The 121,896-nt window shown below is 44.9% G+C and overlaps 2 protein-coding genes across 8 annotated transcripts in view; both read left to right on the plus strand.

The window, feature by feature from the left end:
* tent2 (terminal nucleotidyltransferase 2) overlaps positions 1–21,531 on the plus strand; it is a 64,131-nt gene extending 42,600 nt beyond the window's left edge. For all 4 annotated transcript variants that reach the window (XM_055631652.1, XM_055631659.1, XM_055631666.1 and 1 more), the window contains 4 exons: positions 3,636–3,772; positions 10,235–10,326; positions 14,667–14,746; positions 20,464–21,531. In XM_055631652.1, coding sequence (XP_055487627.1) covers positions 3,636–3,772; positions 10,235–10,326; positions 14,667–14,746; positions 20,464–20,544 — 390 coding nt within the window. In that variant the 3' untranslated portion in view covers positions 20,545–21,531. The remainder of the gene's footprint in view (positions 1–3,635; positions 3,773–10,234; positions 10,327–14,666; positions 14,747–20,463) is intronic.
* Positions 21,532–41,933: 20,402 nt separating this feature from the next.
* On the plus strand, positions 41,934–119,858 carry LOC129694923 (cardiomyopathy-associated protein 5-like). 4 transcript variants are annotated; one of them, XM_055631682.1, is made up of 13 exons: positions 41,934–42,133; positions 56,231–60,632; positions 71,374–71,469; positions 74,838–75,068; positions 81,546–81,568; positions 85,143–85,264; positions 90,316–90,465; positions 95,069–95,218; positions 99,235–99,385; positions 105,108–105,241; positions 106,845–106,959; positions 116,485–116,658; positions 118,549–119,858. In XM_055631682.1, exons 1-13 carry the CDS (start codon positions 42,015–42,017, stop codon positions 118,799–118,801), a joined length of 6,120 nt encoding a protein of 2,039 aa, XP_055487657.1. In that variant the 5' UTR covers positions 41,934–42,014; the 3' UTR covers positions 118,802–119,858. The 4 variants fall into 4 exon arrangements, 3 of the variants coding, with proteins under 3 accessions (XP_055487657.1, XP_055487655.1, XP_055487661.1); XM_055631680.1 differs by lacking the exon at positions 41,934–42,133 and having other exon boundaries at positions 55,585–60,632; XR_008723086.1 differs by lacking the exons at positions 41,934–42,133; positions 81,546–81,568; positions 85,143–85,264; ... (3 more) ...; positions 116,485–116,658; positions 118,549–119,858 and having other exon boundaries at positions 55,585–60,632; positions 95,069–95,203.
* The last annotated feature ends 2,038 nt before the right edge of the window (positions 119,859–121,896 follow it).

Here is a 121,896-nt window from a genome sequence, read left to right on the forward strand (position 1 = left end):
TGATCCCTTTAGCCACAAGGACCACATCTAACTCCCTCTTAAATATAGCCAATGAACTGGCCTCAACCACCTTCTGTGGCAGAGAATTCCACAGATTCACCACTCTCTGTGTAAAAAATGATTTTCTCATCTCGGTCCTAAAAGACTTCCCTCTTATCCTTAAACTGTGACCCCTAGTTCTGGACTTCCCCAACATCGGGAATAATCTTCCTGCATCTAGCCTGTCCAACCCCTTAAGAATTTTGTAATTTTCTATAAGATCCCCCCTCAATCTTTTAAATTCTAGCGTGTACAAGCCGAGTCTATCCAGTCTTTCTTCATATGAAAGTCCTGCCATCCCAGGAATCAGTCTGGTGAACCTTCTCTGTATTCCCTCTATGGCAAGAATGTCCTTCCTCAGATTAGGAGACCAAAACTGTATGCAATACTCCAGGTGTGGTCTCACCAAGACCCTGTACAACTGCAGTAGAACCTCCCTGCTCTTATACTCAAATCCTTTTGCTATGAATGCTAACATACCATTTGCTTTCTTCACTGCCTGCTGCACCTGCATTCCTACTTTCAATGACTGGTGTACCATGACACCCAGGTCTCGTTGCATCTCCCCTTTTCCTAATCGGCCACCATTCAGATAATAGTCTACTTTCCTGTTTTTGCCACCAAAGTGGATAACCTCACATTTATCCACATTATACTGCATCTGCCATGCATTTGCCCACTCACCCAACCTATCCAAGTCACCTTGCAGCCTCCTAGCATCCTCCTCACAGCTAACACTGCCACCCAGCTTTGTGTCATCTGCAAACTTGGAGATGTTGCATTCAATTCCCTCATCCAGCTCATTAATATATATTGTAAATAGCTGGGGTCCCAGCACTGAGCCTTGCGGTACCCCACTAGTCACTGCCTGCCATTCTGAAAAGGACCCGTTTACTCCTACTCTTTGCTTCCTGTCTGCCAGCCAGTTCTCTATCCACATCAATACTGAACCCCCAATACGATGTGCATTAAGTTTGTATACTAATCTCTTATGTGGGACCTTGTCGAAAGCCTTCTGAAAGTCCAGATATAACACATCCACTGGTTCTCCCTTATCCACTCTACTAGTTACATCCTCGAAAAATTCTATAAGATTCGTCAGACATGATTTACCTTTCATAAATCCATGCTGACTTTGTCCAATGATTTCACCACTTTCCAAATGTGCTGCTATCCCATCTTTAATAACTGACTCCAAAATTTTCCCCACCACCGATGTTAGACTAACTGGTCTGTAATTCCCCGTTTTCTCTCTCCCTCCCTTTTTAAAAAGTGGGGTTACATTAGCTACCCTCCAGTCCTCAGGAACTACTCCAGAATCTAAAGAGTTTTGAAAAATTATCACTATTGCATCCACTATTTCTGCGGCTACTTCCTTAAGTACTCTGGGATGCAAACTAATCTGGCCCTGGGGATTTATCGGCCTTTATTCCATTCAATTTACCTAACACCACTTCCCGGCTAACCTGGATTTCACTCGGTTCCTCCATCTCATGTAACCCCCGGTCCCTTGCATCCCCCGGACCATATTTGAGCCAATACTACACAAGGGTCAGGAGCTAGGTGATGGGGATTGAATCCAAATTCAGCGCAAGTCCCCACTAGTGCACAATAAAAATTCTATTAAAAGAAAAATTATGACGAGAGGATTTGAGAATAGGAGTAAAGTTGTCCATCTGCAGTTGTACAGGGCCCGGGTGAGACCACATCTGGAGTATTGTGTGCAGTTTTGGTCTCCTAATTTGAGGAAGGACATCCTTGCTATTAAGGCAGTGCAGCGTAGGTTCACAAGGTTAATTCCCGGGATGGCGGGACTGTCGGATGAGGAAAGATTGAAAAGACTGGGCTTGTATTCACTGGAATTTAGAAGGATGAGAGGTGTTTTATAGAAACATATACAATTATAAAAGAACTGAACAAGCTAGATGCAGGAAAAATATTCCCAATGTTGGGGGAGTCCAGAACCAGGGGCCACAGTCTAAGAATAGAGAGGAGGCCAGTTCAAACTGAGATGAGAAAACACTTTTTTCACCCAGAAAGTTGTGAATTTGTGGAATTCTCTGACAGAAGGCCAATTCACTGGATTAATTTAAAAGAGAGTTTGGATAAAGCTCTAGGGGCTAGCAGAATCAAGGGATATGAGGAGAAGGCAGGCACCGGTTACTGATTGTGGATGATCAGCCATGATCACAATGAATGGCGGTGTGGGATCGAAGGGCCAAATGACCACTTCCTGCACCTATTTTCTATGTTTTCTATGACTATCCCATCAATTTTTACGACTTGAATTTTAATGGACATTTAATTTTATTTTTAAAAGCTATACAAAAGTCAAAAGAAGGCATATCGTTTTCCTGGTCCCTAGATGTTGTAATAGCAATTGAACTCTGTGGGAGTAGGTCGATCAGGCAATAGCTGAACTCCAGAAAAGATTATGGCAGTAACTACTTAGGAACCCTGCCTAGGATTGTTTATGTAGATACCTTCTCGTAGGGAATATCCAAGCACTAGCAACAAAAGCACCCGGTTACTTTGGCAGTTTAAACATCACCATCACACTCCCGATCCAGACTGTCTGAAAATAAAACTGCCAAGGGAGATAATTACTTAATTCAAGATTTCAGAAATGAACCTACAGCCTCAAGGCATAACTAAGTTAATTTTCTATGCTCACTGTATTATGAAATACCCAGAGGAGAAAATGGGTAGAATATCACGTTAACTTCTGTTTCTTTATTTCAATGGGAGTAAAGGGTATTTGCTCTTTTTTTCTGCTTTGGTGTTCAGAAAAATAAATAGTTGCAGCTGACATAGAAAAATTAAAATGTATGCGTAAAGAAAACATTGAGCGGCAAGTGGTCATGGCAACGCTAACTTATAAGTTGTATGTAACTGTTATAATGCTACTGTGTAACACTGTGTCACAGTGAAACCTTTACATTATGAATTCTTGCATCTGCATCTTTCTTGGTGTATAAATTATGTTTTGAGTATCGAAGTTGGGAGGTCATGTTGCAGTTATATAAGACGCTGGTGAGGTTGCACTCAGAGCATTGTGTTCGATTCTGCACACCATGTTAAAGGGAAGATGTTGTCAAGTTGGTGAGGATTTATGAGGATGTTGCCAGGATTTGAGAGTCTGAGCTTTTGGGAGAGTTGAGCAGACTGGGTCTCTATTCCTGCAAGCGCAGGAGGATGAGGGGTGATCTTATAGAGGTGTATAAAATCATGAGAGCAATAGATCGGGTAGATGCACAGAGTCTCTTGGCCAGAGTAACGGAACTGAGAACCAGAGGATATGCATTTAAGGTAGAGGGGAAAGGATTTAATAGTAATCTGGGGTTACTTTTCCTCACAAAGGGTGGAGTGGGTATGGAACGAGCTGCCAGAGGATGTAGTTGAGGCAGGGACTAGTGCAACGTTGAAGACACATTTAGACAGGTACCTGGATAGGACAAGTTTGGAGGGATATGGACCAAATGTGGGCAGGTGGGACTAGTGCAGGTGGGCAAGTTGGGCCACAGGGCCTGTTTCCACTCTGTATCACTATGACCTTTTTAAAATGCATTCTTTTTTTTTTAATTCAATGTTTTTAGGAGTGCTTTGAGCCCACTATGCAGCTGCAATTTGTGCACAGAAGAGGAAGCAACATAAGCCCATACAGCTCACTAAATAACTCGAATCTGGGAGACCTGCTCGTGGGGTTTCTGAGATATTATGCTACAGAATTTGAGTAAGTAATGTTTTTTAAGGAAGCGTAATATCGGTCCCTATTATTTTCCAAGGAAACCAATGTTACTGAAATCAGTCATAATTTTTTATTTCTCCCAACATTCTCCTGCCATTTCCTCAGTAACATTCTTTCTTTGCTTTGCTGCAACTATGTCAAGCTTTATGCTATTTTTTCTCCTCCAGGCTAGACAAATCTCAAATTCCCTGGTCAGCCTCCTCACTCCACACCTTGTGAGCTTCTATCCTTTCTGATTGATATCATGTTCATAAGTTCTAGGAGCAGAATTAGGCCATTTGGCCCATCTACTCCACCATTCATTTGTGACTGGTCTATCATTCCCTCTCAACATCATTCGCTCCATAATCCCTGACAGCCTTTGTAATCAGAATCTGTCCGTTTCCACCATTAAAAAATCCCATGATGGCCTCCACAGCTGTCTGTGGCAAGGAATTCCACAGATACCCCATTCTCTGACTGAAGAAATTCCTCCTCATCTCCTTTCTAAAGGTGTGTCCTTTTAATTTAAATCTTTTTATTTGAATTTTGAATTTAACAGCAATTTGCATACATACAATGATAACAGACAGTGATAGTCAGGACATAATTGTACAACAGTATGTAAACGACCCTCAAAACCCTTACCCTTACCCACCCTCGCCACCCGGGGACAAACAACACTCACATACGTACACATCCACACAAATACGATAAGATAAACAACAACAACACAAAAAAACTGTGGGGAGGGACGGGGGGATGGTGTTGAGGGGATAGCAGCTGCAATAAGACAGAGCAGTGATAGAGGGCACTCAGTCCTCTTCCGAGTCCGGAAACAAGTTAAGAGAGTTAACAAGTTCCAGGAAAGGGTTCCATGTATCTAGGAATGTCTTGGTAGAGCCTTTGAGAGAGAACCTAAGTTTTTCAAGCTTTAAGTTGTAGAGCACCTCCTTGATCCAGCGGGCGTGTGTCGGGGTAAGCCTCCAGTTAAGCAAAATCAGTCTCCGGGCTAACAATGTTGTAAAAGCCAGGACCCGCTTCAACGCAACAGAGAGGTTGGTGTTAGGAGGAATACCAAAAATAGCTGACAGTGGGTTTGGAGGAATAGTCTGGCCATAGGCTCTGCTTAGCACGTCGAAAGCACTCCTCCAAAAGGCTGCTAGCTTAGGGCAAGACCAAAACATATGACTATGGTTGGCAGGGGATTGATTGCATCTGTTGCAGGTGTCTTTAACAGCGGGGTATATTCTAGATAATCTTGCGTTTGTGTAGTGGACTTTGTGAATGACTTTGCATTGGATTAGGCCTTGACGGGCACATATGGAGGAAGAATGGATCAAATCCAAGGCAGAGTCCCATTGCTGATCTGTTAGTTTCGTATTCAGCTCGCCCTCCCATACAGCTTTTAATGAGGTATGAGGTTTCAATATAACCGACCCTAACAAGTTGTACAAAAAAGAGATGCATTTCTTCCGGTTGGGATCTAGAGCTAGGGATCTAGAGCTAGAGTTGACTGAAGAAATTCCTCCTCATCTCCTTTCTAAAGGTGTGTCCTTTTATTCTGAGGCAATGGCCTCTAATCCTAGACTCTCCCACCAGTAGAAACATCCTCTCCACATTCACTCTGTCCAGGCCTTTCACGATTTGGTAAGTTTCAATTAGGTCCCTCCTCAACCTTCTAAACTCCAGCGAGTACAGGCCCAGTGCCGTCAAATGCCTGTGTAGTGCGGAGAGTCTGTGAAGAAAGGTCCCGACCTGATCCCGATCACCTATCCATATTTCCCAGAGATGCTGCCTGACCCGCTGAGTTATTCCAGCACTTTGTATCTTTATTTGTAAATCAACATCTGCCGTCCCTTGTATCTAAAGGGAAGATAAGTTTTGTTTCCCTCACAGCCTGCTATTTTGTTCAAGGTGTAATAGAAGGCCGACTCGGCCACATTTACAGCTTCCAGTACATGTTCCCATGGCCATTGTGTAGCAGTTTTGTGCTGCAATGAGTCAAAAGATCATGAGACATTCACTTACCCCTTTAAATTACTGAAATCATTTGTGATAGCAGAGGCCTATCCTATTAAGATGTCGCTCCTATTCCGGTTTGCGGGCAGGGTGAGGGGACTGAAGGGAATCCACAATAGTCAGTAAATGGTGTTAGGTAAACTGTTGGGACTGAAGGCAGATAAATCCTCAGGGCCTGATGGTCTTCATCCAGTGTACTCAAGGAGGTGGCCTTAGAATTCTTGGGTGCATTGGGTGATAATTTTCCAATATTCTCGCGAATGTTGGATCAGTTCCTGTGGACTGGAGGGTAGCCAATGTAACCCCACTTTTTAAGAAAGGAGGGAGAAAGAAAACTGGGAATTATAGACCAGGCATCGGTAGTGGGGAATATGCTGGAGTCGATTATTAAAGATGTAATAGCAGTGCATTTGGAAAGCAATGACTGGATCGGTCAAACTCAGCAAGGATTTATGAAGGGGAAATCATGCTTCACTAATCTTTTGGGATTTTTTGAGGATGTAACAAGTAGAATGGATAAGGGAGAGCCGGTGGATGTGGTCTATCTGGACTTTCAAAAAGCCTTTGACAAGCTCCCACACAAGAGAATAGTGTGCAAAATTAGAGCACATGACATGGGTGTAGGGTATTGACATGGATAGAGAAAGTGGTTGGCAGACAGGAAGCAAAGAGTAGGAATTAACGGGTCCTTTTCAGAATGGCAGGCAGCGACTATTGGGGTGCTGCAAGGCTCGGTGCTGGGACCAGTTATTTACAATACATATTAACGATTTAGATGACGGAATAAAATGTGACATCTCCAAGTTTACGGATGACACAAAGCTGGGTGGCAGTGTGAGCTGTGATGAGGATGCTATGAGACTGCAGGGTGACCTGGATAGGTTGGGTGAGTGGGCAGATGCTTGGCAGATGCAGTATAATGTAGATAAATGTAAGGTTATCCACTTTGGTGTCAACAACAGGAAGGCAGATTATTATCTGAATGGTGTCAGATTAGGAAAAGGGGAGGTTCACTGAGACCTGGGTGTGCTTGTACATCAGTCACTGAAAGTAAGCATGCAGGTACAGCAGGCAGTTAAGAAAGCTAATGACATTTTGACCTTCAATGCAAGAGAATTTGATGCAAGGAGATCCTACTGCAGTTGTACAGGGCCCTGGTGAGTCCACACCTGGACTATTGTGTGCCGTCTTGGTCTGGTAATTTGATATTCTTGATATTGAGGGAGTGCAGTGTATGTTCACCAGGTTAATTCCCAGGATGGCAGGACTGACATATGAGGAAAGGATTGGTCGACTGGGCTTGTATTTAGAAGGATGAGAGGGAATCATCGAAACATATAAAATTCTTAAGACATTGGACAGGCTAGATGCAGGAAACATGTGCCCCATGTTGGGGGAGACCAGAACCAGGGGTCACCGTTTCAGAATAAGGGGTAGGTCATTTAGGACTGAGATAAGGAAAATCTTTTTCACCCAGAAAGCTGTGAATCTGTGGAATTTTCTGCCACAGAAGGCAGCGGAGGCCAATTCACTGGATGTTTTCAAGAGAGAATTAGGTATAGCACTTAGGGCTAACTTAGGAGGGGGGGGGGGGGGGCAAGCTGGGGGTCTCCCAAGAGGGTTGGACAAAGCTAGTATACACTATGTCGCAGTGTACAACTACTGCAATAAAACCACACACACACACGCACACACACACACACACACAATCTATCTGGTCACAAGCTTGCCCGCCTCCAGACCCATCCCTCCACCGACACGACTGGACCGCGGCGTCGCCTGCCCGATCACCACGAGGCCGAGATGGCCACCACGAGGAGCAGCAACAACATCCACTGCCTCTCCGACCCTCACTGCCTTCCCGGCAAAACCCAGGCCCGGACCACCGAAACTGCCGCTGCTGCCGACTCTCACCGCCTCCCTGGGGCCACCGCGCTGTTGTCGCCGACTCTCGCCACTGCCGCTGTCGCCGACCTTCTCTGTCTCCCCGCGGCCATCGATTCTGCTGCTGCCGATCCGTATCTCTACTCCAGCCCCCCACGGGCCTCCACCAGCGACTCCGCCGACCCTCGCCTCTCCACCTGCCACCAGCGGGCCAGAGATGTCACCTCACCAGAGTTCCAGGCCCACAACTTCCACGACACAGACCGCACATGATCTGATTCTGCTGGATCCTAATTTCCCCCCCCCCCCCCCCACTGGGAACCTCAGTAGTGATGGGTCTTCCACTTCCCACTCTTTCAACCAGGTTACCCCGAACACACACCCGCTCGTTAAAATTCCATCTTTTTTTTGAGGGGGTCTTTTTTTGTTAGAGGTGCTCCGGTGAGCTCCGGCAGCACTGCACCCTAGGATATGGGGAAAAAGCAGGAACGGGGTACTGATTTTGGATGATCAGCCATGATCATATTGAATGGCGGTGCTGGCTCTAAGTAGCCAGATGGCCTACTCCTGCACCTATTTTCTATATTTCCTGCCCATACTCTCTCACAACAATGTTGTCAATGCCATGAATATCCCTGTACTGAGATAGCTGTGTGGCATTCAAGTAAATAGCTTTTGTGACTATCCATAGGCATCTATATGGGCTATGAGCAGCAAAATAATGGACACCCATACATAAACGAGCTCAATAATACACAGTTGAGTTGAGCAGAATTGGATGCGCTGAGCAAACGCGCTCATCTAAGTCAGTTAGGTTGGCTGATGGCTTCACAGATCTTGCCATAATCCTTTCCTAAACACTGTTTCTGTTCATGTCCAACTTTCGTAAAAATCTGGTGACAAATCGTTCTCGGGAACGGAGACCTTTCATAACCCATGGAGTGCCTGTATCCAAAGCAATTCCACCATTTACTAAGCCAATCAAGAGCATAATGAAATATTGTCTATTTACCTGGATAAATAAAGGTGCAACAATCTTTGTTGTTTGGCCCACGTGATTAATACCCCATTCAACCACTGTATCCACCTTTGGCTGCAGACTGTACGATCCACTACATCCCATGCTGTCTTCATAGCACTCTCTGCAGCCCCATGACCTTTATCAGCAAGGACGGCGATCACAGCAAACCATCACCAGCAGGTTCTTTCCAAATTAATCACCATTCTCACTTGGAAATATTCCTCTTACTTATTTAAACGCTTATTTCAACTCGACATTATTCTAGAAATGCCTTCACTAAATGAATTTGTTGTGGTTTAAGAAAGTGGCTCGACATCATAGTTTTTGGGCCACGTACAGTAATAAGTGTTGACCTGACAGCAACATCCATGTGCCGTAAATGAATAAAGAAAGTCTGTAATTGAAGGTACACAAAAATGCTGGAGAAACTCAGCATTGTCTGTAATTGAGTGCAATTGAGTTGTGTTGCCAACTGGATTATGAAATTAAGAGCATCGTTTTTAGCCGAAAATAAAAGCTGAATATCTTGGTGAGTGTTTTGCTGCTTCAATTTTCTGGGTTCATGTTTCAGGGAGAGTGAGTGAAGGCAGCAGGTGGGAGTTTGAACGCGCATCAATGTCGGAGCCAGCAATGCAAACTTTAATGTTCAGCTGTTATAACATGGACAGTGTGTAAACGCTTGCCAGAGGGGAGAAGTCTATCACTGGAGAAAGTTACAGCTTACATTACTTGCATACTGTTTGCCAGTGGGGATTAGTGATTTGCATGGACCGAGTGCACAGCACGCATTTTGTCAGTATTTGTCACTAATACTTTCCTTGCATGACGGCACTGCTGCAGGACATGATCTGTTTGTAAAAAATATAGAGGCAGGGTTTTGGAGTTTAAGAAAACGTTTCAAGAAAGAATTAAATGCACTGAAGGCAGATTGAAACAAATGTACAGTATTCTAATTCTGGACCTTGCAAATTATTTGGGGAAAAATGTAGTTTAGAGATACAGCGTGGAAACAGGCTCTTCGGTTCACGGAGTCCGTGCCAACCAGCGATATCCACACACGAACCTACACACAAACACACACGAGGGACAATTTTATGTATACCAAGCCAATTAGCCTACAAACCTGTACGTCTTTGGAGTGTGGAAGGAAACCGGAGCACCTGGTGAAAACCCACGCAGGTCAGGTGGAGTATGTAGAAACTCTGTATAGACAAACGGCCATAGTCGGGATCAAACACGGCGCTGTGCCACTGTGCGGTCCTAGAGCACAAGATTTCTTTTTTTTTGTTAGCATGCTCTGTCTGTGTTCCACTGTTATATTAATAATCACTTCTTAAACACCTAATGTTATGACTAAAGAATGTATGGAGTAACGATTTAACAATTAAAAAGGTAGACGCACACTTAAAAATATTGCAAATGCAATGAATTTTTTTTGTGTGTAAATTGAGAGGTTTGCTGTATATATTTGCGGTTAAATAACATAGCTACTTTTAGTAGTTCAGTAGGATATTAATGCAGACGTGTATTTCTGCTTTCAGTTGGAGTAATTCAATAATTTCAATTCGTGAAGCCAAAGTGATTCCTAAAACCAATGAAATGGAGTGGAAGAACAAATATATTTGTGTTGAAGGTATGTATAGAAGCTCCCTGCAAGATATAACCTTGAACGGTTTCCACTCAAAGCGAATGTTTAAAACTGGTTGCAGAACTCTGTACCCTATAGCTGCTAAGAGCATCTCAACCTTAGTGGGTTGAAATTGTAAGAATAAAATACTGTGCCTGTTTAAATATAATGCAAAATTCACTAGCTTTCAACATGAGACATGTACCCAACTGAGATATATGAGGAACTGCAAATGCTGGTTTATCGATCTGTTCAGAGTATATTTGTGCCAATGTCTGTACGATTAGTTGGTATCGGGGAGGTAGACAATTTGGAGGCTCTGCTCAAATTTGCATTAACCTTTGAGTTGTTGCGGCTATTATAGTTGATCTTCTTGTACTACTTGTCACAGCTGTAGCTAGAGAAGTCTATGTATTCAGGAGACCATTGCAAGTAGGCACAGAAAATACACAGCCACAAACTCCGGTGTGTAGTAGTTAGTACAAGCTCTACTTTTCACTAGGACTAATACCAGTGGCCTTGAAGATTTATTTATGGAGTGTCCTCAAATTAGTAACCCTGGACTGTTAAAGTCAGTAGCTTTAGTTTTGTTTTAGTTTAGTTTAGTTTTGAGGTACAGTGCAGAAACTATTCCTTCGGCCCACCAAGTCTGCGCCGATCAGCGATCCCTGCACATTAACGCTATCTACACACTAGGGACAATTTACAATTTTACCAAGTCAATTAACCTATGGCAAATATATCTTTGGTATTTATTACACTAATACCGAGCCAATTTACCTACAAACCTGTACATCTTTGGAGTGTGGGGGGAATCGAAGAACTCGGAGAAAACTCACACGGGTCACTGGGAGAACGTACTAACTCCGTACAGACAGCACCCGTAGTCACGATCGAACCCGGGTCTCTAGGGCTGTAAGGCAGCAACTCTATCCCTGCGCACCATGTCGATTCGGCCGATACAATATTCAGAATGTTTAGTAACATCAAAGTTTTACTCTACAGTTGAGCTTCACTACTGTAAATTAGCAAAATCTATTCTTTTTTTTCCTCCCAAAGTTACAACTAATGATTTAATAAATCGGAGCAGGAGCAGACCAGACAAACTGCAAGGTCTGCTCTGCAATCAATTAGATCATGATTTTTTTCACACAGAGGGTGGTGGGTATATAGAATGAGTTGTTAGAGGTGGTCATTGAGGCAGGTACTGTAACAAAATTAAAAAAACAGTTGGACAGGTATGTGGCTAGGAAAGGTTTCGAGGGATATGCGGCAAATGCAGGTAGGTGGGGCTCGCGTACATGAACCATCTTGGTAGGCATGGGCAAGTTGGGCTGTGTGACTCCCCTGACTAATTTCCTACCACGTCCCCATATTCTGTAATTCATTTAATATCAGAAATACAGTACACTCCTGTTATAGGAGGGTTGCTTTCCTAGAAACCTCCCCATCACGATTTTCTGTAATGTAAACCCTTAGCAAAAATTGACACCTTTTGTTGTTTCTTTTGCATTTTGGGTTTGTTTGGTAATTTATTTATCATATAAATTCCATTAGGGTGAATTTCATCTCAATTTTTTTGATAGTGCCAGGGCAAATTTCTCTTATCCAAATTGCCACAACGTGGGTACATTGTATATCAATCTCTAAGTTGAAAGAAATGATCAGATCTCCGCACTCCAGAAGACTGGAGAATAGCCACGACTAGAGAGTAGCCAATGTTGTTCCTTTGTTTCAGAAGAGAAGTAGAGAGAATCCAGGTTATTATAGGCCGGTGAGTCTCATGTCAGAGATGGGTAAGCTATTGGAGAGGATTCTTTGGGATTGGATTTACTCCCATTTGGAATAGAATGGGCTAATTAGGGACAGTCAGCATGTCTTCGCACACAGCAACTCATGTCTTACTAACTTGATCGAGTTTTTTGAGGAGGTGGCAATGTGTTTGATGAGGGTAGGATGGTGGATGTTGTCTACATGGAATGTACAAAGCCATTTGATATAGGTCCCCCAATGTAGGCCGATCCAGAAGATTAAGATGCATGGGATTTGCAGTGACTGGCCTACCAATAGAAAATAGTGGGTTATGGTGGAAAGGCATTATTCAGGCTGGATGCCTGTGACCAATGGAGATCTGCAGAGATCAGTGCTGGGACCTCTGTTTGTGATTTGACTTGGCCATACATGTAGATGTATTGATTAGTAAGTTTGCAGTCAACACCAAGCTTGTTGGAATTGTGGTCCATGAAGAAGGCTGACAAAGTATACAGCGGGATATAGATCAACTACAGAGATGGCAAATTCTTATTGGAGTTAATTGTTGTAACCATGCTTTGCTCCTGTCTAAAATGCTGTAAAAGGGGCAGTTTGTGCTGTCTTGAATGAAGTTTAACATGTTACAAATCACACGTTATTTTTCAAGTGTTGATCATTGTACCTTTCTGCTCATTATCTTGCCAAAGTTTTAATTTGCATACCACCAAATTTTAAGATTATTTCACCATTCTTTTTCTGTTGCTCGGGATTTATTACCTGTTGGTTCCAAATTATCCTTGTATCCCTACTCCTTGCCCCACCATCTTACAGCGCTTAACTCTGTAGACAGACAAAAATGCTGGAGAAACTCAGCTGGTGAAGCAGCATGTATAGAGGGAAAGAAATAGGCGACGTTTCGGGTCAAGACCCGAAACGTTGCCTATTTCATTCGCTCCATAGATGCCACCTCACCTGTTAAGTTTCTCCAGCATTTTTGTCTACCTTCGATTTTCCAGCATCTGCAGTTCCTTCTTAAACATAACTCTGTAGACAGGTCGGGCTGTTATGCCCCTGTCCCACTTAGGAAACCTGAACGGAAACCTCTGGAGACTTTGTGCCCCACCCAAGCTTTCCGTGCGATTCCCGGAGGTTTTTGTCTCCCTACCTGCTTCCACTACCTGCAACCTCCGGACAGGTCGGGCTGTTACAATGGAGGATGGAAGGTCAGAACAGTGTTTTACATCAACCAACTGCATTTGAAGAAGGCATATTAACTTCTTGTGCATTAGTTCTGATCCAAGTTTATACAGTCTGTACACTTGCAGATGTCTATTCAACAAAATGTAGCCAGTATTTGCTGCAATTTGTTATAGTTGAAGCAAAAGCACCGTGCTAACCTGGGAGGATATTAAGCACATTCAGTCTTCTGTCTTTGAGACTTGGAGGATGCAAAAAATATATAAAACACTGAAAAGTGCTGTTTATCCTTGGTTAATCAAAACCAAAATGTAAGCCAGGTCTAATAAGGATGCTGTTTAAAGGAAGTTTAGATTTATTATTATTGTCACCTGCACTGAGGTCCAGTGAGAAGTTTGGTTTGCATGCTTTCCAAACAGATCAGATATACCATGCATGAAAACAATTCAGCCAAGCTCAAGTATAATAGACAGAGCAAAGGGGGAAGATGCAGAGTGCAGAATAGACAGTTCCATAGACAAAGTCTAATTTAATTTGAAGTGAAGGTTTAATTAAAAATATTGGTATCAGCAATTTGTATTATACCTTTAGAGGAAGTGGTCCCAAGCGTATAATCATCTGGACAAAACTAAGCTAGATGGAGGATTCATAATGCACATTTGTGTTAGTTTTACAGGACAGAGAAGGCTGTACTGAACCTGATCTTGTGCAATGATATAGGTCAAATTAAATAAAAAAAATAGGGCAGCTTACACCCCAGCGGTATGAACATTGATTTCTCTAACTTCAAGTATCCCTTACTTTCCCCCTCTCTTCATCCCCTCCCCCTCCCAGTTCTCTGACTGCATTTTATCTGTTTGTTTGTTGTTACCTTCTCCCAACTAACAATGATCTACTCTACATTTTCCTTGAACTTTATTCCCCTTGTCCTGTTTTCACACCTTCCACTTCCTTATCTATACACTTCCTTATCTGTGTACCACCCACTCCCCTAACATCAGTCTGAAGAAGGGTCTCGACCCGAAACGTCACCCATTCCTTCTTTCCAGTGATGCTGCCTATCCCGCTGAGTTACTCCAGTATTTTGTGTCTAGGCGAAATTAAGGATCTAATTGGGAAGGCACTCCTATGCATTGGTGGCGATCATTATATAACTGAATTTTACATGCATTTTGAGGATGAGAATAACTGTGATGGCATGAAACTAAAGCTAGGTAAAGTGAACTGGCAAATTAGATAACCGAGCAGAGCAGTCAGTTAAGATGGTGGCAGACCTTTATGGAGATGCTTTGTTTGGCATGGCATGTTCTAACAAGAAGGGAAATGTCTGTGTTTAACCAGTACCCAGTGTTGGTAACATTTATAAATATCATGAACAATTTTATTTGGCATTGCAGAACCCTACGACAGAACAAACACTGCTCGAGCTGTACATGAAAAATGCAAGTTTGACATGATCAAAAAGGAGTTTGTGCAGGTAAAATCAATAATATAATGAGTAATATCAGGATTCCCATTGAAAAATTTTCAACAATATTTTAATTTGATTCTGAGCAGGTTATGCATTTCAGATATAATCATTCTTGTCCACATTGGAAAACGAGGAGCTCAGGAACAATTTAATATTCAAGATCCCTATTTCATTGTGAATTTGTAGAGCTATTCTTTCAGTTTTATAACAATTAGGAAAAGTGAGAACAAATTTGAAGGTAGAGAAATTGTAGACGAGAGGCAAAAACAGAGGGGAGCGGTTGGTGAGAGGATGAAGTCCAGAGAAATAAAATGGAAGAGATGATGCAGTGCGGAAAGAGGATAAGAAAGCAAAGGCAAGTCGAGAGGGATGTCGGTGTGAACAGCAGATTCGTTATCTGTAATTGATGCGTTTGCTGTTGAGTCCAGAAGGCTATAATGTGTCCAGTTGAAAGAAAGGCACTGTTCCTTGAATATTTAGTGACCTTAATTGGAACAATCTGGATTCTGAGGATAAAGTGATTGAAAGTATTAAAATCCCCAACCTCATGTTGTCATTAACGCATGTTGAAATGGTATATGGATAAAACTTCAAAGTCAGGTCGACAGATGATACAGCATTTTTAACCATTTTACCAATAGAATGCTTTTTACTGTTGGTAACACCACCTCTGTTATCCCGTGGGTCACAGACCATCTTTATTTCTAGATATATATTACTTTCTGTTTGTGATAGAATCATACAACACTGAAATAACACTCCCAACTTTCCCATGCCAACCAACATGTCGACCTACACTAGTCCCACCTGCCTGCGTTTGGCCCATATCCCTCTAAACATGTCCTATCCATGCACTTGTCCAAATGTCTTTTAAATATTGTTATAGTACCTGCCTCCTTGGGCAGCTCGTTCCATATACCCACGACACTCTGTGTGGGGAAAAGTTGCCCTTCAAGTTACTATTAAATCTTTCCCCTCTCAAACCTATGTCCTCTGGTTTTTGATTCCCTTACTCTGGGTAAAAGATTCTGCATTTACCCAATCGGTTACCCTCATGATTTTATACATCTCTATAAGATCCCCCACAGCCTCCTGTGCTCCAAGGAATAAATGCCTAGCCTGCCCAACCTCTCCCTGTTGATCATGCCCTCAAGGCGGCTTCACTGCTGGAATAAGAGGTTGGAGCAGACTTAGGCTATTCGGCCCATCGAGTCTACTCCACCATTCAATCATGGCTGATCTATCTCTCCCTCCTAACCCTATTCTCCTGTCTCCTTCCCATGACCTCTGACACCCGTGCTAATTCACAATCTATCATTCCTTATAAATATCCACTGATAGCCTCCACAGCCAAAAATATTCCTTGTATGAAGTTTCAGGCAATCCTATAATTGTGAAGTTACTCTTCTGGTACCATAACATACAGTGCCCTCCATAATCTTTGGGACAAAGACCCATCATTTATTTATTTGCCTCTGTACTTCACAATTTGAGATTTGTAATATAAAAAATCACATGTGGTTAAATTGTCAGATTTTATTAAAGGCCATTTTTATACGTTTTGTTTTAACCATGTAGAAATTACAGCAGTGTTTATACATAGTCCCCCCATTTCAGGGCACTATGATATTTGGGACACATAGCTTCACAGGCGTTTATAATTGCTCAGGTATGTTTACTTACCTCCTTAATGCAGGTATAAGAGAGCTCTCGGTCCCCAGTCTTTCCTCCAGTCTTTCCATCGCCTTTGGAAACTTTTATTGCTGTCTATCAACATGAGGACCAAAGCTGTGCCAATGAAAATGAAAGAAGCCATTGTGAGACTGAGAAACAAGAATACAACTGTTAGAGACATCAGCCAAACCTTAAGCCCCTGTCCCACTTAGGAAACCTGAACGGAAACCTCTGGAGACTTTGCGCCCCACCCGAGGTTTCCGTGAGGTTCCCGGAGGTTTTTGTCAGTCTCCCTACCAGCTTCCACTACCTGCAACCTCCGGCAACCATCTGCAACCTCCGGCAATCGCACAGAAACCTTGGGTGGGACGCAAAGTCTCCAGAGGTTTCCGTTCAGGTTTCCTAAGTGGGACAGGGGCAGCGGCTTACCAAAATCAACTGTTTGGAACATCATTAAGAAGAAAGAAAGCACTGGTGAGCTTACTAATTGCAAAGGGACTGGCAGGCCAAGGAAGACCTCCACAGCTGATGACAGAAGAATTCCCTCTATAATAAAGAAAAATCCCCAAAAACCTGTCCGACAGATCAGAAACACCCTTCAGGTGTGGATTTCTAGCGAATCACGATTTGTCAATGACCACTGTCTGCAGAAGACTTCATGAACAGAAATACAGAGAAATACAGAATACAAATACACTGCAAGATGTAAGCCACTGGTTAGCCACAAAAATAGGATGGCCAGGTTACAGTTTGCCAAGAAGTAAAAAGAGCAACCACAGTTCTGGATAAAGGTCTTGTGGACAGATGAGATGGAGATTAACTTATATCAGAGTGATGGCACGAGTAAAGTATAGAGGAGAGAAGGAACTGCCCAAGATCCAAAGCATCTGTGAAACACAGTGGTGCGGGTGTTATGGCCTGGGCATGTATGGCTGCTGCAGGTACTGGCTCACTTATCTTAATTGATGATCCAACCACTGATGGTAGTAGCATAATAAATTCTGAAGTGTATAGACACATCCTATCTGCTCAAGCTCAAACAAATGCCTCAAAACTCATTGACCGGCGGTTCATTCTACAGCAAGACAATGATCCCAAACATACTGCTAAAGCAACAAAGGAGTTTTTCAAAGCTAAAAAATGGTTGATTCTTGAGTGGCCAAGTCAATCACCCGATCTGAACTCAATTGAGCATGCCTTGTGTATGCTGAAGAGAAAGCTGAAGGGGACTAGCCCCCAAAACAAACATAAGCTAAAGATGGCTGCAATACAGGCCTGGCAGAGCATCACCAGAGAAGACACCCAGCAACTGGTGATGTCCATGAATCGCAGACTTCAAGCATTCATTGCATGCAAAGGATATGCAACAAAAATACTAAACATGACTACTTTCATTCACATGACATTGCTGTGTCCCAAACATTATGGTGGCCTGAAATGGGGGGGACTATGTACAAACACTGTTGTAATTTCTACATGGTGAAACCAAAATGTGTAAAAATGGCCTTTATTACAATGTGCACTTTAACCACATGTGATTGTTTTTCTTTTACAATTCTCAAATTGTCCCCCAATAAAATTGAATAATATATTATATAAGAAGAATCCACTTATACATAATACAATACGAATCTGGAAACAAATAAAATTAACTTTAAAATTAAGAAACCTATCCGTGCTAACACCAATAGTGAATAACCCAGTATTTAAACCAGCCGGTATGGATAAAACATATAGACATTGGGAAAGAGTGGGAATTAAAAAGGTAGGTGACTTGTATGAAATGGGAAATCTATTATCATTTCAACAACTAAAATCAAAATTTAAATTGAATAACAATCAATATTTCAAATATCTACAGGTATGTGATTTTATGAAGAAATATATACCAAGATTTCAGAGTATAATTTTAGATCCACTGGAAGAAGCAATGAATATCAAGGCGGAGTCACAAAAATTAGTATCATACCTATATAACAGCGTTTTAAACATAGAATTACCATCAACAGAGGCAATTAGAGAAGACTGGGAAAAATAATTAATGATAAAAATCTCAAAAGAAACATGGGAAAAGTATTTGATATATATACATAAATGTTCGATTAACGCTAGACACAATTTAATTCAATTTAAAATATTACATAGATTATATTATTCAAAAACTAGGTTGAATAAATGTTATCCAAATATCTCTCCCATCTGTGATAAATGTCCTTCTCAAAATGCCAATATTACACATTTGTTTTGTTTCTTGTACAAAACTTCATAAATTTTGGTGTGATATATTTGATATATTCACACAGTTATTTAAGATAAAAATGGAACCTAATACAGAAATGATCATATTTTTAGTAAGTGGAGACGGGAACAAATTAAATAAATACCAAAACTCATTTTTAAATTATGGGTTAATAATAGAAAAAAAACTCAAACTTAAATTTTGGAAAAATGCTAATATACCAACATTTAAAATGTGGATTAGTAATATGCTGGACACAGCACATTTGGAAGAAATGAGATTCCTCCTAATAGACAAACAAGACCAATTCTTAATGAGTTGGTCTCCATTTATTGATTTCTTGGAGTCATGTGGTGCTACAGTATAGATCGCGAAAATTAAAAGTTTCAGGTATGGGTGAAAGACGATCTAGAACATAAAAAATCATCTCCTTGTGACGATTGAACAAATTCCTTCCTGCTATCCCTCCTCACTTATTTCATTTCTTCACCATTTTCTTTTTCTGTCTTTTACTCACACAGACGAGTCTATCCTTCACTCTTTACTACCTCTTAGGGAAGTCCAGGACAAGGGGTCACACAACTTAAGGATAAGGGGGAAATCCTTTAAAAAACCGAGATGAGAAGAACTTTTTTCACACAGAGAGTGGGTGAATCTCTGGAACTCTCTGCCACAGAGGGTAGTTGAGGCCAGTTCATTGGCTATATTTAAGAGGGAGTTAGATGTGGCCCTTGTGGCTAAGGGGATCAGGGGGTATGGAGAGAAGGCAGGTACGGGATACTGAGTTGGATGATCAGCCATGATCATATTGAATGGCGGTGCAGGCTCGAAGGGCTGAATGGCCCACTCCTGCACCTAATTTCTATGTTTCTTTTTCCTTTTTCTCTTCTTAATTTTTTCTTTATTATATAAAAAAAAAAGGAAGTTGTACAGAGAATGTAATATGTAAATATAATGTTGGGAACCTGTAAAAATGTAACACTGTATTGTGCTTCTAATAAATAAAATTATTTAATTTTTTTTTTTAATCTCAAAAAAAGAAGCAAATAAATAAATGATGGGTCTTTGGCTCAAACATTATGGAGGGCACTGTAATTCACTAGAAGTTTGAATTTTAATTTCATGGTTTATTTTGGGATTCAAAAACCCAAGCTCTCCATGTTGGAAACCCAATTTCAAGCTTGTTACATTGCAGCACCCAAGTTGGTCAGAAGGCTGTTTTTAAGATTCATAGAGAATGGAAACTGGCCCTTCAGCCCAACTTGCCCGCACTGATCAACGTCCCATTTACACTATTCCCATTTGCCTGGGTTCGGCCCATATGCCTCTAAACCTGTCCTATCCATGTACCTGTGTCCTTTAACCTATGTCCTCTGGTTCTTTATTCCCCTACTCTGGGCAAGAGACTATGTGCTTCTGCCTTCTATTCCTTTGATTTTGTGCACCTTGATAAGATCACCTCTCATCTTCCTGGGCTCCAATGAATAGAGTCCTAGCATGCTCAATCTCTCCCTATAGCTGGCGTCCTGGCAACATCCTTGCAAATCTTCTCTGCACCCTTTCCAGCTTGACACCATATTTCCTATAATATGGTGCCCAGAACTGAACACACTGCTCTAAATAGCGGCCTCGCCATCATCTTGCATAACTGCAACGTGACCTCCCAACTTCTATACTCACTACTCTGACTGATGAGGCCAATGTGCCAATAGGAGAAACGAGGGACTGTAGATGGCGGTTTATAATTTAAATGATAGTGCATGTTAGCAAAATCTATCGCTAATTCAATTCTGATTTGATTTTTCTCTAGTCATGGCACAAACTTAAAGAGAAGAGGGACTTGTTCAGCATTCTGCCGGAAGCTGCTGCAACAGAGTGCAGAGGGAGATGACGGACTGGTCCAACCTGTAGATACAATTGGTAAAGGAAAATTGGAATAGAAACTCTGTTGCAAACGCACATCAATGAGAGGAATTTGTCTGGCAATGATGTCAGTTAAATTATCTGACTTATTACGATTTTTTTTGTCTTCTACATGGCAACAAAAACTATGGAACTTTGTTTTGTCTTTTTTTTCCTGCGTTTGTCACAAGCTGGCACTGGAGCCTTCGTAATAAGAACACTGAAGAATAGAATCCTAGAATTAAGGACAGATGATTAATAAAATAATCTTTTGAAAGATCCTTCTGAATCCTCTAAGGTAAAACAAATTTATTTCAATAATTTTAATGGATTTGCTGCAAACTCTGGTCTGTGCAATGTGGTAAGGGGTAGGGAACTCAACGGACATGTAGGAGTACTTGGCATATATGCGCCTTCACAGTTCCACAATGTTGAATGATGAGCTATTGTTTGCATTGTACTAACTGTAGTGAGCTTTCGATTATTTTGTTGGAAGTAGGTGTGGAGATTCATTATTACTCTGATTCCTGCCTCCATTTTCAGATTGAGAATGAAATGTATCCAGTCTCCCTACTTTTGTAACATATGCTGAACGAATACATTCTCTAGTGTTTCATTCTTTTACCACCAGAATCTCAAATACTTTTATTCCAGCATGATACTACCATCTGTTATCCTTCATAAGAATAAAAATTAGAAAATACATCTTGTAGGATGCTGGGCAAAATATTAGTGAAAGGTGAGGTATATGTTTTCAATTTATTTATTAAACCATTCTAGAGGCCAAATTCGAAAAAGTGCAGTCTTTTTAAGTGATTAACTGATTACTTTTATGTTTACTGATATATGTTTATTGTATAAAGTATCAAAATGATTTTTTTGCCATGTTCTATATTATTTTGGAAATTCCCTTTTGTACTTTGTATATTGTCTAAATTTAAATAAAGTTTGCATATGGAAAAAAAACTGAATTGAGCATTTACGGTGAAATGTTGTATTTCTTTCACAACTGTTTACTCCACATCCAAGGTAGACAAAAATGCTGGAGAAACTCAGTGGGCGCCGCAGCATCTATGGAGCGAAGGAGAATTGATGCTGCTGCACCCGCTGAGTTTCTCCAGCATTTTTGTCTACCTTCGATTTTCCAGCATCTGAAGTTCCTTCTTAAATACTCCACATCCGCTCTGCTGTTGAACTATTACGTCACATTGGTTTAAGCAACAGCTTACTGTCAATTCATTTTGAAGCTGTCGATGCATTTCTAAGCTTGCTACTTGGTACCAAACAAAGTTTGGTGTAACTTTGCATCATATAATGAATAGAACAAAAAAAAGTGTAACCTGCCGCAGGGAGGGACTTGAATTAGGTAGGTGTTTGCACAGCCACAAGACGAAGACTTCATATGCTAACTAGCTCACTAGTTGATCAGGTAACAGTCATGAGAGGCAAAACTGGAGAAGCTCCTAATGTGAAATAAAAAGAGAGAATGCAGGAAACACTTAGTAAGTTGTGCAGCATCTGTGGAAAGAATAGTAGTTAGGCTTTCGGTTCCCAGTTGTATCCTTTATCTATGCATTGTGGACGGCTTGATTGTATTCATGTATAGTCTGGATAGCACGCTCACAAAGTCTTTTCACTGGACCTCGGTAGAATCGACAATAAACTAAACTATACTGTCAGAGCTGAAGAAGGGTCTCGGACCTGAAACAATAACTGTTTCTCTTTCCACAGATGCAATCTGACCGACTGAATTTTTCAAGTACTGTTGCTTTTGTGTCTTTTAGACGATCTTGCCTAAAACAACTGATTACTAAATCAATCCAATGCTGAATGAATAACTGTATTTTAAATGGACCCTGTGTTTGTCGTCATTGCAGGATCATTTTGCCATTTTTGGATTACTAAAATAAAGAAATATTTTGAATAAATTGTTTTTGTTTTTTGCAGAGGAAAGCAGGTAAACGGAGAGGCCAAATCATCTGCACATTGATTCAACCCAAGACCATAATGTATAAGATAATTTGTTTTTACAAAGTTGTGCTTCCTTCACTCACCCCCTTTCAAGAAAGCCATCTACTAACAACAAATGCAGTGCCTAATATACTATTTAAAAAGTGGCTTATAGTTTTGAAGATAATGAAAATAGCATGTTAAGATAACCTATGTTTTTTAAGGAAAAGTTTAACCCTTCATTTGAAGTTCATTAATATAATGGAATAAGATTTATTAAATAAAATAGAATCCTAAATCACTGACCTAGGTACTTTTAACACAACATTCCATGTACTACACAAATGTATTTTGTCAAATCCTACCTTTATAGATGTCTTGTATCTTTGTTTATAAGGAAATATATTATACCTAGTTAACAAAGCATATTTTACGCAATTATTTTGCCCACATTCACGTGACTATCATTTAAGGTTGAAAAATTAGTAGTTCACTATGTCTCTCATTTACTTAAATGGATCAAGTGATGTCTATACAATGGTACAAATTATATTGTAAATAAATAAATATTTGTTCCACTGTTTGTGTTATTAATTGGGCGTTTCACTTTTTGTTTTTAGGGCTTATTTCCCAGATGCTTTTACAATGCTCAAAGCAAAATACGCCTTCTGAAGGCAACTTCTGAAGCATGGTTTCACTTCAGGTGCCCGATAATTAGCACAGAGCATGCCTCGGCGAGGGCCTTGGGCTGGCAGTGAAAGTCGCTGTTGGTAAATACGTAAGGCTTATTTCCACACATCAGACCAATGCAATTAGAGAATTATAGAACTGTTATAGAGTGGCACAGCATGAAAACGGGCCCTTCTGCCCAACTTGCCCCCACTGGCCAATATGTCCCAGCTACACTAGTCCCACCTGCCTGCGTTTGGTCCATATCCCTCTAAACCTGGCCTATTCATTTACATGTCTAACTGTTTCTTAAACATTGGGATAGTCCCTGCCTCAACTACCTCCTCTGGCAGCTCGTTCCATACACTCATCACCCTCTGATTCTTATTTATTCTTTTCCCCTTCACCTTAATCCTATATCCTCTGGTCCTCGAGTCACCTATCCTGGGCAAGAGACTGTGCATCTACCCAATCTATTCCTCTCATGATTTTATACACCACTATTGTGGCCCAAAAGTAATTCTGTTTCTTGAGTTGATGTAAACTCCTAGACCAAACCTGTTATTTCCATTCCCCCACACTTTTCCCCCATATCTCTGAAAGCTATACTTTCTCAACTGCCTGTCCATTTTAAGACACAAAATATTGGAGTAACTCAGCAGGCCAGGCAGCATCTCTGGAGAATATGGATATGTGACTATGTCTTTTGAGTTGGGACTCTTCTCATTTACAGTCCATTTTCCCTTGTCCATCTTCTTTTGGTTGTTTCAATTGTGCATGCAGACAGTGAGTTCAAAGGTTTGTCCCCATAACTTGAATGTCTTTATCCAAAATTCTAAATCTATCCCTTTCTTATCGAGTCCATACTATTGCAGCCGATTAAAGAAATTGTAAAACACACACATAGCTTCGGTGCTCACTACAATATTCAACCTCTCCCTGGACAAGTCCCTGCCTGCTTCAAAATATCCATCATTGTACTGGTACCAAAAAATGCCTCCTCAGCCTGTCTGAATGACTACCGTCCGGTGGCCCTTACCTCGGTAGTTATGAAATGCTTTGAGAGGCTGGTGAAGAAACACATCTGCGCCTTCCTCCCTCGCAACATGAACCCGTTGCAGTTCGCATACCGTCCGAACAGATCCACGGACGATGCGCTCTCCCAGATTTTGCACACCGCTCTCTCTCATCTTGACAGCCAGAAGGGGGGCTACGTGAGGATGCTGTTCATAGACTACAGTTCAGCCTTCAACACGATAGTCCCCACCAGACTGGCCGGGAAGCTACTGGAATTGGGGCTCAACACCTCCCTGTGTGCCTGGGTCCTGGACTTTCTCACCGCCAGGCCCCAGGTAGTCAAGATGGGAGGGAATACATCGGAGTCCCTCACCCTGAGCACAGGATCACCCCAGGGTTGCGTCCTCAGCCCCCTATTGTACTCCCTGTACACACATGACTGTGTGGCTAGGTTCAGCTCCAACTCAATAATTAAGTTTGCTGATGACACTGTGGTGGTGGGCCTGATCTCAGACAAAGATGAGAAGGCCTACCGGGAGGAGGTGGCTGATCTAGCACTCTGGTGCCAGGAGAACAGCCTCCTCTTGAACATCAAAAAAACGAAGGAGCTGATCGTGGACTTTAGGAGGGCACATCATCCGAGGACGTACACTCCATTGAGTATAAATGGGGATCCTGTGGATAGGGCGAACTGTTTTAAATATCTGGGAGTCCACATCTCTGAGAATATGACATGGTCATCACACGCCGCAGCACTCGTGAGTAAGGCAAGGCAGCGCCTTTACCACCTCAGGCAATTGAGGAAATTCAGAGTGTCTCCGAGGATCCTCCAGTGCTTCTACGCAGCGGCAGTGGAAAGCATCTTGTCCGGAAACATTACCATCTGGTTTGGGAATTGCTCTGCCCACGACAAGAAGGCTCTGCAGAGAGTCGTGCGTTCGGCCGAACGCACTATGGGAACTTCACTCGCCCCCCTGCAGGAACTATACATCAGGAGGTGCAACTCCAGAGCCAATAAAATCATGGGAGACCCCTTCCACCCATGCAACGGACTGTTCCAGCTGCTACGGTCAGGCAAACGCCTCCATTGCCATGCGGTGAGAACGGAGAGGTTGAGAAGGAGTTTCTTCCCAGAGGCCATTCGGACTGTAAACTCCCATCTCACCAGGGACTAACTTTACTGAACATTTTTCCTTCCAATATTTAATATGTAAACAAATATGTGTGTGTTTATGATTGTGTTTATAGTGTTTTTTGTTTGTTTGTCTTTTTGCACAAAGTCCGCGAGCATTGCCACTTTTCATTTCACTGCACATCTCGTATGTGTATGTGACGAATAAACTTGACTTGATTTGACTAATCCATCAGATGAATAAATATTGCAACATTCACATTTTCATTATATTGTTGCACTCTTATTTTAGAAATGAAGGTTTAAAATGACCAAATAAATTCCATCACCAGCACGTTATGGAAAATTTATATATGGGGAGAGGGTTGGGGGGGGGGGGGGGGCATCATGTCTGAGGGTTTCTTTTTCTCTTTCTTCTAAATTCTTTCAACCAACCCTCACCATACTTCAGCTTGCATCATTCCATTCTTTACCCTAAAACTTTGTGGGTAAAGAATGGAACAGCTGTGCATTCCCTTGGAATCATTTTCATTCCTGGGTCTTATTAGTATGCTGTTGAGAGTATGTGAAATCGGCCAATTTGCCTGTTGATTAGGTTGGCAAGTTGAACCTCGGCAAGCAATTTTTGGGATGTCGCGTAAATGACATGCAAATGATGCCCAAGTGGGACAGGCCCTTAAGGCAGCAACTCTACCACTATGCTGCCCCAAACTAGTGTTTTATGTTTTCCCACATAGAAGGTGATCAATGGGCAGTATGGAGTCTATGGGCCGAAGGGTCTGTTCCGATCCTGTATCTCTCCATACTAACCACTTAATGTCAAGAGTCAGTTGCTTCCATTCTAGTTTTATGGGTTTTGAGAGACTGTGGAGACTAATATGGAAACTTCACCTATTCCACAGATGGAATAAGTTGTGGTTGATCGGGTGATCAGGTGGATTGTTTGGAGTGATGAGATCTTTCAGCTGCCTACACAGGGTATCTGTGTGCTCCTGATGCACAGACCTATTGACGTATCAGTGCTACATCCCGAATGCCCTTGCACTTTGAGTGATCATGGGCCAGAAATTCCCAGGAATGTGTCGCATTTCTTCAAGGCATTGGGAACCTATCATCACCATCTTCTCTACAAAGTCCTCCAAATTCACCAGATGGTTATGTGATCCAATGTCGGTGTCCTCTCCCAAGCTAATATTCCCGGTATTGAGATCCTTAACACATGGAATGGTAAGTGCCAGTCACGGTGTTCACACACCTAATGTTAAACCCTGGAAACGGACACTATTTTGAATCTGCAAAGGAAAGAAACAAAATTACAGTGCAATGTTAAAAGACGCAACACAGGTGGATAGGGGCGGTTTTTCTGCCTTCCACCATGGTGAGGTATGTGGAGGGGTCACTGTGGTGAATGTTTATGTTAAAATGTCTTTTGCGTGTTCCATTGCTTTTTATTTGTATTGCTGACTTGGCAAATGAAATTCCCCGTATGTTGCAAAACCCGTATTATTGTGATTGTAAAGGGGGCAAACGGTACGCTTTCATTCATCAATTGTGGAATAGAGAGCGAGTTAGGACCGTCACTCTGCAGCTTTATAGGACACTTGGAGTTCAGTGTGCATTCTGATCATCTCATTACAGGAAGGATGTGAAGGCTTTGGAGAGGGTGCAGAGGAGGTTTACCAGAATGCTGCCTGGGTTAGAGGGTGTTATCTGTAAGGAGAGATTGGACAAACTTAAAATTGTTTCCTCTGGAGCGTCAGAGGCCGAGAGGAGACCTAATAAACGTATATAAAATTAAGAGAGGCATCGACATGTTAGGACCATCAGAACCTTTTTCCCGGGGTGGAAATGTCAAAGACTAGAGGGCACAATGTCAAGATGAAAGCGGATTATGCAGAGCAGGTTTGTCTACATAGAGTAGTGGGTGTCTGGAATGTGCTGCCAGGAGTGATGAAGGAGGCAAATACACTGGCCTGCAAGAGCCTGTTCGGTAAGCAGGGATATGGAGGGATATGGATCGCATGCCAGGGGAAGAAATTAATTTACTTTAAAGTTATGTTCGGCACAGGCATTGTGGGCCAAAGGGCCTCTTCTTGTGCTGCACTGTTCTATGAAGCAGGAGGTGATAACAATCGATATAGATTTATTTTTCTTTTATTTCGAACGATTAAAAAAAGGAAGAAAAGAATAGATGAAAAGAATAGAATGAATAGATGAAAAGAATAGAATTTATATACATAAATTATACACACATAAATACATACACACATACATACATATGCATACACATACATACATACACATATACATAACATATATGTACATACATAAATTAAAAAATCAAAAGCCAATTTCAACATAATACACATTAGACTCGTTTGAAAAGGGCTAGGAAGAAGCCTATGCTTGTCAAGTCCTACCCACATTCTTCACCATTAACAAATGCAAAATTCAATAAAATAAACTAAACAGACAATTCAAATAAAACTACTCCAATCAAGCTATTAAGAAAAAAAGAACGCACCATTAACATCTGTGAGATTTACATTCTCCTTCCTCATTACTGTACTTTTCAAAGATATATCTTTTGTACATTTTTTAAAATTGCATTATATTCATACTTTGTTTAATCGTTTCGTCAAGACCATTCCACAAAACCACCCCACAAATTGAAATACACATACTTTTTAAATTGGTCCGAGCATAATGCTGTTTCAAGTTTAGTTTGAGTTTAGAGATTGAGTTTTGAGCACGGTAGAGCATTCTGAGATGCATCAAATCTGGAGCGCTACCTTGCAGTTTGACTATTCAAAATGGATGGGGATTACCGTGGTGAGATCTAACAACATGGAGAATAGATGCAAGGGTTTGATAATGACCGAGTTGAAGGGGCTGCTAGGTATTGTCAAGGTGTGGAAAAAAGATATGGACCTCCAAGGAGATATGAGAATACTTGAAATGGAGCTCGAAATTTCATAAATACCAGCCTCTAGTTTGGTTTAATGTCACGTGCCGAAGTGTAGTGAAAAGGTTTTTGTTACGTACTAACCAGTCAGCGGAAAGATTACAATCTAGCCATCAAGACAGTACAGATACATGATAAAGGGAATAATGTTTGGGTGTAAGATAAAGTCCAATTAAAGATAGTCCGAGGGTCTCCAGTGAGGTAGATAGTAGCTCAGAACCGCTCGCTCTCCAGTTGGTGGTAGGATGGTTCAGTTGCCCGATAACAGCCGGGAAGAAACTGGCCCTGAATCTGGAGATGTGGCAGGACTAGAGGGCCTGAGCTATAGGCAGAGGTTGGGTAAGTTTGGACTCTATTCCTTGGAGCACAGATGGATGAGGGGTGATCTTGTAGAGGTATATAAGATCATGAGAGCAATAGGTAAGGTAGATGCACAGAGTCTCTTTCCCAGAGTAGGTGAATTGAGGACCAGAGGACATAGGTGTAAAGTGAAGGGAAAAAGATTTCATAGGAATCTGAGGGGTCATTTTTTGACACAAAGGGTGGTGGGTGCATGGAACAAGCTGCCAGAGGAGGTAGTTGAGGCTGGGACTATCCCAACATTTAAGAAGCAGATGGACAAGTACATGAATAGGACAGGTTTGGAGGGTGATGGACCCAATGCAGGCAGGTGGGATTAGAGTAGCTGGGACATTGTTGGCCGGTGTGGGCAAGTTGGGCAGAAGGGCCTGTTTCCACACTGTATGACTCTATGTGCGTCTTAACACTTTTGTACCCCTTGCCTGATGGAAAAGGGAGTGACCTCTATGCATCGGACCCGGGGTCCAGGAATGAAAGGGAGGAGGTCTGATGTCTGAGAATTTTCCAGAGCATGTTGGTAATTGGAGAATGGTTCTGACTTCATTGGATAAGAATGCCCTGCAGTCTTGGGGAGGAATGTGATCTGTCACCTCTGGGAAAATGGTGGGGCAAAACATAGATCAAGTAGTGACGGAGGGCCCTGCTCAAACTCAACCGAGCTATTCTGGAATCTGTTTGAACTATTGCATCTTATTTCAAGGCTGCTTGCTAGCTGATTCTTGGCCTGGAGATGGACTTTAAATATCCATTAGAGTTAAACGCTGCAGTTTTGACTGCAACTAAAATGTTATTGGGATATGCACAGGAAAAAAGAATAAAATAAGATACTAAAAGATAAAAGCTAAATTGCAACAATATTTTAGGTGGTTCTATTAATCAAAAAAGCTTCCTTATCTAATCCTTTAAAAGCAAATTATAATCCTACACATTTTCAAGATTAATTGAGTTGTCTCTATTATTGAGTAATAATAATCCTAATCCTAATCACACTTTATTAGCCAAGTATGTTTTGCAACAAACGAGGGATTTAATTTGCCACACAGTCATACCAATAAAAAGCAACAGAACACACAAAATGCATTTTAACAAACATCCACCACAGTGACTCCTCTACATTCCTTGCTGCGATGGAAGGCGAAAAAATCTCAGTTGACGGGACGATCTTACTCTCGTAACCAGCGGTGGGCCTCATCATTGGGGCGATCAAGCTCCTGTGTCAGGAGGGGGGGGGAATCTCAGCTCGGGTTGGGGCTAGTCAAATATCGTGCGGCTTTTTGAGCTTCCCGACGCTGGTCTCTTACCCAAGACTCCTTGATATTAAAATCCGCAGGCCGCGCGCGGTTGGAGCGTCGATCCCAGGCAAGGAATCTGCTCCGATGGCAAGTCCACGCCCTGCGGTGGGGCTCAAAGTCCGTCCCAGGCGAGGCCTCCAGCTCCACGATGTTAAGCCGGAGTACAATCCGGAAAACAATCGCATCTCCGGCAAGGTAAGAGATTGAAAAAAAGTTACCCACGACTCCCTGCCCATCCCCCACATAAAACAAACCAGAGAACACTAATACATACTTTTTAAACACACTAACATTTTTTTTTAAAAGACGGAAAGGACAGATGGACTGTTGGCGAGGCTGCTATCAAAGTGTCACCCGGTAACGTGATCATATTACCGGTAAGCTGATAGAAGCTCAACTCTAGTTTATTACATTAACATTCTATGTTATGGCTGCAAGGCACGAAATTTCATTCAGACTGAAAAGTCTTAATTACAATAAAGGATACTTGATACTTGTAAGAGTGTACTGGCAACGGAACAATGCAATTCTTCCTGCAACAGGACCATTAATGCAATAACTCACAGATAAATATATAATAATCAATAATAAAAATAATTCATAACTAATTCTAAGTAACAATAATAATGTAAAACTGAAGTCCACGGTGCAACCACAGACATAGTCTTGAAGATCATGGTTGTTGAGCTTACTGTGGTGGAGTGTTCAAGATTTGATGGTTACTGAGAAGAAGCTGTTCTTGAACCTAATGGTGATGGTTTTCAAAATCCTGTACCATCATCCTAGCACTACAATTTACTCGCCATTGTCCTGTGGTGTATCAAGTTTTGTTCAGATTGATGTTATATTTTACAGGTTATTCACATTTTAAACAGGGAAATGGAGGGACAGGAAGGAGTTAGGGAGGGGAGAGGGGTTATGGTGGGAGTGACTGAGGGTAGGGGACAGAAGAGGGAGGGTGAGGGAGGGCACATAGAAACCACACAAAACATAAATTATACTTAAATTACACACAACCTTTACAACCCACTATTAATATGCCTTGTAGGCTGAAGCAAAACAGAATAAAAAACACAATATTTTGTTGGCTGCTTTATATTTTGTTTGCTGTGTATCTGCATAGAAAATATGCAGTAAAGCTTGTCTTTTTGATAGCCACAAACACACTTGCCTGTGATTATATGTTTCAAGTCACAGTTCATGACGTAATTTTGTGCCGAGATTCAAGTCTATGACATAGTGAGTACGACATGTATGTGAGTACTGCATGCTTGAATGAATCATTTTGGATGAGCAGTTTATCAATTCAAGTGAACGTAAAACATGCAAAGGTAATATTTGAAGAAGGATAGCAAATTGTCGTCTTGGGGAACATTCATGTCAACTAGCATCATCTCAACTGATAAGTTGTCATTCATCATCATTGCTACATCTTGTGGTTTGCAAAATGGCTTCTGCATTTGGTCTATTGGTTGGTGTTCTTAAGCTGGAACGGTACAGAGAAGATTTACAAGGATGTTGCCAGACCTCGTGGGCCTGAGTTATAGGGAGAGTTGGCGAGGCTAAGACTGTATTCCTTGGAGTGCAGGAGATTCAAAGGATCAATCAATCAATTATGGAGGGGGTCTTATGGAGGTGTGTAAATATCATGAGGGGAATCGATAGGGTGAATGCACAGAGTCTTTTACCAAGAGTAGGGGAAACGAGAACCAGAGGACATACATTTAAAGTAAGAAGGGAAAGATTTAATAGGAATCTGAGGGACAACTTTTTCATGCAGGTGTGGTGGGTGTATGAAACGAGCTGCCAGAGGAGGTAGTTGAGGCAGGTACTGGAACATTTAAAAGTCACCCAGACAAGTATATGAATAGAATTAGAAGGATATGGACCAAATGCAGGCAAATGGATGGGGCATTTTGGTTGGCATGGAAGAATTGGGCTGAAGGATATGTTTCCGTCTGGTTTGACCATATCGCTCTATCAAGCAGTTTCAATCTCTTGTGACAACTGACAACTAAAAAAATGCAATTTTGATTATCAAAAGCAAGCGTATTATCTAAATGGTGAGAAATTATAAAGCTCGGGGGTGTGGAGAGATCTGGGTGTAATAGTGCATGATTGTCAAATGGCTAGTGAGCAGGTATACCAAGAGACATGTTTAATTAATATGTACCGACAATGGAACAATGAAAATCTTACTTACTTAGCAGGCCCCATATAAACAAAGCACAGGTAAATGTAATTTAAAAAAAAAATAACAATAGTGATACTAGTGCAAAAAGTAAAGTCTGTTTGAGTCAGTGGAGCATCAAGGACATGGTCCATAGAACTTCCTGGTTGTTGAGGTTAATCTTGTGTGATGTTCATGGGCCTGATGGTTGCTGGCATGAAGTTATTCTTGAACCTGGTGGTCAAGGTGATTAGAAGTGATCAGAAATGAAGGGGAATGTTCCCCTTAGAATAAAGGGGAAGCCATATAAGACAGAGGTGAGAATTTGTGGAATTCCCTGCCACAGAGGGCAGTGGAGGCCAAGTCACTGGAAGGATTTAAGAGAGAGTTAGATAGAGCTCTATTGGGCAAGTGGAATCAAGGGATATGGGGAGAAGGCAGGCACGAGTTATTGATTGGGGCCGATCAGCCATAATCACAATGAATGGCGGTGCTGGCTCGAAGGGCCGAATGGCCTCCTCCTGCACCTATTGTCTATGTTTCTATGTTTCTATAACAAAATGTTGTTTATTACTAGGGAAATAGAATGCCAAAATAAGGAGGTTATGTATTGGTATCATAGTCATATTGGTGGATCAAGGTCTGTATGCAGCACTGATCTCCTTATTAAAAGCATTTAAAAGCATTGTTTAGGTATAACTTTATTATTGTCAAATGTACCGAGGTACATTGAAGAGTTTTGCTTTATGTAGATGACATGTGCATGTACCTTTAACATAGTGACCTCACCACTACTAACCACTCCCCACATCACAAGTATAATTGCAACCTTCCCACCCATTGACCCCTCTCTCTAGTTCCGGTGACAGACCACGAATAGCTAGGGCAGCAACGTATGTGTATCATGAATAAACAGTAGTAAAGACACAGTGTGTTATGACTCCTCTTTACATGGTGTCAGAAGTGGGATACGAACCCACGCCTCCAATTGGTGACCAGAACAGTTAAGCAAAATCACCATAATGGACAGGCGGCTTGACCACCCGCCCGGACCGGGTACTCAGCTCGCCATCTCCCCCCTCCGCAGGAAGAACAGGAGTAGGAGCAGGTGCGGGTGAGCGAACCGGGGACATCCGGGAGAGGGTCTCCGCCTGCTCTATCTGCAATAGCCTCGCTCCCCATCAGCAACGGCAGCCGCTTCTGCAACAGCCTGCCCCCGAGCTGCCCTGGATGGCCATTGCCACTGACATTTTCAAGGTCCTTGATTGGTCCTGGTCCTTGTTGACTCGTACTCCAGCTGGTTCGAGATTGACCAGCTGCATTCCCTCACCTCTTCGGCCATTATCGGGAAGCCGCGCCGCCACTTCGCAACCTTTGGCTCCCCGGCAAGTCTTCAATCGGTCAATGGCTGCCAGTTCTCAAGTGCCCAATTTCGGAGTTTCGCTGCCAGCTGGAACTTCCGACTCTACACCAGCAGCCCAGAGTACCCGCTAAGCAACGGCCTGGCAGAGCGCGCTGTCCGCAGTGCTAAGGCCTTGCTGGAACATTGTAGACTGTCCCATTCTGACTTTTACCTGGCCCTTCTCAACCATCGAAACATTTCCCGCGACCCTGCCTTGGGCTCGCCAGCACAGCGGCACTACGAGACCTCCGACTTGGCCAGGGAACAGACGCGGGAGGGGACGGCAGGACTTGTCGTGGGAGCGCTTTTGGATTTCTTGCTTGAGGGCAATGCGTTCCTGGACGGTAGCGGGCTGGAGAACAGAGGGCACGAGGGACTACTAACCACTCCCCACATCACAAGTATAATTGCAACCTTCCCACCCATTGATCCCTCTCTCTAGTTCCGGTGACAGACCACGAACAGCTAGGGCAGCAACGTATGTGTATCATGAATACACAGTAGTAAAGACACAGTGTGTTATGACTCCTCTTTACACTTTAGCATGCTATCCAATCAAGTCAGATAATGCTAAACATAAATACACTCACGCAGAAGATACTAATGGCAGAATATCGTTCTTAGCATTGTAGCTCATCAGTTCCATAGACAAGGATCAATGTCCACAATGGGGTAGAAGTTGTAGATTGGTTATTTCCTGCTAACCAATTGTAGTGCTTGTTAGTAGTTGCTCTGCCTAATATGCGATTCATATTACCAAAACAAAAGTGCTGGAGAAACTCTTTTTTTTTCTTTTTTTAATATTTCTATTTATTAGAAGCAAATGTACAAGAGTAGAACCAACGGCATATAAAATTATACAGTTATTGTGCAGCTTCAATTTTAACTTTTTAGCTTTGAATTCGAAGAAAAGAAAGGAGAAAAAGCAAGAAAGAGAAAGAGTGAGATGTGCAAAGATAGGACACCTAGACTACCAAAGTAGTGAAGCCAAAGAGTGAATAAAAGAAAGAAAGAAAAGATAGGAATTAAAAAAAATAAAAGGACAAAAAGAAAAAGAGAGAGAAAAGTGGTGGTATACCTGCCTCTCATCCCTCCCTCCCCGCCCACCTCACCCAACCCATAGTTAGATTTAAATCCAAAGTTGTGCTGTACAATACTATCCTTGTAAGAAATCAGTGAAGGGTGGCCATGTTTTGGAAAAATGATCTGGTTTTTCTGCCAAGACAAGTCTAATATTTTCAAGATGTAGTGTCTCGGACATGTTTGTAATCCACATCTTAACAGTAGGGACTGACGTGTGTTTCCAAAATTTAAGTATTCGTTTTTTCGCCGTTATCAGGCCATAATTAAGGAAACGTCTTTGAAATAGTGATAGTTCAGAACAGGCTTCTGACGTACCTAGAGTGATCAGTTCTGTATCGGGATCCAATTTTATTTTTAGTTATTTTAGAAAAGATTCCTCTCCAGAAATTATGTAACTTTATACAAGAGGCAAAAGAATGGGTTATAGTTCCTTCCTGAAGGAGACATTGATCACAAATAGGCGATACATTTAGGAAGATCTTATTCAGTTTAGACTTTGAATAATAGCGTCTGCGCAGTATTTTAAATTGAATTAACGAATGCCTAACGTTAAGAGAACAGTTGTGTATGTATAGAAGGTTTTCCTCCCATCTGTCTTTTAAAATGTTTAGGCCAAGCTCATCTTCCCAAGCTCTTCTAATTACTTCTGACGATGGGGTTTCTATATTTAAAAGGGTGTTACAGATAAGATATTAACTTGTTTGAATCCGAGTTTCTATTCATACTTTCGGTAGGTGGCGCGACTCTCGTCAGCAGCGGCCTCTGCAGCCCGTCTGCGTTTTTTTATTTTTTTTGTCTATGTTTTTTTATGTCGTTTTTGTTATTTTTGTTGGAGTGTCTGTGTGGGGGGGGGGGGGTGGGGTGGGAGGGAGGGGGTAACTTTTAAATCTCTCCCTGCATGGGAGACCCGCCCTTTTCTTTGTCGGGTTTCCGTTGTCGTTGGGGCTGCAACGAGGAGCGGCCTCCAACAGGAAGACCGGGGGCTCTGGTGCCGACTCACCTCACCGTCGCGGAGCTGGCCGAGTCCAGAGCTGGTGGAGCGGTGGTGAGCGCTGCTGCTGCTGCTGCTGCTGCGGCCCGACCTCCGGAGATTCGGAGGCTGCTACTGCGGGTCTGGCGGACGGCGGCACCGGGAGCCCGCGGGTCACTGGAGGGAGACCGCTTTTCAGGGCTCCCGCAACGCAACTTCTCCCGCCCGAGTTGCGGGGTTGAAGAGCTCCTGGAGCGGGGCCTTACAGCACCGCCCCCCGCGCGGCTTGGAATGGCCGCGGGACTCTGCGAGCGCACGCCGGGGGCTCCAACATCAAGACCCGGTGTGCGACCTTGCATCACCCGGCGTGGCTTTAATGGCCGCGGGACAATCGCCATCGCCAGCCGGGGGCTTTGACTTTGACTCTGACATCGGGGGGGGGGGGGGGGGGGGAGAGTGCAGTGGAGAGATAAGTTTTTTGGCCTTCCATCACAGCGATGTGATGGATGTTTATGTAAATTATGTTGTGTTGTTGTGTCTTGGGTCTATTTGTTTGTAATGTATGGCTGCAGAAACGTCATTTCGTTTGGACCTCAAGGGGTCCAAATGACAAATAAATTGTATTGTATTGTATTGTATTGTATTGTCTAGTGTGTCTGGAAACATAGATTGATAGTCTTGGATATATGATTTCAGATAGTCTTGTATTTGAAGGTATCTAAAATATTAGCTACCTTTCAGATGTAATTCTTGAAATGAGAGAAGAGTTCCCATCTCATAAAGATCTCCCAGTCTTTTCATTCCTAATCTTTCCCAATGTGTGAACGTTTTGTCTAAAATAGACGGCTTGAACAAAGGGTTGTTGGCAATTGGTGATAGAAGAGATACATTTCTCAGTTTAAGGGTTGACTTCACTTGTTTCCAGATTCGTAGGGTACTGTGGATAATCGGATTTTTCTCATATAGTGTTTTCTTCAAATTTATTGGAGAGAGAAGAATCGCGCCTATATTAAAAGGCGAACAATCCTCTCTCTCCATTAATAACCAGTTTACCTGTTGGCATGTGTTGTCCATCCAATAGATTACGTTTTTAATATTCGTTGCCCAGTAATAGTATAAAAAATTGGGGAGAGCCAATCCGACAATTTCTTTGGGTTTTTACATAGATGTCGTTTATGGATTCTGTGTGTTTTATAATCCCAAATATTTCCAAAATTGAGTAAGGGCATTTAATTTGGTAATTAATGGAAGACCGTTTGCTTGAAATAGAGAAGTGTATTTTCTAGTTACGTGAACTCCAAGATACTTAAATTTTTGCGTAACAATTCTAAAAGGGAATTTTAGAAGGCGTGTCGGATCTTGAGGTTTTATTGACATGATTTCATTTTTGTTCCAATTTATTCTATATCTACATTGACTTAACACAAAAACTGTGATCGAGGACAGTCAAAAGCCCATAACTTTCTTAAAAATGAATGAACTGAAAGAAACTTTCAGTTATTATAGGTTGAAGCATTCTGAAACAAATATGAAACAATCTTACTTGGATGACCTGAAATTAAAGCATATAATTAGTTAGTTACCTAATTGTAGCTAATTACAAAATTAAATTACTAGATCTAAACATCTATCTATTTCTTAAGAATAGATTAACATTTTTAAATAGTCTAAGTATCCAAATAACATTCACACAAGAATTCACAAGATTCAACATAATTTTTAAATCTCATTGTCATGGATTCGTGGCCAAATGGAAGGAATTTAATGTTTAATACCTGTAAATTAATGGCCATTTAAATCATCTTGCGAGTGGGTTTTTCTGGAACTCGATCATTTGGAACGTTGCGGTTGCAGTGAATTTAAACCCCATATCGGCAGGAAAAATACTGCTGGTTCGTATGGGGAAAAAATAACCGTTTTGCAACGTAAAATGTGAATTAAAGGCATCTTAAGGAGCACTTTTATACATAAAATAAACGGCTTTCCTTTACCTGGCCCGTTGTTGGTGTTGACGGCTTTAGAAGCTGATTTTCAAATTACTCCAGCGCTGAACTTGTCGGGCGATTAAAAAAAAAATACACAGAACGCCCGTCGGAACGATTCTTCAGTAAACGATTGCACTCCAATGAAATATAATCCAGGACAAGGTAGGAGAAACCCACGTTTTAAACCTCCAATTTTTTAATGTACATTCCTTCTAGTTTTAAGGAGAAGGAAACCAGGGAATGATCGGAAATAATGCTATTATGATATTTGGGATTAGTTGTAAAAGGTATTAATTTTGTGTCCACCAGAAAATAGTTAATACATAGTTAATGTATAAGTTTTATGTACGGATGAATAAAAGGAATATTCTCTTCAGGATGGATTTGCAATCCTCCGCACATCTTTTATATTTCTATTTTTTATATACGTATTTAGGAGTTTGCTGGATTTTGATTTTGTGTTATATCTCTTTTGTTGAGAGGATTTATCCAAATATTGATCCAAAACACAGTTAAAATCTCCCCCAATTATCAGGTTTTGCTGGGTGGAATCTGAGATTATATTAAAAAATGTATTAAGAAATTGTGGATTATCAAAGTTGGGAGCGTAGATATTCACCATAGTAAGTGGGGTAGAATATATCTCCCCAGATACTATGACGTACCTACCCTCTTTATCTGCTATGGTGGGTTTACGTTTAAATGGTATACCCTTACGGATTATAATTGCAGTACCTCTGGTTTTGGAGAGAAAAGAGGAGTGATATATTTGACCAATCCAGTTAGCCTTCAGCCTGATATGAGCTCGATCTTTGAGGTGCGTCTCCTGTAAAAATATTATATCAGCATGAATCGATTTTAATTGGGCAAGAACCTTACCCCTTTTAATTGGCTCATCAATGCCCCTAATATTCCAACTACAAAATGTAATTCCTCCAGTTTTCTTCAGAGGGTCGTCTTGCATTATAGCTTACATGGATTCCCTTGTTTTAGATGGGGCAACACAATATATAAAATCAACCTTCTGGATGTTGGGTGGGTGATCCCAATTGCAAAACCCTGCAGGAATATCACAAGAAAAAGTGCCTTGAGAAGAATAAGTGAAAAAAAGTGTTAAATAATGTAAATAATACAAACAAACAGCTTTTGAAGACACTGTGCGTGCAGCCCACCCCCTGGTGTGATATTTTGTGTGAGCTTCCGTGGATGTTAATTACATTTAGCTCCGCCCCGTACAGAGTAATATTGCAAAAAAAAAACCCAGACTAACAAGATATTATATAAAAATAAAAAACAGAAAGCAGACCGTAAATAATTTCCTCTGAGTTACATTTCTTCTTATAGCTTGCCTCTGAGTGGGTATTTACTATTTAAATATCCTATTTAAATTACAAAATCTTACTTATTAATATCAGTATGTTAAATACATAACTGGTTAAAAACCGTCAGGCTTGAAGGGGTCAATTAGAACCTCCAGCATTCACCCGCAGAAGGAGAGCTTCTAAACCTCCTCACCTCATACTGCCACTTGCCAATACCCATTATCACCTGATTGACCCCTCTTCCTCTGCTAGCGCCACCCTGCGACTTACTCTCCTCTCTTATTGTCTTAGCCCACCCAAGTTCCCCCCCCCCCCCCCCGATAGTCCACACTAAATCCAGCCTACAATAACCTACTGTTACCACAGCTCACAGCTCCTTCCTTCTGAGGGAAGGAGAAACTCAGCGGGTGCAGCAGCATCTATGGAGCGAAGGAAATAGGCAATGTTTCGGGCCGTAACCCTTCTTCAGACTCACAGCCTCATATTATCAAGAGCTTGCTTACGTAAGTCAGTATGAGTAGCTGCTAGTTACTGTAATGTCCTGCAGACCGATGCTGTAAGTGGATTTTACTAAACATGTGTTGTATCATGATGTGTGTCCGACTTGACTCATTACAGAAGTGAATCAGCCAGTGCCCTAACCAGCGAAGGGTTTCGGCCCGAAACGTCGCCTATTTCCTTCGCTCCATAGATGCTGCTGCACCCGCTGAGTTTCTACAGCATTTTTGTGTACCAGTGCCCTAACCAATGGAAGGACCGATCAGAAGCCTGATAACAGAGGGGAAGTCGCTGTTCCTAAATGTGGTGGTGTGCACTTTCAAGCTTCTGTATCGTCTGCTCGACAGGAGCGGGGCGAAGGAGGTGATACAAATCTTTGATTATGTTGGCTGCATTTCCATAGTGTAGATGGAGTTAATGATGCGTTTTTAGGTTTGTTTGATGGACTGGGCTACATTCACAATTTTCAGCAATTTAATTCTGTTTTGGGCAGAGCTGCTAGCAAACCAAGCTATGATGCAACGGCGTGCTTTCTATGGTGCATCTGCAGGAGTTTGTAAGAATCATTGGCGACACATCACATTTCTGTGGAAGTAGAGGCATTGTGTACCTTGTTTAAGAAGGAACTGCAGATGCTGGAAAATCGAAGGTACCAATCATGCACAAACAAATTAAGTACTTAAATGAAGTCTGAAGAAGGGTTCCAACACGAAACATCACCTAGCCCTTTTCTCCAGAGATGCTGCCTGACCCGTTGAGTTACTCCAGCACTTTGTGTCTATCTTAAACACTTTTCGTTTACTTTGGTATTGTGAGCACGCAAACTCATTCACATCAATGCCATGATCTCTCCTGCTGGATAAGACATACCCAGTGCGGTTCTGAATCAATTTCAAGCTCCTTCTCTTTGTTTACAAAGCCCTTAACAGGCTTGCCCCCACCTACATCAAAAATCTGCTTACCCACCACACCACCTCCAGGTCCCTCAGATCGGCCAACCTGGGGTTACTGACCATCCCGCGGTCTAGGCATAAGCTCAGGGGCGACATCGCTTTTGCGGTTGCAGCTCCTAGACTGTGGAACAGCATCCCTCTTCCCATCAGAACTACCCCTTCATCGACTCTTTTAGGTCAAGACTTAAAACTCATCTTTACTCTCAAGCTTTCTTGAGGTCCTCTGAGGGAGCGCTGTATGTATGTATTTATGTAGGTATGTTGCAAAACCTACCTGAATCGTCGATGAGAATCTGCCCCCAGGCCGTGTGTGTGATTTTGGCGCCGTTTAGAGGGGGCGGGTTTAAAACGCGATTTTTACTTGGCTGTTGCAATCGAAAATGTTCAGCCTAGTAAATCATTAACGAAAAATCGCTGAAAGACCCCGTCGCAAAAGGTAATATTAGTTTTTATGGCCTTGTATAATAGTTATAGTAGTTTAAAAATCACTCTCTAAACCCGCGACCTCTCGCAGCCCCAGGGTTTTATAAAGCAAACAATTAAAGGTATGTACCTTATTTTTACATTAAAAAGGGCTTCTTTAGAACCCTTTATACGTTTAATATTGCGAGTAGCTAATTTTGGGCTCTTTATATCCCGCAGTATTTTTCTGGGCATTTGAGGGCACAAATCTAGCGCAATGTGAACGTTCTAAACCAGCGCGTTCACAGGAACCCACTAGAAAGCTGATTTAAAATGGACTTTAATTTACAGCAATTGAACACTAAATTCCTTCCATTTGGCCTATAAATTAATGTAAATGAGATTTAAAAATCATGTTTTATTGAGAATTATTTATGAATATTATTTGGACACTTGGGCTATTTAAAAATGTTAATCATTTATTAAGAAATGGATAGATGTTTAGATCTAGTAATTGAAGTTTGAAATTGGCTACACTTGGGTAACTAACTAATTATATGTTTTAATTTCAGGTCATCCAAGTAAGATTATTTTATATTTGTTTCAGAATGGTTCAATCTACGATAACTGAAAATTTCATTCAGTTCTCTTAATTTTTAAGAAGGTTATGGCCTTTTGACAGCACACGATCACAGCTTTTTTGTTATGTCCATAGAAAATCAATAGGGAACAAGATGCTAATTTCCGAGTATGAAAATGGCCATAACTTTTTAAATACTTGAGATATGAAAGTGAATTAGGTGTCAAATTAAACTTCTTTTTATGCTTTGTCTGATGGGATAAATTACAGACTTGATTTTTTAAATCTCAAAATTTTGTAACATTGCTAATTTATGTGTGTGGTGTTGATCTATGTACCACTGTTTGTAGCACGTTAGTACCTGCACCAATGTAAAGCAGCAGAGTTGCCTTTAAATGTGCTATAGAAATAAAATTGACTTACAAGTACAAGTGAGTTTATTGTCATTTGTCCCTGAAATGACAATGAAATTCTTGCTTTGCTTCAGCACAACAGAACATAGTAGACTTGACTTGGCTACTCAATTGTCTTGGACATGAGTTGGTGTGGGCTTTAGGACCCAGGAGGAAAAAGGAAGTCCTTATTGGCGAGTGACATTGCTATTTAAAGATTATCCTGAGTCAGGGAAGCTGGGACCCGTCATGACCCGGCTGCGAGGCGAGGCTCCCTGTTGAAGTGGCGGCGTGACTGAGAGGGGAGGGAGGCGAGCATGGAAAGCCTGGGAGCCTGCACCTCTGCACAAGCCGATGCCCTGAGGGCAGAAATGTCTTCGTTCGAGGAGGAAGTGTGTGAAGTGGATGCTGAGGAGGAGGAAGAACTTGGAGAAAGGTGACACAAAGGCAATTGGGAAGAGGGGAGGGAAGGGAAGGGAGGGTAACAACTATAACCGCGGGACATTGTTCAGACTCAAAGCTGTCAGAGTTATAGCGGGCCCTGTGCAATCACTGATCAAATGTGATTCTGGGGAGCTCCAAATCGGTTTCGCCCGCAGTTGAGTTTGGCAGTGGCGGTGTTTGCAGTGCGGGCTATTTAAAGTGACTCGGACACCAGATACCATCCACTCCCTCTGCCCCTCCTACCCGCTGTCTGCTGAAACCAAAATAATTTTGCATGAAATAGAATGTCTGTCGCATGGCCGTGTTTCCCAGGCGAGAATATGATTGAAAATATTACCACCCCTTCCTGTGGTCATTTATCTTTCTGGTGGGTAGTTGAATTAGCCGAAGGACAAGGTTAATAGAAGGATCTCTCAGTGACAAGCTGAACAGCAACTGGTCGGTATGATGCTTTAGATGTCTTTGTTCAAGGCTCTCTCAAATGGATATTTGTTGTATTTAGGATCAAAGTTGTAATGTATACTAGTTTGGTTTAGTTCATTGTCACATGTACTGAGGTACAGTGAAAAGCTGTTTAAGAAGGAACTGCAGATGCTGGAAAATCGAAGGTAGACAAAAGTGCTGGAGAAACTCAGCGGGTGCAGCAGCATCTATGGAGCGAAGGAAATAGGCAACGTTTCGGGCCGAAACCCTTCTTCAGACCGAGAAAAGTGAAAAGCTTTTGGTGCATGCTAACTGGTCAGCGGAAAGACAATACATGATTACAATCTTCCCATTCACAGTGAACAGATACAGGATAATGGGAATAACATGAATAATGGTCAGTGCAAGATAGTAAAGTCCAATCAAAGATAGTCCGAGGGTCTCCGATGAGGTAAATAGTATTTCAGGGCTGCTCTCTGGTTGGGGTAGGATGGGTCAGTTACCTGATAACAACCGAAAATAAACTGTCCCTGAATCTGGAGGTGTGTGTTTTCACACTTCTGTACCTTTTGCCTGATGGGAGAGGGGAGAAGAGGGAGTGGCCGGGATGCGACTCGTCCTTGATTCTGCTGGTAGCCTAGCCGAGGCAGCATGATGTATAAATGGACGAGGTACAAATGGAGTCAATGGAAGGGAATACTTTTAATTCAGAGCTACTTTTCATGATTTTACATTAAAATTATTATGGGGGGGGGGGAGTGGGGTGGGGGGGTGGGGGTAAGGGAATGGGACGTAAGACCAATAAGATGAATGCCAACGGTTATAGTCAAACAGCTTGGAAACAGGCCCTTTGGCCCATCTATACTAACCCCACCTGCCTGCATTTGGCCCAGATCCCTCTAAACCTGTCCTATCCATGTACCTGTCTGATTGCTTTATAAAGGTTGGGGTAGTCCCTGCCTCGACTACGTCCTCCGGCAGCTGGTTCCATGCACCCACCACCCTTTGTGTGGACAAGTTATAATCATTGAGATGTATAGTGTGGGAATGGACTCTTTGGCCCATCTTGGCCATGCCGACCAAGTTGGCAGATTGGGCTAGACGCATTTATCTGTACTTGGCCCATAGCTCTCTAAACCCGACCCATCCACATATCCTATAACAAGAAACTGCAGGTTTATACCAAGACAGACACAAAGTGCTGGAGTAACTCAGCAGGTCGGGCGGCAGTGTCTCTGGAGAACATGGATAGGTGACATTTCGGGTTGGAAGTCATCTTCTGAAGAAGGGTCCTGACCCGAAACATCGCCTGTCCATGTTAGACAATAGACAATAGGTGCAGGAGTAGGCCATTCGGCCCTTCGGCCCTTCAATGTGATCATGACTGATCATCCCCAATCAGAACCCCGTTCCTGCCTTCTCCCCATATCCCATGACTCCGCTATTTTTAAGAGCCCTATCTAGCTCTCTTTTGAAAGCAACAGAGAACCTGCCTCCACCGCCCCTCTGAGGCAAAGAATTCCACAGACTCACCACTCTCTGTGAGAAAAAGTGTTTCCTCGTCTCCATTCTAAATGGCTTGCTCCTAATTCTTAAACTGTGGCCCCTGGTTTTGGACTCCCCCAACATCGGGAACATGGTTCCTGCCTCTAGCGTGTCCAAGCCCTTAACAATCTCATATGTTTCAATGAGATCCCCTCTCATCCTTCTAAACTCCAGAGTGTACAAGCCCAGCTGCTCCATTCTCTCAGCATATGACAGTCCCACCATTCCAGGAATTAACCTTGTAAACCTACGCTGCACTCCCTCAATAGCAAGAATGTCCTTCCTCAAATTAGGGGACCAAAACTGCACACAATACTCCAGGTGTGATCTCACTAGGGCTCTGTACAACTGCAGAAGGACCTCTTTGCTCCTATATTCGATTCCTCTTGTTATAAAGACCAACATGCCATTCACTTTCTTCACTGCCTGCTGTACCTGCATGCTTACTTTCATAGACTGATGTACAAGGACCCCCAGATCCCATTGTATTTCCCCTTTTCCCAACTTGACGCCATTTAGATGTTCGCCAGATATGCTGCTGCCTGACCTGCCGAGTTACTCTAACAGTTTATCTATTTATCCATATACCTGGTTGAGAAATTATATTTAACAGTTGAATTTGAAAGCATTTGGAGCTCTAACCTTATGGAGTTTGGAAATATACCATATAACCATATAACTATATAACAATTACAGCACGGAAAACAGGCCATCTCAGCCCTTCAAGTCCGTGCCGAACACATATTCTCCCCTAGTCCCATCTACCTGCACTCAGACCATAACCCTCCATTCCTTTCCCATCCATATACCTATCCAATTTATTTTTAAATGATAAAATCAAACCTGCCTTCACCACTTCCACTGGAAGCTCATTCCACACAGCTAACACTCTCTGAGTAAAGAAGTTCCCCCTCATGTTACCCCTAAACTTCTGTCCCTTAATTCTCAAGTCATGTCCTCTTGTTTGAATCTTCCCTACTCTCACTGGGAAAAGCTTATCCACGTCAACTCTGTCTATCCCTCTCATCATTTTAAAGACCTCTATCAAGTCCCCCCTTAACCTTCTGCACTCCAAAGAATAAAGCCCTAACTTGTTCAACCTTTCTCTGTAACTTAGTTGCTGAAACCCAGGCAACATTCTAATAAATCTCCTCTGTACTCTCTCTATTTTGTTGACATCCTTCCTATAATTAAGCGACCAAAATTGTACACCACACTCCAGAATTGTCCTCACCAATGCCTTGTACAATTTTAACATTACATCCCAACTTCTATATTCAATGCTCTGATTTATAAAGGCCAGCACACCAAACGCTTTCTTTACCACCCTATCTACATGAGATTCCACCTTCAGGGAACTATGCACAGTTATTCCTAGATCCCTCTGTTCAACTGCATTCCTCAATTCCCTACCATTTACCATGTACGTCCTAATTTGATTTGTCCTCCCAAGATGTAGCACCTCACACTTATCAGCATTAAACTCCATCTGCCATATTTCAGCCCACTCTTCCAAATGGCCTAAATCTCTCTGTAGACTTTGAAAATCTACTTCATTATCCACAACACCCCCTATCTTAGTATCATCTGCATACTTACTAATACAAATAACCATACGGTAAAAACAGAAAGTATTTGCATCGATAAGAGAAAGACTGGGATGATGCATCGTCAGAATTCATTAAGTCGGGCATTTTCTGTTTACGTTTCTCTGCCACAAGGCCCTGCCAACGTCTGAACTGGATACTCAGCAGCCCTTGCATTGAATCTTGATATCAAGGTATCTGTGTACCAAGTGGTTCTTGCAGAAGGCACATCAAGTATAACTGGATCTCTGCGTTCCCCAAATGTGCTACCCATGTCCACCAGCGCTCAATTTGCAAGTTGTGGGAGTAGAGTTAGGCCATTCGGCCCATCGAGTCTACTCCACCATTCAATCATGGCTAATCTCTGTCTCTGCCTCCTAATCCCATTCTCCTGCCTTCTCCCCATAACGCTTGGCACCCGTTCTAATGAAGAACTTGTCTATCTCTGCCTTAAGAATGTCCAGTGACTTGGCCTCCACAGCCCTCTGTGGCAATGAGTTCCACAGGTTGTTTAAGAAGGAACTGCAGGTGCTGGAAAATCGAAGGTACACAAAAATGCTGGAGAAACTCAGCGGGTGCAGCAGCATCTATGGAGTGAAGGAAATAGGCAAAGTTTCGGGACAAAACCCTTCAGGGTTTTGGCCCGAAACGTTGCCTATTTCCTTCGCTCCATAGATGCTGCTGCACCCGCTGAGTTCCACAGGTTAACTACCCCCTGACGAGTGTTCAATGGTTCTCTATTATTATCCCATGTTACCAATGCACATTGACTTTCTTTTTTTGCATATAGTTCAGTACAATTATTATTATACATGAGTACAATCCCAGATTAAGTACAGAATGCATAGAAACAGCCCACTAAGTCCATATGCATTAGAGTCACCAGGTTTTGGCACAATTAGCAAAGGCCCAGCTGCTGCTGGCCGTAAAGGCTCTTGCTGCCATCAGCTCCATCGGAATCGTCCAGCATACCATCATCCCTCTCCGCGCCCGGCCACCTTCACCCTTTGTGCCCCGGGAGCACCTCCTGCAGCCAACCTTGAGGGCACGGAAGGTGAGACCCCCCTCCCTCCCGGACCTTCTTACCGCCCACAGATATAGACACAAAATGCTGGAGTAATTCAGTGGGACAGGTAACATAGAAACAGAAAATAGGTGCAGGAGTAGGCCATTCGGCCCTTCGAGCCTGCACCGCCATTCATTATGATCATGGCTGATCATCCAACTCAGTATCCCGTACCTGCCTTCTCTCCATACCCCCTGATCCCTTTAGCCACAAGGGCCACATCTAACTCCCTCTTAAATATAGCCAATGAACTGGCCTCAACTACCTTCTGTGGCAGAGAATTCCAGAGTAACATCTCTGGAGGAAAGGAAAAGGTGACGTTTTGGGCCGAGCCTCTTTCATCCGACTAAAGACCTGTGTTCAAATGGCCGTCGCTGACTTTCTGCCCCTTCCTCTCCAGTTCTCTGGTCGTCGGGCAAGAGCAATGACTGGTCTCGGTGGCTTCCCTCTCCAGCCGGGTTGCCGGTGCCGCGACGAGCCAGCCACGCCTGCAGCGGCCCACAGCCCGTCTTACACCAACATTGAAGCAGTTGAATGACATTTTACCAGTTCTGTCTCATTCAGATGTCTTTTCATTTATCCACATTTTTAAAGCAAAGAAAACCAGGGAAAGACTACGGCGAATGTGATGGGCAGCCGTAACAAAAGCCACATACGCAAGGATCTTTCACAAAATAGAGCTATGTTGATCGCTACATATTTCAGATTTCCATTGGCCAATTATTGCTGGCTGACTACTTTAGTTTAGTTTAGAGATACAAGGCAGAACCAGGCCCTTCGGCCCTCTGAGTCTGCGCTGACCAGCGACCCCCACACATTAACACTACCCTACACACACTTGGGGCAAATTACACTTAGACCAAGCCAATTAACCTACAAACCTGTACGTCTTTGGAGTGTGGGAGGAAACCGAAGATCTCGGAGAAAACCCACGCATGCCACGGGGAGAACGTATTGTACAAACTCCATGCAGACAGCACCCGTAGTCGGGATCAAACCCGGGTCTCTGGCGCTGCAAGGGCTGTGAGGCAACAACTCTACTGCTGCGCCACCGTGCCGCACACTACTTCATAACATTTTATTGCTTCCCCCAAAACATGTTTCACAGTGTATCTCCAGGCTGTAATATGTGTGATCTACAACTAAATCTGTCCCGGTTTCTCTTTTCAGGATAAATTCCCTTTAGTCTCGATTTTGATTATTGTTGAAAACTCTCTCTGACCCATGCTGATCTTTTGTTGCAAATTATCCCCCACCTGATATCTTACGTTACATGGGTCAGAGAATCCTGTCAAAAATAATTACAATCTTCAGCCAGCGCTTCATATGGGTGGTTATGGCTTTGATTCAGGGCCCATCAGCGCACGGAACGTTTCAAAGTTGACGTATTGCCTCCCTCTCAACTTTCATTCCAGGTTACGTATGCTTTTGGTGAATTCTTTCTTGCTATTTCACACGGCAGTAGTAAACAGTCTAAGTTTAGCAACAACTTAAAAGTCTATTGAACTTGAACCCTCCCTTTGTCGTTTGCTTTATGCTACCTTGGCTCGAAATGCAACAGTACAAGGAAGCCTAGATGTATCTTTTTGCTCAAGTTGCAGCAACATCTCTTTAGGGATGTCAGTTTAGGGAGGAACGGCAGATGCTGGTTTATACCGAAGATAGAGACTAAATTCTGGAGTAACCAGCGGGTCAGGCAGCATCACTGGAGGATCATCTCGGGTGGGAACTATCCTTCAGACTGAACGGTTGCAACCCGAAACGTCACCTGCACCTTTTCTCCAGAAATACTGTCTGACACCCGCTGATTGTTTTACTCCAGCATTTCGTGTCTATCTCCCTTTCGTGTCTATCGTGTCAGTGCATGTATGTGTATATAATCAGATTAGTTCATTATGATATACACCAGGATGCAATGAAATTCCTTGTTCGCATGAAGCTCATTCTATGCAGAATAAATGATCATGATAAATACAACAATAAAGACAATGATGAACGGAAAACAGCAGAATGGTGCAAAGATAATTGAATTTGGTAGAAGTAAAGGGGCTGTCCCACTTTTGTGTCATTTGCGCATCATTTGCGTGACATCATTTACGTGTCACAATGTGCGCATCGTGACGCGCACCTGATGCGCGCATGGCGCGTGGTGGCGTAGGCAGTGACGTTAGAGTACAAGGCAGCAGGCACCTCTGGGAGGGAAGGGGGTGAAAAAGAGATGATTGGTTGAGGATAGGCACAAAATGCTGATAAAACACTGGGTCAGGCAGCATCTCTGCAGGAAAAGAGTAGGTGACGTTGAGAAGTGTGCTTCCTCAAATCTGAGTGCCTGGACTGGTGAGCTCCTGCATCTTCTCCCAGAGAGGAAATGGAATGGCCAGGGTGGCATTAACTATATTTCCAACTGTCCCAGATACAATACACTGAAGATCTGTCCTGTGCCCAGCACATTGACAAAGAATGCCCATCAACGCCTCCACCTCTTTCGAAGTTTGGGGTGTTTGATATGCTGACTAATACTCCCTTGAACCTCTCCAGCGTACAGTAGAGAGCATATAGACTGGTTGGATCACAGACTGGTTTGGCATCTTGAATGTGCAGGAATAAAGAAGGTTACAAAGAATGGTGGACACTGTCCAGTCTATCACGGGTACTGATCTTTGAAGGGATGTCTAGGAATCGCTGCCTCAAAAAGGCAGCCAGCCAGCATCATCAGAGACCCACACCACCCTGGTCCCTGGCCATGCTCTCATTTCATTCTTGCTATCGGGAAGGTCGTATAGGAGACTGAAAACTATTGCCCAGGTACCGGAACATGACCGGAAGCAAGTGACAACATGACGTACAGTGACAGTTAGATAAGTTAGACAGTTAGACAGATACATAAAACATTAAACATTAACAAAACATTATCAATTAAACATGTGAATTAAATAAAATACCAGAGCAAAAGGAGACAACAGATTTTTGGCTATTGAGTAGAGCTACTACTCATGGGGAAAAAAAAAGCCGTGTTTATGTCTGGCTGTGGCTGCTTTGACAGTCCGGAGTCGCCTTCTAGAGGGAAGTGATTCAAAGAGTTTGTGGCCAGGGCAAGAGGGGTCAGAGATGATCTTGCCCGCTCGCTTCCTGGCCCTTGCAGTGTACAGTTCGTCAATGGGGGAAGGTTGCAGCCAATAACCATCTCAGCTGATTGGATGATTCGCTGCAGCCTCCAGGTGTCGTGCTTGGTGGCTGAGCCAAACAGACCATGATGGAGAAGGTGAGGACAGACTCTACGATGGCCATGTAGAAATGGACCATCATTGCCTGTGGCAGATTGTGCTTCCTCAGCTGCCGTAGGAAGAACATCCTTTGTTGTGCCTTTTTGACTGTGGAGTCGATGGTAGCCCCCCATTTAAGGTCCTTGGAGATGATGGTTCCCAGGAACTTAAAATACTCCACAGATGTGACTGTGGTGTTGTTGATGGTGAGTGGGGTGAGGGGAGGGGGAGCTCTCCTAAAGTCTACAATCATTTCCACTGTATTAAGAGCATCGAGCTCCAGCTTGTTGCGATCAAAGATCCTATAGCATGCAAGACGTAATACGGTCATGGGCAGATTCATGGGTAATTTTCGGCCCCTTTTCCGTAACCGGCTTCCATCTCCGCACCAAAGATCCCATAGGATAATAGTGCGGAGACGGATGCCAGTTACGGAAACATCCTCGTAAAAATAAAAGTTATTTGGTAAAAATCTTCTCATTTTCAGAATTTTTATTTATTAACACAAACGTTCCCCTGCAACGTTGATTTCACTGCGAGTCAGGTCGGGTTACTGAAATGGATGAAAAAAAAGGCCCACGTTCTGTTCCGTTGCTTGCTGCACGTCAGCCCATTGCATTTAGCAGGAGTGGTCTATCTTGCTCCGCTATAGGATCTTTGGTTGCGATAGTACCAGGACGCCAGCTGTATCACTTACTGTCTGTAGGCAGATTCCTCCCCATCCTGGATCAGTCCGATCAGGGTTGTGTCGTCCGAAAACTTGAGAAGCTTGACAGAGGAGACTGTGGAGGTGCAGTCGTTGGTGTAGAGGAGAGGGGAGAGTACGCAGCCTTGCGGTGCTCCTATGCTGAGGGACTGCGGGTCGGAGATGTGCTTTCCCAGCCTCACATGCTGCTTCCTGTCTGTCAGGATAATGGGTAACTTTTTCACACAAAGGGTGGTGAGTGTGTAACGAACCACAGGAGGAGGTAGATGAGACGGGTACTACTGCAAAGTTTAACAAACTTAAGAAGTTTAAGAAAATGTAGTGCGTGGATAGGATAGGTTTAAAGATATGGGCCAAACGCAGGCAGGTGGGACTCGTGTAGATGGAACATGTTGGTCGATGTGGGCAAGTTGTGTTGAAGAGTTTCCACACTGTGTGATTCTATGATATTGACAATAAACTTATACTTGACGAGTTAAACGAGTATCTGAAATAAGACGAAAGGGCACATGCACTCTACAGCTGGTATTGAACTTGCTGAGGGGAAGTTTCTTGAGAACTAAGGGGATTACTGTTTTTAAATAGTATTCGTTTACAAAGAAACCAGGATACTGGGTGAAAGGCAAAATATTACAGGTACTAGAAATCTGGAAAATAGAAAGTGTATCTTGCAGGCAAGGTTATGACTGAGATCCTTTGCAAGAACTGGAACGTGTGCACAGGTGTGAAGCAAATGCAACTACTGGAGACTATGTGGTCGCCACATGGTCGCCGGGGTGTCACCTGTACGGTCGTGAGTCGTCTCCTCAGTCGCCCAAAGAGTCATAGTGTCTTTCAGGTCGCCGCTGGATTATCGACACGTTGAAACATTTTCGGAGACGGTCGGTGACAGTGGGTTTGACGCCAATGAGCGTAGTTTGACTTCTCCTGGCGTAGGTGCTGTCGTAGTTGTCGCCAGGTTAACCTAAGTTGTCGCCAGGTGACATTACACACGTTATTTCATTTGGCGATCTTGGGTTTGAGCCAACTGAGCATAGCTTGATGTAGGTGCTGCCGTGGGTTGTCGCCTGGATGTCGTCAGTTGTCGACACGTGACGTAGGTTATCGCCGGTGCCGACTTCGGTGAATTTCAATGTGGTCGTTGCTGGCAGTCGCTTACAAAATTGCCTAAGTGGGACAGGCCCATTACTGCCTTACAGCGCCAGAGACCCGGGTTCGATCCTGACTACGGGTGCTGTCTGTACGGAGTTTGTATGTTCTCACCGTGACCGAGTGAGTTTGCTCCGACATCTTCGGTTTTCTTCCACACTGCGTACAGGATAGTGTTAGTGTGCGGGGATCGCTGGTCGGCACGGACTCGGAGGGTCGAATGGTCTGTTTCGGCGCTGTATCTCCAAACTAAACTAAACAAAGAATTCTTATGGTCCTGTCCCACTTAGGCGACTCTAGGAGACTATGAAGTCGCCACATGTTCGTGGGTGGTTGCCGGGAAAATTAGCGGCGACTAGAATGAAGCCGCCATGGAGCGTAGCGAGAATTCTCGTGCCGTAGGTGGGTCGCCAGGAGGTCGAAGGGTCTCGTAGGTTGTAGCCGGTGCTGACCGGTGAATTTCACTGGCTCATTGGGGGAAAAAAAACGTAAGCAGTCGTTTCCAGAACCAAGGATAACCGACCGGTAATGTTAAATGTTCGCCGAGCTTCACAGCCGTGTATCTCTGGCTTCTTAAAAGTCTCCTGCACTCGCCCAAAAAGTCACCTAAGTGGGACAGGCAGGGAGGTAGTGATCATAATATGATTAGTTATAATCTGCAATTTGAGAAGGAGAAGGAAGTGTCAGTGATGCAGTTGAACAAAAGGGACTATGAAGGCATGAGAGGGGAGTTGGCCAAGGTAGACTGGAAAGGGATCCTAGCAGGAATGATGGTGGAACAGCAATGGCAGGAATTTCTGGGCATAATCCGGAAGACGCAGGATCATTTCAATCCAAAAAGGAAGAAAGATTCTAAGGGGAGTAGGAGGCAACCGTGGCTGACAAAAGAAGTTAGGGATAGAATAAACTAAAAGAAAAGACGTATAGCACAGCAAAGAGTAGCCGGAAGCCAGAGGATTGGGAAACTTTCATAGGACAACAGAAGGAAACAAAATGGGCAATACGGGCTGAAAAGATGAAGTACGAAGGGAAGCTGGCCAGGAATATAAAGAAGGACTGTAAAAGCTTCTTTAGATATGTTAAGGGAAAAAGAGTAACAAAGTCAAATGTGGATCCCTTGAAGGCAGACACGGGTGAAATTATTATGGGCAACAAGGAAATGGCAGAAGAGTTGAATAGGTACTTCGGATCTGTCTTCACTAAGGATGACACAAACAATCTTCCTAATATAGCAGTGGCCAGAGGATCTGGGGTGACAGAGGAACTGAAGGAAATCCACATTAGGCAGGAAATGGTGTTGGGTAGTCTAATGGGACTGAAGGATGATAAATCCCCAGGGCCTGATAGACTGCATCCCAGGGTCCTTAGGCAGGTGGCTCTATAAATAGTGGACGCATTGATGATCATTTTCCAATGTTCAATAGATTCAGGATCAGTTCCTGTGGATTGGATGATAGCTAATGTTATCCCACTTTTCAAGAAAGGAGCGGGAGAGAAAATGGGGAATTACAGACCAGTTAGCCTGACTTCAGTTGTGGGAAAGAGGTAATAATGAGGCATTTGGATAGCAGTAAAAGGATTAGTCCAAGTCAGCATGGATTTATGAAAGGAAAATCATGCTTGACTAATCTTCGGGAATTTTTTGAGGATGTGACAAGTAAAATGGATGAAGGGGAGCCAATGGATGTAGTGTATCTAGACGTAAGGCTCGATGTTGGGGCTGCAAATGTTTACCATATATATTCATGATTTGGAAGAGGGAATTGGGAGCAACACTAGCAAGTTTGCGGATGACACAAAGCTGGGTGGCAGTGTGAACTGTGAAGAGGATGTTAGGAGGTTGCAGTGTGACCTGGACAGGTTGAGTGAGTTGGCCAGATGCAGTATAATATAGATAAATGTGAGGTTATCTACTTTGGCGACAAAAACAAGGGGGCAGATTATTATCTCAATGGGGTTAGGTTAGGTAAGGGGGAGGTGCAGCGAGACCTGGGTGTCCTTGTACACAAGTCACTGAAAGTTGGCGTGCAGGTACAGCAGGCAGTGAAGAAAGCTAATGGAATGTTGGCCTTCATATCAAGAGGATTTCAGTATAGGAGTAAAGAGATTCTTCTGCAGTTGTATAGGGCTCTGGTGAGATCACATCTGGAGTATTGTGTACAGTTTTGGTCTCCTAATTTGAGGAATGACATCCTTGTGATTGAGGCAGTGCAGCTTGGGTTCACGAGATTGATCCCTGGGATGGCGGGACTGTCATATGAGAAAAAATTGAAAAGACTAGGATTGTATTCACTGGAGTTTAGAATGATGAGGGGGGATCTTATAGAAACATGTAAAATTATAAAAGGACTGGACAAGCTAGATGCAGGAAAAATGTTCCCAATGTGGAGCGAGTCCAGAACCAGGGGCCACAGTCTTAGAATAAACTTTTTCACTCAGAGAATTGTGAATTTGTGGAATTCCCTGCCACAGAGGGCAGTGGAGGCCAAATCACTGGATGGATTTAAGAGAGAGTTAGATATAGCTCTAGGGGCTAGTGGAGTAAAGGGATATGGGGAGAAGGCAGGCATAGGTTATTGATAGGGGACGATCAGCCATGATCGCAATGAATGGCGGCGCTGGCTCGAAGGGCCGAATGGCCTCATCCTGCACCTATTTTCTATGTTTCCATGTTTAGTTCCTTAACTAAAAGTTTCCAGTACTGTATCAAATCACTGTGGAGTCCGAGAGTCATGCAGTGTGGAAGCAGGCCCTTCGGCCCAACTTGCCCCTGCCGTCTAAGCTGCCCCATCTACACTAGCTCCACCTGCATGTGCTTGGCCCACATCCCTCTAAATCATCTTTTCTATATACCTGTCCCTATTTTTTTTTTTTAATGTTGTTTTAGTGCCTGCATCTACTACCTCCTATAGCAGCTCATTCCAGTACTCACCTCCCTCCGTGTGGAAAACGTTGCCACTCTGATTTCGAACAAACAGTTCCCCATCTGACCTCAAACCGATGTCCTCTTGATTTCCCTACTCTGGGTAAAAGTATTTTATTCTATAGGATGCTGCTCAGCATGATATCAGCGCGCCACAGTGGAGATTTGTACAACTATTCCACAACTTGTGAAGGGGATGCATTCCTGGAAAATTTTTCAATGAGCAAAATTTTGTAAACAGATAACACTAGACAAAATGCATTACATTGTATGTACTTAAAACTGACAATGGTGCACAATTGATGCAGTGACTAGTTTTAACGTAGAACAGCAAAAGAACATGTTCTTCAGCTCATAATGTATGTGCCAGACCCAATGCCTAGTTAAACTGATGTCACCTGCCTGTATGATTCATATACCTCTATTCCTGCATCTCCATGTGCCTCGTTAAAAGCCTCATAAACGCCACTATCGCATCTGTCTCCACCACTACCCCTGATAATGGTGCGACATCTCCAATAATCTTTCCCCCACCCACCTTATAGCTATGTTTGGACATGTTCACCCTGGGGACAAAAGTTCTGTCTGTCTCTGTCTGTCTCTGTCTGTCTCTGTCTGTCTCTGTCTGTCTCTGTCTGTCTCTGTCTGTCTCTGCCTGTCTCTGCCTGTCTCTGCCTGTCTCTGCCTGTCTCTGCCTGTCTCTGCCTGTCTCTGCCTGTCTCTGCCTGTCTCTGCCTGTCTCTGCCTGTCTCTGCCTGTCTCTGCCTGTCTCTGTCTGTCTCTCTGTCTGTCTCTCTGTCTGTCTCTCTGTCTGTCTCTCTGTCTGTCTCTCTGTCTGTCTCTCTGTCTGTCTCTCTGTCTGTCTCTCTGTCTGTCTCTCTGTCTCTCTCTCTCCGTCTCTCTCTCTCTCCGTCTATCTCTCTCTCCGTCTATCTCTCTCTCCGTCTATCTCTCTCTCCGTCTATCTCTCTCTCCGTCTATCTCTCTCTCCGTCTATCTCTCTCTCCGTCTATCTCTCTCTCCGTCTATCTCTGTCTCCGTCTATCTCTGTCTCCGTCTCTCTCTGTCTCCGTCTCTCTGTCTCCGTCTCTCTGTCTCCGTCTCTCTGTCTCCGTCTCTCTGTCTCCGTCTCTCTGTCTCCGTCTCTCCGTCTATCTCTCCGTCTCTCCGTCTCCGTCTCTCTGTCTCCGTCTCTCTGTCTGTGTCCATCTGTCTGTGTCGGTCTCTGTCTCTGTCTCTCTGTCTCTCTCTATCTATCTATTTAGATGTAGACATGTATCCCAAAGGGTCAAGTATGTTTGTGAAAATGCATAAAGGGTCACAAATGGAGGAGTTAATGGTGGTTCATTTACAGTATGTATGTGAAATGGTTTGGGAATGTACGTTGCAAGTCTGCCTTACAACTTTGTTCTGCTTCTTCTCTGATAGCCTGAAGGATGTCACGACAGACAAGTCGGTGAAACCAAAAGTGAATTGCATTATGTCCAGCTCCTCCTTCACAATGCTGACCGTTCAGGGTGAGGACAGTGGGATTATATGGGAGACGGTCTCTAGTAGTCGGTGTTCCACCCCATGGGCATCAGAAAGCACCGTGTCTGATGCCAACAGTGTGGAAAGCACCACTCTCCCCTTCCCCCCGGGAAAAGTCATCTTTATAACGGACCAGTTGACTCGGTCTTCGGCTGCGAATGGACATCGGAGCAGTAAAAGGGATAAGTCTGGGAAGCGTCGCATTGAGGCAGCGGAGCCGAGGCCCGGAGATGCTGTGAAGATACCCAGAAATAACGTGTGTGTTGCAAGGGCACACGCAGGCACTGCTGAACCAGCCGTGATATTAGGAGCTGCAATGGACAGCGTGACAAATTCAAGACTGGTGAAGGATTCGAATGAATCGGAAGGACGGTCTGAGTCACCGACATTGTCGAAAATAGCAGGAAAATCCTACGAGGATGGAAATGTGAGCCGTCATCTACCTGTGTCCGTGGAAGAGGACGTACGACCACACGCCCCGGTACATTGTCGAAAGAAACACCACCTTGACACTGTGAGTCCGAATGAGCAAAGTGCCACGCCGGGGGATAGCCGTTTAAACAATTTATTTTCAACACCTGAACAGCACATTAATATATCTCCAGCAAAACTCGCACGAGAGCCGGGGGAATCCCAAGCTCCGAAACGTTTCTCAGAGAAGGGACTTAGTTCAGCATTGCATGAAAGGAGCGATTCAAGGCTGCCGTCAGAAACCAGTCCGAAGCCGATGAGGGTTTCACGTTCAAATGAGACTTGTAAAGGCACAGAGTACGTTTTGCCACCTAGCAAGGTGGTGACAGCAAATGGGACAATATGTACGGGCAAGGGTGAGTTGCAAACGCGTGGCGTTACTGGTTCATCCTCGTGTCATGAAACATCTATCCCAGAAGGTGTAGGTTCAGAAGTAGCACCTGCTGCACTAGAGCATGCCACGCATTTAAACAGAAGCCCGATTGGACTAACGTTAAAGAAAGCAGTGCCACATCATTTCCCACGCAAGCACGAACTTGTGATACATGAGGGTCAGACTCCCCCAATGACACATCCAGAAATCGAACATCGAGGGGCTTCCATCATCTCCCAGTCCGAGCTTATCGAGCCTCTGGCAAGTGCAGAATTGGGAGTCGGTTGTAAAGACGTGGACAATTTTGTTCCAGTCGCCAAAGATGAGGGTGTGGAAGCTCTAGATGGAGATTTGCAACATTCATCTTTGGCTCCTGCTCTTGGGAATTGTGTAGATTGGGAAACCCCGCCTCATTCAGCAAGACAAGAAGCGAAGATGAATGACAAAGTGTTTTACTCGAGGGCCAATCCGGATCTTTTGGAAGCGCTGGACGTGGATCTGAACGGATCCTTTCACGGCATGTGCAGAGCGGGGGAGAAAGATCGTCACTCGTTGTTAGTAGGGCTGGAAGATGCGGCGGGGAAATTACACGGCGAAACAGACGGGGAGATTCAGCGGGCAGCTTTCGACATTGTGGCTGAAGGCTCGGAAATACTCAACATCATTGCTCCAGCAAGCTATCGTTCAGTGGACCAAGAGGCGTGTGGCAACATGCAGCAAAACCTGACATATTTGCAAGCCAATCCCATTATCAAAAGGAAAGACTTTGAAGGTGAAAACTCACTGAGATTGCTGGGTGCCCCACAGCATAGCAACCCTTTGATTCCATGGAACCACAATCCTTTCAGCATTGGGAAATCCAAACCTTCATCCGTGGGGCATTCTGATCATTTTCAGGTAGCTGGGCCTACTTCCAATTTGGTCGGGTCAAATCCTTCCGATGGGATTGGAACCAATCCTACACATGGGAATGAGTCGAACACCTCTCATGAATTTGGATCCAATCCTTCCCAAGCAAATGGCTCCAATCCCTCCCATGGGATTGAGTCCAATTCCCTGCCATCCCAGACATCCAATCCTTCCGCCGAGGCAGCTCCCAATTCCACCTCAGCCGAGCAATCCACTGCGGTTGCCACGGGCTCCAAGAAGAGCAGAAGCAAGGAGGTCGACTATTTTGAAAAATACACCTTGGTGGACGAGCTGGTGCCCATCGAGATCGTTGCAACAGAAGGGAGGTCGCTAGAAACGCTGGCTCCGGGGGTGGAAAATCCCTCCGTGACAAATCGAGATAATGGGCCGAGCTCCGAGGATAGGAAGCTTTTTAATTTTGACGAGTTCGACATGTCTGGAAATGTTGGCAGCTGCATTCTGGACGCAGCGGAAAACTATGGAAGGACGAACTTATCTGTACAAGCGCGCACGCCCAAGACACCCCGTGGAAGCGAGCAAGAAGAAGTCAATAATAATGAAGGGGCATTTTATCAGAAGGAAGCTGGTTCTTTGCTGTTCGACACGACGGAAGGCATCCTATCGCGCTCCCACGACTTCCCGATCTCAACCAAGCTGATTGATATTGCCCTCCTGGAGGAGCCGCCTGCCCTGGCCTTTTATTACAAAGATCTGTACGAGGAAGCGAAGGGCCGGAGGGAACAAAACAACGAGCAGTCAGACGAGGACGGCAGCAACCCTGAATTTTCCTTCCCCTGCCAGTCGTCCGACACGGAGGAGGGCAACGGCTTGTACTTCGAGAAGTACGTCCTGAAGGACGATATCCTGGAGTCTATGAGCCGAGTGGCGCCGCAGTGGGCGCCTGTGGGCCAGAGTGGACAGCCGCCAACCATCGCAGTTGGTGCCAAAAGGCCCACGCTGTTTACGGAAAACCACGACCAGTTTCCTGCGATAGACGTGGACGAGGCAGGAGTCCCAGAACGGGAGAGAGATTCTGAAAACACAGCGGAGGTACAACAAGCGGGGGAAGAAGAGCCGAAGGGAGACGATGAAGCTCAGAAGGCTGTGCCCGAGCCTCCGTCCATACAAGTATCAGAGGAAGCAGGGGCGGCAATTGGGATTGAGGAAGAGTATTTTAACGAGATGCCAAGTGACGAAGTTCAGGCCACTCACGTGTCACCTCCTGAGGAAACCTTCCACGCAGAAGACATAATGTCAATCTCCTCAGATGTTGAAGAGCATTCAGGTACAGGGCATCTTGCCAACATAAACCATTCATTTGAAGAGTATGTAGTCTTCTCCAGTGAACTGGGATTAGAGGATGTTAATGCCGTGGCAATGCTGGAAATGAAAGATACCCTGGAATGTATATCCAAGGACAAAACACCGATTTGTCCGACTGAACTTGAGATATCGAAGGAGGAACAGTCTGGTGAACAAGGAGGAGCTGAAGAAGGATCTGAAGTGGAAGATGAAGCTGAGTTGGAGCAGGAAGCTGACCAGGAAGGGCTAGGAGAGTCCATAACTATTCAACACAAGGCATATGATCAAGTAAGTGAAGGTGAGCCCATGTTCGTGACTGAAGAACTAGCTCCACAGATGTTGACCGAAGAAGATGGGGACACTGTTCACACGATGGGTGAAGAGGTCTACAAAAGTGTCAGCCTGGAAGGTGAGCAACTATGTACAGAGTCGACGGAAACAACTGGAGCTAGCGATGAAATGGGAAGGCTGCAAGCTGAAGCAATGGATCTACAGACAGTTGAAAGCACGTCAACGGGAAAGACCGGCCTTGAAACGGAAAGCCAAGAGGGTGAAGGAGATTCCCGAGGAAAGAATGATGTGACGACATCAGAAGTCAATGATTATGAAATGACCCCCGATCTTGCCGGAGAATTGCAGGAGGGAAGATGCCTGGCCGATGACATTGTGCTGCTGCTACAGGGCGAATGTGAGACAACTGAGGTGCCGACACACACAATACTTCCTGTCGTTGCCACCTACGAACAAGATTCGAGGCAGATTTTTGAAGATATTCCAACTGAGGAAGATTCTCGTGGAACGATCAGCAAAATAGAAGATCATGGCGTGAAGCCTCCCCGAGAGCATCAAGATATTATTCATGATCAAGCAGATGATAACATTGAAGCACTTCTTCATGAAGACCAAGTGAATCTACTGGCGAAAGATACAGTGGAAGAATCCACAGATTTTATTCTACTGGAAGATGTGAACATTATCGAGGATGAAAATTGCCACCCATGCCTCGATGATCTGGAAATTGTAGACAAGGAAGTGGAGGAAATTAATCAAAAAGAGATTGAAGAATTGAATGTCCAAACGACAAAGGGAGAAGATGCTGAAGGGCTAATCACACCGAGACCAGCAAAGTCAGCAGACACTTACTGCGTTACCTGTGGCTTTGCTATTTTTGCAATCGATAAGCTGTTCGGGGAACATCAAGATCATGATGTCATAGCAATAGATACCGCTGTGGTGAAAGTTAAAGTAAGTAACTTCCTTTTTATAGACTCGGTGAGTCATAGAGTTTTACAGCGTGTTTTACAGGCCCTACAGCCCATCTTGTCCACACCAACCAACATGTCCCATCTTCAACTCCCCCTCCCACTCCGTCTCCGACTCTGTCCTGGGTCTCCTCCATGGCCACAGCGAGCAGCACCGGAAATTGGAGGACCAGCACCTCGTATTCCGTTTGGGGAGTCTGCATCCTGGGGGCATGAACATCGAATTCTCCCAATTTTGTTAGTCCTTGCTGTCTCCTCCCCTTCCTCAGCCCCCCTGCTGTCTCCTCCCATCCCCAGCCTTCGGGCTCCTCCTCATTTTTCCTTTCTTGTCCCCGCCCACCCCCGCCCCCGATCAGTCTGAAGAAGGGTTTTGGCCCGAAACGTTGCCTATTTCCTTCGCTCCATAGATGCTGCTGCACCCGCTGAGTTTCTCCAGCTTTTTTGTGTCCCATCTACACTCGTCCCACCTGCCTGCGTTTGGCCCATATCTCTCTAAATCTGTCTTATCCACGTACATGTTTAAATATTTCTTAAACATTGCGATAGTACCAGCCTCAACTACCTCCTCTGGCTGCTTGTTCCATACACCCACCTCCCTATGTGTGAAAACATTCTCTCAGGCCCTTATTAAATCTTTTTCCCCCTCATCTTAAAACCTATGTCCTTTGGTTCAATTTAAAAAGTAAAATAAAACTTACTTTTAGATCATCTCTCACACTGTAGCATTTGTTCCAAATTGCAGCCTTATGGTAGAAAGAATACTCTGTCGTACTTGGTTAAGGTTAACCAAACTTGTGCCATACCATATCAAATGATCAAAAAGATGAAGAAGGGTCTCGACACGAAACGTTGCCTATTTCCTTCGCTCCATAGATGCTGCTGCACCCGCTGAGTTTCTCCAGCATTTTAGTCTACCTTCGATTTTCCAGCATCTGCAGTTCCTTCTTAAACAAATAGACAATAGGAGTAGGCCATTCGGCCCTTCGAGCCAGCACCGTCATTCAATGTGATCATGGCTGATCATCCAAAATCAGTGCCCCGTTCCTGTATTTTCTCCATCTCCCTTGATTCCTTTAGCCCTAAGAGCTAAATCTAACTCTCTCTTGAAAATATCCAGTGAATTGGCCTCCACTGCCTTCTGTGGCAGAGAACTCCACAGGTTCACAACTCTCTGGGTGAAAACATTTTTCCTCATCTCAGTCCTAAATGGCCTCCCCCTTATTATTAAACTGTGACCCCTGGTTCTGGACTCCCCCAACATCAGGAACATTTTTCCTGCATCTAGCCTGTCCAATCCTTTAAGAATTTTTAATGTTTCTATAAGATACCCTCTCATTCTTCTAAATTCCAGTAAATACAAGCCCAGTCGTCCCATTCTTTCATCATATCTCAGTCCCGCCATCCCGGGAATTAACCCGGTGAACCTACACTGCACTCCCTCAATAGCGATAATGTCCCTCCTCAAATTAGGAGACCAAAACTGTGCACAATTCTCCTGGTGTGGACTCACCAGGGCCCTGTACAAACTGCAGTAGGACCTCCTTGCACCTAAACTCAAATTCTCTTGCAATGAAGGCCAAATGCCATTAGCTTTCGTCACTGCCTGCTGTACCTGAACGCATACTAGGGGGAAAAGAGGGAGTAGCCAGGGTGCGACTGATCCTTGGTTACGCTGCTGGCCTTGCCGAGGCAGCTTGAGGTATAAATGGAGTAAAGGGAAAGGAGGTTGGTTTGTGTTTGGGCTGCATCAACAATTTGCTTGGTGGGACCAGTGTAGATGGAACATGTTGGTCCGTGTGGGCAAGTTGGGCCGAAGGGCCTGTTTCCATGCTGTATGACTCTATGACTAACAATTTAGGATTAGTTGTCAAACAATCGTGAAGTCACCTCCCTTCTGCACAAAATCTATTGCAGTGAGGGTAGTCCAGAAAAGTGTGGAATAATCTGTACCAGGTAATTCGGGAGAGGTGGATTCACAGAACTGCAGAAGCTGGTTTACAAAAAAATTACAGGAGTAACTCAGTAGGCCAGGCAGCATCTCTGGAGAACATGGACAGGTGATGTTTTGGGTCATGGAGTTATAGAGTGATACAGTGTTAAAACGGGCCCTTCGGCCCAACTTGCCCACACCGCCCAATACGACCCAGCTACACTAGTCCCACCTGCCTCCGCTTGGTCCATATCCCTCCAAATCTGTCCAATCCATGTACCTGGTAACTGTTTCTTGAACGATGGGACAGTCCCAGCCTCAACTACCTCCTCTGGCAGCTTGTTCCATACACCCACCACCCTTTGTGTGAAAAAGTTAAATCTTTTCCCCTTCACCTTGAGCCTATGTCCTCTGGTCCTCGATTCCCCTACTCTGGGCAAGAGACTCTGTGCATCTACCTGATCTATTCCTCTCATGATTTTTTACACCTCTATAAGATCACCCCTCATCCTCCTGCGATCCAAGGAATAGAGACCCAGCCGACTCAACCTCTCCCACCCATTCCTTCTCCCCAGCGATGCTGCCTGTTCCGCTGAGTTACTCCAGCATTTTGTGTCCATAGGTTTAAGAAGGAACTGCAGATGCTGGAAAATCAAAGGTAGATAAAAATGCTGGAGTAACTCAGCGGAACAGACAGCATCTATAGAGTGAAGGAAATAGGCAAACATTTCGGGCCGAAACCCTTCTTCAGACCTTCTTCGGACATTTTGTGTCTATATATATTTTTAATTTAGTTTAGAGATGCAGCACGGAAACAGGCCCTTCGGCCCACCGAGTCCATGCCAACCAGCGATCCCCGCACACCAACGCTATCCTACACTCTAGGGACAATTTACATTTACACCAAGCCAATTAACCTGCAAATATTAACCTATAAGCGATTTTGAGGTTCATGCTGATTTTCAAGTAAGTAATCTCTGTAAAATGTGAGGTGCCTTACTTCTTTGTACTATTTATTTATTTATTTTATGTATTCCGAACAAGTAAAGACCTTAAAGACATTAATAGTAACAAAATTGAAATCATCAAACAATTGGACATTACAATCAATATTTACAAGCAATGAAAAGAACAAAAAGCAAATTTCCAACGTCCAACTCTGTGTCTGTACAAGCTCGAAAAGGAGTGAGAAGAAGAATAACTTATTAAATCTCACCCCTTTTCCCCAACACTTCTACCATATTTAAAAATCAATTAATTAATAATAATAATAATAATACTACCCCAGGCAATATCCCATAATAACTACGGACATATATATACATACAACTATTATACACATACAAACTTCATATATGAAGTAACCAAACATAAGTAAACAATTGTAAAGCAATAGACAAACATTAACCCCCACTTGTCAACCATCCCCTCCATCCCGGTACCCCTTGAAAATTATTTTTTTATATATCATTTTAAAATGATTCATGTTTGTACATTGCTTTAATTCCTCGTTCAATTTGTTCCACACTCCTACTCCACAAACCGAAATACAAAAGGTACTATAACTAAAATACACATGGAGTATTTCTGTTCAACCAAGTTAAAGGCCCGCAGTAAGTACAGTAGATTATTCCAATAAACATTGTTACAAGGATGTCCGAGGAATATGGTTTATTAATCCATGGGACGACAAATGGTGCAGACTCGGTGGGCCAAAGGGCCTGTTTCTACGCTGTATCTCTAAACTAAAAACATATAGTTATCTTTCAATAAAGAACAGAAAATGTCTGACTGGAGACAAGCTCACAATATTTGTACTCAGTAAATTATTTAAATATCCAGATTAAGTTATTGCTGGATATCAAATGATAATGGACGATTGCTTGCGACCATTTTTGTAGCAGCTGGTTATTTTCTGGAATATTAGTTATTGCCTGTGTCATGTTTTATCTGTCAGACATATTAATTTAGGGAGTATTGTGATTTAATGAGAGCAGTTAACAGCTGTAAATTCAGTGGCTGTGGGGAAACATTGGCCGTAAATTCTCATATGTTCTGCATTTTAGTTTAGAGATAAAGCAAGGAAACTGGCCCTTCGGCCCACCAAGTCCACGCCGACCAGCGATCTCCACACATTAACACTATTCTACACACACTAGGGACAATTGTTACATTCACACCAAGCCAATTAACCTGCAAACCTGTACGCCTTTTGGAGTGTCGGGGGGGAACCGAAGATCTCGGAGAAAACACACGCAGGCCACGGGGAGAACGTACAAACTCCGTACAGACAGCACCCGTAGTCAGGATCGAACCCGGGTCCCTGGCAGCATCTCTACTACCGTGCCAGCCACGGTATTATTGGCGTTAAGATTCCTCCTGAGACATGGAGCCAGATAAGGTTGAGGTAAAGTGATGCGCAGAAATAAACGGCAAATGCTGGTTTGCACCGACACAAAATACTGGCGTAACTTAGCAGGACAGGCAGCATCTGTAGAGAGGAATGGATGGCGTCCTGTGTCGAGACCCTTCTTCAGACTGAAAGTAGTGGGTGTGGAGGAGGGGGAGGGGGGGGGGGGGGGGGGGGGGGGGGGGGGGAACGGAATTGGAGGTAGGTAAAAAGACCAGAACAAATGATGCCTGGCGATAGATGACCAGGGAAGGGTGGAGCCCATAAAGGCTCATTGTTGGCTGGGGAAGAGGTGATAGCGAAGGGGTACAAGGATGCAGGTTCAGATTCAGATTCAATTTTAATTGTCATTGTCAGTGTACAGTACAGAGACAACGAAACAGTGGAACTAGTAGGATAGCTAGGGTGGAGGAGGGAGGGGGAAGGAGGGAAAGCAGGAGTTGGCTGGGGAAGAGGCGATAACGAAGGTTTGGTAGTTTGGTTTAGTTTAGTTTACTGTCACGTGGACCAAGGTACAGTGTAAAGCCTTTGTTGCTATCCGGTCAGAGGAAAGACAATACATGATTACAACAGTGTACAGATATAGCCGGTATTACCCAGTTACAGTTTTCGTGCAATAATATATAATCTTTCACTAAAGAATAGTAAATGGATCAATGGAGAAAAACTAATTCCTCCATTGGCCTCCGCCATTGTCAGAGTGAGGCCCAGCGCAAATTGGAGGAACAGCACCTCATATTTCACTTGTGTAGTTTACACCCCAGCAGTATGAACATTGACTTCTTCTTGCTTCAGATAGCCCTTGCTTCTCTCTCCATCCCCTTCCCCTTCCCAGTTCTCCCACTAGTCTTACTGCCTCCGCCTACATTTTATCTTTGGCCCACCCCCTCCCCTGACATCAGTCTGAAGAAGGGTCTCGACCAGAAACGTCGCCCAATCCTTCTCTCCAGAGATGCTGCCTCACCCACAGAGTTACTCCAGCATTTTGTGCCTACCTTCGAGAAAAACGAATAATATTTTGACACAGTGATTTTAAGTATCCAGATTCAATTATTGTAGAAATAAAGAACTGACATGTAGTGAAAGTAATGCTGTGGTTGTTATGGAAGATTTCAACATGCAGGTAGACTGTGAAAATCAGGTTGGTACTGGACCCCAATAAAGGGACTTTGTAGAGTGCCTTCGTGATGGATTCCTTGAACAGCTTGTATTGGAGCCTACCAGGGAGAAGGCAATTCTGGATTTAGTGTTATGTAATGAACTGGATTTGATAAAGGACCTTGAGGTTAATGGGCCATTAGGAGGCAGTGACCATAACATGGTCAGGTTTAATCTACAATTGGAGAAGGAGAAGAGTAGATCGGAGGTGTCAGTGTTGCAGTTGAATAAAGGGGATTATGGGGCCATGAGGGAGGAGCTGGCCAAAGTTGACTGGAAAGATGCACTAGCCGGGATGACAGTGGAACAAAAATGGCAGGTTCTTCTAGGAATAATACAGAAGGTGCAGGATCAGTTCATTCCTAGGAGGAAGTAAGATTCCAAGGGGAGTAAGGGGTGACCACGGCTGACAAGGGACGTCAGGGACAGTATAAAAATTAAAGCGAAGAAGTACAACGTAGCAAAGATGAGCGTGAAGCAAGAGGATTGGGTAATGTTTAAAGAGCAATAGAAGATAACCAAAAAGACAATACGGGGACAAAAGATGAGGTACGAAGGTAAGCTAGCCAAGAATATAAAGCAGGATAGTAAAAGCTTCTTTAGGTTTGTGAAGAGGAAAAGATTAGTTAAGACCAAAGTTGGACCCTTGACCGAAAAATGTGAATTTATTATGGGGAACAAGAAAATGGCAGATGAGTTGAACAGGTACTTTGGATCTGTTTTCACTAAGGAGGACATAAACAATCTTCCTGATATAGTAGTGGCCAGAGGATCTGGGGTGACAGAGGAACTGAAGGAAATCCACATTAGACAGGAAATGTTGTTGGGTAGACTGATGGGACTGAAGGCTGATAAATCCCCAAGGCCTGATGGTCTGCATCCGAGGGTACTTAATGAAGTGGCTCTAGAAATCATGGATGCATTGATGATAATTTTCCAATGTTCTATAGACTCAGGATCAGTTCCTGTGGATTGGAGGGTAGCTAATGTTATCCCACTTTTTAAGAAAGGCGGGAGAGAGAAAACAGGGAATTATAGACCAGTTAGCCTGACATCGGTGGTGGGGAAGATGCTGGAGTCAATTGTAAAAGATGAGATAGCTACACATTTGTATAGCAGTAACAGGTCCGAGTTAGCAGGGATTTACGAAGGGGAAATCGTGCTTGACTAATCTTCTGGAAATTTTTGAAGATGTTTCTAGGAAAATGGACAAGGGAGAGCCAGTGGATGTAGTGTACCTGGACTTTCAGAAAGCATTTGATAAGGTCCCACATAGGAGATTAGTGGGCAAAATTAGGGCACATGGTATTGGGGGTAGAGTGGTGACATGGATAGAGAAGTGGTTGGCAGACAGGAAACAAAGAGTAGGGATTAACGGGTCCCTTTCAGAATGGCAGGCAGTGACTAGTGGGGTACTGCAAGGCTCGGTGCTGGGACCACAGCTATTTACAATATACATCAATGATTAAGATGAAGGGATTCAAAGTAACATTAGCAAATTTGCAGATGACACAAAGCTGGGTGGCAGTGTGAACTGTGAGGAGGATGCTATGAGAATGCAGGGTGACTTGGACAGGTTGGGGGAGTGGGCAGATTCATGGCAAATGAAGTTTAATGTGGATAAATGTGAGGTTATCCACTTTGGTAGCAAAAACAGGAAGGCAGATTACTATCTAAATGGCGTTAAGTTGGGAAAAGGGGAAATACAACGGGATCTGGGGGTCCTTGTACATCAGTCTATGAAAGTAAGCATGCAGGTACAGCAGGCAGTGAAGAAAGCGAATGGCATGTTGGCCTTTATAACAAGAGGAATCGAATATAGGAGCAAAGAGGTCCTTCTGCAGTTGTACAGAGACCACACCTGGAGTATTGTGTGCAGTTTTGGTCCCGTAATTTGAGGAAGGACATTCTTGCTATTGAGGGAATGCAGCGTAGGTTTACAAGGTTAATTCCTGGGATGGCGGGACTGTCATTTGCTGTGAGAATGGAGCAGCTGGGCTTGTACACTCTGGACTTTAGAAGGATGAGAGGCAATCTCATTGAAACATATACGATTGTTAAGGGCTTGGACACGCTAGAGGCAGGAAACATGTTCCCGATGTTGGGGGAATCCAGAACCAGGGGCCACAGTTTAAGAATAAGGAACCTGAAGGGCAAACTTTTCTTTTCAGAGGGTGGTGGGTATAAGCAACGAGCTGCTGGAGGAGGTAGATGAGACAGGTACTATAACTGCATTTAAAAGACATTGGTAGAGTTGTACTGATATAGTTCTAAGAAAGGTTTGGAGGGATATGGGGCTAGCTGAGATGGTTGGTATGGATGAGTTGGGCCCAAGTCTGTTTCATTGCTGTATGCTTTAAGAATAAGGGGTAAGCCATTTAGAACGGAGACGAGGAAGCACTTTTTCTCACAGAGAGTGGTGTCTGTAGAATTCTCTGCCTCAGAGGGCAGTGGAGGAAGGTCTCTGGATGCTTTCAAGAGAGAGCTAGATAGGGTTCTTAAAAATAGCGGAGTCAGGGGATATGGGGAGAAAGCAGGAACGGGGTACAGATTGGGGCTGATCAGCCATGATCACATTGAATGGCGGTGCTGGCTCGAAGGGCCGAATGGCCTACTCCTGCACCTATTGTCTATTGTCTATAGCTGCAGATGCTGGTTAATACAGAAAGGTGAAGAAGGTTCCCGACCCGGAATATCACCTGTCCATGTTCTCCAGAGATCCTGCCTGACCTGCTGTGATACTCTAGCACTTTGTGTCCATTTTCCGGTTAAATTATTGCTGGATGTTAAATTCTTCCTGATTTAATAACGGGGGAATGATTTTGAAGAACAGGGTTGAGGTTTAGTTACGGTTTTAACTCGAGAATGATTAGTTATCATAAACTCTGTTTATTGAGGAGTTTTCTGATGCTATACTCTCTGTGTTGCTGTGTACTTCATAAGTTCATAAGTGAGAGGAACAGAATTAGGCCATTCGGCCCATCAAGTCTACTCCGCCACCCAATCATCGCTGATCTATCTCTCCCTCCAAACCCCATTCTCCTGCCTTCTCCCCATAACCTCGATGTACTAATCAAGAATCTATCTATCTCTGCCTTAAAAATATCCACTGACTTGGCCTCCATAGCCTTCCGTGGCAATGAATTCCACAGGTTCACCACCCTCTGTCTAAAGAAATTCCTCCTCATCTCCTTCCTAAAGGAACGTCCTTTAATTCTGAGGCTACGACCTCTGGTCCTAGACTCTCCCACCATTGGAAACATCCTCTCCACATCCACTCTATCCAAGCCTTTCACTATTCATTTAAAGTATATGAAGTATACAGAGTTGGTGGCAGCCACAGGTAAGGAATGTAGTTCTGTGGAGAGGGCCAGAGACATTGTGGGTTTGTTGGTGGCAGCTGAACCCTGATGATGAATCTTTTTGCTGGGGTAATAGGTAAGGGCAAGCGGGCAATGTTTAGGTTTAGTTTATAGATACAGCAAGGAAACAGGTCATTCGGCTCACCGAGTCCACGCCGACTGTCGATCACCCGTTCACACTATAGTTCGATGTTGTCACACTTTCCCATCCACTCCCTACACGCAAGGAGCAATTTACAGAGGCCAATTAACCTACAAACCCGCACGTCTTTGGGATGTGGGAGGAAACCAGAGCACCCGGAGGAAACCCACAGTGCCATGGGGACAGCATCTGAAGCCAAGATCAAACACGGCTCTCTGGCGCTGCGACTCTGCCAGCTGTGCCACAGTGCTGCCCTATTGTCTAGCGCAAGGGATTTCATCCCGATGGGGTGAGATTACCTCAGGTGGGACTATGGGTAGTTTCATAAGGTCATGATTTATAAATAGTGTTGTCATGGTAGAACCATGGAACTGCAGATGCCTGTTTACAAAAAAAAGAGCTGGAGTAACTGATCGACATAACTGCGTAATTAGTGATTCTTTCAATGTTTCTAAAATGTAGGCTTACTTTTGCTGAAGGGAATGAAACATAGAAACCTAGAAAATAGGTGCAGGAGTAGGCCATTCGGCCCTTCTAGCCTGCACCGCCATTCAATATGATCATGGCTGATCATCCAACTCGGTATCCTGTACCTGCCTTCTCTCCATACCCCCTGATCCCTTTAGCCACAAGGGCCACATCTAACTCCCTCTTAAATATAGCCAATGAACTGGCCTCAACTACCTTCTGTGGCAGAGAATTCCAGAGATTCACCACTCTCTGTGTAAAAAATGTCTTTCTCATCTCGGTCCTAAAAGACTTCCCCCTTATCATTAAACTTGAGGGGGGGGGAAATATTTCCCCTCCACCCCCTTTAGGGAAAAATCCTCGTGCAAAACAATAAATGGGCGGCACGGTGGTGCGGTGGTAGAGTTGCTGCCTTACAGCTCCAGAGACATGGGTTTGATCCTGACTACGGGTGCCGTCTGTACGGAGTTTGTACGTTCTCCCCGTGACCTGTGTGGGTTTTCTCTGGGTGCTCCGGTTTCCTCCCACATTCCAAAAGGTACAGGTTTGTAGGTTAATCGGCTTTGGTAAAATTATAAATTGTCCCTGTGTAGTATAGTGCTTGTGTATGGGGATCGCTGGTCAACGTGGACTCAGTGGGATGAAGTCCTTGTTTCCATGCTGTATCTCCAAAACTAAAAGTTCAGTTTAGTTTAGATACATCGTGGAAACGGGCCCTTTGGCCAACCAGCGATCACCCGTTCATACTGGATCTATATTAACCATGTAGATGCAGGAAGATTGTTCCCGATGTTGGGGAAGTCAAGAACACGGGGTCACAATTTAAGGATAAGGGGGAAGTCTTTTAGGACTGAGATGAGAGAGTGGTGAATCTGTGGAATTCTCTGCCACAGAAGGTAATTGAGGCCAGTTCATTTGCTATATTTAAGAGGGAATTAGATGTGGCCCTTGTGGCTAAAGGGGATCAGGGGGTATGGGGAGAAGGCAGGTATGGAGTACTGATTGTGGATGATCAGCCATGATCATATTGAATGGCGGTGCACGCTCGAAGGGCCGAATGGCCTACTCCTGCACCTATTTTCTAGGTTTCCATGTGGACTGAAGGGCCTGTTTCAGCCCTGTATCTCTAAAGCTAAACTAAACTAATAAAGTGACAGCTTCCGAAGTTAACTGTGACCAGTGGCATGTTTCATTGCATATGAGATTCTTCAAACATTTGTTTTGTAATAACTTATTTAATGTATTTCTTTGCAGGAAAAGTTGGACGACTTTGTGAAGACAGCCGGAGAAAAGGCGAGCAGGATTGAAGAATTTGTGACAGAGCTGGAAGATTCATTCAATGCTGTTGAGGTGGGTGGTGTGTACAATGTCACCTTAAAAACAACCGATGCTGTTTAATTTTAGTTGTGGAATCCATCGGGGAGCTGTACAGCAAGGTGGCGCAGCGGTAGAGTTGTTGCCTTACTACGCCAGAGACCCGGGTTCCATCCGGACTGCGGGTGCTGTCTGTAACCGGTTTGTACGATGTCCCCGTGACCGAGTGGGTTTTCTCCGGATGCTCCGGTTTCCTCCAACACTCCACAGAATTGGCTTTGGTCAAATTCTAAATTGTCCCTAGTGTCATAGAGAGATACAGCATGGAAACAGGCCCTTCAGCCCAACTTGCCCACGCCGGCCAACAATGTCACCAGCCACACTAGTCCTACCTTCCTGCGCTTGGTCCATATCCCACCAAACCTGTCCTATCCATGTACCCGTCGAACTGTTTCTTAAACATTGGGATAGTCCCAGCCACGACTACCTCCTCTGGCAGCTTGTTCCATACACCCACCACCCTTTGTGAGAAAAAGTTACCCCTCAGATTCCTATTAAATAATTTCCACTTCACATTAAGCCTATGTCCTCTGGTCCTCGATTTACCTATTCTGGGCAAGAAGACGCGATCTATTCCTCTCACGGTTTTATACACCTCTATAAGATCACCTCTCATCCGCCTGTGCTCCAAGGAATCGAGTCCCAACCTACTCAACCTCTCCCTATAGCTAAGACCCTCTAGTCCTGGCAACATCCTCGTAAATCTTCCCTGTACCGTTTCCAGCTTGACAACATATTTCCTATAACATGGTGCCCAGAACTGAACACAATATTCCAAATGTGACCTCACCCGCGTTTTATACAACTGCAACATGACCTTCAAAACTTTTGTACTCAATACTCTGACTGATGAAGGCCAATGTGCCAAAAGCCTTTTTGACTACCCTATGCACCTGCACTCCTAGATCTCTCTGCTCTACAACACTCCCCAGAGGCCTACCATTCACTGTGTAGGTCCTGCCCTTGTTCGACGTCCCAAAATGCAACACCTCACATTTCTCTGCATTAAATTCCATCGACCATTCCTCCGCCCACCTGGCCAATCGATCCAGATCCTGCTGCAATCGTTCACAACCATCTTCACTATCTGAAAAACGACCCACTTTTATATCATCAGCAAACTTGCTAATTTTGCCCTGTATGTTCTCATCCAAATCATCGATGTAGTGTGTAGGAGACAATAGACAGTAGGTGCAGGAGTAGGCCATTTGGCCCTTCGAGCCAGCACCGCCATTCAATGTGATCATGGCTGATCATCCACAATCACTACCCCGTTCCTGCCTTCTCCCCATATCCACTGACTCCACTATTTTTAAGAGCCCCTACTATCTAGCTCTCTCTTGAAAGCATCCAGAGAATCTGCCTCCACCGCCCTCTGAGGCAGAGAATTCCACAGACTCACAACTCTCTGTGAGAAAAACTGTTTCCTCGTCTCCGTTCTAAATGGCTTACTCCTTATTCTTAAACTGTGGCCCCTGGTTCTGGACTCCCCCAACATCGGGAACATGTTTTCTGCCTCTAGCGTGTCCAAGCCCTTAACAATCTTATATTTTTCAATGAGATTGCCTCTCATCCTTCTAAAGTCCAGAGTGTACAAGCCCAGCTGCTCCATTCTCTCAGCATATGATAGTCCCGCCATCCCGGGAATTAACCTTGTAAACCTACGCTGCACTCCCTCAATAGCAAGAATGTCCTTCCTCAAATTAAGGGACCAAAACTGCACACAATACTCCAGGTGTGGTCTCACTGGGGCTCTGTACAACTGCAGAAGGACCTCTTTGCTCCTATATTCGATTCCTCTTGTTATAAAGGCCAACATGCCATTCGCTTTCTTCACTGCCTGCTGTACCTGCATGCTTACTTTCATAGAATGATGTACAAGGACCCCCAGACCCCCTTGTACTGCCCCTTTTCCCAGCTTGACGCCATTTAGATAGTAATCTGCCTTCCTGTTTTTGCTACCAAAGTGGATAACCTCACATTTATCCGCATTAAACTTCATCTGCCATGCATCTGCCCACTCCCCCAACCTGTCCAAGTCACCCTGCATGAGAGTGCTGGTGTATGGGCTGATCACTGGCCAGCATGGACTCGATGGGCCGAAGGGCCACTCTCCGCGCTGTATTTCTAGTCTAAAGCACAGAAACATGCCCTTCGGTCCAACTGATCCATGCTGACCATCTTTCTTAACTGAGTCAATCCACATGCCTGCAGCTGCCCTGCACCCCTTCAAACCTTTCCTATGAAATGTACCTATCTGAGTCAATTTTAAATGTCATGTTCATAAGTCATAGGAGCAGAGTTAAGCCATTCCGTCCACCAAGTCCACTCCATCATTCAATCATGGCTAATCTATCTTTCCCTTTCAATCCCATACCACTGCTTCTCCCCATAACTCTTGACACCGTACTAATCATAATAGTTCATTATTGTCCAGTCATAATTGTATTTGCCTCTACCGCCTTTCAAGCAGCTCGTTCCATGTACACACTACCCTTGGAGTGAAAAAGTCATCATTTACTCCCTTTTAAATCTCTCCCCTTTCTCACCGTAAACCTTTACTGAAAGACTAAGATGGGGAAAAAAAGCAAAATATTGGCAAAAGATATATTTTTTTAAATATATAATTTTATTTTTATTAGAAAAAGATTTTCTTTATTAGAAAAAGAAGTTCAATTTACTGACCATTTATAACCATAACCGTACAGTGTGGAAACAGGCCCTTCGGCCTAACCTGCCCACGACGACCAACATGTCCCATCTACACTCATCCCACCTGTCTGCCTTTGGCCCATATCCCTTGAAACCTTTCCTGCTCATGTACCTGTTTAAATCTGTTCAAGCACTAATCTTGTGCAGTGAATGGGAGAAAGATCTCCAAAATTTATACGAAGGCCCCAGTGCAATCTCTGAATGGAATGATATTAAACATGGGTATTTGTAGGTTAATTAACATTTGTAAATGGCCCCGAGTGTGTGGGGAGTGGATGAGAAAGTGGGAAACATTGAACTAGTGTGAATGGGTGATCGATGGTCAGTGTAGAATTGGTGGGACGAAGAGCCTGCTTCCATTGCTGCATCTCGCAAATTCAAACTGAAACTAAACTACCATGGAAACGAAGGAAGCCAACAATCTGAGGAAGGCAGAAAATGCTGGAGGAACTCAGCGGGTCATTCAGCATCTCTGGAGAAAAGGAATAGGTGACGTTTTGGGCCGACAATGGCTCCTGAGCCCAAATGTCGCCCATCCATGTTCCTCTGGGATGCTGAGTTTCCCCAGCATTTTGTGCCTTCCCATGAAGGAAGCCAAGCTAATTCCACGCTGTCTCTTTGAAAATCCTCAGGAAAATTGCACGAAAGAGGAGAAGTACCTTGAGGATCAGCATGATGAAGTCATGAAGCTGCTGCTTTCACAGTACACAGAAATGTCCCAGGTCCTGGAAGAGGAGAAAAAGATGAAATTGGAACACTTGTGCGACCAAATGGTCAATTACCGATGTAACATTGATTCCGCAAAGGAAACTGCGGAGAAGACAAGGGAGAGCGTGGAGCTTGATGACATGGAGTTCCTAAAGGTATCTATCTTTACCCTAGATTTGTTCATATTATGGAAATGGTCACAACACAGCATCTTGGTCTCCCTTCTAATCCGCAGAGATCGAAACTGAGCACAGTTTTGTGAATAAGGGGCGGGCCATTTAGGACGGAGATGAGGAAAAACCTTTTCACCCAGAGAGTTGTGAATCGGTGGAATTCTCTGCCACAGAAGGCAGTGGAGGCCAATTCACTGCATGTTTCATATGCAGTGAATAGATTAGATATCTCAGAGAGATAGATTGATCAGGGAGTTAGATATAACTCTTAGGGCTACAGGAATCAAGGGATATGGGGAGAAAGCAGGAAAGGGGTACTACTTTTGGATGATCAGCTATGATCATATTGAATGGCGATGCTTGGCTCAAAGGGCCGAATGGCCTACTCCTTCACCTATTTTCTATGTTTCTATTTTCTGTGTAATATACTAAAGAATTTTAAATACTAGGTATAGATCCTCAGTTTTACATAACATGCGTAGACAAAAATGCTGGAGAAACTCAGCGGGCGAGGCAGCATCTAGGGAGCGAAGGGAATAGGCAACGTTTCGGGTCGTAACACCTTCTTCAGACCTCCAGCATCTGCAGTTCCTTCTTTTAACGTGGGATAACGTAAGGGCAAGTAAGAATTTAATTTTCCATTGTCAGTAGTAAAGTCCCAAGAGTTTATTGTTATGTGTCCCAGGTTGGACAATGAAATTCTTGCTTGCTGCAGCACAACGGAATATTGTAAGCATAAATACAGAACAGTTCAGTGTGTCTATATAGCACAGACCACACATATACACATAAATAAACAGATAAAGTGCAATGGGCTCTATGTTGTTCAGAGTCTCTATGTTGGTGAGTTTAATAGCCTGATGGCTGTGGGGAAGCAGCTGTTCCTGAACCTAGTTGTACCAGATTTCAAGCTCCTGTACCTTCTACCCGATGGTAGCAGAGAGATGAATGTGTGGCCAGGATGGTGTGGGTCCTTGATGATGTTGGCAGCCTTTTTGAGGCAGCGACTGCGATAGATCCCTTCGATGGTGGGGAGGTCAGAGCCGATGATGGATTGGGCAGTGGTCTCAACTTTCTGCATTGTTGTCCGCTCCTGGACATTCAAGTTGCCGAACCAAGCACGATGCAACCGGTCAGCATGCTCTCTACTGTGCACCTGTAGAAGTTCGAGAGAGTCCTCCTTGACATTACGACTCTCCGTAATCTTCTCAGGAAGTAGAGGCGCTGATGTGCTTTCTTTATAATTGCATCAGTGTGCTGGGACCAGGAAATATCTTTGGAAATGTGCACGCACAGGAATTTGAAATTCTTGATCCTTTCCAACATCGACCCGTTAATATAAACAGGACTGTGGGTCCCCATCCTACCCCTTCCAAAGTCCACAATCAGTTCCTTGGTTTTGCTGGTGTTGAGGGCCAGGTTATTGTGCTGGCACCATTTGGTCCGTCGGTCGATCTCACTTCTATACTCTGACTTGTCCCCATCAGTGATTCGTCTCACAACAGTGGTGTCGTCAGTGAACTTGATGATGGAGTTCGCACTGTGGTTTGCTACGCAGTCATGAGTATAGAGTGAGTACAGCAGGGGGCTGAGCACGCAGCCTTGAGGTGCTCCCGTGCTGATTGTTATCGAGGATGACACATTTCCACCAATACGAACAGACTGTGGTCTGTGGATGAGGAAGTCGAGGATCCAATTGCAGAGAGATGCGCAGAGACCCAGATCTGAGAGCTTGGTAACCAGCTTGGAGGGGATGATTGTGTTAAATGCTGAGCTGTAATCAATGAATAACAGCCTGACATCTGAGTTTTTGTTGTCCAAGTGGTCCAGAGCGGAGTGGAGAGTCAGTGAGATCGCATCCACAGTTAATCTGTTGTGGCGGTAAGTGAACTGCAGTGGATCGGAGATCTTGTCGAGGTAGGAGTTGATTTGCGCCATGATCAACCTCTCAAACCACTTCATCACCACAGGCGTTAGTGCCACTGGTCGATAGTCATTGAGGCACGTCACCTTGCTCTTCTTGGGCACCGGTATTATTGATGCCCTTTTAAAGCAGGTGGGAACCTCAGACCTCAGAAGTGAGAGGTTGAAAATGTCCGTGAAAACTCCAGCCATTTGATCTGCACAGGTTTTTAGAACACGCCCGGGTATACCATCAGGTCCAGGCGCTATCCGAGGAGTCACCCCTCTGAAGGATCTTCTGACGTCAGCCTCTGTGACAGTGACTGAAATAAAATCACAGCGAATGGGGGCTCGAGAAGGCACATCAGTGTTCACCCTATCAAAGTGTGCGTAAAACACATTGAGCTCGTCAGGGAGTGATGCTTCGCTGACAATTGAGCTGCCTCCTGGTTTCGCCTTGTAGGAGGTGATGGCATTCAAGCCCTGCCCCAGTTGCCAAATATCTGTCTCATCCTCCAGCTTGGAGCAGAAGTCCCTTTTGGCCTTTTTGATGGCCTTACCAAGGTCGTATCTGGACAATTGAATGACAATTGAATACTCTTGAATTTTGACTACAGAACGCTAAGATTTGACATGAATATTTGAAAATGTGGTTGCTTTTCTTCACAAATACAAAACATACCCAGATTTGTATCTGTGATATGTTTTAATCTATGAACAAGCACTGGCTACTATAAGGGGTGGCACAGTGGCGCAGCTGTAGAGTTGCTGCCTTACAGCGCCAGAGACACAGATTCAAACCCGACTACGGGTGCTGTCTGTACGGAGTTTGTACGTTCTCCCCGTGACCGTTCTCCCCTAGTGTGTGTAGGACAGTGCTAGTGTGCGGGAATCGCTGGTCAGCGCGGGCTCGGAGGCCTGGAGGGCCTGTTTCCGAGCTGTATCTCTAAATAAACTAAACTAAACTACAAATGAAAATAGACACAAAATGCTGGTGGAACTCTGCGGGACAGGCAGAATCTCTGGATGAAAAGGAACGGGTGACGTTTTGGGTTGGAACCCTCATTAAGAAGGGTCTGAACGACCTGAAACGTCACCCATTCCTTCTCTCCAGAGGTGCAGCCTGACCCGCTGCGGAGGTACCCCAACGTTTAAGAAACAGTTAGACAGGTACATAGATAGCCTGACCCGCTGCATTACTCCAGCATTTTGTGTCTATCTTTGGTGTAAACCAGCATCTGCATTGTTCCTTCCTGAACAATAAATAATATATATATTCAAATATATACCATTATATAAATATATGCACACATGAATAAATAAACTGATAATGTGATAAATAACAGATAATGGGTTATTAATGTTCAGAGTTTTGTCCAAGCCAGGTTTAATAGCCTGATGGCTGTGGGGAACTGAGGAACCTTTAGTGAATTTGAGGAACGGCATCACTTATTTATGTCCTGATGTGTACTAATTGCCAACATATGTATATCCACTTATGACTGGTTGCTGTTGCGAGATTGCACGCACCGAAAGATTTGGATTTATGACTCAATAACTTTGGTGGCAAGTAGCGATAATTTATCTAGCAATCAGTCGCCACCAATAAGTTTGCAAGTCGACGCACGGCACTTTTGAAATATAAGTGACAACTTATTTATTAATGTGTAATTGAAAGACAAAAAATATGCAGATGCAGAAAATCTGGCATAAAAACAGAAAACGACTGGCTGGTTATTGCAAGACGGGGAAAACCCACGCAGTCACGGGGAGAAGGTACAAACTACGTACAGACTGTACCCGTGGTCAGCATTGAACCCGGGTCTCTGGCGCTGTAAGGCGGCAACTCTAACGCTGTGCCAGCGTGCCCCCCCCCCACCATGATTATAGATGTTGTATTCCAGTTCATAGCAGTACCCCTCTCATTCTGTGACTATAGTAATTCCAAGTGCTTCCAACACTAGAGGGCATTGAACTAAGGTGAGATGGGGAAGTTGGATGGAGATGTGCGGGGGCAAGATTTTTACACTGAGAGTGGTGGGGACCTGGAACGCATGGCCAGGGGTGGTGGTGGATGCAGATACAATAGTGACGTTTAAGAAGCTCTCGTATAGACACATGGAAGTGCATGGAATAGAGGGAGATGGATCACGTGCAGGCAGATGAGATCAGTTTAACTTGGTATCATGTTCGGCACTGACATTGTGGGCCGAAGGCCTGTTCCTGTTCTGTACTGTTCTGTGTAATTCCATCCAGGACAGAATAGTGGCTCATACATCAGTGAGTGTGTATTGAATAAAGCATGATGTGTGGAAACTTTGGAAACTTCGGAAGCAGCCTGAGGTGTCTATAATGGAAGTCAGCCTCATTGGGGTGGATTTTCTTCCTGCTTGGCGGAAATCAAGCAAGCAAGCTGTTAACATCTCACGCAAAGTAGTGGCGGGCGTATGGAACGAGCTGCCAGGGGAGGTACCCCAACGTTTAAGAAAGAATTAGACAGGTACATGGATAGGACAGGTTTGGGGGTATAAGGCCCAAACATGGGCAGGTGGGACTAGTGTAGCTGGGACATGTTGGCTGGTGTGGACAAGTTGGGCCAAAGGGCCTGTTTCCACGCTTTGATTCTATGACTCTAATATCCTATTTTCAATTGTTTTCTCAGCTGTTTCACTATTTTATCATACTTTTATTGCCAATGACTTTGGCAACCCCTCATGATGGGGGTTGGAGCATTATGACTTTGTGCCTGACTGCGCATTAGTGACACAGTATTTCTCACCTCATCAAAGCAGGTCGATACTGCAGTTTCTAGCTCACTAAAGCATTCTAACAAAACCCTTTTGCCTAAATGAAATAATTTGTAAAAGATCTGCACTTTATTACATTAAACAAAGCTGCTAATTAAAATATTTGTCCAAAGAGGCTTTTATATGAAATCTTATGGAAAATATACCACCTTTCGTTACCTTGGGCATCACGGGGTTGTGTGCATCTGATTAATTACTTGTCAAATGTACCACTGCAGTAGGATGGGATCCAATTTCAGCACTGCAGCATAATTTACCACCAAATAATCTGCTTTTGATTGTTCCAGTCAATACACATTAGATTATGTTGCTCTGGATACATTAGATTAAAGATAGACACAAAGTGCTGGAGTAACTCAGCGGGTCAGGCAGCATCTCTGGAGAACAAGGATGATGGGTGACGTTTCGGGTTGGGACCCTTCTTAAGTAGGGTCTGAAGAATGGGCCTGACCAGAAAAGTTACCCATCTTTTTTTTTTTCTCCAGAGATGCTGCCTGACCCACTGAGTTACTCCAGCACTTGATGTTTATCTTGGGCATAAACCAGCATCTGCTACTATTTGTTTCTACGTGTGATGTCGGGCCGGACACGTTAGATGATGTTGGTCAGGACATGTTAGATCATGCTGGTGTGGTGTGGACATGTTATATTACCTTGGTCAGGCCACCTTTGACCAGGAACTGGTGAATTCACCCAATGGTTTGGCTCCCCTCTCTCGGAGTTGAAAAGGTTGAACTCAATTGAGATGCATCATATTTCTCACCATTCCACTGACATGCCATGTCCAAGGCTCTGAAGCCGAGTTTGAAATCGTAACTGTAACTGATCTAGTACCAGGCAGAAATGCCCAACTCTGCCTTAAAATGACTGGCAAACTGATGAATAACTGGATGAATGAACTCGTTTGACACGCATTTCGCCGCTCTCAGCACCAACCCCAATCTAAATAACAGCCTTGTTTTGGTTTATTTAATGTTCATAGCCAACGTTACTAAATGTTAAAGATATTGGATGCTGAGAACCAGAGGAAATAGGTTTAAGGTGAGGGGGAGAAAGATTTAATAGGAATCTGAGGGGTAACTTTGTCAAACAGTGGGTGGTGGGTGTATGGAACGAGCTGCCGGAGGAGGGAGTTGATGGAGGCGTGGGTTCGTATCCCACTTCTGACACCATGTAAAGAGGAGTCGTAACACACTGTGTCTTTACTACTGTTTATTCATGATACACATCCGTTGCTGCCCTAGCTGTTCGTGGTCTGTCACCGGAACTAGAGAGAGGGATCAATGGGTGGGGCGGTTGTAATTATACTTGTGATGTGGGGAGTGGTTAGTAGTGGTGAGGTCACTATGTTAAAGGTACATGCACATGTCATCTACAGGTAGGTACTATTACAATGTTTAAGAAACAATTAGACAGGTACATAGATAGGAAAGGGTTTAGAGGGATATAGGCAAAATGTAGGCTGGTCGGACTAGTTTGGCTGGGACATGTTGTTTGGTGTGGTCAAGTTGGGCCGAAGGGCCAGTTTCCAGGCTATGTCACTATGTTAGTAATCAATTGAGAGACAGTTAATTTAAAATTACTTTGATTCCCTATGAAATCCAAGTATGAGTGTATGGAAAATATCTTAAATCCTTCCTGCTAGATCCGTAATGCTAAACATGTACCATTGAAGACCTTTTGCTGAGAGCTTGAAGGCCTCTTTTTAGCTGTTTAATTTTTCATTTCTGCTTCTCCTCCTCATCCACAGTCCTTCAAGATGATCAATGGCAGGTACATTTGGATTGATCTGTCTCTGCTTTCTTTAATTAAAGAGTGGTGTTACAGGCAAAGCTCACAGTCGATCAGTCCTCTGGCAGTGGAAAACCTAATGGCCTTGAAGTTCCCAATTAATACATGTGGCAGATTGTCTTAATGCTGTACTAACCCTGTGTGACTTTGGTGCATCAAATTGCAGTTTGAGGTTTGTGCATGTACTCGGCGGGGCACTAAACTGTTTTTTTTTTTAGCAAGGTAAACTGTAATATTCTGGATTCAACAATAACGTGGGCGGCATGGTGGTGTAACTGGTAGAGCTGCTGCCTCACAGCGACTGAGTCCCGTGTTCAATCCTGACCTCGGGTTCTGTCTGCACAGAGTTTGCACATTCTTCCCTGTGTGGGTTTCCTCTGGGTGCTCCTGTTTCCTCCCAGATCCTAAAAGATGTCGGGTTTGCAGGATAATTGGCCTCTGTAAATCGCCCCTAGTGTGTAGGGAGTGGATGAGAAAGTGGGATAACATCGAACTAGTATGAGGCGTGGACTTGGTGGGCTGAAGGGCCTCTTTCCAAGCTGTATCTCTAAAACTAAAAGTTCAGTTTAGTTTGGAAATACAATGTGGAAACAGGCCCTTCGGCCCACTGGGTCGATGCCGACCAGCGATCCCCGTACCATAGCACCGTCCCAACCAGGGACAATTTACAATCTTTACCAAAGCCAATTAACCTACAAAGCTGTATGTTTTTGGAATATGGGAGGAAACCGGAGCAACCGGAGAAAGCCCACGCAGGTCACGAGGAGAACGTAAAACTCCGTGTAGACAGCACCCGTAGTCAGGATTGAACCAAGGTCTCCGGCGCTGTGGGGCAGCAACTCGACCGCCATCCTAACCAATAAGTTGATGTATTGTTTCAACTGAAACAATAAGTTTAGAAAACAAATTGTTTTCTCATTTGCTCCCACAATGGAGCCCTGTGCATTGGTCTTGCCCTTAAGCTCCTGTGAGAGTCAATGCCAGAGTCACACTGTGCCGATGCATAGTTTTCTCCAATGCATCCATATTTGGATTTAAACAGCAGTAAAACCTCCTACTTCATTTGGCACAAGTGCCACCTGCTATCAAAGCGGATGTAGTGCCAGGCTCCTGTTGTTTGTGGGACCCACGCAACTCACGATGCTGCGGGTGGTGAAAGAAAGAAAGAAAGAGAGAGAGAGAGAGAGAGAAAGGCACGAGGAAACGAACCCAAGGCTATTTCTCCGGCTGTTATCTCAACATCTTAATGTAGAAAGATAGACAAAATGCTGGAGTAACTCAGTGGGTCTGGCAGAATCGTTGGAGAAAAGGAATAGGTGACGTTTCGGGGCCGTTTGAAGTTGGGCACTATTGGCAGATAATGCATATTTATGCAACACCTTCAAACGTCAACCTTTTCAGCCTAAAGAGCCCACGTTTCTCTGGAATATCCACACCACTCATGATTTGGGGGCAGTCAATAAGACACTTGTCCTCTGAATAATATTTGCTGCATCACACACAACATGAGGCAGCATCAAAACACGTGTAGAAGTCAAAGCTCGCTTGCAATGCTAATGCCAAAGCTCAACTTCCACCCCAGCTCCGATTGCCAGCTGAAGATAGACACAAAAGTGGCGGGGTAACTCTACCCGTGAGGCAGCATCTCTGGCGAAAAAGAACAAAGAGTTCCAACGCGCAATGTCACCCGTTCCTTCTCTCCAGAGTTGCTGCCTCACCCGCTGAGTTGCTCCAGCATTTGTGTCTACCTTCGGTTTTTTCAGCATCTGCAGTTACTGAATTGATACCGTAGTTTTGGATACAGCTCAGGAAATTACTGAACATTATTCCACTTTCCATCAGTCTCTGTCCCACCCACATCCTAGTTCTCCGACTAGTTCTCTTGTTATCCTGATTAAATATTACTGATTCTATGCCGCATTGTCACGTTCTCCTCAGCTAACACTGAACCATTCTACATTTCCTTATCATCAGGAGCCGCCACAGTCTGCTTTGACCTGTCGTTTTCACATCGTCCCCTTCCATATCTCTGTGTCTCCCTCTCCGCTGACTCTCAGTCTGAAGGGAGGTCTCAACCTGAAACGTCACCCATTCCTTCTCTCCAGAGATGCTGCCTGTCCCGCTGAGTTACTCCAGCATTTTGTGTCTTATCTTTGGTGTAAACCAGCATCTGCAGTTCCTTCCTACCCATGATTCCACTTACATGATCTGCTCACTTTAATTTGAGAAATAAATCAGTGTTTCTGGCAGGCTGTTATTTTTTTTTAATTGCTATTGCAAAAAAATTAGTTACCGAATTCCTTCCAGTTTGTCTAAATTGTTTAATTTACAAAATAATTCACTCTTGTCAGAACAGTTTTATTTGTGAAATTATGACAGATTCTCAGTTTCATCTGCCACTGATAATTCTAGTCCTTAAATGCCGAGAAAACGGTTTGATAAAACAAAATATCTTTTGGCAAATTGTAGAACCCGCTGGAAATGCTCAGTGGGTTAGGCAGGGAACAGGAAACAGCTCTGAACACCTCCCAGCTCGGTCCGCATTAACCAACCTGATCTCCTGGTGGCTCAGCACTTCAACTCCCCCTCCCATTCCGAATCCGACCTTTCTGTCCTGGGCCTGGGCCTCCTCCATGGCCAGAGTGAGCACCACCGGAAATTGGAGGAGCAGCACCTCATATTCCGCTTGGGCAGTCTGCACCCTAGCGGCATAAACATTGACTTCTCCAATTTCTGCTAGCCCTTGCACTCTCCTCCTCTTCTCAGCTCTCCCTCACCCTCGGGCTCCTCCTCTTCCTTTTTCTTTTCTTCTCTGCCCCCCCACCCTACATCAGTCTGAAGAAGGGTTTGGGCCCGAAACGTTGCCTATTTCCTTCGCTCCATAGATGCTGCTGCACCCGCTGAGTTTCTCCAGCACCTTTGTCTACCAACAGGAGCAGGAGCAGGAGCAGGCAACAAAGGGCGGCACAGTGGCGCAGAGGTATAGTTGCTGCCCTACAGTGCCAGAGACTCTGGGTTCGATACTGAATACGGGTGCTGCCTGAACAGGGTTTGTATGCCCCTTGCGTAGGCTTGCCCCGAGTGCTCCTGTTTTCTCCCACAGATGAGCAGGTTTGCAGGTTTGTAGGTTAATTGGCCCTCTGTAAATTGTCCCTAGTGTTTAGGATGTGAAACAGGATAACTGGTGACCATTGGTTAGCGTGGACTTGGTGGGCCGAAGGGCCTGTTTCCACGCTGTATCTCTAAACTCAACTCAACTCAACTCAACTCAACATAGTAAACAGTTCAGTTCAATGACCTTTCACCAGTTCTGCATTGTCAGTGGGATGGAATAGCCAAACAAATACTGAAACATTATAAGGTAGACAAAGATGCTGGAGAAACCCAGTGGGTAATGCAGCATCTATGGAGCGAAGGAATAGGTGACATTTCGGGTCGAGATTATGTAATTATAAGTTCCTTTAAGATTCTGATAGACACTTACTGCTAATAATCTACTAACTGCGATTAACCAAAGTGAATGACGTGTAACTGTTGAATGATCATCTATTTGCAGCGTGATATCTGCTTTTGAGGCAGCAATTTCTCTGGACCTGAAGCCAAAATGGTGTTCCTCCTTTGAAGACGTTGCAATCAAATCTTCAAGATGTGGATTTGAGTCCTTGAAAAACCTGCCTGGTACTACTATTAATGTTTATTGGCTACATATAATGTCATTACTGCAGAGAAACTTTTCTCGTTAGGTGCAAGTTTCATGGATGGTTTGAGGATGTTGGGGCAGTGAGAAAATTAACACGATTGGGGATGTTATTAAAGGGATAAGCAGTGACTTTCTGCGCTGCTGGAAGCATTATTATTTTGCTGCTATCTAGAAAGCAGTAAAATGAATAGACAAAAATCAATGCATTAGTTAAACTATAAGGTAATGCCCTATAAGGTATGCCCTAGTGTAGGTTTAGGTTTAATATTCTCACAAGAGGGCCGCACGGTGGCGCAGCGGTAGAGTTGCGGCCTTACAGCGCCAGAGACCCGGGTTCGATCCCGACTACGGGTGCTGCCTGTACAGAGTTTGTACCTCTCCCCGTTACCGCATAGGTTTTCTCCAAGATCTTCGGTTTCCTCCCACATTCCAAAGGCACACGGGTGTGTGGGTTAATTGGCTTGGTGTAAGTGTAAAAATGTCACTAGTGTGTGTAGGGTTGTGTTAGTGTGCGGGGATCGCTGGTCGGTGTGGACTCAGTGGGCCGAAGGGCCTGTTTCCACGCTGTGTCTCCAAGCTAACCTAAACTAAACATGTAGTGAAAAGATTTATTTTGGATGCTATCCAAACAAATCAGATATAGAATCATAGAAATGTGCAGTATAATGTGGATAAATGTGAGGTTATCCATTTTGGTGGCAAAAACGGGAAAGCAGACTATTATCTAAATGGTGGCCGATTGGGAAAGGGGGAGATGCAGCGAGACCTGGGTGTCATGGTACACCAGTCATTGAAGGTAGGCATGCAGGTGCAGCAGGCAGTAAAGAAAGTGAATGGTATGTTAGCTTTCTTTGCAAAAGGATTTGAGTATAGGAGCAGGGAGGTTCTACTGCAGTTGTACAGGGTCTTGGTGAGACCACACCTGGAGTATTGCGTATAGTTTTGGTCTCCAAATCTGAGGAAGGACATTATTGCCATAGAGGGAGTGCAGAGACTGTTCACCAGACTGATTCCTGGGATGTCAGGACTGTCTTATGAAGAAAGACTGGATAGACTTGGTTTATACTCTCTAGAATTTAGGAGATTGAGAGGGGATCTTATAGAAACTTACAAATTCTTAAGGGGTTGGACAGGCTAGATGCAGGAAGATTGCTCCCGACGTTGGGGAAGTTCAGGACAAGGGGTCACAGCTTAAGGATAAGGGGGAAATCCTTTAAAACCGAGATGAGAAGAACTTTTTTTCACACAGAGAGTGGTGAATCTCTGGAACTCTCTGCCACAGAGGGTAGTTGAGGCCAGTTCATTGGCTATATTTAAGAGGGAGTTAGATGTGGCCCTTGTAGCTAAGGGGATCAGGGGGTATGGAGAGAAGGCAGGTACGGGATACTGAGTTGGATGATCAGCCATGATCATATTGAATGGCGGTGCAGGCTCGAAGGGCCGAATGGCCTACTCCTGCACCTAATTTCTATGTTTCTATGTTTCTATGAAACATAGAAAATAGGCGCAGGAGGAGGCCATTCGGCCCTTCGAGCCAGCACCGTCATTCATTGTGATCATGGCTGATCGTTCCCTATCAATAACCCGTGCCTGCCTTCTCCTCATATCCCTTGACTCCACTAGCCCCTAGAGTATCTAACTCTCTCTTAAATCCATCCAGTGATTTGGCCTCCACTGCCCTCTGTGGCAGGGAATTCCATAAATTCACAACTCTCTGGGTGAAAACCTTTTTTCTCACCTCTGTATTAAATATCCTCCTCTTTATTCTAAGAATAAACTGTATACTGTACATAATATCTGGATACTTTCAAGAGAGAGCTAGATATGGCTCTTGAAGATAGCGGAGTCAGGGGATATGAGGAGAAGGCAGGAATGGGGTGCTGATTGGGGATGATCGGCCATGATCATATTGAATGGCGGTGCTGGCTCAAAGGGCCGAATGGCCTACTCCTGCACCTATTGTCTATAAAGTGTAGGAAGGAACTGCAGATGCTGGTTTATACCGATGGCAGAGACAAAATGCAACAGTGCATGAAGATGACAGCGTTTGGTAGGGGGGTGGGGGGGAAGTGGGTAAGAGTGGGTCATTGGACTTGATATTTCCCAGCTGCTGACTTGCCAATGACTCATTTCAGCACTTTCAGCACTCATTGAGCGCCTGAGGAAATTCTCCCGATTTTGCCGTCATTTTCAGCTCCCCCAGAGCCATTCTTCCTCCTCATTAATATCACAGCTTTGGCCTCAATGGTATAATACAGTAATCTTGCCAATTAACCACAAAATATTGCTTCAAGCTATTTGTAATCCAGCCAAAATTCAGTTCAGAACATGGGAGTTCTCACGTCCTTTGGGAGTCTTTTAAGGATGAGAGGGGATCTTATTGAAACATATAAGACTATTAAGGGTTTTGGACTCGCTCGTGGCAGGAAATATGTTCCCGATGTTGGGGGAGTCCAGAACCGGGGGCCACAGTTTGAGAATAAGGGGTAAGCCATTTAGAATGGAGAAAAGGAAAAACTTTTTCACACAGAGGGTTGTAAATCTGTCGAATTCTCTGCCTCAGAAGACAGCGGAGGTCAATTCTCTGGATGCTTTCAAGAGAGAGTTAGAGCTCTTAATGATTGCGGATACAGGGGATATGGGAAGAAGGCAGGAACGGGGTACTGATTGGGGATGATCAGCCATGATCACAGTGAATGGCGGTGCTGGCTCGAAGGGCCGAATGGCCTACTCCTGCACCTGTTGCTTATTGTCTATTAACTACGTTCCTTGAGCTTTTCCGAATCCACAACGACCAGCAAACCCCGTACATTAACATTGCCCTGCACACACTAGGGACAATTATACATTTACACCAAACCAATGAATCTACAAACTTGTACGTCTTTGGAGTGTGGGAGGAAACCAAAGGTATCGGAGAAAACCCACGCAGGTCACGGGGAGAGCGTACAAACTCCGCACAGACAGCACCCGTAGTCAGGATTGAACCTGGATCTGTGGCGCTGTAAGGCAGCGCCGTGCCGCCCTCATTGGCTTTAAGGTGAAAGGGACAAAGTTTAAAGGAGATGTGTGGGGAAAGTTTTTTACACGGAGGGTGGTGGTTGCTCGGACGTGCTGTCTGGAGTGATATTAGAAACATACAGCACGGAAATAGGCCCTTCGGCCCATGCTGTCCAAGCTGCCCTATCTATGCTAGTCCCATTGGCCCACGCTTGGCCCGTATTCTTCCAAACCTTTTCTCTCCTTGTACTTGTCTAAATGTGTTTTAAATGTTGTTATAGTACCTGCCACAACTGGTTCCTCTGGCATCTTGTTCCATATACTCACCACCCGCCCAGTGAAAACATTGACCTCGGATTCTTCTTCAATCTTTCCCTCTCACCTTAAACCTATATCCTCAGGTTATTAATTCCCCTACACTGGGTAAAATGACTGTGTGTATTCACTTTATCAATTCCCCTCATGATTTTATACACCTCCATAAGATCACTCCTTAATCTCCTGCACCCCGTGGAATAAAGTCCCAGCCTGCCAAAACTCTCCTTATAGCGCAGGCACTCAAATCCTGGCAACGTCCTTGTAAATCTTCACTGCACTCTTTGAAGCTTAATGGCATCCTTCCAGTAGCAGGGTGACCAAATCTGAGCTCTGTACTCCAAATGCAGCCTCACCAACATCTTGTACAACTGCAACGTTAAGGGCCTGTCCCACCAGCATGCGATTGCATGTGTCTAGCGCGACCAAACGTGGTCACTTGAGGCGTACGGCAGCGCAGGGCCGGTCCCACTTCGAAGCGCGGGGATGTATAGAGTTGTGCGGGGCTGGTCCTGACATCGTGCGGGGCCCCGAAAATCCCGCACTGTCTGAAAATTGTGCGCGGCAATGGCCTGTCGGTCCGCAGGCGCATTGAGGGCGTACGCTGTGTCTTGATGGCGTACGCAGCGTCTTGATGGCGTACGCTGTGTCTTGACGGCGTCCGCCTAGCGCGTGCTGTTGCGTGATGACGTCACCGCCCGACGCCATGCAACGTCCAAATACAGTCGGCCCGCCTCCTGCCCAGCTGATTGGTGAGTATGATGTAAATTACGTCATGCGCGAACTTACCACGAACTTAGTGCGAACTCCGCTTCCGTTTGGTCGCGTCAAACGCATGTAATCACATGCTGGTGAGACAGGCCCTTTACATCCCGACTTCTATACTCAATATCCTGGTTGCGCCAATATGCCAAAAGCCTTCTTTACGACTTGTGATGCCACTTTCAGGGTGGTGGTGGAGGCATATTCAATCGTGGCATTTAAGAGGCTTTTAGATATGTGCATGGTTATGCAGGGAGTGGGGACATAAGGACCATGTGCAGACAGAGGAGGTTAGTTTATCTTAGAACATAGATAGAACATAGAACAGTACAGCACAGGAACAGGCCCTTTAGTCCCATAATGTTCGGACCAAACATTATGCCTAGTTTAAAGCATCTCATCTGCCTGTACATGATCTCTCCTCAAAAGGGGAGATAACAATTGGGCTGCAAGATGAAGACAGGAGGATGTGGAATTGAGGGGGGGGGTGGTGTAACTGGGACGCCAGGTATCACCGTTGAGCCCTCTGGAGATGTTGTGGGCTGATCAATGAAGGAGGGTGCCCACCTGCTGACCCCGATGACGTACCTACCCTACCTTTCACCACTCCAATCCCACTGCAAATAACAAGAGAGCCGACTTACTACAGGGATTGAAACATCAAGTCCTATTGGCTCTACTACATATCCCTCCATTCCTTGCATCTCCATGAGCCAATCTACAAACCACCATCTTAAACACCACCATCATAACTGCCTCCACCACCTCTACCGTCAATGCGTTCCAGCTCCCCGCCTCTCTCCATAAAAAAGAACTTGCCCTGCACATCTCCATTAAACTTTCCCGTTAAAATTTCAATAATATTTCATAGGATGATGTGTTTTCGATTATATGAAATCTTTCTTTTTTTTTTGCACCGGATTTTAATTGTGTTTTTTTTTTTTTTTTTCAGTTCCCCATTCTCCGACAGTTGTTCCCCAGGAGCCCAACACTGCAACGAGCACAACTATAACAGTCTACTGGACAGTGGCGGAGGACGATGTCATCGATTACTTCCAGGTTTTCTGCATGGATCAGTCAGAGGAAAGCAGAGACGCAAGTGGTGAGACCCCGAATATGGTTAGAGTTTAGAGATACAGCATGGAAATGGGCCCTTAAGCCCACTGGTCCAGAAGTGGGAAAACACACACCTCCCGATTCATGGGCAGGGCCAGCAGCATAATCAAGGACTAGTCTCAATAGACAATAGGTGCAGGAGTAGGATATTCAGCTCTTCGAGCCAGCACCGTTGGCTGTGATAATGGCTGATCATCCACAATCAGTACCCCGTTTCTGCCTTCTCCCCATAGCCCCTGACTCCGATATCTTTACGAGCTCTCTCTTGAAGACATGCAGAGAATTAGCCTCCTGAGGCAGAGAATTCCACAGATTCACAACCCTCCGTGTGAAAAAGTTTTTCCTCATCTCCGTTCCAAATGGCTTATCCTTATTCTTAAACTGTGGCCCCTGGTTCTGGACTCCCCCAACATTGGGAACATGTTTCCTGCCTCCAGCGTGTCCAAACCCTTAATAATCTTATAAGATATCCTCTCATCCTTCTAAACTCCAGAGTGTACAAGCCCAGCCGCTCCTTTCTATCAGCATATGACAGTCCCGCCAACCTACGCTGCACTCCTTCAATAGCAAGAATGTCCTTCCTCAAATGTGGAGACCAAAACTGCACACAATACTCCAGGTGTTGTCTCACTAGGGCTCTGTACAGCTGCAGACGGACCTATTTGCTCCTATACTCAACTCCTCTTGTTATGAAGGCCAACATGCCATTAGCTTTCTTCACTGCCTGCTGTACCTGCATGCTCACCCCGGTCACTTCCTCGTCTCCCCTCTCCCATCAGGCAAGACGGACTGAAATGTGAAAAACACACCTCCAGAATCTGGGACAGTTACTCCCCAGCTGTTATCAGGAAACGGAATCATCCTATCACAACTAGAGAGCAGTCCTGAACTACTATCTACCGCATTGGAGACCCTCGGACTGTCTTTGATCTGACTTTATCTGGCACTAAATGTCATTGACATTATTCCCTTTATCACGTATATCTACACTGTGGATTGCTCGATAGTAATCATGTATTGTCTTTCCGCTGACTGGTCAGCAGGCGACAAAAGCTTTTCACTGTACCTTCGTATGATACGATAGGATCCAATAAAACTTTATTCATCCCTGGAGGGAAGTTGGTACACGTGATAATAAACTAAACTAATACAAATACTGAGTCCACGCCGTTCACACGAGTTCTATGCTATCCCACTTTCTCATCCACTCCCTGCACACTAGGGGCAATTTTACAGAGGACCATTAACCTACAAACCCCACACGTCTTTGGGTTGTGGGAGGAAGCCGGAGCACCCGGGGGAAGCCCATGTGGTCGTAGGGAGACCATGCAAACTCCACACAGACAGCACATGAGGTCGGGATCGAACCTGGGTCTCTGGCGCTGCGAGGCAGTGGCTCTACCCACTGTGCCGCTGTGACGCCCATTGAACAGTGTCCGGTTTTGGACATGTTTGCTTCAATACATTAACAATCTTCAATACCTACAGCCGGCAGTACTGGGTAAGTAATTGCTGTGATATACAATACAAGTTATTAATAATGTTATTAAACCTCCGCCAGCTGGTCTTCTCACTACGTGATGCGTGTTTCAAACAAATCATAAGTATAACTGCTCTGGCACTGGTCGGTGCGCATTTTCCCTTTGTAGGTCACATCAATAGATGCGACCGCGCTGAATTGTATCTTTAACTTAAAGCCGCAGGATGGAACTGTCTTCTTTAACACTGTTGCTTCGCCGCCACCGCCTCCTTGCTGCACAATGGCAGCAAGTGCGGGGCCGAGATCCTGCCTAGGTTTTTTAAGTTCTGAAATTGAATAACTTTCAATACGAATCAGAATATATTTACTGTATGAGATGCTGTCCAGCTCCTCTAGTTGATACTTAAAACAGACCTTCATTCACGGTTGGCTCAAGAGCAACGCGGGAGAGGAACTTGGTACATCGCAGAAATGAGAAGTAAACGTCAAACTTAGACGTACACGAGGGAACTCGTTTAAACTCGTGAACATAAACTTGGAATCTCGCAGACAACCACGAGTGTGATTTTTTTTTTTTTTTTTCTTTCACTGGGGATCACTCGTGGGTGTACTTGCACCGTGAGACAGGGCCATTTGGAACTTGGAGATTTTTTATATACTCTGTCTGAGTCATCTTTGTCATCTCTCCAGCAGCTCTCTATATACACAGTTGGTTCGATATTGAGAAATGCCCCTTCGGGTTAGCTGCATTTTCTTTGTAAATTGCTGTCTCACTTAGGGTCATGTTTGCCTGTGTCGATCCTCACCGTACCATGTGAACCTTTGTGCCGAGTTGTATATTTGAGTTGTTATTTTATGGGTAAGTATGCCATAGACCTCACTCTGAAAGGTGATTCCCGATAGATTCTGAAGCATGATACGTACAACGATGTTGCAAGAATGCCCCACTGGGCCTGTAAGCGCTGGAGTTTAGAAGGATGATGGGGCACCTCATTGAAACTCAGTGAAATGCCAGGATAGAGCGGATGTGGAGAGGATGTTTCCACTAGTGGGAGAGTCATCATAGCCTCAGAATACAAGGATGCACCTTTAGAAAGGAGATGAGGAAGAATTTCTTTAGTCAGAGGGTGGTGAATCTGTGGAATTCTTTGCCACAGAAGGCTGTGGAGGTCAAGTCAGTGGATATTTTTAAGGCAGAGATTGACAGATTCTTCATTAGTACGGATGTCAGGGGTCATGGGGAGAAGGCAGGAGAATGGGGTTAGGAGGGAGAGATAGATCAGCCATAATTTAATGGAGGAGTAGATTGAGCTACTGAATATTTCCAGTGGTTTCTGATCTTGTTTTACAAATGCAGACACTGCAAGTGGAAGATTGCCATTGCCCTTTCTTTGTTAGTGAGCTGCTAAACATTGTAGAAAGGTTCAGGGGATACGGGGAGAAGGCAGGAACGGGGTACTGATTGGGGATGATCAGCTATGATCACATTGAATGGCGGTACTGGCTCAAAGGGCCGAATGGCCTACTCCTGCTCCTACTTCCTATTGTCCCTTACATTTGCCTCGGAACGCCAGTAGCATAATCAAGGACGAGCCACTCCCTCCTCTCCCCTCTCCCATCAGGCAAGAGGTACAGAAGTGTGAAAACGTCTAGATTCAGGGACAGTTTCTTCCCAGCTGTTATCAGGCAACTGAACCATCCCACCAACAAATAGAGAGCTGCTATCAACCTCATTAAAGACCCTCGGACTCTCTTTAATCAGACTGTACTGGACTTTACCTTGCACTAAACAAGGTTCCCTTTATCCTGTATCTGTACACTGTGAATGGCTCGATTGTAATTATAACCATATAACCATATAACAATTACAGCACGGAAACAAGCCATCTCGGCCCTACAAGCCCGTGCCGAACAATTTTTTTTTTCCCCTTAGTTCCCACCTGCCTGCACTCATACCATAACCCTCCATTCCCTTCTCATCCATATGCCTATCCAATTTATTTTTAAATGATACCAATGAACCTGCCTCCACCACTTCCACTGGAAGCTCATTCCACACCGCTACCACTCTCTGAGTAAAGAAGTTCCCCCTCATATTACCCCTAAACGTCTGTCCCTTAATTCTGAAGTCATGTCCTCTTGTTTGAATCTTCCCTATTCTCAAAGGGAAAAGCTTGTCCACATCAACTCTGTCTATCCCTCTCATCATTTTAAAGACCTCTATCAAGTCCCCCCTTAACCTTCTGCGCTCCAGATAATAAAGACCTAACTTATTCAACCTATATCTGTAACTTAGTTGTTGAAACCCAGGCAACATTCTAGTAAATCTCCTCTCCTCTCAAACAATTATGTTTGTCTTTCCGCTGACTGTTAGCACACAACAAAAAGCTTTTCACTGTACCTCGGTACACGTGACAATAAACTAAACTAAACTTGTTCTGCATGTTATCCAGTCAAATCACACACACATGAGTACACTAGATCCTCTTCTGGAACTACACGCAGAGAGAGTCCACGTTCCGGCAACTTCTGTGGCAATGAAAATTCCAGTCATGGACTGCGGAGATATGCGTTTTCTTATTTTCTCACTGCTGAGGTCATTAATATAAGGTAGTATTGTTGGTAAATTCTACGCTACAAAATAAGTGCTATGTGAATAGGGCCACCTTTTCTTCCTGTGTCCAATATACATTTCTGCAGCTGCATTGGATAAATATAAATTAAACCATAAATAGTTTAACTATGGGTTTTGTTCAGACTTTAGAGATACAGCAGGGCAACAGCCCACTGAGTCTGTGCCGGCCAGCAATCACCTGTACACTAGCACTATCCCACAGACAATTTTACCAAAGTCAATTAATCTACAAGCCTGCACGTCTTTGGAGTGTGGGAGGAAACTGGAGCACCCGGAGAAAACCCACGCAGGGCGAACATCTATACAAACAACGACCGTAGTCAGGATGGAACCCGTGTCTCTGGCGCATGTCAGGCGGCAACTCTACGCTGCGCCACCGTGCCGTGCTTGTTTTAGAGCATATTTGTTGTTAAATATGAAGCCGCGTTTGACAACGCCCTGAATCTAATGGGTGGTGTTTTTTTCTTTTCAAAGGGACAACAGTGGAAGAGTATAAGATGGCAGTGAAAGAAAGTTACTGCACGTTGGACAGTCTGGAACCCAGTAGGTGTTATCTGGTCTGGGTGATGGCCGTGAATTTCGCAGGGTGCAGTTTGCCCAGTGAGAAAGTGACCATTCAAACTGGTAAGTTAAATCTCACGCAATTTGGCCGAAAAATCATGATTTAAAAAAAAAAAAAAAAATTAATTGAAACGGGGATAGTGCATATTAATAAAAATTTACATGTAAATATGCAAGATTATAGTCAGTAGCAAATTTCCGCAGAAGCAGAGAGTTACTTCCCTTCTCCATTGTTCAATATGGAGCAGCTTACTCAGAGGGGCAAAAAAGCACAAAGTGCTGGAGTGGTTCAGTGTTTAAGGAGGAACTGCACGTGCTTGAAAATCGAAGGCAGACAAAAATGGTGGAGAAACTCAGCGGGTGAGGCAGCATCTATGGAGCCAGGTGAGGTTTCGGGTCAACCCACATAGATGCTGCCTCACCCGCTGAGTTTCTCCACCATTTTTGTCCACCGAGTGATTCAGTGGGTCAGGTACCATCTCTGGAAGGTACCATGTGGATAGGCGATGATGTTTCGGGTCGGGATCTTGCTTCAGACTGATTGTAATGGTGAAGGGGAGGGGTGGAAGCTGGAAGAGAGGCGAGGGCAGGACAAAGCCTGGCAAGCGATAGGTGGAGCACAAAATGCTGGAGTAACTCAGAGGGACAGGCAGCATCTCTGGAGAGATGGAACGGGTGACGTTTAAGGGCTTGTCCCACGAGCATGCGGCGAGCGCGACCAAACCGGAAGCGGTGGCCGCGCGGAGGTCGAGCGATCCCGTACGAGTTGACGTGAAGTTCGAGCGAAGTCCGAGGGAAGTTCGCGCGTGACGTACGGCGTCAATACGCTGCGCACGCCCGTTGAGGAGGTGCCTATGGCCTCAATGCGGCTGCGGGCCGGCAGGCCGTTGCCGCGAGGAATTTTTGGACAGTCAAGTTTTTCGGAGCCCCGCGCGATGTTGGGACCAGCCCCGCACGGCTCCGGTGATCTAAGTGGGACCGGCCCCACGAGGCCGTACGGCTCAAGCGACCACGTTAGGTCGCGCTTTCTGCATGCAGTCGCATGCTGGTGGGACCGGCCCTTTTGGGTAGAGACCCTTCTACCAACCCGACACGTCACCCATTCCTTCTCTCCAGAGATGCTGCCTATCCCGCTGAGTTACTCCAACATTTTGTGTCTACCTTCAGTTTAAATCAGCATCTGCAGTTCCTTGCTACACAAATAATAGGTGGATACAGGTGAGGGGGTTTGATTGTCAGATGGGTGGGTGAATGTCAGTGATGGAAAGTAGTTAAAAAAAAAAAAGTCAGATATGGAGGGAAGAGGAGAGAAATGTGAAGCCAGAGGAAAGGATAGAGGTGGAAGGGGACGGGGGGGATAATGGGTGTGTTTCCAGGTGGGTCACAGCGAAGAGAGAGGGGAGAAAAGGATGGGGGTGGGGAGGGGGGGATTTATCCATGCTGAGAGGTGATGGAGCTGCCATGAATGACAAACAGACACAAGAGACTGCTGACGCGGGAGCCTTGAGCAAAATACAAAGTGCTGTTGGGATCCATTGGGTGGGACGACATTTCGGATTGAGACCCTTCTTCACAGTGAGCTATCAACCTGAAGAAGGGCCCCAAACTAAAATGGCGCCCGCAGGTGTCCCTCCACAGATGCCGCCTGACCTGCTGAGTCCCTCCAGCAGATTGTTCCTGTTTGCTGCAATAAATGACAGAGGGGAGAGGGTGGCAAGCTAGTGGGAGAATTGGGGGTGATGATCTTTCATCAGAGCTGCTTCTAGTTTAGTTTAGTTGAATGATACAGCGTGGAAGCAGGTCCTTCATTCCACCCAGTCCAGGCCGATCAGCATTAGTTGTGTCTTAAATGCCAGGGACAATTCACAATTTCCACAAACCAGTTAACCTCCAAACCTGCACGTCTTTGGAGTGTGGGAGGAAACCAGAGCACCCGGAGAAAACCCACGCAGTCACAGGGAGAACATGCAAACTTGATACAGACTGCACCCGTAGTCAGGATCGAGCCCGTGTCCCTGGCGTTCTAAGGCAGCAGCTCGACCGCTGCGCCACCGTGCTGATCTACACAAGAGCTCATCAAGTAGATCCATTGAGCGATTGTTCCTATTTTCTTTTTCTTTCTTTTCTGTCTCCACTAAAGGTCCCCTGAGCTGCTGGTAACTTATAGAATGGTTTAGTTTTAGTTTAGGGTTACAGCCCAGAAACAGACCATTCGGCCCACCGAGTCTGCACCGACCAGCGATCCCCGCACACTAACACTAGAGTCCATTTACAATTATACCAAGCCAATTAACCTGTACGTCTTTGGAGTGTGGGAGGAAACCGAAGCACCCAGGGGAAACCCACGCAGGCCACGGGGAGAACGTACAAACTCCGTACAGACAGCACCCGTAGTCAGGATCGAACCTGGGGAATCTGACGCTGTAAGGCCGCTGCTCCACCGTGCCGGCAAGCTGCTGTTCCTGTTTTATTTCTTTTTGGTCTTCCTGTTTTGCCCTTCGTTTGCACAAGGGCCGATTCTCACTGCGGGACGCTGCCTTATACAAGGGTTGTTTCCCTAAGGCTTCCTTGCTTGGCATCTCATCCATTGCATGGATCTTGATGCCAATAGGCTTCTTGGCAGTAAGGAACGTCATCATTAAAACCAAACTCATTCTGTCAGGCATTCCAGAATGGGCCAATAGAAAATAGTCACTTTTTCCACTCCCATTTTTCTAACTATATGGCAATATTTATTAAATATCAATTTTCACTGCTGTGTGGTAAATTCAGCTACATGAGCTTCATCCAGCGTCCCCATTCTCCGACGTCCCAAAGGATGAATGTTGGTCGATTATTCGGCCACTGTAACTTTCCTCCAGTGTGTGGATGGGTGGTAGAATCTGGGGAGTTGATGGGAACGAGAGTCATACAATCGACAATAGATGCAGGAGTAGGCCATTCGGCCCTTCAAGCCAGCACCGCCATTCAATATGATCATGGCTGATCATCCACATCTTGAAAGCATCCAGAGAACCGGCCTCCACCGCCCTCTGAGGCAGAGAATTCCACAGACTCACCACTCTCTGTGAGAAAAAAGTGTTTCCTCGTCTCCATTCTAAATGGCTTACCCCTTAATCTTAAAGCATACAGCAATGAAACAGACTTGGGCCCAACTCATCCATACCAACCATCTCAGCTAGCCCCATATCCCTCCAAACCTTTCTTAGAACTATATCAGTACAACTCTACCAATGTCTTTTAAATGCAGTTATAGTACCTGTCTCATCTACCTCCTCCAGCAGCTCGTTGCTTATACCCACCACCCTCTGAAAAGAAAAGTTTGCCCTTCAGGTTCCTATTCAGGTTCTTTCTCCTTTCACCTTATACCCATGCCCTCTCTTAATTCTTAATTCTCTTACTCTGGGAGAGGAGAGGGACGTCGGTTTATGGGCCGAACCGGTCGAGGGTGATGGATGAAGGCCCTGCAGAAGCCTGGGGCTCGCCTGGATCATGAGCCGCTCCAGTAGACTGAGGGCGCGGGCCGACCGAACTTTGGAAATGGCCCCAAAACACGGCGGCGCCCACATGTGTAAATATGCAGAGAGAATCTGACTGTGCAGTTGCACCTGCGACAAATAAAGCATCACTGAAACATTGAACTTGCAAACTCCACAGAGATAGCACTGGTGATCAGGATCGAACCCAGGTCTCTGGCTGTGTGAGACAGCAGCTGTGCCACTGTGCCGCCCAAGTAGTGAGAATTTACTTTGTGGAATTAATAAATTGCACGTCAAAGTTCATGGCAGAGAGATGCCTAACCCAATATTCCTTTTGTCCAGAGATGCTGCCAGACCCGCTGAGTTAGAGTCATAGAGTGATACAGTGTGGAAACAGGTCCTTCGGCCCAACTTGCCCACGCCGACCAACAATGTCCCATCTACACCAGTCCCACCTGCCTGCGCTTGGTCCATATCGCTCCAAACCTATCCATGTCCTAGCCATGTACCTGTCTGACTGTCTCTTAAACGTTGGGATAGTCCCTGAGTTATTCCAGTATTTTGTGTCTGTAATCTAATTTTGACTTGTCGTTTCCACAGTTCCAGCAGCTCCTTTGATCAATTCCGCCCAATGCACGGTGAGCTGGGACAGTGCCACCATACGCTGGACCACCGCCGGGGATCTCAATGCGGTCGACTTTTTTATCCTTGAGTTCCACAGACAAAATGATCTTCAAAAGTCGAAATTCAGGTGGGTTAAACTTCCCGCCGGTGAGGTCTTGCTTTTTAATTCCGCGGTTATTTTATAAACAGTTTATCCCGTGATGTCAATAGCGACAGAGACGAGAAGTCGGTCACAGAGTGATACAGGGCGGAAGCAGGCCCTTCGGCCCAACTTGCCCACACCGGCCAACAATGTCCCAGCTAAACTAGTCCCACCTGCCCACGTTTGGCCCATATCCCTCTACACCTGACCTATCCATGTACCTGTCTGACAGTTTCTTAAACATCGCGATAGCACCTGCCACAACTACCTCCTCCGGCTACTAGAAACAAAGAAGCAAAGAAAATAGGTGCAGGAGTAGGCCATTCGGCCCTTCGAGCCACTACCGCCATCCAATATGATCATGGCTGATCATCCAACTCAGTATCCTGCTTTCCCCCCATATCCCTTGATTCCGTTAGCCCTGAGAGCTATATCTAACTCTCTCTTGAAAACATCCAGTGAATTGGCCTCCACTGCCTTCTGTGGCAGAGAATTCCACAGATTCACAACTCTCTGGGTGAAAACGTTTATCTTCATCTCAGTCCTAACTGGCCTACCCCTTATTCTTAAACTGTGGACCCCAGGTTCCGGACTCCCCCAACATCGGGAACATTTTTCCTGCATGTAGCTTGACCAATCCATTAAGAATGTTATATGTTTCTATAAGATTCCCTCTCATCCTTCCAAATTCCAGTGAATTCAAGCCCAGTCGACCCATTCTTTCATCATACGTCTGTGCCGCCATCCCGGGAATTAACCTGGTGAACATTCGCTGCACTCCCTCAATAGCAAGAATGTCCTTCCTCAAAGTAGGACACCAAAATTGTGCACAATACTCCAGGTTTGGTCTCACCAGGGCCCCTGTACAACTGCAGTAGGACCTCCTTGCTCCTATACTCAAATGTGTTCCAAACACCTGCCATGCTTTGTGTGAAAAAGTTACCCCTCAGATTCCTATTAAGTCTTTCCCCTTCACCTGAAACCTATGTCCTCTGGTCCTTGATTCCCCTACTCTGGGCAAGGGACTCTGTGTATCCTGTTTGTGAAGACTTGCCTTTTTATTCTGCAATTATTTTACAAACAGCTTATCCGGTGATTTCAATAGCAATGGAGACGAGAATTATTTTATCTGTGGGCAAGAGTCATTATGTTGTATGTTCCTGTGATCAGTTGTACAGCATCTAGCTGTCTCAGTATTATGATTGCCGTCACTGCAGCCCTATAATATAAAGGGTGCATTTGGTAGATGGAAAGGAGGATCCTTCTCGACCCAAAACATCCCCTAATCCTTTTCCTCAGAGATGTTGTCTGACCTGCTGAGTCACTCCAGCATTTTGTGTCTATCTCTAATTAAAGATAGTTTGAAGGTCTCCAAAGAGGTAGATGGGAGGCCAGGACCACACTCTAGCAGGTGAGGGGACCGTTCAGTTGCCTGATAACAGCTGGGAAGAAACGGTCCCTGAATCTGGAGGTGTGCGTTTTCAAACTTCTGTACCTCTTGCCTGGTGGGAGAGGAGAAGAAGAGGGAGTGACCGGGGTGAGACTGGTCCTTGATCTACCCCATTGCTGGCCTTGCCGAGGCAGCGTGAGGTATAAATGGAGTCAACGGAAGGGAGGTTGGTTTGTGCGATGGTCTGGGCTGCGTCCACAATTCGCTGCAATTCCTTGCGGTCTTGGATGGAGCTGTTCCCAAACCGTGCTGCGATGCTTCTCGATAAAATGCTCTCTGCAGCGCATCTGTAGAGGTTGGTGAGTGGTGTTGAGGACACACTGAACTTGCCCATTTAAATGCCAGCTTCTGTGATCTGAATGGTATTCCACGCTCAGCTGGCCATTAAAATAGAACAGCGAATACTACAGATTGATTCAGCTTTATTAGGCTGCTAAGCTTGCAAGACTTGTAAAGCTGGTCGATGATCTTTTAAATCTGCCAACTATAGTTTTGCTATTCTTTAGGTGCTGAAACGGCAAGCAGCATTTATAGACAACAGACAATAGGTGCAGGAGTAGGTCATTCGGCCCTTCAAGCCAGCACCGCCATTCAAAGTAACATTAGCAAATTTGCAGATGACACAAAGCTGGGTGGCAGTGTGAACTGTGAGGAGGCTGCCATGAGAATGCAGGCTAACTTGGACAGGTTGGGGGAGTGGGCAGATGCATGGCAGATGCAGTTTAATGCGGATAGATGTGAGGTTATCCACTTTGGTGGCAAAAACAGGAAGGCAGATTACTATCTAAATGGCGTCAAGTTGGGAAAGGGGAAGTACAACGGGATCTGGGAGTCCTTGTGCATCAGTCTATGAAAGTAAGCAGGCAGTGAAGAAAGCAATTAGCATGTTGGTCTTTATAACAAGAAGAATCGAATATAAGAGCAAAGAGGTTCTGCAGTTGTACTGAGCCCTAATGAGATCACACCTGGAGTATTGTGTGCAGTTTTGGTCCCCTAATTTGAGGAAGGACATTCGTGCTATTGAGGGAGTGCAGCGTAGGTTTACAAGGTTAATTCCCGGGATGGCAGGACTGTCGTATGCTGAGAGAATGGAGCAGCTGGGCTTGTGCACTCTGGAGTTTAGAAGGATGAGAGGGAACCTCATTGAAACATATAAGATTGTTAAGGGCTTGGACACACTAGAGGCAGGAAACATGTTCCCGATGTTGGGAGAATCCAGAACCAGGGGCCACAGTTTATGAATAAGGAGTAAGCCATTTCGAACGGAGGCGAGGAAACACTTTTTCTCACAGAGCGTGGTGAGTCTGTGGAATTCTTTGCCTCAGAGGGTGGTGGAGGCAGGTTCTCTGGATGCTTTCAATAGAGAGCTAGATAGGGCTCTTAAAAATAGCGGAGTCAGGGGATATGGGGAGAAGGCAGGAACGGGGTATTGTAGGGGTTTTGCGTTTCCCTTTATTTCCCTTCGGGCCCAACTGCCCGAGTTATTCTCTCCCTTGTCAGAGGGTCAAACGGCCACCACTCCACTCGAGCGGTTTCCAAGAGAGAGAATACAACAAAAGGGATTCCCCTAGGTTCTAGACCTCGGAATTATGGTGGGATATGATAAAAAGGTTGAATTGACCAGAGTGTGCTGATGAGGGAAAACAGAAACCAAGATGGACTCAAAGCAAGTCTAAAATTTACAGGCTTTATTAAACAATGAGAAATCGAATCTCACCAACACTGCATAATACGTGGCTAAACTTATGCTTTAAACTAAGACTATGGACGGAAAACTATCGGGCACGTCGTAAAACTTACTTTACACAATTTTACTCCCCCCCCCCTTTCCCTTTATTTCCTCAACCTCTATCCTATTTCGGGAATTTCACCAGGTCACTGGGGTACTTACAGTTTGGGCTCACGAGCCGTCCAGCAGAGCAGAAAGAGAGAAAGAGTTCTGGCTTGACTCCTGTTTTACACCTGAGCTTCCTTTGAAACCCCCAGGTGGTCCTCTGGATAAAAGGGTTCTTTTGATGATTCCCAGTTTCGATCTGGCATGAACAATAGGCTTCCGATGATAAGGGGTTTGCTGATGTCATGATCCCTCAGCCTGATCGTTATCCCATCGCCTGGACGGGCTCCTATTGTCTCGATGGATGGGTCATCCAAGATTGTGATTGTGCTTGTGCTGGCCTGTTTACCACCGTCTGCTGAGGCTTGGTTCCTTCCTTTGTGTATCCAAGATAATCTCGTTATCTCCGTCTCAGCCTTTCCTCCCCACACCATTCGCACAGTTGTGTGATGCCCACGTCCACAGGCCAGACAGGTTTGAATCTTTCTGTGGATTGGGGTTTATTCCGTTGCAGCCAGCAAATTTGTCTTTTTAAAATATCCATGTCCTTATCCGAGTTCTTCCATAATTTTGGAGGATTTGCCCCAATAACTTACAGTATTGATTGGGGATGATCAGCCATGATCACATTGAATGGCGGTGCTGGCTCGAAGGGCCAAATGCCTACTCCTGCACCCATTGTCTATTGTCTATTGTCAATGTGATCATGGCTGATCATCCCCAATCAGTACCCCGTTCCTGCCTTCTCCCCATATCCCCTGACTCTGCTATTTTTAAGCCCTCTCTTGAAACTCTTTGTTGTATATCTCTCTACATCGCTCTCTATATCTCTCGTTTTCCCTTTCCCCTGACTCTCAGACTCTGAGTCTCGACCTGAAACGTCACCCATTCCTTTTCTCCAGAGATGCTGTCTGACTCGCTGAGCTTTTTGTGTCTATCTTCAGTTAAAACCAACATTTGCAGTTCCTTCCTACACAGCTTGAAAGCATTGATGGTGACAGTTTGCACAATAATAATATATGCCATTTATTGTCACTATACATGTACAGTGAAACTGAAAGCTGCTCGTACTCAGTGCATACATACAATTTAGCACAAAAAACAAGAGACAGAAAAAACAAAAAACAGAAGGGAGATGGGGGGGGGGGGGGGGGGAATAGGTGCACAAATTCTGCGGCGCTACATTCATATATACATATATACAGAAGGAAGTCCGTGTTGGGCGGTGTAGTCAGTGCATGTGTGAATTTGAATTTATAGTAGATATAATTCTCGGAAAGCAACTATTCCTGAGTCTGTTTGTCCTGGATTTGATGCACCTATAGCGCCTTCCAGAGGGCAGCAGGTCGAACAGTCCAAACGCAGGATGGGAGCTGTCTTTGATGATCTTCTTTGCCCTGCTAAGGCAGCGGGAGGTGTAGATGTCCATCAGGAAGGGGAGAGGGCAGCCAATGATCCTCTGCGCTGTCCTGGTTACCCTCTGAAGCCTCTCCCTGTCTGCCATGGTGCAGCTGCCATACCATGCTGTAATGCAGTATGTCAGCAGGCTCTCGATGGACGAGCGGTAGAAGGTCAGCAGCAGGTTAGAGTCCAGGTTGTGCTTCCTGAGGACCCTCAGGAAGTGCAGCCGCTGCTGAGCCTTCTTGATGACCGCTGTCGTGTTGTCCGTCCAGGAGATGTCAGCAGCGATATGGACACCGAGAAACCGGAAGGTGTTGACCCTCTCCACACACTCGCCGTTGATGTGTAGGGGGGCTAAGTCGGTGCTGTGCCTCCTGAAGTCGACAATGAGCTCTTTTGTTTTCCTGGTGTTCAGAGCCAGATTGTTTTCTGAGCACCAGGTTGTCAACTTGCACTTGAAAATAAAAAGAAGCAATGTGATCATTGCCGATCAGAGGAAAGAAGCAAAAAGTATTTGCCATCACTGCTCGTCGACATGGTAACGCACATCATTCAGTCTGTAGCAGTGTCCCGACCCGAAACGTCACCTATCCATGTGCTCCAGAGATGCTGCCTGACCCGCTGAGTTACTCCAGCACTCTGTGAAACGTCACCTATCCATGTTCTCCAAAGATGCTGCCAGAACCGCTGGGTTACTCCAGCACTTTTTGCCTGCATTAGAGCGCATGAGGAGAGGTTGGACAAGCTTGGATTATGTTCTCTGGAACGCCAGAGGTTGAGGAGAAGCCTTTAGACGTTAAAGATGCAGCACAGAAACAGGCCCTTGGAGCCAAGGTATCTGTGTTGCCCCGAGGCTAGGCCAAGCCAGCAATGTCCACATTCCGTGACTTAACTAAAGGGAAGTTGGGAAGTTGTTTTGGCTCGGTGACAGCCCCAGAGAGACTGGGCCCTGCTTGCATCCAGGACCATTAGTAACACTGCCGTTTTACGACTTCCATTTGGCTTCTTATTTTCTCTTTCAGATCTGTGGCAGGGATCCGAGGATGTGAGCAGACAGTCAGCCTGCCGCCCATGGAGAACTTCCTATTCTTTGTTAAAGCTGTGAACAGTCTTGGACCTAGTGACATCAGCAAACCTGCACTGATTTCCACTAAAAGTAAGAGAGAGAGAATCCTGCTTATTGTTGCACTGTTTGAAATGGAAAAGCACGATGACCAGAGTCCTTTATCTATTTTGGACCGTAGACTGTGGTGGCGCAGCGGTAGAGTTGCTGCCTTTTACAGCGCATGAGACCTGGGTTCGATCCTGACTACGGGCGCTGTCTGTACGGAGTTTGTACGCTCTCCCCGTGACCGTGTGGGTTTTCCCCAGGTGCTCCGGTTTCCTCCCACACTCCATAGACACAAAAAGCTGGAGTAACTGTGGGGGACAGGCGGCACCTCTGGAGCGAAGGAATGGGTGACGTTTTGGGTCGAGACCCTTCTTCAGGGTCACCCATTCCTTCTCTCTTCTTCCCCGGTGTTAGTGTACTAGGATCGCTGTTCAGCACGGACTCGGTGGGCCAAAGGGCCTGTTTCCGCGCTGTAACTCTAAACTTTACCGATACAGCGCGGAAACAGTCCCGTCGGCCTGCCGGAGAGAGGGAAGGGGATAAATTTGTGTGTGAATCCATGTGGAGGGGGTTGTAGGTTAGTTACCTAAAATTGGAGAATTCAATTCACTTCATTATGTCTCAATTTTCCACCTTGAACAATCTTATCCCATTAGGCAAGAGGTACAGAAGTGTGAAAATGAACACCTCCAGATTTAGGGACAGTGTCTACCCAGCTGTTGTCAGGCAACTGAATCAACCTATCAACAACTAAAGAGCGGTCCTGAGCTACTATCTACCTCATTGGAGACCCACGGACTATCTTTGATCTGGACTTTCTCTTGCACTAAAACGTTATTCCTTTCATCATGCATCTGTAAACTGTGTTGGCTCAATTGCAATATTGTCTTTCCCTTGACTGGTTAGCATGCAACAAAAGCTTTTCATTGTTCGATAAATTAAACTAAACTAAACTAAGCTTATTATTGCAAGTTATCCAGTCAAATCAAACCATCTCTGAGGGTATCATCCACCTCACTGGAGAACTATCTTTCATTGGAAGGTACACAAAAATGCTGGAGAAACACAGCGGGTGCAGCAGCATCTATGGAGCGAAAGAAATAGGCAACGTTTCGGGCCAAAACCCTTCTTCAGACTGATGGAGGGTGGCGGGGAGAATAAATGAAAAAGGAGGAGGAGGAGCCCAAGGGCTGAGGGAGAGACAGGAAGGGGAGGAGACAGCAAGGGCTAACAAATTTGGGAGAATTCAATGTTCATGCCTGCAGGATGCAGACTCCCCAAGCGGAATATGAGGTGCTGTTTCTCCAATTTCCGGTGCTGCTCGCTGTGGCCATGGAGGAAACCCAGGACAGAGAGGTCAGATACGGAATGGGAGGGGGAGTAGATGTGCTGAGCCACCGGGAGGTCGGGTTGGTTAATGCGGACCGAGCGGAGGTATTTTGCACTAAACGTTATTCCCTTTATTGTGTATCTATACACTGTTGATGGCTCAATTGTACTCATGTATTGTCTTTCTGCTGACTGGTTAGCATGCAACAAAAGCTTTTCACTGTACCTCTGTACACGTGACCATAAACTGAACCAAACTAAAAAGTTGTTAAAAGAATTGTTTTAATAGCTTCTTATAAAATAATTTGTTACTGAACAGGTACCCGCTTTCATCTGAACAAAGAGACAGTCCCTCCAAACATGCAGTTGTCTGAAGATGGAACAGTAATTCACTTTGATGATCTGGCAATGGAGAGTGCGAGTCCACTGTCTGAGTGAGTAGCCACAGCCCCGGGTTCAATCCTGACCTCGGGTGCTGTCTGTGCGGAGTTTGCATGTTCTCCCCGTGTTCGTGTGGGTTTCCTCCGGGCACTCCAGTTTCCTCCCACATCCCAAAGACGTACAGGTTTGTAGGTTAATTGGCTTTGTAAAAACAATTGTTTCTAGTGGGCATAGGATAGTGTTGATGTGCAGGGATAGCTGGTTGGAGCGGACCCGGTGGGCTGAAGGGCCTGTTTCCGCGCTGTTATTGGTTATGGCAGACCTTCACCTTCAGGCTGGGCTGCCGACACCTCACCCAGCCTGCACCGCGTCCCCGGCCTATCCAGGCCATTCCGACCCGAAACATTACCTATCCATGTTCTCCAGAGATGCTGCCTGGCCCGCTGAGAAAATTGGTTGGCAGACAGGAAACAAAGAGTAAGGATTAACGGGTCCCTTTCAGAATGGCAGGCAGCGACTAGTGGAGTACCGCAAGGCTCGGTGCTGGGACCGCAGATATTTACAATATGCATTAATGATTTAGATGAAAGGATTAAAAGCAACATTAGCAAATTTGCAAATGACACAAAGCTGGGTGGCAGTGTGAACTGTGAGCAGGATGCTGTGAGGATGCAGGGTGACTTGGACAGGTTGGGTGAGTGGGCAGATGCATGGCAGATGCAGTTTAATGTGGCTAAATGTGAGGTTATCCACTTTGGTGGCAAGAACAGGAAGGCAGATTATTATCTGAATGGTGTCAAGTTTGGAAAAGGGGAAGTACAACGGGATCTGGGGATCCTTGTTCATCAGTCACTGAAAGTAAGCATGCAGGTACAGCAGGCAGTGAAGAAAGCTAATGGCATGTTGGCCTTCATAACAAGAGGAGTTGAGTATAGGAGCAAAGAGGTCCTTCTGCAGTTGTACAGGGCCCTAGTGAGTATTGTGTGCAGTTTTGGTCCCCTAATTTGAGGAAGGACATTCTTGCTATTGAGGGAGTGCAGCATAGGTTCTTCCCGGGATGGTGGGACTGTCATATGCTGAGAGAATGGAGTGGCTGGGCTTGTATACTCTGGAATTTAGAAGGATGAGAGGATATCTTATTGAAACATATAAGATTAACAAGGGTTTTGACACGCTAGAGGCAGGAAATGTGTTCCCGTTGTTGGGGGAGTCCAGAACCAGGGGCCACAGTTTAAGAATAAGGGGTAGGCTATTTAGAATGGAGATGACAAAAAAACATTTTCACCCAGAGAGTTGTGAATCTGTAGAATTCTCTGCCTCAGAGGGCAGTGGAGGCCAATTCTCTGGATGCTTTAAAGAGAGAGTTAGATAGGGCTCTTAAAGATAGCCGAGCCAGGGGATATGGGGAGAAGGCAGGAACGGGGTACCGATTGTGGATGGTCAGCCATGATCACATTGAATGGCGGCGCTGGCTCGAAGGGCCAAATGTACTACTCCTGCACCTATTGTCTATTGTCTATTGTGTTGCTCCAGCACTTTAATTAATTAACTTATTTTAATTAACCAGCATCTGCAGTTCTTTGTTTCTACTACTTTGGGTCACAGAGTGATACAGTGTGGAAACAGGCCCTTCAGCCCAACACACTGACCAACATGTCCCATCTACACTAGTCCCACCTGCTGGCATTTGGCCCATATCCCCCTAAACCTGTCCTATTCATGTACCTATCCAAATCTCAAACGTTATGATAATCGATACTTATACAATGAAACTCTAATATTCTGTAATCCCTTACTCGGTTATAGTGGTCAATCAGCAATAATAGACAACTTTCTCTACCCACCTCCATTATAATAAGGCTTTACTATATTGTACTTGATGGTTTGATGGAGCCTTTCTTTTACAATGAATCTTGAAAAAGGGCAGTATTGGATTAAAACATCTCCCCCAAATTTACTATTTTTTAAATAAATCCCTTAAATTGACACAAAATGCTGGAGTAAGTCAGCTGGCCAGGCAGCATAAATCCCTGACCTAAACAAGGACAACTTGTATTTCAAGAGGACATTTAATCTGTGAAGGACGATATCAAACTAAACTAGCCAGCGCCATAAGTGGAGATCATAGGGCTGATAGTAAAAACGTTGGCCAGGAGTATGCTTGTCTCTCTGAAGAAGAATTTCCCACTGTATCACTCTATTACTATGTTACCCTTTAGCCTTTTGGTCCAATATTTAACCAGTTGGGTGACTATCCTGTCGTGTGAGTGAACTGGATACAGTAGACGAGGTTGCAGGAGGTGCAAGTGAATCTCTGCCTCACCTGAAAGGACTGTCAGGGTCTCTGGTCAGAGTTGAGGGTGGAGACTACAGATACTCAGCACAACTGTCTGTAGGGAGAGGAACAGCATTAACATGTCAGGTCGATTATTAATCTTTATTCAGCATCAACGGGTATTTTTTGCTTTGTAGTCACTCTTTCGACATACTTGAATGAAGGCACAAGGAACTGCAGATGCTGGTTTACAAAATGAGACACAAAATGCTGGAGTAACTCAGCGGGTCAGGCAGCATCTCTGGAGAACATGGATAGGTGACCATCTGAAGTCTGTGTCGACCCGAAACGTCGCCTATCCCTTCTCTCCAGAGATGCTGCCTGTCCCGTTGAGTTACTCCAGCATTTTGTGTCTATCCTCGGTTTAAACCGGCATCTGCAGTTCATTCCTACACATGCTTGTCATTTGCTGGAATGCCCAGCCTCAATGGGCAGCGTAAGCTGATTTAATAGTAACTTCCGCACAGTTATTGGAGAGATATTTGAATGCAGGTAGAGGCAAGCAGGGACATAGTGATTGAATTTTGAAAGGACTATCGCAAGCATATTGGGGGGAAAAAGACCTGGAACAAAGCACGAAAGGGCAGTAGAACCTGACAGATGGGGCAGCATCTGTGGAGGAACCCGTCTGAGAAGGGTCTCGACCCATCTCCTTTTCTCCAGAGATGCTGTCTGACCCGCTGAGTTAAGGGCCCATCCCACTTGGGCGCCATTTGCGAGTCACGCAGAGGGCGCGTGAAGATTTTGTACAAAATCCTGGGGAGCCGCGGGCGACCGCGTGTCACTGCCTACGCCTCCACGCACCATGCGCGCATCATGTGCGTGTCACGACACGCGCGTCACACGTCGGGACAAGAAGGCTCTGCAGAGAGTAGTGCGTTCGGCCGAACGCACTATGGGAACTTCACTCGCCCCCCTGCAGGAACTATACAACAGGAGGTGCAACTCCAGAGCAAACAAAATCATGAGAGACCCCTTCCACCCCTGCAACGGACTGTTCCAGCCGCTACGGTCAGGCAAACGCCTCCGTTGCCATGCAGTGAGAACGGAGAGGTTGAGAAGGAGTTTCTTCCCAGAGGCAATTCGGACTGTAAACGCCTTTCTCACCAGGGACTAACTCTACAGAACGTTTTTCCTTCTATTATTTATTATGTAAAAGAATATGTGTGTTATGATTGTGTTTATAATTTGTTTGGTTGTTTTGTTGTTTGTCTTTTGCACAAAAGTCCGCGAGCATTGCCACTTTCATTTCACTGCACATCTCGTATGTGTATGTGACAAATAAACTTGACTTGACTTGACGAGTAAATGATGTTGCGTAAATTACACACAAATGACGGCCAAGTGGGACAGGCCCTTTACTCCAGCATTGTGTGCCTATCTTCCGAGCAAATGGCTTTCTTTTATATGGAGTGATTGGAGAGTAAAGCCATTCCACGTTTGGTAAATTCTGAACTCTCATATCTCTGACTGTCCCAGTCATTCATTTCATTCTGCTTTTAAATCTTCCTCCCATCCTCTCAGGTGTGTCACGATAGCATGCATACAAAACAATTAAATAGGAGTAAGGGGACGATTAAATGAGGTGGAATCTCCATCAGAGGCCCAAGCCAGGGAAACTGAACAAGATTATTCAAAGGCAGTGATTGTTTCATAGTCATGTATGCCCACACCAACCAACATGTCCCAGCTGCACTAGTCCAACCTGCCTGCCTTTGGCCCATATCCCCCTAAACCTGTCGTATCCATGTACCTGTCTAAATGTTTCTTAAACGCTGCGATAGTAATTGCATCAATTACCTCCTCCGGCAGCTCGTTCCATAGACCCACAACCTTTTGTGTGAAGAAGTTACCCCTCAGCTTCCTATTAAATCTTTCCCCCCACACCTTAAACCAATGTCCTCTGGTTCTCGATTCCCCTACTCTGGGCAAGAGGTTCTGCGTTTACTCGATCTATTCCTCTCATGATTTTGTACACCTCTATAAGATCACCCCTCACCCTCCTGTGCTGCAAGGAAGTTTCATCGGCGAGTCGTCTTCGGCTCGACTGGGAGTCTCCATCTCCAGGTCATGAGAGTCTAGGAGAGGCTCAGAATAAAAGGACGTAGCTTTAGAAAGTCAATGTATATTATTACGGCGGAGATTGACAAATTCTTGTTTAGTACGGGTGTCAGGGGTTATGGGGAGAAGGCAGGAGAATGGGGCTAGGAGGGAGAGATAGATCAGCCATGATTGAATAGCAGAGTGGACATGATGGGCCGAATGGACTAATTCTGAACCTACAAGTTTTATGAACTTATGACACTCCTAGTTTTCATAGATCTCATAGAAACTTACAAAATTCTTAAGGGGTTGGACAGGCTAGATGCAGGAAGATTGTTCCCGATGTTGGGGAAGTCCAGGACAAGGGGTCACAGTTTAAGGATTAGGGGGAAGTCTTTTAGGACCGAGATGAGAAAAACATATTTCACACAGAGAGTGGTGAATCTCTGGAATTCTCTGCCACAGAAGGTAGTTGAGGCCAGTTCATTGGCTATATTTAAGAGGGAGTTAGATGTGGCCCTTGTGGCTAAAGGGACCAGGGGGTATGGAGAGAAGGCAGGTACGGGATACTGAGTTGGGTGATCAGCCATGATCATATTGAATGGCGGTGCAGGCTCGAAGGGCCGAATGGCCTCTACTCCTGCACCTAATTTCTATGTTTCTAATAATTCACGCTTGCATTAATGAGCCAACAAAGAGGAACGATGTGACATGAGGGCGGCACGCTGGGCCAGCGGTAGAGTCGCTGCGTGGCACACCGGCAGAGTTGCTGCCTTACAGCACCAGAGACCCGGGTTCAAACCCGGCTACGGGCGCTGTCTGTACGGAGTTTGTACGTTCTCCCCATGACCAGGGGGGTTTTCTCCGAGTGCATCGGTTTCCTCCCACACTGCAAAGACATGCAGGTAAAATTGTAAATTGTCCCCAGTGTGCAGGATAGTGCCAATGTACAGGGTGATCGCTGGTCGGCACGGACTCAGTGGGTGGAAGAGCCTGCTCCCGCGCTGTACCTCTAAAGTCTCAAGTTAAATCATAGTTTTATTTGTGGAATTTAATAAATGTAATTTCAAAGTCCCAGCGAAAGTACTCTAAAAACGTTTCAAGTAATTGGTATTGTTATCATTCAGGATCTAACCTGCGGCAATATTGTATGAGCACTCTATCAATGACATTACACGACTCTTAGAAGTAGACCATTTATAGCTCTGCTTTAATGGCGAACAGGCACCCCACAATAGGCACGTTATTCCTCCAGCAAAGGAATGCGTAACAAAGAAGTTGTTTCTTCACCAAAAAGTTTCCGAGGTATAAATTTCCGAAATGATGAATTTCTGTCTTCCCAAAGGACTTGAGGTAACTCATTCTCTGATGACAAACACAAGGGCCGCGGGCCAAGTCATTACCTCACCAGAGTGGCTCCTCTGGGCCGCCGTCTGGTGGTTCAATCACGGGTATTCAGTTTCCCTCTCAGTCTGCCCGCAGGTCATATGACTGTTCCTGCAACAATTTAACCTGCTGCCAAAAGACATATTCCATGTCATGTAGGTCTCAGTCTGGAGAAAGGTCTCGACCTGAAACGTCACCCATTCCTTCTCTCCAGAGATGCTGCCTGTACATTCTGCTTGCACTGAAAACCTCCGGCACTCCTTCTTCAAAAGTGGAATTGTGAAGCATTTCCTTGATCACCTTCCTCTTTGATTTGTCGTTTTCACACCTTACCCTTCCATATCTCCGTGCCTCTCTCTTTCCCCTAACCCTCAGTCTAAAGAAGGGTCTCGGCCTGAAACGTCCCATTACTTCTCTCCAGAGATGCTGCCTGTCCCGATGAGTTACTCCAGCATTTTGTGTGCATATTCCGTGTCAATTGATTGTCCTTAACATTCTGTAAATCTCTTTACTCCTTCAATAGTGGAATCATGAAGCATTCTCTCCATCAACTGTACGACTAGGACATTTTGATTTAAAAGTAAATTTGTATGTTCATACGTGGTAGGAGCAGAATTAGACCATTCGGCCCATCAAGTCTACACCGCCATTCAATCATGGCTGATCTATCTTTCCCTCTCAACCCTATTCTCCTGCCTTTTCCCCATAACCCCTGACACCCGTACTAATCAAGAATCTGTCAATCTCTGCCTTAAAAACATCCATTGACTTGGCCTCCACAGCCTCCTGTGGCAATGAATTCCACAGATTCACCACCCTCTGGCTAAAGAAATTATCTCGAATTCTTACTCGAGCTGCTTTCTCGATGTTTCTAGTTAAGACTGAGTTTGCAGTCAACAGAAGTTGCAGCATTTGGGAGGGGAGGAAAGTATCGGCGGGCCGATGAGAAGGTTCGAGGGGGAAAAAAAGAGGATAGCAGGGCAGCACGGTGGCGCAGCGGTAGAGTTGCTGCCTCACAGCGCCAGAGACTCGGGTTCACTCCTGACCACAAGTGTTGTCTGTACGGAGTTTGTACGTTCTCACCATAACCACGTGGGTTTCATAGAAAGATAGAAAATAGGTGTAGGAGGAGACCATTCGGCCCTTCGAGCCAGCACCGCCATTCATTGTGATCATGGCTGATCGTCCCCAATCAATAACCCGTGCCTGCCTTCTCCCCATATCCCTTGACTCCACTAGCCCCTGGAGCTCTATCTAACTCTCTCTTAAATCCATCCAGTGACTTGGCCTCCACTGCCCTCTGTGGCAGGGAATTCCACAATTTTTCTCTGGGTGCTCCGGTTTCCTCCCACATCCCAAAGGCGTACAGGTTAGTCGGTTCATTGGCCTTTGTGAATTGCCTCTGGTTTGCGAGGAGTGAATGTGTTAGTGGGATAACATAGAACTAGTGAGTCCTGGAGATCAAGTGTCATCGTGGACTTGGTGGGTCAAAGGGCATTTTGCCATGCTGTGTTTCTTAAAGGTCAGTGCAAATTCGAATATCACTGTGCCATCATTGGTACACGGCACAATAAAATACCTTTGAAACCTTTGAATTCTTTGCGCTAATCAATTTGTAATTGTGTAAATGTCTACCTTTACATGTCTGGTCTTCATAACAAGAGGAGTCGAGTATAGGAGCAAAGAGGTTCTTCTGCAGTTGTACAGGGCCCTAGTGAGACCACACCTGGAATATTGTGTGCAGTTTTGGTCTCCACATTTGAGGAAGGACATTCTTGCTATTGAGGGAGTGCAGTGTAGATTCATCAGGTTAATTCCTGGGATGGCGGGACTGTCATATGTTGATAGAACGGAGCGGCTGGCCTTGTATACTCTGGAATTGAGAAGGATGAGAGGAGATCTCATTGAAACATATAGGATTGTTAAGGGTTTGGACACGCTAGAGGCAGGAAACATGTTCCCCATGTTGGGGGAGTCCAGAACCAGGGGCCACAGTTTAAGAATAAGGGGTAAGTCATTTAGAACGGAGATGAGAAAAAACATTTTCACACAGAGAGTTGTGAATCTGCGGAATTCTCTGCCTCAGAGGGCGGTGGAGGCTGGTTCTCTGGATGCTTTCAAGAGAGAGTTAGATAGAGCTCTTAAAGATAGTGGAGTCAGGGGATATGGGGAGAAGGCAGGAACGGGGTACTGATTGGGGATGATCAGCCATGATCACATTGAATGGCGGTGCTGGCTCGAAGGGCCGAATGGCCTACTCCTGCACCTATTGTCCATTGTTTACCTTCCATGTAATTAATGGTTCAATGGTTCTTTATTATCACGTGTCCAGAGGTACGGTGAAATTATTTTATTGCTTACAGTTTAGTAAAGTATTACAATACATAGGCACATTCCCCGATTAAGTACAAAGTGTATGGAATTAGTCCATTGAGACCATATCCAAGAATCGCCAGGTTTTGGCACCATTTTGTAGTGTCCACGTTGTTTGAAGTGCTGCTGGTCATAAATGCCCATTGTCCTGCAGTGATGCAGGGTCAGCCTGGCCAAGTGAAGCTCTAGGCTTCTATTCTCCATCGAAGGTAGACACAAAATGCTGGAGTAACTCAGCGGGACAGGCAGCATCTATGGAGCGAAGGAATGTTTCGGGTCGAGACCCTTCTTCAGACTTCTGAAGAAGGGCCTCGACCCGAAATGTCACCCCTTCCTTCTCTCCAGAGATGCTGGCTGGCCCGCTGAGTTTCTCCAGCATTTTGTGTCTATCTATAGAATGAACGTCGAGTCGCAGGTGGATAAGGTGGTCAAAAAGGCTTCTGGCACTTTGGCCTTCATCAGTCAGAGTATTGAGTATAGAAGTTGGGAGGTCATGTTGCAGTTGTCGAGACCCTTCTTCATACTGAGAGTCGGGGGAAAGGGAAACGAGAGATATAGACAGTGATATAGAACAAATGAATGAAAGATAAACAAAAAAATAACAATGATAAGACGTTGGTGAGACCGCATTTAGAATATTGTGTTCAGTTCTATGAACCATATTAGAGGAAAGATATTGTCAAGCTTGAAAGGGTTCAGGAAAGATTCACGAGGATGTTGCCAGGACTAGAGTGAGTGAGCTATACGGAGAGGTTGAGTAGGCTGGGTCTCTATTCCATGGAGCATAGGAGGATGAGGGGAGATCTTATAGAGGTGTATAAAATCATGAGAGGAATAGATCAGGTAGATGCAGTTTTTTACCCAGAGTAGGGGAATCAAGGACCAGAGGACACGGGTTCAAGGTGAAGTTTAATAGGAATCTGAGGGGTAACTTGTTCACACAGAGGGTGGTGGGTGTATGGAGCAAGAGGTAGTTGAGACTGTGACTATCCCACCATTTAAGAAACAGTTGGACAGGTACATGGATAGGACAGGTTTGGAGGGTTATGGACCTAGCGCAGGCAGGTGGGACTAGGGTAGCCGGGACATGTTGGCCGGTGTGGGCGAGTTTGGCCGAAGGGCCTGTTTCCACACTGTGTCACTCTATGACTCTGTGACTCTAATGGTTCTTTATGGGTGGGAGGAAGTTGACAACGAGGCATACAAACCAGTAAAATTAATCAGGAGGAGAGCGAAACTAGTTGAAGAACTAGGGTGGGGGAGGAGCGGAGAGAGAGGGGATGCAAGGGTTACTTGTAGTTAGAGAAATCAATATTCATAGCGCTGGGTTGTAATCTGCCCAGCGCGCGCGCCCCACCGCTGCTCTGCGCCCCTGCGTCTGGTGCGTCTGGTCCGCGCGCTTGGTCTCCTGGAGCAGCGCGTAACTGCACTCTTTCCACAGGTCCTCCGCTGTTCTGGGAGAAACGTTACCGGCTCGAGGCCGACACTACTGGGAGGTGAGGGTTGACCGGTGCGAAGCCTACAGGATTGGAGTGGTGTATCCTGTCGCAGACGTCCACGCACTGGGGACAAGCAACACGTCCTGGTGCATGCGATACTTTGCAACGCCTGCAGGGTATGAATGATGCTTCATTTGCTCCATCATCGCGCGATGCAGAGACTGTTGTCGCTAGATTTTCAGAAAGCCTTTGATAAGGTGCCACACCTGAGGCTGCTAAGGAAGATGAGAGCCCACGGTATCAAAGGGTAGATACTAGCATGGATCGCAGGTTGGCTGGCTGGCAGATGACAAAGGGTGGCATTAAAGGGGGCTTTTTCTGCTCGGCTGCCAGTGACTAGCGGAGTTCCGCAGGGGTCGGTGCTGGGGCCGCTGCTCTTCACGTTGTATATCAATGATTTGGACGAGGGGATTGAAGGCTTGGTGGCCAAATTTGCAGATGACACGAAGATAGTTGGAAGGGCAGGTAGCGTAGAGGAAGCAGGGACTCTGCAGAAGGCATGGACGGGTTGGGAGAGTGGGCAGCGAAGTGGCAGATGGAATATAGTGTAGCAAAGTTTGGAGTCACGCATTTTGGTCGTAGGAATAAAGGGGTAGACTATTTCCTAAATGGGGTGAGAATTCAGAAATCGGAGGTGCAAAGGGAGTTGCAGTATTCCCAAAAAGTTAATTCGCAAGTTCAAGAATTCAAGATTTCAAGAGAGCTTACTGTCATGTGTCCCAGACAGTATAATGCAATTCTTGCTTTGCTTTAGCACACCAGAACATACAAATCGGTAGTAAGGAAGGCAACACAATGCTCGCATTGATTTTGAAATGACCAGAATATAAAAACAGGGATGTAATGCTGAGGCTCTATAAGGCACTGGCCAGAATGCATTTGGAATATTGTGAGCAATTTTGGGCCCATATCTGAGGAAGAGGTGCCGTCATGCAGCAGGCCTCCAGCTGTTGTTCTGCTTTTAATGGTTATTGCATCATTGAGACTATTTGCTGAGTAACTATTTCAGCCACGGATTGTTATATTTCCACCAGATCATCACTCCAATGCCAAGAGTTTCTTCACACCTCCCACATCATTTTTAAACAAATACAAAAGTGAGATTGCAGGCATTTTCTCTTCATCATGTGGAATTTACAGTGATTTGACTCGTGTGAAGGCTTTAATATTCGCCCCATGGACCAAGATATCAAGGGACCAGAGGGAGAGGCTTGGATGGAGTGTTTCTGCTAGTGTGGAGATGGTGCATCCACTAGTGGAGTCTCGGACCAGAGGTCACAGCCTCAGAATAAAAGGACGTACCTTTAGGAAGGAGACGAGGAGTAATGTCTTTAGTCAGAGGGTGGTGAATCTGTGGAATTCATTGCCTCCGAAGGCGGTGGGAGCCGTCAATGGATATGTTTAAGGAGAAGATCGACAGAGTCTTGATTAGTGCAGGTGTCAGGGTTTTATGGGGAGAAGGCAGGAGAATGGGGATGAGAGGGAAAGATAGATCGGTCATGATTGAAATGGTGTAGTGGACTTGATGGTCTGAATAGTCTAATGGCCCTGTCCCACAGTACAAGTTCATTCCAAGAGCTCTCCCGAGTTTAAAAAAAAATGAAACTCGTGGTAAGCACGGAGAATGAACGTTGCGGGTACGTCGGAGCTCGGGGACGTCTCTTAGCGGCTCGTAACGCTAACGGCTGGTACTCGGGAAGAATCTCTAACGGCAGGGAAGCTCGGGAAGACTCGTGAAGATTTTTCAACATGTTGAAAAATGCCCACGAGAGCCCCGAGTACCGACGAGCGGCCATTACCGTAAATCTCCGAGTTCGAATCGGGGCAAACTCGGGAGAGCTCTTGGAATGAACTTGTACCGTGGGACAGGGCCATAATTCTGCTCCTAGAACATATCATAGTAATTCACCTGTATATCCCACATTTACTGTGTGGTCGTTGCTTAATTGTATTCTGTTCCTTCCGTTCAGTTTGTTACCTTGTTAACATTTCTATTTTTCCAATAGGCATAGATATGAATTTCTTCACGACAGTACGTCGCACGATGTCCTGCTGACAGATTTCACAGCCAGCGTTGGCGTTTTTGCGGACTGCGGCGGCGGTCTATTGTCATTCTTCAACGCCCATAACGGACAGCTACTTCATACTTTCAGGCACCAATTCGTTGACTTCATCTGCCCAGCATTTGTAGTTGAGAAGCCTGGCTTTCTGTCAGTGTGCACAGGAGTTGATTTACCTGAGTTTGCTAAACACAGCTAATGCCTAAGCATTTTCTTACCGGTAGAAACGCAAATTGTCCATGCGGGTAGCTGATAACTGCTGCATTCTTTATATTTCCACATCCCAGAGCTAACCAGGTACAAAGAGACAAGATATGTGTAGGAAGGAACTGCAGATATGTGTTGGAAGGAACTGCAGATGCTGATTTAAACTGGAGATAGACATAAAACGCTGGAGGTATATTCTACACTGTTGTATTTAAGTTATTATCGACTCGTTATGAAGGACTATCCACAATTAAGTTCCATGGTGCAATTAAAGATGCTGAACTAAATAGAAGGGTAATATGTTCCTTTATATTCTCACCGCAACAAAACTTCCGGTAGATCTATCCAACTTGCTGCATGGCAATCACTATTTATTGGTTTTATTTAAATTGAATTGAATTGAATACATTTTACTATCCAAATATGTACACGTACAAGGAATTTGCATTGGTGCTCCGCTTGCAAGTAACAACATGATATACAGTAAACAATTTAAAATAAAACATTATAGTTTAAACATGTGAAGAATGAAATAAAATACCAGAGCAAAAGCAGGCTGCCGACTTTTGGCTGTTGAGTAGAGCTACTGCTCATGGAAAAAAAGCTGTTTTTATCTCTAGCTGTGGCGGCTTTGACAGTCCGGAGTCGCCTTCCAGAGGGAAGTGCTTCAAATCGTGTTTGGCCAAGGTGAGAGGGGTCAGAGATGATCTTGCCCGCTCACTTCCTGGCCCTTGCAGTGTATAGTTCACCAATGGAGGGAAGGTTGCAGCCAATAACCTTCTCTGCTGATCGGACGATTCGCTGCAGCCTCCAGGTGTCGTGCTTGGTGGCTGAGCCAAACCAGACCATGATGGAGAAGGTGAGGACAGACTCTAAGATGGCTGTATAGAATTGGACCATCATTGCCTGTGGCAGATTGTGCTTCCTCAGCTGCCGCAGGAAGTACATCCTCTGTTGGGCCTTCTTGACTGTGGAGTCGATGGTGGCCTCCCATTTAAGGTCCCTGGAGATGATGGTTCCAAGGAACTTAAATGACTCCACAGATGTGACTGTGGTGGTGTTGATGGTGAGTGGGGTGAGGGGGGGGGGGGGGGGCAAAGGCTCCATACTTTGGAGATGATCTGTTGCAACCACTACATTTTATTTTCAACTTAAATACATCATAACCAATCTCAACTCTCAGTGGAATCCTTCCTTGGAATTGATTAGAAGAAATGCCCAGATCAATCCAGTATACATTAGATGTTCCCTTAGTTGTCAAACGTTTATGCTCAGGAGCTAAGTGATTTTTAAAAATGTGCATTTTATTAAATTATGTATTTATATTTATTATGTTTACTGAAAGGAGAATAATGTGGAGAACAGTATCTTCAGACTCTGTTTGACATCTACTACTGACGTGTCATTCAAGCTGCATGCTTGACAAAATAACCTGGATTATTTGTGATTTTGCAAATCATTTAAAAGGTTACCTTTTTCACACTACAACCATTTTTGTTATAGATCTGTGCAAATGAAGGAGCAAATGTTGATTTTTGTTTAGTTGAGTTTAGTTTATTGTCACGCGTACCGAGGTACAGTGAAAAGCTTTAAGGGCCTGTCCCACGAGCATGCGACTCCATGCGGCAAGCGCGACCTAACGTGGTCGCTTGAGCCGTACGGCCTCGCGGGGCCGGTCCCACTTCGATCGCCGGAGCCGTATGGAGTTGTGCGGAGCTGGTCCCGACATCGCGCGGGGCTCCAAAAAACTGACCGTGTTCAAAAATTCCGCGCGGCAAAGGCCTGCCGGCCCGCAGCCGCATTGAGGCCGTACGCACCGCCTCGACGGGCGTGTGCAACATCTCAACGCAGTACGCAGCGTCTTGACGCCGTACGTCACGTGCGAACTTCTCGCGGACTTTGCTCGAAGTTCACGTCACTCACTCGACCTCCGCGCGGCCCCCGCATCCGGTTTGGTCGCGCTCGCCGCATGCAGGCGCATGCTGGTGGGACCGACCCTGTACGGGGATCACTCGACCTCCCCACGGCCCCCGCTTCCTGTTTGGTTGCGCTTGCCGCATGCAAGTCGCAGGCTCGTGGGACAGGCCCTTAAGTTGCATGCTAACCAGTCAGCGGAAAGACAATACATGATTACAATTGAGCCGTTTACAGTGTGCAGATACACGGTAAAGAGAATAACGTTTAGTGCACGCTAAGGCCAGTAAAGTCTGATCAAAGACAGTCCAAGGGTCTCCAATGAGGTAGATAGTAGTTCGGCACTAGAGTTGTGGTAGGATGGGTCAGTTGCCTGATAACAGCTGGGAAGAAACTGTCCCCGAATCTGGAGGTTATACCTCTTGCCTGATGGGAGAGGGGAGAAGAGGGAGCGGCCAGGGTGCCAAGTTGATGTATGAATCGGATATGAATCTGTAAATAATCATGAATGCTGTAGATATTGATGTTAAACTGTTTGCTCTGATGAACTATATCTTTATTGTGGATTTAGAAGATATTTTGGAAATGTTCTCAGTGAAATTCAAAATTTAGGATGTTGAATGTAAATTGAGAGACCATCCTACTCATGCAGGAGGCTGAGGTCCTTGTGGTGGGCACGTGTTGTATGATTTTGTAATTTACTTCACGATTAATACTTCAATGTGAATGAGTTAAACTACTAATAGAGATTCTTCATCGTTTTTAGAACAGTGGTGGCTTTAAGACATACTTGATAACCGAGTCATAGAATCATTCAGCCTGGAAACAGGCCCTTTGGCCCAACTTGCCCATGCCGAGCAACATGCAACATCTACACTCATTTAGTTTGGTTTAGTTTAATGTCATGTGTACCGAGTTACAGTGAAAAGCTCGTGTTGCCTGCTAACCAGTCAGTGGAAAGACAATAGACAGTAGGTGCAGAATTAGGCCGTCCTGCCCTTCGAGCCAGCACCACCATTCAATATGATCATGGCTGATCATCCAAAATCAGTACCCCGTTCCCGCTGCGCCACCGTGCCACAGATCGATTATCATTTTTATGACCTCCATGTTGATGGGCACAACCAGAAATTGATCCAAAGACAAGGCCACTGAACGTAAAGCTTCTGAAAA

This window comes from Leucoraja erinacea, chromosome 3 (assembly GCF_028641065.1).
Source record: "Leucoraja erinacea ecotype New England chromosome 3, Leri_hhj_1, whole genome shotgun sequence".
Lineage (NCBI taxonomy): Eukaryota > Metazoa > Chordata > Chondrichthyes > Rajiformes > Rajidae > Leucoraja > Leucoraja erinaceus.

What these genes read in the sequence shown, in the direction of transcription:
- LOC129694923 (XM_055631680.1), top strand. Translation starts at nt 56,076, where the DNA reads ATGTATCCCAAAGGGTCAAGTATGTTTGTGAAAATGCATAAAGGGTCA. An exon ending in CCGCTGTGGTGAAAGTTAAA is followed by an intron (nt 60,633 to 71,373) that starts GTAAGTAACTTC and finishes ATTTCTTTGCAG; the next exon opens with GAAAAGTTGGACGACTTTGT. An exon ending in GGAAAGCAGAGACGCAAGTG is followed by an intron (nt 90,466 to 95,068) that starts GTGAGACCCCGA and finishes TTCTTTTCAAAG; the next exon opens with GGACAACAGTGGAAGAGTAT.